We start from the raw sequence: 144,179 nt of genomic DNA, 5'->3' as shown, positions 1-144,179 counted from the left end.
AAGCAGCCTGTAACCACGATACCAATCCCGTCATCACTGAGATCTCCCATACTGTGCAAGTTTACGCATTTCTGAGGAAAGGTTATAGGAAACCGAATGGCATGCAAATGTAATGAAAATAACATAGAGAAAAAATATCAGGGCACAGAATTGGAGTGACTGTGAATGGACATGAGTGTGTTGTTTAAAATGGTCCCTCTGCCAGATAAGAACATATGCAGCAATTACAAAACAGAGCTCTGAGCAATTACATTTCTATAGCTCATCATATGGGGCTAATGGAGTTCATCAATAATAAAGTAATTTGGTAAGAGAGAAAGACAGGAGACAGAGAGAAAGAAAGAGGGGACAAAGAGTCAAATGCATTTCTCAAAAATAGAACATTATTTGCAACCTTTGAATGGCTTTTATTCTATTCAATTTCTTTCAAACTTTTAACTCAAACCAACTTGATGTTGATTGTACCTCTGAAAGGTACTGTAAGTGTTTGTGTACCTGTCTGGGTGGGAGCATGTGTGTGTGTTTGTGTGTGTCTCTGTGGGTAGATTGTAAGGGTTTTGAATTATTTGATGTTTGCTTTAATGTTCAATAAAGCAAAACAAACATTGAACTAATGTTCAATAAAGCTGATAAAAACAGCAGGACTGCTGCTCGATCACATGGTCACTACTCAACATGATTCTCTAGACTTTGTTAGCAGATTAAAAGAAACTGAATCTTGTAAAAGAATCTCTCATTTAAGACTCTTTACATGTGACCTTGTTTCTAATAGCAACAGCATAATTTTCTATGTGCCTGATGTTCTTGGAGCACTAAATGTTCATTAGGAAAAATGGATCTTCCCATTCCAGATGCACTTACAAATGAGCTGTTTATTACTTCAGCAAGGAGCAAATTAGATCGTATTAGGTCATAGATGATATTCCAAATGGCATTCAAACATCTAAACAGCTTTCCTAATAATACAATATGAGTAAGGAAGAATCTGGGAGGGAATCCTGAGTGTATAACCATCAAATATTATCACTAAACATCATATGCAGTCTGGACTGGTTGTCTTAATCAAATTTAGCATGTATTTGACTAAAACTCAATACTCTGTTGGTTTAAATCACAACAGAACATGAAATTCATAATGGTGTACCACAGGGCTATGTTCTGCCTATGCCTCACTTCTCATTGCATATGCCTCCCAAAAACAGAAAAAAAAAACATTCAATAGTCTTTCATAATTTACCTCTACTGAACATGCCTTGACAATTGATGTGTGATTTGGATGTTTAACTACAAAATACTGATTTAATGTCACTAAGACGGCAGTGAAATGAAACACATTATCACGTTTACATTTCAGCACAGTATCACTGAATTATGAAATCATATTTGCTGTTCCAATTCCAAGATTCTCCTTTTGTCAGAGGTCATGCTGACAGCTCTACCAGCACGGGTGATTAAGAACGACAGTGCAGACGTCCTAACTGACCTTGCCAGGAGCCAGCGCTCAGTCAGACAGACAGGTAACAGATAGGCATGCCAGCACTCTCATTTAGAGATGGAAGACAGTGAGGGATGCCAATAAAATGCTCTGACACCATCGATCCTTCAGCCACTGTCAGTGCAGAAATTCGGCAATGAACATGATGATGAGTGTGTGTGTGTGTGTGTGTGTGTGTGTGTGTGTGAGTGGGTGCGTGTGTGTGCACAAGTGTGTGTGTTGCAACAGAAGAGTAAATGTCATGGCCCGTTCCAGGAGTTTGTGGTCACTGATCAAATGTTTCTGAACCCCTCGCCTGAATGTGAGAAATGAAGCACTGCATCACACTCCATGGGGCAGGGTGGTGTGTGGAGAAGACGAGCAGAACATTATTAATGAGACCGGGGCTACATTTGGGTTAGATCATTAGATGAAGCCCTTTTTAAGGGTTTAGGGTTAGGGTTCGATAATGTAGGATGGTCTCTTTAAGGGTCATGCTCTCTTAGGGTCTCTCTCTCTCTCTCTCTCTCTCTCTCTCTCTTTCTTTCTTTCACACACACACACACACACACACACACACACACACACACACACACACACACACACACACACACACACACACACACACACACACACACACACACACACACACACACATATGGTGTAGCTCAGGCCTGTGTTACCTAATTGGCCCCATCATTCACATCCTCACTTCTGTTACTCCACGATCATGTCTGATAGATGAGGTGGATCGAACACCAGAAGGTGACCCTGTCGGGCGTAATGCGGGAGTAATTAATAGAGTAATTTATTGCACAAAATGAAGTAGGCTTCAGTAGTGGCGTTTAATCGCTGTGTCTTTAGACCAAACTATCTCTCTCTCTCTCTCTGAGGCTGCATAGACAGTCCAGATTAATGCTCTCAGTTATGGGAGGGAGAGAGAAAAGAAAAGAGATAGGACAAAATTGAGAAACAGGCAGGACAGACAAGAAAAGCAGATCACAGAACAATGTGCACTGAACTTTACAAGAGGGGAAAAAAGATCAGGAAAAGAAGAACACTAGAATTAGGCTAACCAGCCTGGTCTAAAATCAAGCAGGCGAGGAGTGGACATATGTAACTGCGCTCACTTGTGGGGCAGCAAAGAGACAGAGGCATATGAAACAGTGCAGGTAGTGAGGCTAGGAACATGCAGCAGGTGTTATTAATCAGGGGAGGCAGAGTGTCAGAGGCGTCCCACCAGGGGTGGACCCGAGACCCTTAGGTAGCAGTTACAGACGTCACATCTAGGGTCCACTCTAGAGATGGTCTATCACCTCTCCTGTACATAAACCCATAATGCAAGTGCACACAGCTGGCCAAGACACAAGAGAGCAAGCAACTGTGCAGGCAACTATGACCCTAAAGGAGGATGACTGTGTGCAAAAAGAGCCTCGATTCCTGCACATGTCCCCTCCCCCCTGATATGATCATTCCCTAGTCAAAACAGTGATAACACATCTACTTGTTGTTTCTGCTTTCTCACAAGCTTTGGTGTAGAATCAAGCAAGAGACCTTTGCCTGATACCAGTGTGTCATCCATCTGTACTGATGTGTACTTTAGAGCATCACTAGTTTAGGGCATACCTCTACTCATAAACACTCCCAGCACGTGAAACCAAACTAAAGACATTAAATTACATTGTGTTCAAATCTAGCCTGTTTAATGGGCAAAGCCAAATGCTGTAGAGTAATACCAGGGATGCTGAAGACCTTTGAAAGGCTTCTCTGCAGTCTACATTAATAATGCTGAGAGCAGGACAGCTCTGCTGTTTACCCTCTCCAGGGACACTGGGGGGCGGGTTCAGTGTGGGAGGGGCATTACCAGAAAGGCGGGCTCGGAAGGCTTGCATCTTTCCTTCACTGCCCAGCACGACGAGCCTTGTGCTAGACACATGTTACATTTATCAACCGGAGCACGTGGCTGGCCGACTGATTTATGACCAGTGGGTGGCGCTGAGGAGGAAATTCTGGCGGTCAGCACGAGACATTTATCACCTTTAACTCTGACACACACATAAGCAGGAAAATAATATCACACATACACACGCACACACAGGCTGGGGATGGATGATTGAAAACAGGACTCGCTCCGCTGGTATAGACATGTGCTTATAGTTGTGCTAAATGAAAAGGTTATCTATGAAAATATGCGTGTGTCTTTTTGTAAATATGACGTATGTCACTGTGTTAGGATGCTTTTCTCATTTGAGAATTTTCCTTTTGAGATTACATTTATTTTGAAAAACGTGGCCAACTGATTGCTGTGTCCTTGTTGCAAATGGGTTTAACTGAATAACAAGCAGGGCCTGCAGGGAAGCAATTCAAAGATGTTTTGTGTCATTCTAGGATGATTTTTTTCATTCTTCATTTTTCATACAGGACATTTTTAAAGGATTTAACACTGTATTGCCAAATGTATTAATCCATCTGACTTCACACACATATGAACTTGAGTGACATCCCATTATTGATCCATAGGGTTTAATATGATGTCAGTCCACCCTTTGCAGTGATAACAGCTTCAGCTCTTCTGGGTAGCTTAATTCAAGGTTTAGGAGTGTTTATGGGAATTTTTGATTCCCGTCACCCCCATTTCCAACCATTTTCCAGAAGTGCATTTGTGAGGCCAACCGCTGATGTTGGGCAAGAAGGCCTGGCTCACAGTTTCCACTCTGTTGGGTTGAGGTCAGGACTGTGCAGCCCGTTCAAGTTCTTTCACACAAAACTCACTCTTGTCTTTATGAATCTTACTTTGTGTACTGGTTATGTTGGAACAGGAAGGGGCCGTCTTAAAAGTGTTTCCATAAAGCTGGAAGTATGTAATGGTCCAAAATCTCTTGGCATGCTAAAGCATTAAGAATTTATTTTACTGGAACTAAGGGACTGAGTCCAAATCCTGGAAACATCCCTACAATATAATCCCCCCTCCACCAAATTAAAAACAACCCCACACCATAATCCCTCTCCACCAAACAACTCCACACCATAATCTCTCCTCCACCAAACTAAACTACCCCACACCATAATCCCCCCCTCCACCAAAATAAACTACCCCACACCATAATCCCTCTCCACCAAACAACTCCACACCATAATCCCCCCTCCACCAAAATAAACTACTCCACACCATAATCCCCCCTCCGCCAAACTTTACACTTGGCACAATGCAGTCCGGCAAATACTGTTCTCCTTGCAACTTCCAAAACCAGACTCATCCATCAGATTACTGGACAGACAAGTTTAATTGGTCACTCCAGAGAACACATCTCCTCTGCTCTAGAGTCCAGTGGTAGCATGCTTTACACTTTGCATTGGGTTTGGTAATGTAAGACTTGGCTGTAGCTGCTCAGCCGTGGACACCCATTACATGATGCTTTCTTCACTCTGTTTTTGAGCTAATCTGAAGGTCACATGACATTTGGTGCTCTGCAGCAATTGGCTTTGCTGAAAGTGGGCAACTTCTGCACACTGTGCACCTTAGTATCTGCTGACCCCACTCTATCATTTTACAAGGCCTACCACTTTGTGGCTGAGTTGTTATTGTTCCCAATTGCTTCCACTTTGTTATAATACCACTGACAGTTGACTGTGGAATATTTAGTAGTGAGAAGATTTCACAGCTGGACATGTTGCACAGGTGGCAGTGGAATTTACTGAGCTCCTGAGAGCGACTCATTGCTTCGCAAATGTTTATAGAAGCAGTCTGCATGCCTAGATGTTTAGTTTTATCCACGTGTGGCCACAGAAGTGATTTGAACAACTGAATCCAATGATTTGGATGGGTGAGCAAATACTTTTGGCAATATAGTATATCTCTCACAGACATCTGTGAGTCCAGCTGTATCTACAGGGAGGCGTGTGAGCAAACACTTGATCCTTTGAACTGAGGCAGTGTGAAGATGCCAGACTTCCTTAACATGTAGGCTAGGTCACAAACATGTCCTAATAGCATTTCTCCATTGTAAGATCTATCCTTGAAGGTGACACTTTTGTAACTGGCTATTGGATGAGTTATTTCTGTATGTATATTAAACAGAAGCCCTGAGCTGTAGGAACCTAGAAATGTCCAGTTGCAGTTTCCCTTGCTGTGCCACTTCTCACATGGATCTGCTGGCTGTGATGTTCTGACCCTTGGCAGTCTTAGAGTCTCCATCATGTCCACCAGGTTCAGCCGGAGAGAAAGAGCCCTGGATCAGCCTCCTTCTCTTCCAGGATCCAGGACATGAGCTGGTGTGTTTGAGTGGTGGAGCAAATTTACGTCCTGCAGGTCAGCAAATCAACAAAAACTCAGTATAAAGACAAGACAGAGGAACAATCTCTGAAGACGGAGAAAGACAGGGGTTCTCTTATCTGCTCTTGTGCATCTAACAATATCCCTCTTACAAGCACACTATTACTTTCTGATGAAAGGAAGGAGTAGGTTTGTTAATAGTCCATGTTAATGGACTTAAGGTTTTATTAACAGACATGGTAGTGTTCGAAAATGGTTTGCTGGGAAGAGTGAGTGTAAGTGGGGCAGAGTATCATGATATGTGTGAAAGAGACATCTGGCAATGCCTTGCATTACTGATGTTGCTGCACATGTTTGAGTATGCTCAGAATGGTCCATCAACGTTCTGATCACTTCAGGCCCCTCCCCCTTTTCCCCACAAAATCAGGGCTGACCAGCACCCAGAAATGATCTGCAGCTGCAGGGCTTCGCTTCAGGCCGCAGACAATCCACTTTATAACCACCTCTGCGATAAAATACGACAGGTTCTAAAAAATATCTCTCCTTTTCTCTCCCATCCTCCCTTCATCTCCTTTCTCCTCTGCTCATTTCTAACCATCCCAGTTAAAGGAGCTCTCTTGGTCTCTTCCCCATCCGTTCTCTTGCCTCTTTTACGTGACCTTGAATCCGCCGTGCCTCATCCATCTCCCTCTCTCTCCGCACTCCCCCCGCAGCGCCGGCCGGAACAGATTAGTGCCACTGCTCCCTGCTCTCACGCACGCACGCAAGTACGCACACTCCATCCATCTCCCACTCCAACCAGTGTTTTGACACCCAGTTAATTTTCACCTGATGATTTATCAACTCATAATTACCACAGTCTGAAGGGCTCCTTCATTATAGTGATGTATGATAATAACGATGATCACAGCGGGATGAATTTTAAGTACTTATGCAGTGATTCCAGCATGTGTATGAAGTCCTTATCTTTTAGTTTATTGTTTTTATGTCTACACACTGCTGGAAACACAGTTAGCCAGCCAGAACCAGCCACTCTAATGCAGAATGCTGATGTAATTTTTCCCCACACATACCAGAAGCTCTGCTAACTGTGACTTCATCAAAGTATAAAACATTAATTCAGTCAGGGTTTTAGTCAAAGATCAAAAAGTGTGAGGTGTTCAATAAGGTCTATTAATGGTGAGAATATTACTAGACTCAGTGAGCTGGTCAAAATATCATATTGTGATATTACTGATAATCCCTTCAACATATTGAAACCACACTGGTGAACAATTTATGTAATACACATAAAGAATGGTCTGCATTGTTTTGATTTAAAACATGTTTTTGTTTTGTTGATGTGACTCATCAAAACACTCATCTTGAATGTTTCTGATTGCTCAGGAGTCACTGCACAGTGCAAAAAAAAACATGATCCATTAGAGTGCACATTTGCACATCACATCTTTCTATAACATCAGTAATACAAAGCCTGTCATAAGCACACACAGTCATTTGATGTGTATTGTAGTCTCAGACCAACTAGAGTTCATAATGCTGTAAATGTATGAACAGTTTTTGATGTGAGGTTCATGAGGTTTTTTCCCAGCAATTCTTTGTGGAGCTCTCATGTAAGGTGTCAGTCAGCATGAGTGTAGCTGGAGTGATAGAGTGTTAGCTGTCACCACGGTGACACACCTCTCAAGATCAAAGGACTGCCAACTCTGTCCTGCTTATGACACACATAGATACTCACTTAGTATGCTGGTACTAAATATGTAAAGATCCCTCTATGGTTGTGTTCAGAAGTGTGTTCGTCTGAGCATGATTTCATCTGAGTTTGTCAGAAGTGATCTGGGAACAGCAAGGACAAGACTTCTCTGGAGTAATCTATAGCACAGAGTAGATTCCTTCAGAGTAATCTTACATTTTCATTTCAGATCTGCTACTATTCAAAGGGATTCAGTCCAGCAGGGTAAGTGTCATGTGAATGAAATGAGAGAGGACAGGAAGGCCATGCTTCTCACCGTCATCACCTGTGGATACGTATGACAATGTCGACCGGGGATGGTTGTAACTTTTTGTTTTGACAGCTATAACTCACAGAATATGTATGTTAGTGCTCTCATATTTTTACACAAACTGCCCCCGTGTACTGTAAATAGTGACATTTTCACCTTCTGTAGCTACATCATAGATCGATCGCCAGTGGAGGGCAACATAGATATGGATCGGAGGTAAATAAACTAGATTTTTTTTCTCGCCGTGTGAAATCGGAGGTGTGGCGTGTGAGCGTGTGAAGACGGTCAAATGCGTGTGTCACACGCTCAATGCGTGAGACTTGAGAGCCCTGATCATAGAACTCCCAAATTGATGCCAATACAAGGGGCTCCACTGGTACAACATAGCCCACTACTGGGGTAAGTGATACACAACCTGCCCTGCTACTGGGGAAGTGTAAAACAATCCAACCCACTTCTGGGGTAAGTGGTACACATCCTGCCCCGCTACCGGGGTAAGTGTAACACAACCCACCCCACTGCCAGGGTAAGTGGTACACAACCTGCCCCACTACTGGGGAAAGTGTAACAGTAAGAGTGAAGATTTCAAAACTGAATCCAAACCTACAAAATATGCATCTAAATGAGTTAATTGTGCATCTAGCACTTCATCATCTAGTAGCAGCACCTAAATACACAAAAAGGTAGGATGTGTTCATTTTTATGCTAAAATTTAATTCTTAATTCATTAACACATTAATCTGCACTTTTTAGATTCTCAGTAGGCCCGCCTCAGGTGGAGTCATCCAGACATGTAGATCTGTTGCCCCAGTCCAGTTAGCAGTCCACACATCCACTTCTCCTGTCTGCTGTGATAGTCCACACTGGGCAGCTGTCATGATCATTGTTGTCTGAGGTTTTATCATTTCTTCCAGTATTTGCTTGATGTCACACAGGAGCAGTGTTATTTGTATATTTTTCCTCCCCTGCCTCACCTCATCTGATGCAGATTTACACGTGTGTAGTTTCTCACCCACAGTCTTAGAATGCTGATTAAAAAAGGAATTTTGTGGAAAAATAATAGTAAAGGCATTTAGTAATCACTATGTTGTTAGTAACACTTATTAAAATATGTTACAAACACCCCCATTCCTGTTATTTAGTTGTAGCAGCATGGTGGTTTACAAATAGCACAGATGAAATACCTCACATTTTACCTAAGAGACTACCGGTACTCTTTATATACCTAAGAGACTACTCAAGAACGGATAATCAAACAACAATCAACCCTTTGTTACAACCATTATCGGTCTCCCATATAACGAACATTAAATTGTTCATTTTGATAGAATTTTATATAGCACATCTGAATTTCGTATTAAGTAGTTATTTTTTTATATTCCAGCTCTTGTTTGGTGTTGCCTTCTCTGCACGTTGCTGCAGTTTCCATAATATTCGTACTTAAACAAGGGGTATATTTAGATACAAAGGAATAATCGCATTGCGGTATGTAATTCATGTTGGACATGCCGGGGTAGCCTCGCTTTCGGAGAACGTTTGATGCGCGAACCTCTCTCTGGTTCACAGTGCAGTAAAGTGGACTTCACTTCGAGCCAGAAACAAACGCAGGAAATGTCGGTTAATAATGCTGACAGCGTTTAAGACAGTGCGCTGGGAGGACTGGACTCGATACGTTCACTCTAATGAGACTCACTGTTTTTAGGCTAATGGGACAGCCGAGGCCGGTCTCCTGCTCTTCCTCACTCGCTCTATCCTGTCTATACGGGCAGGAATTTCCGACTCCGCACGCATGATTCCTGTCACGATTGCCCACTTAACACACGAACCCACACAAGCGCCAGTTCGATGTCAACTCAGTCTTTATTCAGCACAGTTAATTGGGCCGGAGTGACCATGTTTTTCTGTCTGTCAGCAGCGATGCATACGGTGTGCGCGTTCCCCGGCACAATAAACGTGAATCTATTAAGATCATTTTATTCTCATTTTAATAGTGCCTTTCAGGTCCCGACGCCATGCCGGTATGGTTATATTCGAAATTTATGTGTCATTTGAGTGTGTACGTCTCAATATAAGAAGCATATCTAACATCTCGTTGACATTATAGGCGCGTTAGAACAGGCTGAACTACCTGAATCATTTTATTGTGTATGTATTAATACATTTTCGCTTCGCGGTAAGCCTGTAAACGTCTGTGAAAGTGGCCAGTAGCAGCCCCAAAGCTCCAGTAATCTAGCCTACTAATGCAGTCAAGGAAAATGAGACAGAGAAAAATGAGTTTAATTATCCTACGAGCGCTCAAGCTTCACGCGCTCGCGCGCACGGGGGAGGGTGGTGTGCTTCATTATTACCACACTAAACCAGCGTCACCACGTCCAATTTGCAAAGTTAAAATGATGGACGTTGAAACATGACCGATCAGTGAGACACTTCGGTGAGCTGACTGAAATGCCCGCAGTGGCAGCCTTCCTGGATAGTCAATACACCTGTCCACGGCGTTCCTGCTCAATAACACGACCAGGTTAATTATCACATCTATCACGGGAGCAAGGCGCTGCAGGTCTGGGCCTCCGCCTCTCCCTCCGTAAAACTCCATATACGAACGTTTGATGACATTAATAACAGACATTAATAAAGAAAATGTTAGCTGTTCACAAATGATTTTCTTCATTTTTGTTTCACTGAAACGATGACGTCATGACTAAAGCAATTGCAATGGGCACCGTTGTAAGAAAATGGGTAATTTACATGAAGAACAGTTAGTCATGGCTCAAGAACCTCGAGCTACTGCACGAAAAACATTCTTAGTTAGAACGCTTTATACGATTAAACACATTGTGCTTTAGCGATATAACCTTCATATGTTATCTTCCAAGTTCTGAATCCTGCATAGGTATATTTATATATAAGGTTGTGATTTACTGTGTTGAAACCTTTGAATTTATAAACTATCATTACTATGTAGGTTTTGAGACTATGGTCATGGAAGTAGAAATGTTCTTTGCCACAGCCATACTGGTATGTGTACAATGGGTTAAGGAAACCCAGGTTTTAAAGGTAGGCTTATTTTTATATTCTGCTGTTGTCTGCTGTCTTCCTCATCATCCCCCTCAAAATGTTGGATTGACAGGAGAGTGTTATTATTTCTATGAAGATATGCTCTGAGAATATAGACATGCTGTCAGCCATGTATAGGAGGACCTGCACATTTTTTGCAAGTTTTAAGATCAGGATTATTTTAAATCATTACTCAAGTGTAGTACTGGTTGCTACCCCAGGGAATATGAACAGGAAGGTCATTATTTATTTATAGTTAGTTAGTTAGTTAGTTACAGTAGTTCAGAAAGAAAAAAAATATTTGAGTCAATCAACAACAGGACTTGATAACTTGATGATCAGATTTTCTCCTTCTCTTTCCCTTCATCTGTCTGTCTCTTTGTATGACCTTCAGGTTCTGTGTCTCTGTAGACTGGTAGAGTAAAAACAAACCAATTCTCAGTCAACTCACTGGCCAAAAATGGTGAGTTCCATATTTTTGGTGTTTTACAGACATTACAGAGTGTTGTAGTCAGTTATGCAAACGGACAGAGCAGTTCCAAGCTTTTAAACACTGTCCACAGAGATGTGAACTGTCTACTGTCTATGGCTGGTCAGTGTGTAGCTGTACATCCACCATCTGTCGCCCTCTATCAGTCTCCTCTACAGCAGCTGTGGCAAGGGGTGTGTGTGTGTGTCTGTGAAGTGGTCATGTCATGGCTGACAACCTCTTCAACCTCTGGCACACACATGCACACACACGCGCACACACACAGGCGCAGGGCGGCCATGTGAGTGCAGGGAACAATAGGCAAATTTAATCAGTCTAATCTCTGGATCTAGATCAGAGACCGCAGGGCAGGAGTTCACACAGTAAACACCTACACACCTGCAAGAACAATAACCACCACACTTACTCACTCTCTTTCCTTCTGTCTCTCCCCCCTCTCTCTCCTTCTCGCTCTCCTCCTTTTCCTTCTTTCCCTCACTCTCATACACACACAAACAGCAGCTGGAAACCTTTTAATCAGCACTAATTATCTTAGGAGTGAGTGTACTGGGGCGTGTGAGGATTTGTACCAGCATGTGAGGGATCAAAGAGAGCAGTCCTAATCCCATCAGGGTAAACTTGGATGGGGGTGGAGGTCTAATAGGACCCAGGAGAGTAGTCAGGAGGGTGGGATATTAATCCACTCTTTTCAGACCAAGTGGCTGCTGCTTTTCCAATTAAACTGTTGGTTCTTTCTTAATATGTTCCTTCATAGTGGGAAATGTGGGTTCACCCTCATTTTTTGAAACGTGTCAGACAGTCATTCTATCTATTATAATGACTTATGTTGATGTGCTGTATTACAGGATTTTGAAATCTTTTAAATAACCTCTCCTTACATTGTAACTATACCACTTTTTGGTGACAATTTCAGTGAAGCTGAGTTATAGGAACTGGAATGGTGACCTCTCTCTCACTCTCTTCCTCACACACCCACTCTCTCTCACTCTATCCCTCACAAACACACTCTCACTCTCTCCCTTACACACCCACTCTCTCTCACTCTATCCCTCACAAACACACTCTCACTCTCTCCCTTACACACCCACTCTCTCTCACTCTATCCCTCACAAACACACTCTCACTCTCTCCCTTACACACCCACTCTCTCTCACTCTATCCCTCACAAACACACTCTCACTCTCTCCCTTACACACCCACTCTCTCTCACTCTATCCCTCACAAACACACTCTCACTCTCTCCCTCACACACCCACTCTCTCTCACTCTATCCCTCACAAACACACTCTCACTCTCTCCCTTACACACCCACTCTCTCTCACTCTGTCCATCACACTTTGCTTCTCTCTCTCTCCCTAAAACGTGCACCCTCTTTCCACACACACACACACACACACACACACACACACACACACACACACACACACACACACACACACACACACACACACACTCTCTCTCTCTCTCTCTCTCTCTCTCTCTCTCTCTCATGCTTGTTCACACTCCTCATTCTCATTCTGTGTCTCCCATGAGGTCACTTGCTCTCTCCCCACTCTCACCTGTGCTGTCTGTCTAAAGGCACCATGTGGGGGGATTGTAGTGGGCGTTAGGTGCATGCAGGATGGGTCTTTGCCATATGGGACTCCAAGCACTCCAGGCCCACATGCTTTAAATATTACCAACAGTGACCCAGTGATCCAGCAAGGCACTCAGCAGGAGGAGACTGGCAGCATAGGTGAGGGTGCAGCAGGTGTAAGCTTTAGACAGGTATAGATAGAGGTGCTAAATATGTGGAGATAGAGGTGTTAGGTAGAGATGTAATTCAGGTGGCGACAGAGGTGTTACACAGGCAAAGGTGTAGCAGGTGGAGATAAGAAGAAAGTGAGCTGTGTAGGGCTTCACTGTCCTCTCAGAACTCATGTTGACTGGATGAAGTGTGTTTTGCTTTTGTCAGTATCTCAGGGACACACAGCAGGTTATTAACTCTCTGAGAGCACAGGCACACAATTAGCCTAATGAGGGATGGAGGTAATTCTTCTGAACACAGCAATTTATGTCTCCAGGTAATAGTGTATTATACTGAACACAGCAAACCTGTCTGGGTAAAAATAAGAATTTTATGTGTGTGTGAGAAAGTGTTAAGGATGAAAGAGAGAGGTTCAGAGACAGACAAACAGACAGGCTGACAGGTATGCTGCCTTACTGACAGACAGGCTGACAGGTAGATTCACTCGGTGCATAGGCATACCTATAAAATACCATATAACTCAAACATGAAGTCTCTCTCTCTCTCTCTCTCTCTCACACACACACACACACACACACTTCTCTTGGTGGAGTGTGTTGTCCCTGAGCTGTGAATTTGGCTGATTAAATCATCGTGTGCAATGGGCACAACTGACACGAAAGCAACAATTAATAAAGCGCCGAGCTGCATCTTCCACTCGTACACGGTGCTGATTACCACAGCCTGCCTATCCTTCAGAGACCTAGCCTTCTGTGGTCTGCCCCCTGCTGGATTCAGCTGGTATTACATGACGTTACACAGCACGAAAATATTCAACACACACAGAGCATGGCTGGAAACACGGGATGGATGAAGTTATTTTTGAGAAGGGTGTGACTGTATTTATTGGTCATTTGGGGATAGACACCAGCAGGTTAATTATTGGTGGTGATGCTGCCATTTGTAAACAAAAACCGTGAATGACGACCGAGCATGTGTGTTTTTACAAAGATCGAAAGTGAAGGTGAATTTTACTGGTGATTAATTTGTGTGAGGCAAGTGCAGTCACATATGTGATTGACACCTGCTCTCTGACACCTGTCAGGCATTGTTGTCACTGACTGAAACAGGTGTGCATCTCGTATCTCAGACAGGTAGAAAACCTCATTTGTCAGCTCACAAGCCAATATACTTTACATCGCATTTGAGGCCCCAACCATTGGCTGACTGTTTTCTAACCACAGCTGGTTGTGGGTAAGGAGAGTGTAGATGTATTTCAATCCAGAGTCAAGTCCAGATAAATTTTCTTTTTAATGGATCCATGTCTTTACTCCCTGCTGTATCCTGAAAGTTTTAGGAGACGTTTGACCTCTAGTGGACAAAGATGGAATATAAAAGGCATGCGCTTCTGACCTCTAAAATGAGTTGCAAATTTCATTTTTTATTTTATTTATGAAGTCCAATTTTTTGTTAATATTAGGCTGACCTTTCCAGAGCTAGCCTAATAATAAATAATAATAAAAATGGATTTCACTGAAAAGTTAATGTAATGTCTGTGAAACTGTAGATAGACGTTAATGAAGCATTCTGATTTCCTACTGTGTTGATATCCCCTTTGTGATATCCCTGATGCTAGCAAAACCTGAAACCTTCGACATTGCCAATTAATGTGTCCTTCTTTTTAAAATTAAATGCAATATTCATATTATCTTGAACTCTAACCTGTTGTGTTTGATGCATTCAACCTGTAGATAACAAAGCACTTTTGTAAGTCTCTCTGGAAGTATTTAACCATTTAAAAGAGCCAAAATATTTCCTTTTGGTTATTGGTTCAGGGTTCCGAGAACAGCTCCACTGAGAAAGAACCGTTCTACTGACAGAGAGCAGTTGCACTGATAACAGGTCTAGTTATCCCCCCACTCCCCACCCCAGATAAATTCATAACACTGAATTTATTTCACAATGAGGAGCTGTTTCTGATCTGTGGAAAATGAGGCATTGATGTCACATAAAGGTGGAATAGTGGTAAGAGACTGATGATGATGATGATGATGATGATGAAAATGAGGAGGAATTTCAGAGATGGAAGCCTGGCTTGCTGTGTTCCTGAATCACACTGTGAAAGCACTTCAATCATGCCAACCTTCTCCTTTCTTCAGCTTTATTCTGTACTGGTCTCTGCACATGTCTGTTAGTTTGTCTGCCCGGGGCAGATGGACATATTGACCCCCATGGCTTTGTTATCTGACTACACAGAAAGAAGCATACTGACACAAGTCCAGCATCAGAAACATGAAATATTCTTTACACACTCAGCCCCTCCAGTGCATCCTGTCTCTCTGTTCCTCTGGTGTGTGTGTGTGCGCACATTTTTGTGTGTTTGTGTGTGTGTGTGTGAAAAGAGAGATGGTTGAGGAGATAGAGGTAATATGTGTAGAGTAGGTGTGAGTGTGAGAGAGAAGATTGAGAGAGTTTAACAGCGGCAGTGAGTCAGTAGATGGAAGGATAATGAGTTCTGATTAGTGCAAGAAAAAGAGATTCCTTACTGATGTATATGTACATTGATGTGTGTGTGAGGATACACTAATGTGTGTGTTTTTTTTTTTAAACCTATCATGGTCATCACACTAATTGGGGCACACACACAAACATGCAGATGTTTAAAGCTTGTTGGGAGACCTGTGATGTCATAGGAAGCTTTTGACCTTTCACCCCATTATAGCAGACTTTTAAGTGCTGAGGCTCTGGTAAATAAGAGAGAAAGACAGGAAGAGGCAAACAGAAGAGAATTCATCTTTCTGAAACACACACACACACACGTCAAACTGATTGTAAATATAGCAACAGCAGAGCATCTTGAATCTCTTTTTCTCAAGGTTTTCTTCCCCCCCAGTTCCATATAAATTCCCAGCAGCATAAATTTTCTGTGTAACGCAGTCTGGATACAGCTAATGTTTACCTGCAGCTGCCCTTGCTTGTCAGAGGGGGTGAGTCAAACTGATGGAACAGCCAGATGCCTAGCTCCTGCCTGCTAAGTCTGTACATAGGGATGCATCTGAATTGCCTATCTTACACATATGTAAACGATCTATGAAAATTGCACATGATCATGAGTTTACAACTAGGTTATAAATGACATGTTTTTGACTTTTCTAAATATTAGTCAGTCAGATCTTCCTTTTGAAACACTGAATACCTATGAATGCTTTTGGCACCTCCTATTGCAGCCATTACATCCACCAAATGTCTGTAACTATAAACGAGTGTCTCACATCTGCTTTTGGGGATTGTTTCCATTCTTCTAGAACTCCACTAAATGAGAGAGGTTAGAGGGACATCTGGCATGTACCGCCTGCTTCAGATCTTGCCACAGTGTTTCTATGGGATTGAGGTCCGGACTTTGACTTGACCAGAGTACACATTTTCTTTCTCTAAAGCCATTCCTTGGTAGTTTTTGCTGGAATGCTTTGGGTTGTTGTCTTGTTGCACAATCCATTTTGGTCCCAGCTTGAATGCCCAGGAGCTGGCAGGAGATTCTGGTCAAGAATTTGTTGATAGGCCTGGGAATTGATGGTGCCCTTGATAATAAGGAGTCGTCCAAATCCGATGGCAGAAAAGCAGGTCCAGACCTTCACATTTCTACCACCATGCTTCACTTTAGGGAGGAGCTTCTTCTCACTTTTTTCCAAATGTGGCGCCTGTGATTTTGGCCAAATCAACTTTAGACTCATCCGTCCAGAGAATGGATGCCTACAAAGCCTCTGGTTTGCCTCAGATTTTAAAGTTTAAATGGGCATCTTTGTTCTTTCTTGAAATCAGAGACTTCCTTCTAGCAACTCTCCCATTAATGCCATGTTGCTTTGCCTGATTGTAAACACATGTACATTTATCACATATGCTGCCGGAGAGGTGGGTTGGCCATGATGTGTGGGTTAGCCTTCACCTGAATTTTTTTCTGGTGCTCCTTGGTGTAGGTTTTGATGGCCGTCCACCTCTGTGCAGAGTTGTAGTGATTCTGAGGGCCCTCCATTTGTAAATGATTTGTCTCACAGTGGGTGGATGGAGATGCAATCTTTTGTAGGTCTTCCCTTGTAGCTGTCCCTAGACTAATGGGCTGTCGCCAACTTCTTCCTGATGTCCTTGGATGTCTCCTTTTCTCTTGGTATTGTTAATCTGTGTGCTTTAGGCACTGGCATGACTGTCGCTTGGTTGGTTTCTTCTCCCTTTTAATCAGTGTGGCTGATCAAATCTTTTCCCAAGGATGTCTCATTTGATTGCCCCACCCTGGGAAGGACACATTCAGTAGCATCACATCACAAGGGTCATAAACATGACAAGGAGTTTTCCTTGTCTTGGCCTTCACAAATCTTCTTCCTATACAGAATCTCTGGGACGAAGCAGTATGGGCTGCTTGGAGCATCTATACCTCCATCTATTTTGCAGCAATTGTGAGAAGCCATCCTGTCCATCTGGTCCAAGATTCCTGCTCAATGATTTGAACACCTAATGGAATCTATGCCACGGTTAATTGCTGCAGTGCGGTGAGGGGTGGTTCATTACAGTCAAAACTCACTAAGAGGTCCTGTCAGTGCAAGCCTCTTGCAACTTGCTTCATCTATCACTTTTCCAAAGTTGTTAACAAAAAAAAGTCAAAGTTGTAACTCCATAAGAAACAGCAAAGTAGGGTGCTACACTAAGGTCCCAAATCCACACTTTAACACACACTGGACATCAAGTTATAAAGGTTCTCTAGCAGTTGTAGCATTTGGCAGATAACTATTAGTATTATTGTAGTTATTGATTTTGCTGTTGAGGTAGGTGGTAGTGTTACCTGAGAGGTAATGAACTCTATCTCCTCCTACTGAGGCATTCCAGTGGTGTCTTTGTTTTTTCTTTTTTCTTAGTTTGTTTTCTGCATTCCAGTGAAACTAATAGGACATTTTCAGATCATCTCATATTGTGCAGTGTGTATTACACATTGTGAGAAAATGTGTTCAGTAATGAAACAGACATGTGTAGACATTGCACTAAACATTACTGCTACAAACTATTCAATAATATGAATTCTGAATGTATGTGTATGTGGTAGGGTGACCAGATTTGGATTTCTGAAAAGGAGGACACCTTTTTTGCCGGGGGGGGTCATCGGTGTATGACACAAATGACATGATGTCTGTGTAAAAATTGCATTTATTGAACAGCACAAAACAGCATAGCACCTGCCTTACACGTCAAGCACTCTGCCTCATACGGATCACGACCCGGGCGAAAGCACGGAAATTTTTTCTTTAACTCCTCCGTAAACGTACACTTTCGTTTCGACATTGCCATAGAACTGGCGGACACACATGCTTTAGCTTGTAAACACTCGTGGGTAGACTGGCAGGCCCACGCTTTCTTCTTCACACACACAATGTAAAGTAGCTAGATTTGAGGAGAAGGGCGTGACTAATTTGTGATACAGAGAAACCTGGAATGGAACGGAGTGGCAATTGTAATCACAATGCACTGTACATGTATTATGATTGAGGCAGTCAAACAAAATCCTGGACGATTTTGAAATTCCCCCCTGGACATTTTTTTAGGTCTCAAAAGTAGGACATGTTCAGGAAAAAGAGGATGTCTGCTCACCCTAGTATGGGGAGGATCTTCCTGGAAGACAGTACCTAAATTAGAGCAGTTATATTGTTTGTATGAGTGACATAGAAAATTTGGATGTTCCAGTCAAAGTTTAGTTGACTCCACACCGACAGCCATTTTCATTTTTTCACTCAAGTGTTTTTGACAACTAAAGCTAACATGATAATATAACTAAATTTATACTCCATTTACCCTTGCTATTGTAGTTATAAGGCAGATATGTGAATAACATTTCAACAACTCTCTCACGGTTTTCAAACGCAGACTGAAGACCCATCTCTTTGTAAAGCACTTATAAGCACTAATCTACTGAAGCATTGGTATAAATCGTAATTGCACTTTATCTCTGGGAACACTTGCTAATGTAGTCTTGTAGGTATTTCAGTCTTGCTAGGTATTGCTCTGTGTCTAATCTTATATTTTGTTGTCTTCTTTCTAGGTATCAGCACTGGCAACTGTTTATGGCAGTGCTTGAGCTTGAGTAGTTTGGACTTAAACCTGTTTATACTAGATAGAGATGCATATTCTGACTAAACACTTAGCACTTTTGTAAGTCGCTCTGGATAAGAGCGTCTGCTAAATGCCGTAAATGTAAATGTAAATGTAAACAACCTGCATAAAAAGTGGTAATAATCTGAATGTTTTCTGTCCCCTGCTGGAGCATAATGTTATAGCAGCACCAAAATTCATAGACCTCTCTTGTGTAGAAAGGTGTGAAACTGCTGAGTCACCAAGCCATTACACTGTGTGATGCAGTGGTTGCGTGTCATTAACAGGCGTCATGGAAAACACACAGCAATGCAGCTTTTTTGTTGTTTATTTGTTTGATGTATGTGAGATTCTGCTTTATTAAAAACAACCAACCAACAAAAACAAGTAGAAAAAAATCTGACCTGACAACTGTTGTGGGTCCTAGTGGTACTACAGCTGCCTGGAGTTCCTCTCAGGCTGTGAAAACCAGCCGATAGGGGACCATGAGTGTACCTCCCCACACACCTTTTAACCACAGGAGGCAGCTGTGAAACCATGAGAGGGAAGCAGAGGAGTCTTGATACTGCTCAGATAACCTTGGCAGTAGAGATAGCAATGCCAGCAGGTTGTTTCCCAGGGCGACTGGCCACCTGTGACATCAGTGCAGCAGCTCTTAATCAAACTAGAAGAATGTTGGGCTCTGGAGGGGAGCAGATGAGCTACAAATCACGTGGGTCACTCCTGCAGTGAGCTGTCACACAGCCGCATGGTTTATGAGGACGGGATCTCTTGCTTGTATACACACACACACAAATGCATTTAAATTATCTGGATATGATTATTACATTTCAACAAGCATGACATGTTTAATTCAGTTTAAACATGGACAAAACCCCCCTCACCACACACACACACACACACAAATCTGGCTGAAGCTATTACATTACAATAAGATAAGTGTTAGAGGCAAGGCCATTTTTCATTCCGTTTTATCAGAGCCAAATGCCACACACACACACACACACACACACACACACACTCCAGGTCTGTCATGCAGCCAAATGTATTATTCACTTTGAGCTCTGTATTATATCCAATTATAATGAGCTTTGTCAGACTGGAGCCCACAGCACCCGTGCATGTAATATCAATATGTCTTCATAACTAGTTCACATTATGCAAACAGTATTTATATTCTGTGAAGAATGATAATAGGAGGCCATAGGCCTCCATAGGCCTGTTTGCTGATTGGCTAGGCTATTGTTGTGCTCTTCAAATGTCATTGGTAGCTCACAAACATGTATTTAGCTGAGGAGATAGCTGCATGATGTTGTACGTCTAATAGAGAGGCACTGTGGTATCATCTGTATTTTAATACATGCAAAACTCCAGCATATCACACCAACACCTACTACTATGCCCAGTTAAAAGGTAGGTGTATGTAATATGAATAATTTCAGGGGATAGCTGAAATATGAAGTAGTTAAAGACATAGAGCTAGTAAAAATTGTACAAAGCGGTGAACTTCAGAAGGATTCTAAAATGCTTCCTGAACTATGGAAGGACTCATGTCCAAAACTTGAAAACCATGTGTACTACATCATAACCATGGCAACATCGCACCTATGCCATCTTAACCTAGCCTAGTCCTTTTCAGTTCTACACAGATGATCCAGTGGCTTGAAATCTAGGTGACAGAAGCTGTATTTCACCTCTGATAATTCAAAGTGAATGAACAAATGATAAATTTTAATCGAATCAATTTTTGGTGTGTTTTGGTATGCCAGTTTCAAAACAGCCTTCAAAACAGCATCATGTCTTATAGGTTAACTTGCACACAGTCAGGGATTTTGTAGGATTATAATCAGTTGTATGATTAACCAATTATACCAATGTTCATCATTGCCATATGCAGGTTGAAGGTGATTAACTGAAACAAAAACAGCTGTGAAGGAGACTTAAAAATGGGGTGAGGAACAGCCAAACTGCTGATGGAGTCATCTGGAGTGATTAGTCAAAATGTGAAATATTTAGCTGTAACACAACGCAGTTTGTTCACTGAAGGCATGCAGAGTGGTACAATATTGAAGGATGGTGGAGGTTCAACAGTGAAGCATGGTGGAGGTTCCTTGCAAGTTTGGGGCTGCATTTCAGCATTTGCATTTGGTCAGGATTAATGGTGTCCTCAGAAGTACATGGAGATACTCATCCATCATGCAATAATATTTTGGAGGCATCTGATTGGCTCCAGATTTATTCAGCAGCAGTACAACTAATGTCAAGAACTATCATCAGTGTAAAGAAGTATAATGTGTCCTGCAAGTGATGATATGGCCCCTAAAGAACCCTATTAGCAAGTTTGTCTGGGATTCCATGAAGAGACAGAAGTTCAGCAAGACATTAAGTATTTTCAGTGATTTTTAAATAAACACTTTTTTTTGGTAAAATACATTAAAGGTAAAGCTGCTGCCTTCAAATAAACAGAAAGTCCAAATTTGATCTGATAATAAATGTAACCTGTTAACTAGTTTTTAAGGCAGAGTTGTTTCAGAAAACCATTAACTGTAAGTCAAACAATATTCATTGTTTCATTCAAATATGTGAGTGCTTTTGACACCCATTAAATGAATAGTATTGTCACATTTTCACCGTCTGCATTGTCACCACATTGCTGCAGGTCTGAAATGTCCCCTGAAGACTATTCTGCCAATCATACAACCAGAAGCCCTCAGTGAACACTGTATTCTCACAGCTCCAAAATCCACTTGCTTTTGTGACCTCTACCCTCCCCTCACAGCTTCGACTCGCACACTATCAATTCAGGTTACTGTCAGTAGCTTGTCAGTCATCTTGTCATGCTGTCTGACATCTGTTCTTTTAATGTTAACACTCACCTCATCCGACGTTTAGTGAAGGTGGGAAACCATTAAAGAATACTGAGCATTGCAGCATGGGCCAACTGTATGGGAGGCTGTGATTGGTTTTAGACTCTGAGGATTAGTGGAGCATGTGCATTGGTGGAGGACTCCATGTAGTAAGTCTGCTTGACTTACTATTTACAACAGAAGGGTAATGCAACCTTCTGTGTGATATTTTGTCAAATATTTTGATGATGTATTGACATTGAATACCATATAAATAAAAATATCAAATAAAGCAATATTTGATCAGGGTCATCCACCAATCCCTGTGCTGTAGCAAAAGCCAGAAAAATTCATATATATCAGATATATACAGCATGTTCACCAGTGGCGAACCGTCAGGGCCTTCAAGGCCTTCTCTGAAGGTCCATTTATCTTGAAAAAGATACTGTATCTATTATATGTAATATATGTTCATAACGCTTCACCAATAATTTGTATTATTCCTCTAAATCGGCTTTCAAATCCACTTTTCGTGCATGTGCTGGAAAAAAACTCTGAAATAAAAAATCAACCAATCAGAATATTTTACACCAGGGGTCGGCAACCTATGGCACGTGGAGGCATAATCAGTGGCACGCGGAGGCATAATCAGTGGCACGCGACACGCTGGACCAGCATCAGCAAAAAATCTCAGACAGAGAGCACGATCCTCCAATCGAAATCGCTCCTCAGCGCTCTGCTAAGCGGAGGCGTTTGTACTCGGCGATCGATCGCGATATAATATAATTTCGATATAATTGTGATCCATTTACACCCCCCGCCGCTCAACAACTTACATTCGCCACTCGGCACACTCATTGACTAGACATGTTAAAGTTGGCACTCCATGTCTCAAAGGTTGCCGACCCCTGTTTTACACTGTTGTTTCTAGGTAAAATAGAGAAAGGACCTCCCCCAGGACCTTCTGTTTATCTGTCGCATACCTTTGCCTTTCACATTGAGAGCTTTTATTATGGATTGGCAGTCCTCGTACGTCAATTCTGCGTGTTTGGGTGCCTCGTGAGGTTTTAGCTCGTGTGCTAGCTAGTTAGCTAGCTCCTAGCCAGCACTATCGTGAGGTTTTCCAAACGGAAAGGATGGAATCACAGGATATTTTCAGCGAATTCCTAACAACACCATTTTCAAGACGGTCATTCAACGAAAAAGTGGATATTGTGAGAAAAAGCTGACCAACACCCCATCTTCAGATGCTAACACAAGCACCAGATTCTTTACGAGCGCTTTACGAATGCTACGGAAACTACGCTGATACACTTTCTTTTCATCTTTTGTTGGTGTCTGTGAGCCAAAAGATGACAGATGCTTGTATTTACATTTTATCGTTTCTTAATTACATAAATGTACTTAAAGAAGACTTACTATGCCTTTTAACTGGGGTCACCAGTTCTGACAGCAGCCATCAGAATATGTGACCCCACTGAATCTCCAGGTAACAATAGTACACCGTGACTCCACTATAACAGAAAACAATGAAAAAATAACCCTAACCGTTTATTAGTCTATATTTAAACATTTTATCCAAAGGGGCAGAAATACCATTCATAATGACAGCATTTTACAGAGCTTTGTAGGGGTTATAGTTATGAGATATAACTAACCTACCTGCTTGCCTACAACCAAGGACGGAAATAGGTGCAGAAGAAGGATTGACGTGCATAAAACTTAAATATCTGACTCCAAATTATAGTTGATAAGAATCTAAAGGAACTCACTCCTCAAATAGATCAGTGCAGGTTATAGAATATACCTAACCAACTTTATAAAGTACCTTGCTATAAACAATAGCCTGCTTTGTCAGAGGTTTATCATAAACATGCGTAGCAGATGGGATACTTTGGAGGAAATTGGTATTAGCATTGATTTACCTTTTAACTGATACTAATAATGAGCTCATCTGGCCCAGTATAGCTATAATCAAGGAAGACCGTGGCTACACAATTAACCAGATTTATTCGATAACCAACAAAATATAAAACAATAACATAACCATAATAGATTAAAGTAACAATAATACCTAATGGAAACAGAGATACCGACCGGTGCAGGCTGCCTCACGGAGAAGAACCCAGAAGAGGATGAGAGAGAGAGCAAGACCTCAGAGGAAGCAAGAAGAGACGAGCCCAGATGAAAGAAGAGACCCCTGCACCCACAAACTTCTCTTTTTATATCCCCCCAGCATCTCAAAGGGACAGCAGTCACAAAAACCAGGTTAACCAATGGGAATCAGGTTGCTGGTAAAGACAACAGAGTACATTTGCATACAGAGTGCATTCCATACAGGACTGCCACTTTTGGGGTGAAGTCTACAAACCTTCTCAAGGAGTGATGGAACTCTTACCCTGTTAGCATAACTTTTCCCAGTACACAACAAGCTGCAAAATGAGACTAAACATGCCACACAAACACACTGATATAACTAAAATACAAATGGTCAGTTTTATCTCATTTCTATGGGAACCTCTTGAGGTAACCCACCATTTGTTGCCCCCCATGGTTTTATGGAGGAACACCAGATCCTGCATCCCCCACAGGAACACATCCGAGCACTCCTACAGCTTCAATACAATTTTGTGTAAAATGATGTAACTAAACATTCTTGTTTGTACATTTATGCAATTAAGAGACGATAAAATGTAACTACAAACATCTGTCATCTTTCAGCTCGTGGACACCAACAAAAGAAGAAAAGAAAGTGCAACAGCGTAGTTTCCATAGCATTCGTAAAGCGCTCGTGTCTGTGAACAGAAACTGTGAAATAGCGCCCTCTGTGGTCACAAAACTCGACAGTCACAGAATCTGGTGTAACACCTGTTAAGGGTACATTGTTGGTTACTTATTCACAGTTTCAGATTCGTTTGGTTACTTATTCGTAGCTCCTTTTTCGGCGGCTGAAGTTGGTTCTTTATTCAAAAAGGGTGTGTTCATGATGCGTGTTTGCTGCGCAATTTGTTTAAAAGAGATAGATTAAACAAACGAGCGTAGAAGCAGAGGCGGACGAAGTACTCAATTTCATTACTTGAGTCAAAGTACAGATACCACTGGTCAAATGCTACTCCGATACAAGTGAAAGTTGCATGTTCAAAATCTTACTTAAGTGAAAGTACTGAAGTACTTGCTTTTAAAAATACTTAAGTATTAAAGTACACCTTCCGTCACATTTGTAAAAAAGTTATAGTTTAAAAGTATTATACATCCTACCAAATCCTCTTTGGGCATAATATTCATACAGTCTTTGATAATAATCCATAAGGCATATTCCAATGATGTACATCATTCAGGTAGTGGTAGCAGATAGGGGTGGGCGATACTCGGAATTTTGGTATCGATACGATACCGATACGATACTGGTCAGTATCGCCGATACCGATACTTCCAAACCGTTGGGGGGGGGCGATACTTTTTACTTGAAATTATAATCCATTAATATAATAATTTATATTAAATTATATATATTTTTGCTGATGCTGGTCCAGCGTGTCGCGTGCCAGTGATTATGCCTCGTGCCAATGGTGGCACGCGTGCCATAGGTTGCCGACCCCTGCTGTAGACGGTCAACCAGTTTCAGCTGTGGAAAATTCAATTAAAACAGGCGAATACACCACAATTAAGCCAACTACAGGAAAGTCTGATGTATGGAAGTCATATTCCATTGTAATTAATGGAGAGGGAAATCGGCTTGTTGTGATTGATATCAGAAAGTGTTGGTGTACGTCACCTGACGGCATGTGTTTGGACTGTGGTAAGAAATGGGACAGCGCGATCCATCGCTATATAGCTGCTTTAATAAATACATAAGAAAATTTCAAGTACTAAATCTAATTAATTCAATTCATATTAGGATTGCGGGCGGGGGTGACAGAAATGTGTAAGTGGCGGACGGGTGCGGGATTAAAACAAGCGATTTTTTGGCCGGTGCGGGACTAAAACAAGCAGGTGCGGGCGGGAGCGGGATTAAAACAAGCGATTTTTTGGCGGGAGCGGGATTAAAACAAGCGGGAGTGGGATTAAAAAAGCAGTCCCGCGCAGACCTCTAAACTGCAGCAAAAGAATCGATATATTCACTGTGGTATCGATCCGATACCGATCCTCACCTTTGTATCGATACTATCGATATAAATATCGATCCGCCCACCCCTAGTAGCAGAAAAGTTTAACCTACACTTTAGTTTAAGGAACAAAAACATTTTCTAAAACCACAATTCACTGATTAGCCTAGCCTAACCTGTTTAAGCAAATTATGTTACCATATTAAAAGTCAATAATAAAATGACGGTTTTCTCTCTTTGCTAGTTAGGTATTCAGTCATCCAATACAACATTATGCTACAGTCAATATAAACAAAGACAAAGTAAAATTAGCAGTGTGGCATCTTGGTAGTCTAACCTTGCTACAACCTTTTGCAGTATGGCTAAAGCCCACCAACTCCATGCCACCCAACATGCTAACAAACTCTTTTCAAACTAGAAATCACAGCCACATTAGAATTATTGACATTAATTCTACACTGACATTAGAATGGAAACATTATTTGACAAGATTCGATTAACCCACACGGTTTCCCTTATTGATGTTTCCGTAGTTTGAATTACTTGCCAATATAATGTTAACATTATTTATAGTGATCCTAGCAGACCTAGCAGTGGAGTGAGCAGGCAAAGTCATTTCACTAGCCTTACTGCAAAGCTCCTCTGACTACATAGTCACTTAACAAAACATTTAGGCTGCATACCGTAATATACTTCCTCAGGTGGGACGGTGAATTTTGGTATGCAGTGATATAGTTTGTTTTTGGCAAACAAAGCATGCATTTAAAACGATAGGAATGATTCATCCGTTCAGAAAACTGGAACATTTTGTCGAGATACGGCCATGGGTGCAAAAGAGCATGCCAGGGTTGCCAGCTCTCACGCATTGAGCGTGAGACACACGCATTTGACCGTTTTCACACGCTCTCACGCCACACTTCCGATATCTCACGCTGATAAAAAATCTAGTTTATTTACCTCTGATCTATATCTATCAACCACCGGCGATCGCGATATAATACTTAATTTGTGTCCATTTTTCACCGCCCCGGTAACGTTCGCCACCCCCCGATCAACAATTTACACTCGCCACCGAGTCCAGGTTCAAATCTCCCTCCAAGCGATCTTGAAAAGTTGGCAACCCTGGCATGCTCCATCACCGCAGTCTCCGCTCATGTTGCTGTTATTTAGGAAAAGAACGACTAGCGACACCGAACTTGATTTTACACCTCACAGACATATCCTTGATTGCTGATAGGCTGTCACCTGTGAAAATACTATCGGGGGAGGGGAGGAGAGTTGTGTGTGGAAGTAACGAGTAACGAGAGCTGGACAGAAATGTAGTGGAGTGATAAGTACTGTATTTGTTATTCAACTGTAGTGAAGTGAAAGTCATAAGTATTTTTAAAAAAATCAACTTAAGTAAAGTACAAATACTCAAGAACTGTACTTAAGTACAGTACTTAAGTAAATGTACTTCGTTACTGCCCACCTCTGCGTAGGAGCATACATTTAAGAGGTTATTGTTTCCCATACTGCTTTTGTGAATGTAGAAAAAAAATTTAATATAATGAAAGCATTCCTTTTTTGGTTTCTATTTCAAGTCATTCCAATTGTATGCGATTTGTCAAGACATGTGAACAAGTCACTAAGTTGCAAGTAACAAGTAAGTCTCAAGTCTTCACAATCAAGTCTCGAGTCAAGTCCCAAGTCAATACAAGCAAGTCTCGAGTCAAGTCCCAAGTCTTGAACTTCAAGTCCTAGTCAAGTCACCAGATGTAATTTCAATATTTAACACAATTGATGCAGTTGATTAATAGTCATAGTATTATATATTATATAGTATTATATAGTATTAATTTAGTCAGACTAACTAACCTTAAGCGTTTGAATGTTTCAGTTCACTTGAGTGAGATGTGTCGTGGAAATTTTCTGAAAATGGATGAGGACTCAGACGTGGTTAAATGATTACAAAATATAAATATATATAAATAGGACAAAGACAGATACAAGACAGACACAGACATGAGAGTCTCATTCAAGCATGACAACTCTGAAGACAGGGGGGCAGTCCCCCTGCTTATATACAATCTTAAACACAATTCAGCAGTTCTAACAGCAGGTTATCTTTAGCACAGCATGTTCCAAAACATAAGCGTCCAGCAGGCTACTTTGTCTCACGTGTGTATCTCCTAATATGGACTTCCCTAGAGTTAGTGGAAGCAACTGATGTATCATTTGAACACAGAGAAAGCTAAATGACCCAAGACTAGTAGCCTAGTGACTACCAGTTAACAGAGTGTTCTTACCCTCAGCACTCTCCCTGACCTGGGTCACGTATAGCACACATGCATAATATGAACTAAACATGGTTACACTGAATCACACTACTCCATTATTGTAGTCCTTCTGCTTAGTCAGAATGGACAAATACTAAACCATAAAGTTCATAATGATCTCTTATAATAACTAAACATGATCTAATCAATGATAATTAGTCAATAATCAATCATTTCTCTCACAGATGTCATCGCAATTGATGTAATTTCAATATTTAACACAATTGATGCAGTTGATTAATAGTCATAGTATTATATATTATATAGTATTATATAGTATTAAGTTAGTCAGACTAACTAACATAAAGCGTTTGAGTGTTTCAGTTCGCTTGAGTGAGATGTCGTTGCAATTGTCGTCATCACCTACCGCACAAATTCAACGCTGCTGCCCCCCCTCCCCCTCCCCCTTTCCCCCGATCGGCTGCAGAACTTCACCTGTAGCTGTTACGGATAAACTGAGCTGAGCAGTTCACATTTTACAGCAACATTTAATACAAAATGATCCAGTTATGTGATTCTATATTACTTATTTATTATGTTAAAACCCTTTGATGCGCAACATGGGTCAAAAGTGACCCGGCTGAGTTTTTATTTTCTATATCTTTGCAATAAATTAATTTAATCATTCAGCCTTCAAGATATTCCTCAATTAACTTGATCATCATATATCCTTAATTTATTTTTTCATTTCTTACTTTTTGAATAAAAGTGTTTCTATGGTATATCTTTTAAATTAATAAATCATTAATCATTTTCTATCCCAAGTTTGCAGTAAATATCTTGTTTTTGTTTAATACAAATCTTGATTCTTATTTTCCTTTTTTGCTTTCAGAAAAAACACATCTTTTGTATTTATACATCAAGTTTATACACATGGGTCACAAATGACCCACATGCATTTACCATTTCATAACTCACCACAGCTCCCATCACACAAGTAATGTTTTTTCAATTGTTCTAACATTACTTTAGAAAATATTTTGATGATCTTTGGGAAAGACAATTGTACATACTGTAATATTTTATTAGGTTTAGGTTACCTTGAGAGTGAGTACATAACTTGTAAGAAGGTCACAAGTAATTATTATTTACTAGCTAACTGTTGAACCTTGAAGAGGCCTGTGGTTCTCTAGTACAACATGGTGGGTGTCTCCATCCTCAATGTCTACACCAACTTCACCTGCACAACACCCTGGTGATATGGGTGGTGTGAATGCTGCATGGCTGCTATTCATCAAGGAACTGAGCAAAAATCTTGTCATGACACATATAAAGAGGTACATGGAGGGCTCACCCAAACTCCAACAGCCTGTGCTTGACGTAGTGGGAAGATGTGGGTTACAAAAACAAACCACAGCCACCACCCTTCCTCAAAAAGACACCCCCAAGGAGGGCCAACGACAGAGGAAGAGGTACGCTCGCTGCCCTCTTCCCGAAGACAGAAAGAGGAAAAGGTGCAAAGACAGAAAGGCCAGCCAGCCCAGGGGGCAGGTGAACCAGATGCCTGAACCACCTCAACTGGCTCCTCTCTACAAGATGGAGCAGCGAGACTACTCCGAGTCTCTCCCGGATGACCGTACTCCTCACCTTATCTCTAAAGGAGACCCGAACACCCAGCAGAGGAAACTCATTTCAGCCGCTTGTATTCGCAGTCTCATTCTTTGTCTCATTGTATTCATGATCTCATACTAGCCAAAGCTTACAGTATGACCATAGGTGAGACTTGGAATGTAGACCAGTAAAAACCCTTCACCACAACGGTCCGTTACAGCGTTCACGACACTGCAGAGGCTGCACTGATCTGCCTGTCACCCACCTGTTTTCTGCTCACTGTCCTCACCCGAGCGTCTTTTCACCTGTCCCTCGTCCCCTTGTCTGTGTTTGTACTCAAGTCCAGTTTTCTGTTCAGCCTTTGTTGCATCATTAGTCTTCCACACTAAGTGTTGCGGTATTTATCTTAGTCATCAGTGATGTCAGTAACGCGTTACTTAGTAACGCGTTACTCTAATCTTACCACATTTTTCGGTAACGAGTAATATAACGCGCTACTATTTCCAGTCCAGTAATCAGATTAAAGTTACTTATCCAAATAACTGTGCGTTACTATTTTTATTTTCCCTAGTAAAAATATATATTTTTGCTTACTTCTTGGCTCAGTTCTACTTTTGCATCTGACCGTAGCGCTCGCACGCTGCGCGCGACCCTGTGAAATCACGAGCACGTTTTACAAGTCATTTTGTGCGGTGTCCTCCCGTAACGATATGTGGTAGTATAAAGAAACACCCCTCAAAAACAGGGGAATGAACATTTACCTGAAGAATTTTAATGTTGTATTGTGTTCCACGTTTGAAAAGTGCTGGAATTTTGACTAACGTCGCCTACTTTAAAATGCTTGAAATTGTAATATTTCGTTTCACAAGCTGTCTGACTGAACAGTTCGCTTGTATTACATTTACAAATAAATTTACAAATAATACCGCGCAGCTACACAAACGTAATGTCAGGAGATACTGTAGCGATTACTACTCCTCACGGCGAGTCTTGCCTTTTAAGTGACATTGGGGGGGGTAGCGCCTGCGCGTGCCAGCGTTGCGTTATCAATGTTTCCCTCCTCGGGATTTTTGGATTAAGCAGTTTCTGCCTCGGTTACCGAACCTGCTTCAATACATTGTTACTGTTAAAAATGCACTTCCAATAAAGTGAGTATTGGAAAAATTATTTTTGCTGCTGAATGTAACTACTAAAGTAACTTGTAATCTAACGTAGTGACTTTTAAAATCAAGTAATCAGTAACGTAACTAAGTTACTTTTAAAAGGAGTAATCAGTAATCGGATTACTTTTTCAAGGTAACTTAGCCATCACTGACAGTCATCATAGTCAGAGTCATAAACTTAAGGTCTTGTTGTCCTTGTCAGGGCTGGCTCGGATTCCACACCATCTACCTCCACTAGGGGCACCCGAGTCAGCCCTAGACTACATCCACGCAATCAGCAATGATCCGTCTCACCTGTTGCCATGGAAGCTTTTGGATACGGATCATTGCTGATTCGTTTTGGTTATGCCGTCATGCTATCAGCCTGCTCCTTCATTCCCCGAAGTTGCATTTCTCAAAGTTGCAAGGTGTCTCGCCACCTTTCTCTCTCTTGCTTGTCTTTCACTTATTCGAGTCTCTGTCTCCTGCGCTGCTTTCTAGCCAATCTCAAGTTTTCCTCCATCTGTTTCTCTTCCTATCCGTTATTCATTTATTTTGGGAAGGTTTTGTTTTGTTGCGGCATTTTTGCCAGTAGCCAGATTCTTCTCCTGGTGTTCTTATTTCGGTTTTACGCGACGAGTTTTTTCCGCGTCTTTTTAGTTGCCTTTATTATTTTTTTCCACCCTCTCGCTACGAGTGAGTTTTGCTTTTCATGCGTCAGTCTTCTGCGTTGTTTTTGTTTCCTTTTTCTACCGAGTATCTACGGTTTAGTTTCATTTTGCGCGTACGTTTTTCCGCGTCGTTTTGTGTTGGTGTTTTTGCCACACTGTGTGTGTATGCATTAACTCCACATTTACTACTCTCGCATATTATTGTGCCAGACCGAGCCGGCACTTGGGTCCGCCTCTCAGTATATTCACGCGGTGGTTACGTCACCATACCCGCCGCGTTACAGTCCTGTCCTGGTTTCCCTATTTGTCTTGTTCTTCCATGTTCTGTTTTTGGATCTTGCCTATACCCTTTATTGGTTATTTTGAAGATGCTTGTTTAAATTTCCTCTTCCTTTGATGTCTGCATTTGGGTGGTCACTTTGAAAACCTGACATTATGTGTGTGTGATAAAATGAAAAATATGTGGCAAAAACCAAATAAATGTTTGACCCCACTCACTACTAAAGTAACAACTTAAAACTAGTTATTATTGGATTATGTTACTTTATTTTATATCACATTTGGATGAAGGGGTCATTTTGACCCATGTGTGTAAATTCAATGTACTATTATAGAAAATATTTTTGTTCAATAAGTATTAAAGTACAAATGAAAATAATGATCAGCAGTGATCAAAAACAAGATATTTAATGAATACTTGAAATATTCAATCATAAAAGGAATAGATTCAAAAGACAGGAACACAGAAAAACCGTACCAGCATTATATGACACTGGATATGAATGCGGGTCATTTTTGACCCATGTTGTGCATTAGAGGGGGTATGCATATGTTGCGCATCAAAGAGTTAAAATAAGGATTTCAAGTCTTAAAGCTCAAGTCCGATTCAAGTCCAAGTCAGTAAAGAAAAAGTCTAAGTCAAGTCGCAAGTCTTCAGTGATGTTGTCGAGTCAAGTCACAAGTCATCAGTTTAGTGACTCGAGTCGGACTCGAGTCCACACGTCTGCGATTTGTACATGATTGATCTCGTCAGCATTTCTAACGTAAGGAAACATTCTTAGATTTGAAAACTAAAAACACAGAAATGCTGTTCTAGAACACAAATGAATCGGAAGAAGAAATACCAGCACACAACATGGCATACTGAGCAGTGGGCATATAGGTGAACGAATTTAAAGAGGCAGTTTCAGAGGCTTATTGAAGGCCTTATTGATAGTGGGCCAGAGAAATAACAAATGCATCATGAAGAACAGGTCGCTCCCTAAGAGAGGAACCTGATTTTAGCTTGAGCCAACATCATTGTATACCTCAAATCTAACTGGAAACATGGCACAGGTGAAATGGTTCAGAGGGGCAAATTCAGAGGCCTGCTGTATGCCTGTAAGGTCTTGGGCCAGGCAAAACTCAAATGCATCATACATAACTAGTTCCTATATGTAGGAGAAACCTGATTTTGGCCTGGCCCGATATCATTTTATGCCTCAAATCTAACTGGCAAAATGGCATATTGACTATTTAAGCACATAGATAAAATGGTTCATGAGGTCGAATTCAGAGGCTTGCTGTATGACTCGAAGGCATTGGGCCAAACAAAGAACATATGCATCATACATGACTAGTTCCTATATGTATGAGCAACCTGATTTTGGCCTGGCCCAACATCATTTTATGCCTCAAATCCAGTTTTGGGTACATTACTTTAAAAAAGTAATTATAGTTACTCACTACTTGTTCAAAAAAGTAACTGAGTTAGTAACTGAATTACTCTATAATAAAAGTAACTCGTTACCAGGGAAAGTAACTATTTGCATTACAGTAAAAAAAGTTATATGCCAATGAATAAGGATTTTTAGAAAAAGCAGTTTTCAGTCAGTTGAAATGAGTAGATCAGAAAGGTGTTTAACTTTTGATATGTATTGCTCATCAACAGACCAGTGCAGGATAAAATCCTTTAAAATCCCAAATCTTTGTTAAAAAAAAAGCAAAAGTAAACAGTTACACTATATAAAGTGCATTTACATCTATCAAATTAAATTAAATTCTCTCAACCTGAGACAACTGGTTTGTTCACAACAGAAGTAAACTTAACAATAAAACCTCAATTCTTAAATCAAATACCCAGTCTGGTAGACATTCAGGAACTTCAAGTATTTTCTTAAATAATGTTTATATCGCCACCTTGAAAATGCTAACTTTTCTTCAGCTTGCTCCTGACTCGTCATTTCTGCCTCTTCTCCGTTTGTGTCGCGTGTCACCAGAGTCACTGGTGTGCTTCGGCACGCGTGTAAAAACACTGGCTCTGATTGGCTACCATAACGCTGCCTTAGCCAATCGCTTACTGACTTAAGTTAAGTTAAACAGGTGTTACATCGAGAACTGTGACCTATTGAGATCTGTTACTCCTCACTAGCCTGGGCAGCGGTCCGCTTGGATTACTGTTAGTATATCAATATATGGTAACGCACTGCTTTTAATGACCAGTAACGTCAACGGCGTTGTAACGACAGGAAAAGTAATTCATTATATTATCCTGTTACTGACAAAATGACACCGTTACCTAACGCCGTTATTTTTAATGCCGTTATTCACAACAGTGTTCAAATCTAACTGGAAACATGGCATATTGAGTAAAGCACACAGGTGAAATGGTTCATATTACTGTGACGGGCAGGGTGAGTGAAAATAAATGGAAGCGATCACGTTGAGTCTCAGGGAAAAAGGATGGTTTAATTGAGAAAGTGCGCAAACCAAAACCTGTGAACTGATTAAGGATATAATAACCAGCAGTCAACTGGTACAAAGACAAGACATATATAGATGAACAAACGACCCTCAGGTGAGACGGATCGCGGGCCCCGCCCACCTGCGGGACGAACACCACATGACCAAAACAGGACAACTGCCACAACGTGACAATTACTCAATATGCCATGTTTCCATTCCAAGGAATGCTTTCATTATATAAATTTTTTTTTCTACATTCACAAAATCAGTATGGGAAACAATAACCTCTTAAATGTTTGCTCCTACACTTGTTTGTTTAAGTGCGCAGCAAACACGCATCGTGAACAAACCTTTTTGAATAAGGAACCAACTTCAGCCGCCAAAAAAGGAGTAAGTAACCAAACAAATCTGAACGAAACGAATCTGAAACTGCGAATAAGTAACCAATTTCAGCGTCGTAAGTTGCACATGGTACATGCGATTATGACAACAGTGTGTGGACGTGTTTTTAATACTACTGTCATTTCTTCATTTGGCTATCTTGTGAAGGCCCAGGGCCAGTAAGTATGGTTTGCCACTGATGTTCACTACACTGTAGTCAGTAATAATCACTGTTTAATCAGTGTTAGTAGTCACTCATTGTATCACGTCCATAAGAATAGAAAGATTTACAGTGTTCTGCAGTTACTTAGTCATTAGTGATAATTCAGTATGTAGTATACAGTAGTTGTAACAATTTTCTGCTGACTACTGTCAGTTTAATCAGTGAGCATGCAATATACTATAGTCAGTAGCGATCAGGGAGTGTAGTTTACTATAATCTGTAGTAATTATGTGGCATAGTGGGTCGAGTGATCAAGAGGTACCCTGTTCGTACAACAGTACTCCCCGCAGATACAGATTTCACAATGACAACGAAGTTTCCAAATTGTGCAAAATTTTATTTTTGACACGGGTACACACACTACACTCGTTACAATCTTTCTCCCTTATATATCATCCTGGCTTGTCCGGATCAAACCAAGAGGAACACACATACAATCAGAGGTAGGACAACACACACACAAACACACACAACCATTAACTGGGCTTTAAATGGCCTTATTCTGTCTAGCAGCTATGGTATGGCATGTATATTCTGTCTAGCAGCATGGTCATTTAACTACATAAAAAAAAAAAATCATATTATGTTCTCCAGTTATACTGGATCCCCCAACATCCTGAAGTCCTCTCAAGACCACAGGAGCTGGGCGGCCTGCATGCTGCCACTCCCTCAAAAGATACAGGTAAGTGCCGGTTCCCAGTTCTTTCTTATTATGATGTCTTTATACACATGTGTTCTTGAGGCTGGGTAGAAGCATCTACCCAGTCACAAATTAACTACTATCTATTAATTACATTAATATTTACAGCAGTCAGCAGTAATAGTGCAGTAAACAGTGCAGTTTACTGCAGTGAGTACCTTTCAGAGCTGAACCTCTGGTCTCATAAGCAGATTGGCTCTGTACTCTGTGCAGTGGGGCTCTGAGGGAAGGCATTGTTCATTGATGGGGATGACGTTGTAATTACCTCGCCTGTGTGCCTTTGTCATGTAGTTGCCAGCTAGTCGATAGTGTAGCAGTGAATGTCACGAGCTCTCCTGGTAATAATTACACCATAATGGGGTCTGGGCCTTTTAAAGAATTATGCATTTTGTGGCCTTGTCAATTTCTGTCAAAAGCCACTGACACAAATTTGTTCTCCATGTGTGACAAGCTTTTGATCCTTTACATTAGTGTGCAAATTGAATCTTGGAACTACAATAAATACTAAAACTTCATTGGTAAAACAGTGGTATAAGGCTGAGGATTATGATTATAAATCTGTTATCTCTGTTCTAATTCCTCTGAAACTTATATTAGTACTGTGCAGTACTGTGACCCCGCACACCCTGACTTGTCATGAGTGACTGCCCTACACTACGACTGCCAGACTTCCTCTGTCTTATGCAGGACTGAATATTGTTGGGTTAGAACACAGCAGATATTCAGTAGATAGGACATTAACCAAGCCACCACAATGTTATCAGCATAGTTTTGGAGCTCTTGTTAATTCAGAGTGTCAGTTATTATATAGCAGTACTAACCTATTGTAATGGACTATGTTAGTGGTGATGTGATACGATATGGAGACAGTGGAACTTGAATGCATAGATCATACTGGGAGATACATCTTTGATATGGGCAAATGCTCAGAATGTGGAACTATACATTGTAGTGACTGGGCATAACTAAATGACTTTCTAAACTTGTAAATGTTTCTATAATTGAAATGTACATTGTACATAGCAAACAATTCTATGTAATATAGCAGTCATCTAAACAAGCTTTAAATACAGTGAATAAGATTTCATTTTAGCATGTGATCTTGCCATTAATCATTTTTTTATATTGTGCTTCTCTGTATTGTTCCATACTGAAAAAACAAGAATAGCCTTGAGTATAATTTGATTTAAAGTGCAGTTTCTTCTTAATTCACAGACAGAAAAACATGATTTCACCATTGTGTAAATATACCAACTTTATGTTCCAGTCATCCATCCATTTACATTTGCTTATTCGGGTCCGTGTTAGGGGGCAGTAGCCTAAGCAAAGAGGCCCAGGTTTCCCTCTCCACAGTCACCGCTTCTAGCTCTTCTAGGGGAATTTGGGCGTGAGAGTTGGAAAGTTTGCCTTTTGGCAAGTTTATGCAACACTGCAGTTGCCCCACCAATCCATCTGCCATCGGCTGCAAACTGATCCAGCAAGAGCTGTAGGTCCTGGCCTGAGGACACCAACAACACCACATCATCCGCGAATAGTAGACAGGGAATACTGAGACCACCAAACCAAACCCCCTCCGCCACTTGTCTATGCCGAGAAATTATGTCCATAAAACAACAGAATCCTGATGGGGTCCAATCCCAACTGGAAACCAGTCTGACTTACTGCCGGCCATGTGAACCAAGCTCCTGCTCCATTTGAACAGGGACTGGATAGCCCATTGCAGCAGGTCAAAGTATCCTATAATCCTGGAGCACCCCCTTACAAATCCCAGAGGGACACGGTCAAATGACTTCTCCAAATTTTTTTTTTTATGTAAAAAAAAAAAAAAAAAAAAATCGCAATCCCGCTTTTAAACCATCTGTGGAATTAGAACACACACACACTAGTGATTACTAGGGGGCTGTGGATCACACGTGCCCAGAGCGGTGGGCAGCAGTTGGGGTTAGGTGCCTTGCTCAAGGGCACCTCAGTCATGGCCTCAGGTCTGGGAATCAAACCCACGACCTTCTGGTCACAAGACCAGTTCCCTACCACCAGGCCATGACTGCTCCAAAGACACAAAATACATATGGACTGGTTGAGCAAACTCCCATGCACCCTTGCAAGGGTGAAAAGCTGGTCCAGTGTTCCTCTTCTAACTGAGATTCGACTATTCGAATGGACTCTCTGCACCAGTACCCCTGCATAGACCTTACTGAGGAGTGTGATCACCTGATATCATCAACTATGGCCACTTCGTGGCTGAGTTGCTGTCGTTCCCAAACACTTCCATTTTCTTATAATACTGCTGACAGTTGACTGTGGAATACAGTGAGAAGAACAAGTATTTGATACGCTGCCGATTTTGCTGGTTTTCACACTTGCAATTCAGCAGGGATTTTGGCCCACTCCTCCATACAGATCTTCTCTAGAACCCGTGCGTTTATGTTGTCCACGTCTAGACGTCTGTGTCTGTGGATCTCCGTGGGTGTGGTTGTGTCTGAACATGTTCACCTGTGACTCATCGGGGCTTATGTGGTTGGTCCATTTAATGTGTGTTTGCACAGTGTCCCGTGCTCGTCTTTGTCAAGAGTCATATACGTTGATGTGTGATTGTTTTATGTGCGCTTTCTGCGCTATTTGTCTATATAATGAAGTGATATTTGTGTGTGACGGTAGGATTCTGTGCCTTGTCCTTCGCCCTGCACCGCACATCACACACTGATTGGAGAGTGAACAAAGCAGAGTATACTGTATAGTCAGCACTGGCATAGTCTACAGCAGACCTGGGCAAACTACGCCCCGCGGGCCACATCTGGCCCGTTGTGCATCCCTGTCCGGCCCACGAGAGGCCAATCATAGAAGTGCTTTAAAGCTAGGTTTAAGTCTGGTTTATACTTGACACGTTGCGAGCGGCGAGAGGGTCCATGCGGCGAAAATGATGTAATCGCGGTGGCTCCGCCCATGCACGCTTCAGCGCAATGAACAAAGTCATGTTTGCAGGGTTCATACACCTTTACTAGTGATGGGCAAAACAGTTCTTTTAGATCATTTGAATCATTAGAATCAGTTCACTAAAAAGATTCGTTCAAAAGATTCGTTCACCGAATCATTCAGTGGCGAGTGTAAATTGTTGGCGGGGGGATTATATTATATTATCGCGATCAATCGATCACCAGTGGTTGGCGCCAGAGCGAACTAGTAACTCATTGAATCATAGATGTGGATCAGAGGTAAATAAACTAGATTTTTTTTTCAGCGTGAGAAATCGGATACAGTTGTGATCAAATTTATTCAACCCCCACTGAAATAAAGTGTTTTGGCCAGTTTGACATTGATTTTGATCATTTCAGTCATCTTATTTACAATTATATCAAAGAGGCACTTATAAATTAGACAAACATAACATAATATTTATGATGGAATAACCACAAATGTCTTTACTGTGCTCACATCATTATCAGTTTTATTCAACCCCCTAGTGACATTATTTTTTAGTACTTAGTACAACATCCTTTTCCAGTTATGACAGCTTTCAAGCGTGAAGCATAGCTTGACACAAGTGTCTTGCAGCGACATATGGGTATCTTAGCCCATTCTTCATGGGCAAAAGCCTCCAGTTCAGTCACATTCTTAGGCTTGCGCACTGCAACTGCCTTCTTTAGGTCCCACCAGAGGTTCTCAATTGGATTTAAGTCTGGTGATTGCGATGGCCACTCTAGAATGTTCCAGCCTTTCATGTTCAACCATGCTCTAGTGGACTTGGATGTGTGCTTCGGATCATTGTCCTGTTGGAAGGTCCAACGTCTCCCAAGCCGCAGGTTTGTGACTGACTCCATCACATTTTCCTCCAAGATCTCCTGGTACTGAAGGGAATTCATGGTACCCTGCACACGTTGAAGCTTTCCTGTACCATTAGAAGCAAAACAGCCCCAAAGCATAATTGACCCCCCGCCATGCTTCACAGTAGGCAAGGTGTTCTTTTGTTCATAAGCCTGGTTCTTCCTTCTCCAAACATAGCGCTGGTCCATTGTCCCAAACAGTTCTAATTTAGTTTCATCTGACCACAGTACACTGTCCCAAAACCTTTGTGGCTTGTCCACATGACTTTTGGCATACTGCAGTCGACTTTTCTTGTTCTTTGGAGTCAGCAAGGGGGTGCGTCTGGGCGTTCTGGCATGGAGGTCTTCGTTATGCAGTGCGCGCCTTATTGTCTGAGCTGAAACTTCAGTGCCCACATCTGACAGGTCTTTTTTCAGTTCCTTAGCAGTCACGCGGGGATTTTTCTCCACATTACGCTTCAGGTAGCGCACAGCAGTCGCGGTCAGGATCTTCTTTCTGCCACGACCAGGTAACGTTTCCACTGTGCCCTTTAACTTGAACTTGCGAATGATACTTCCGATAGTGTCTCTTGGAATATTTAACAACTTCGCAATCTTTTTATATCCATTGCCATTCTTGTGAAGAGCAATAACCTCTTCTCTTGTCTTCTGGGACCATTCTCTTGCCTTCACCATGCTTGGAAACACACCAGTAGATGTCTAGAAGGAGCTGAGTATCACAGTCCTTTTAAATCTGCCTAATTGGTGCTTATCATGCTTGATTGCTGCTCGTTGACATCCACAGATGTTTTCAATACCTGATGGAAAACACTGGAATGAACCTCTGTTCTTAGGAGTGGTAGTCGTAAAGGGGTTGAATAATTGTGTCAATGAAGAAATCACAAAAAGGCCATTTAATACTTTGACAAAAAAATTTGATGCTATCTTAGTTGCATTTAGTTCTTTAACAAGTCCTTGTAAGATTTCATTATGAACACAATTACAAATGTGCACTGAATTTCATAAAACCCTTCGCAGCATTGGGGGTTGAATAAATTTGATCACAACTGTATGTGGCGTGCAGTGTTGGGAACTGTCACATAGGGCAACGCCCCCTCTCGTAGCTGTCACTCTGGGTTCCCACATGTCTGTGTTCCCTGCCTGTTTGTCCCGCCCTGCTCGTTTATTTTGATGATTCCTCGTTTGTTACCACACCCCTGTGTCATTGTCATCACCTGTCCCTAGTTTGTTTCTATGTATATAAGTCCCGTCGTTCCCCAGTCGTGTTATCCGTGATTTTGTCTATCAGTTGGTTTGTTCATCCTGTCGGTTCGTGCATTCGTGAGTTTACGCTGTGTTTCTGTTTTCCGTGTTTGTTCTGCCTGCTCCGTGTCTCCCGTCGTGTTTAAGTTCCCTGTCCCATTATGCCCGTGTACCTTACCTGTTCTGGCTGCCCTCCCGGTTTGACCCACGCCTGTCCTTTCAACTCTGATTTTGGTATTCCCTTTAATAAATCTCGCTCCTCTCAGTGATTGTGTCCGTCTCCTCGCTCCGTTGCGCATGCAACGTTACATAATCACGGATCTAACCAGGACACAGCGAGAGAGCGAGACTCCGGTGAGTTTAGTCTCTGTAACGAGTTGTTGGCTGCTTCCGTGCAGTTTAACTCTCATGTGTTACAGCGCGAACGAGCCGGAGACAGGAATACCCCTGGCGCTGTGGGAACAAGGAAGTCTCGTCGCAGACCGAAGAAAGCGCAGTCACTCACTGCTGGCTTTCGCGACGAGACTCCTTTTGAGCGCTGTGAGTCTGCCCTGCTTGACGAACGCCACAGGGGTGAGCAACCTGTGGTACAAGCAGCGGGCAGACGGAGGGAATGCACAGATGAGCTTTGGCTTAACCCTCGGTCGGCTCTCAATGGCTGCTGCGGGCTCCCGACGCCTCAGAGGAGGCGGAGCCATCGCAGAGAGAGCCACCGAGGGGCGTGTGTGTCTGTGTGTTCTTCCAGGCTCAACCCGGACACTGAGGAGGAGGCCCTAACCCCGCTGATCCTGCCGGCTACTCCACACGACACCCCCAAGTATTTTTTGGGGGGGAGTACAAGCCACGTCGGCTTGGCGGACACGCCCCCCGATGACGTCAGTATGGTGGCTCCGCCCCCCGAGGATGTCGGCTTAGTGGCTCCGCCCCCCGAGGACGTCAGTATGGCGGTTCCGCCCCCCGAGGACGTCGGCTTGGTGGCTCCGCCCCCCGAGGACGTCGGCTTGGTGGCTCCGCCCCCCGAGGACGTCGGCTTGGTGGCTCCGCCCCCCGAGGACGTCGGCTTGGCATACACGCCCCCCGAGTGCATCTCCTCACCTCAGGTTCCTGTCCCCGCTGCCCGTAGGCAGTCCGTGCCTGTTCCAGTCCCCGCTGCCCGTAGGCAGTCCGTGCCTGTTCCTGTCCCCGCTGCCCGTAGGCAGTCCGTGCCTGTTCCTGTCCCCGCTGCCCGTAGGCAGTCCGTGCCGGTTCCTGTCCCTGCGACCCAGGAGAGGTCGTCCACACCGGTTCCTGTCCCTGCGACCCAGGAGAGGTCGTCCACGCCGGTTCCTGTCCCCGCGACCCAGGAGAGGTCGTCCACGCCGGTTCCTGTCCCCGCGACCCAGGAGAGGTCGTCCACGCCGGCTCCTGTTCCCGCTGCCCGCCAGCGGACCCTGCCTGTTCCCGCTGCCTGTCTGCCGGCTCCTGTTCCCGCTGCCTGTCTGCCGGCTCCTGTTCCCGCTGCCTGTCTGCCGGCTCCTGTGCCCGCTGCCCGGCCACGCCTGTGCCCGCTGCCCGCCCGCGCCTGTGTCCCCAGAGACTGTGCTGCCCTCTATTGGGCCTGGACTCTTTGTGCCCCCTGCTCTGCCATGTGCCCCTGTCTCTTTGCCCATGTTCCCCTTGCTCCCATGTTCTGTCCCTGGTTTTGTGTTGGTCCCAGTTCCTGTGTGTGTACCTGTTCGTGTCCTCGTACCCGTCCCTGTGTCTGGTCGTTTCCTCCAGGTCCCTGTCCCCGTGTCTGTTCCCCAAGTCCTGACCCACTTTGTTCCTGTCCCGGTCTCAGTAGTCCATGCCGTGTTTGCCTCTGTCCTTGTCTCTGCCCTGTCCCCTGGCCCCACTCCTGTGTCTGTTCCCAGTCCTGTCCTGTGCCTCGCCCGGTCCCTGCCTGTGTTGCCATTCCCCGGCCCAGCTCATGGCCAGTCTCCATGTCCCCTGTCTTTGTCCCTGCCATGCCCCAGGTCCCATGTCCTGTTCTGCCCGGTCCTGTGTCTGCTGTTCCTGTCCCTCGCCGTGTGCCATAGTTCCCTGTCCTGTCCTGGTCGGTGTCCCTGTCCTGTCTGCCCTTGCGTGCCCCGGAGTGGCACGCTTTGAGGGGGGGGTTCTGTCACGTAGGGCAACGCCCCCTCTCGTAGCTGTCACTCTGGGTTCCCTCATGTCTGTGTTCCCTGCCTGTTTGTCCCGCCCTGCTCGTTTATTTTGATGATTCCTCGTTTGTTACCACACCCCTGTGTCATTGTCATCACCTGTCCCTAGTTTGGTTCTATGTATATAAGTCCCGTCGTTCCCCAGTCGTGTTATCCGTGATTTTGTCTATCAGTTGGTTTGTTCATCCTGTCGGTTCGTGCATTCGTGAGTTTACGCTGTGTTTCTGTTTTCCGTGTTTGTTCTGCCTGCTCCGTGTCTCCCGTCGTGTTTAAGTTCCCTGTCCCATTATGCCCGTGTACCTTACCTGTTCTGGCTGCCCTCCCGGTTTGACCCACGCCTGTCCTTTCAACTCTGATTTTGGTATTCCCTTTAATAAATCTCGCTCCTCTCAGCGATTGTGTCCGTCTCCTCGCTCCGTTGCGCATGCAACGTTACAGGAACGTTACTTTAAAAAAGTAATTAGTTATAGTTACTCACTACTTGTTCAAAAAAGTTACTGAGTTAGTAACTGAATTACTCTATAATAAAAGTAACTTGTTACCAGGGAAAGTAACTATTTGCATTACAGTTTAAAAAAAGTTATATGCCAATGAATAAGGATTTTTAGAAAAAGTAGTTTTCAGTCAGTTGAAATGAGTAGATCAGAAAGGTGTTTAAATTTTGATATTTATTGCACATCAACAGACCAGTGCAGGATAAAATCCTTTAAAATCACAAATCTTTGTAAAAAAATAAAATAAAATAAAAAAAGCACAAGTAAACAGTTACACTATATAAAGTGCATTTACATCTATCAAATTAAATTAAATTCTCTCAACCTGAGACAACTGGTTTGTTCACAACAGAAGTAAACTTAACAATAAAACCTCTATTCTTAATTAAATAAATCAAATACCCAGTCTGGTAGACATTCAGGAACTTTCAAGTATTTTCTTAAATAATGTTTATATCGCCACCTTGAAAATGCTAATTTTTCTTCGGCTTGCTCCTGACTCGCCATTTCTGCCTCTTCTCCGTGTCGTGTGTCACTAGTGTGCTTCGGCACGCGTATAAAAACACTGGCTCTGATTGGCTACCATAACGTTGCCTTAGCCAATCGCTTACTGACTTAAGTTAAACAGGTGTTACACCGAGAACTGTGACCTATCGAGATCTGTTACTCCTCACTAGCCCGGGCACCGGTCCGCTCTGATTACTGTTAGTATATCAATATATAGTAACGCACCGCTTTTAATGACCAATAATGTCAACGACATTGTAACGACAGGAAAAGTAATTAATTATATTATCCCGTTACTGACAAAATGATGCCGTTACCTAACGTTATTTTTAACGGCATTATTCGCAACACTGGTGGCGTGTGAGCATGTGAAAGTTGGCAACCCTGCAGATAGCTATTTGTTGTAAAACGAAGTAATTACAAATTCAAGCATTTTCAAGTACTTTAGCCTAAATTCCAGCACTTTCAAACCTGGAACACAATGCAACATTAAAATTGATCAGGTAAATGTTCATTCCCCTGTTTTTGCGGGGTGTTTCTTTATACTATCACATATTGTTTCGGAGAACGCTGCAAAGAATGTGACGTCTCAAGTATAAACGCTTCCGCCATTTGCAGAGGTTCGCGCAAGGTGTGCGGAGTCATGCACTATGGTCACTTGCAAGAGTATCCAGCCTTAACTGATACACGGCTGAACGGTTCATGTTTCAGTTTAGTTCACAGCCTCATGGACCAGGAGACGAGAGTGTTGTAGAAGATTTATAAATAAAAAATTTGCAACTAAGTGTTGGGTTTATATAGGAAATATAAATTACATTACAAACACAGTAATCCCTCCTTTATCGCATTCTGGAGATTCCAGAACTACCCGCAATAACTGAAAATAGAAACTGTATATTTATTTAAGAATTTATACACTATATTAAGGCTTTATAAACCCTCCCCACACCTTTACGTAAACCTTTCCCATTCACTTAATAACCATTTCCACACTGTTCTGTGCATGTGTGCTTGTCCAGCGAGCAACCAGTCGTGTTGTATACAATCTCATGTAGGTGAGTAGCTTCTCAGGCAAGTGATGCTGGGTCTCTTTCCGAGAGTAAATATGCACTACTTACTGTAATTCGTGCTATTTTATTATTTATAACATTCCTTGTTAATTGTTAGAATTAATACTTATAATATATTTTTATACATTTTGGGATTTTATCATGTAAAAAAATCATAAAATATATTTTTTTTCCATCGATCGAATTCCGCAAACAACCGGCGAAAAAGTGATGACCCGCGAATTATTTTTCCCATTAATATCTTATAAAAACCTGTGAAAGAGTGAATTCACAAAAGCTGAAGCACGAACTGGTGCAGGATCACTGTAACATATTACAAAAAATAAGTATGAACTAACCTACAACTGAGTGCAAAGTAAATATTAAATTAAGAGCAACATTAAGATAAAAACTGGACATTTAGATGAAAATATCAACTTAAATGTGCAATCAAAAAGAAAATGTGAGTGAGTGGCAGCGCAACCGTGAATCACATCCTTAGCAACAGTTCTCTGGGTGACCGTACGTTCAGTGAACGAATCAGAGACTGAACGAGAGCCCTCAGTTCATGAACGAATCAGAGAGTGAAAGAGCCCTCAGTTCATGAACGAATCAGAGAGTGAAAGAGCCCTCAGTACAGTGAACGAATCACTGAACGAATCACTGAGCATGCGCAGTTCCCTCGCAATGAATGTCTCCGCCTCCAGATTTGCGGGTGATTCGGTGATTCACAGACCACACAGCAGTTCCCCTGATGGCCTGCACGGTCGCTGCTGAGCTCAATTCCTGAACTGAAAAAGGAATGAATCAGCTGAGGAAGTGATTCGATTCAGTTCGTTCACTCTAATGATTTGTTCATTTGAACGAATCGTTCGCGAACGACACAACACTAACCTTTAGGTGAAATTAAAGCATTTGTACGTCACTTTCAAGGTCCATTTCAATATTTCCCAGCACGTTAAACTTAATTAGGTTAAATATTTATACATATACTCGAAATGATTAGAAATAATTTGCTTTTTTATCACATTATTTAATGGTTGTTTATGTAGCAATGATGCATTTATAGGTTACAGGGTATTATACTCCCCCTTGTGGTTAGGTGGGGGATATAGTTTACAGGTCACTTGAATAAAGTGGAGCTTCATGTGTGCATCCAAATATGACTCTCCGTGTCTATCATTTAGTTAGAAGTAACTAACACTACATGGTGTCAGAAGACGCTTTGGGTAAACGTGGGGGTTACTTTGCCGAGTCAACTGAAGAGAACTCACAAATTGTTTTAGTCAGTTTAAGAAGTTTTAAGTTTAGCTAGCTAGCATAGCTAACGTGACGGCAGGCTAGCCAAGGAATGTTTGAGCGGGACATGTCCATATTTCACGTCCTGTCCCGGGATATTTTTTAAAACTGTGGAAATGTCCTGGTTTTTAAATTACATTAATCGGGCCATTAATTCTACAGGCACTAGGACCCTGAGCACGGCGCAGTATGACACGGAATCCCTGAGCCTCATCATACTCAACTGGCGGAGAACCAACAACTTACGTTCGCCACCCCCCCCCCTCCCCCCCGCTCGACAACTTACGTTCGCCACCCCCCCCCCGCTAGACAACTTACGTTTGCAACCCCCCCCCGACAACTTACGTTTGCAACCCCCCCCTGACAACTTATGTTCGCCCCCCCGCTCGACAACTTACGTTCACCCCCCCCCCCCCCCCCCCCCGTGTCCTGTGTCAAGGAAATATTGATTATATTCATGTGTGATTCATGTTAATCATGTCCATGCAGACACTATAGCACGGTCTGTGTGAAAAGTACTTAGTAGTTAACTGTAACCATATTGAAGATGTTTTTCTGTAAGACTGAAGTTTTCTGTGCAGCAGCAGAGTTAGTGATAATATTGCTTATCTGTTTCTAAGCACCCAAGGTTGAATCCTAGGGAAACTGATAACTGCTCCTGGGAAGCAGGCATCCTTAGTTTTTTCTACACACACACTTTGACTATAAGAATCTGGACTGAGAGAGACAGTTCAGAGTTACTGCATGAAGCGTACGCTTCACATACTTTTATACTTTTATATTTTGTAACTCTCTTGCTATCAAATAAATACTGCTTAATATATTATAAGACCTTGAATTCTGTGCCATCAATTCCACCACAGAATTTGGCGTTGTCGGCAGGATGAGCGAGGATCGTGGCGGAGGAATGAACTGAAGCTCACCGAGGACGCTCCTCAGTCTGGGACTGAGCTGGATGACGGGAACCCCACAAGCTAAAGGGAAAGTACCGCCAGGGTGCAGCTGAAAGTTCTGACCTCGCTGACGACTCCCGCCTCATCCAACGAACAAAAAGAACGTGGTGGTGGCACACAATCGTAAGTGAATAAAAAAAACTTGTTTGTAGTTTTCCACGGAATAGGCGTCCCTGCCTGCATTGAAATAGGAAAGGAATATTACTCTGGGAGTAATAAAGAGCCTATTAAGAGAATAGGCCTATTTAGACGCCTAACTAGAGAAAAGGCCGTTCTTGTAGACGTACATTAACGTATAAGGACCCGGGTCGATTCAGTGCGAGGCTATAGGAGGGACCTATTCACGGCCATTGTTGGAACTAAATTGAGATCCAATATATGTTAAGCAGTAAATAAGTGTTTTTGATAGCAATTTGTATTTTTAATAGCAATTTGTATTTTGAACATTTAAAGGATGGGTTTAAGTAACAGTAAAAAATATGCCTTTGATGTCAGCCAACATCCCAATAGCATTTTTGAACAGATGAATAGACTTTATGGTACTGACTGCTGCAAACATGTTCCATACTGGATAGAAAATTGTGAGTTTGCGCCAAGTGGTTCACTGAGTGTGGTGTATTTGGGAAAGTTGATACAGAGGGTTCAAGAGAGACCAAAATGACAAAACACAAACAAAGGCCATACGTATGACCCTCCTCCCAGCGGAAGAATTAGAATTGACAAAAGTTCCGCAAGCTCTGTTGGTTAAGGGAAAGAACAATGTGGGCCTCATTAAAAGATGTGTGCATCGTTCCCAAATCTGATTACAGACCCAAACAACACCAATACACATTGAAACCTGAAGCCATGAAAGGCATCAGGTCCGTTTTCCAATTACTACGAGAGGCTGGCGTGATAGTGCCATGCAAAACCTCACCAGTAAGAACTCCCAGTTTTCCCAGTTAAGAAGCCAGGGTGAGAGGAATGGAGGTTTGTTCAGGATTTGCAAGCTGTCAAGTGGCAGCACACCCTAGATCCCCAGAAGTCCCAAATCCTTACACCATTCTCTCTCAGGTTCCCCCAGACAGCTAGTGGTTCAGTGTAGTGGATCTGGCCAATGCATTTTTCTTTTTTTAGCATTCCAGTTCATCCAGATAGCCAATTTGGTTTGCCTTTTCAAAAAAAAAAATAATAATAAAAATACACATTCACTAGATTATGTCAAGGTTACTGTGAATCACCCACCATTTACAATGCTGCACTACATGTGAGATTAGAAACATTTGAACTTCCAGAGGGAACAGCTTTAGTTCAAAATATGAATGATCTCTTAGTTTGTGCTCCAAACAGAGACCTTTGCAGACAGGCCAAAGTGGCACTGCTAAATTATTTAGCAGAGGAAGGCCACAAGGCATCCAAATCAAAGTTGTGATACTGCAGAGAGAAAGTAAACTTCTTAGGACACATTATCTCACAACAAACCATACTGAAGCTTCCCAAACTGCGAACTAAGAAACAACTGTTATCATTTCTTGGCATGTGCTCATATTGTCGCACCTTTATTCTCTCCTACGCATAGAGCCAGGGGCCCCTCAGATAACTGATTCCCACCAAAGGATCCAGCACTTCAACATTTGAGTTGACTCCCGAGGGGGAGGCAGCTATTCAGCTCAGGCAGCTGAGCTAGTAGCCCTCACCAGGCCAAATTGGCCAAAGGGAAAACAGTGAATATCTGGACAGACTCCAGATATGCTTGGGGAGTAGTGCACGATTTTGGCGCCATATAGAAAGACCGAGATTTCCTAACTAGTTCTGGCAGCAAAATTAAGAACCACAAACTAGTAGCGCAACTACTAGATGCTGTCCAGCTACCAGCGCAAGTAGCAATCATTAAATGTGCAGCGCACACCTCATCCCAAGATGAGGCAGCGAGAGGTGATGCTTTTACAGATGCCACTGCAAAAGCCACAGCGCATGCGACGCCTAACTTACAAGCCACCCAACAAGAACATGCATCCACCCCAATAATTACAATTGATATCCTACAAATGGCCTCCTCAGAGGAGAAGGCCCAGTGGAAACGGGCGGGCTGTGTTAAAACAGAAGGCGTATGGGTACACCCTGATACTACTAGACCTTGCCTACCAAAGGCTTACATGCGAGGCCTAGTTAAGATTGCTCATGGGAGGAGTCACATGAGCAAAGGGGGAATAGACCAGGTATCACTACTTATACTCAAAATTTTTGTTCAAAATATTTGATCTGTGCATAGAACTCCACTAGAAGAGACACCAACACAATACCAGCCCCATCAGGACACCTGCCAGCAACAGAACCGTTTCAAAATTGGCAAATAGACTTTGTGGAATTAACACCATCTGAAGGAAAGAAGTTCCTTCTAGTATGTGTATGCATGTTCAGTAAGTGGGTGGAAGCTTTTCCAACAGGGAAACAGGACAGTGATGCTGTTTCTAAGATGTTCCTGAGAGAGATCATTCCCCAGTGGGGTCTGCCACAGAGAATTTCCAGTAATAACGGGACACCCTTTGTCCACGCAGGACTTCAAAATCAGACTAAATATGTAGGTATAGACATGCGCAAGCATTACAGCTACCACCCTGCAGGCGCAGTGCAAAGAGCAAACGGCACAATAAAAGCAGGTCTTGTCAAGACCAGCCAGGAAACAGGGATGTCCTGGACAAAATGTTTGCCATTAGTGTTGTGGCAGTGTAGGACCAGACCACAAGCTAAGACAGAGCTATCAGCATTTGAAATTGTCTTTGGCAGGCCTCCCAACACAGGTCTCGGACCCCCAGAGCTGGAGATGCACCTGTTGAATGAACAACTAATTCAAAAGTTTGTCTTTGTACAAGTCTATGTACTGTGTCTAAGCAGGTGAAAGCAGTGTTGCTAGAACCAGCAGACCATCTGCTCCACTCCTTCATTCCTGGCGACTGGGTTGCAGAACCAGATGATTCCTAAAGCTTTCTGAAAGAATGACTACTGTTGCATGAAGATTATGTTGAATGATTAAGAGAATCAAAGGGGGAGAATGTCAAGGAAATATTGATTATATTCATGTGTGATTCATGTTAATCATGTCCATGCAGACACTATAGCACGTTCTGTGTGAAAACTATTGAAGATGTTTTTCTGTAAGACTGAAGTTTTCTGTGCAGCAGCAGAGTTAGTGATAATATTGCTTATCTGTTTCTAAGCACCCAAGGTTGAATCCTAGGGAAACTGATAACTGCTCCTGGGAAGCAGGCATCCTTAGTTTTTTCTACACACACACTTTGACTATAAGAATCTGGACTGAGAGAGACAGTTCAGAGTTACTGCATGAAGCGTACGCTTCACATCATACTTTTATACTTTTATATTTTGTAACTCTCTTGCTATCAAATAAATACTGCTTAATATATTATAAGACCTTGAATTCTGTGCCATCAATTCTACCACACCTGGTTTTCCCAAACAAAAATATGGTCACCCTACTTAAGGTGAATGAGGACGCAGCTGTTTTCAAAATAGACACAGGGGCAGATGTAACTGTGTTATCAGAAGAAATCTTCCAACAGGGGAAATTTCCACAGCTAGAAAGGGCAAAGAAAGTGCTTCAGGGGCCAGGCCGAACACCCATCGCAGTGAGAGGGAAGTTCACTGCGTCCATAAGAACTGAAAACAAAAGCACCACACAGGAAGTGTACGTAGTTCCAAAGTGTAATCTGTTGGGACGTTCAGCCATCCAAGCACTTGGCCTAGTGGCCAGAGTAGACACAGTAGTACTGGACTCCAGAGAGAGAGTCAAAGAACAGTTCCCCAAGCTCTTTAAAGGGCTAGGCAAGATGGCGGGGGACTATAAGATAGAGCTTAGAGCCAAGCCATTCTCCATATCGACCCCACAACGAATCCCGCTAACACTCATGTCTCAAGTGAAAAAAGAGCTCTCACGCATGGAGAAGATAGGTGTGATCTCAAGAGTGGAACAGCCCACAGACTGGTGCGCTGGAATGGTCCCTGTGCCAAAACCAGGCAAGAATGAGGTGTGCATTTGCGTTGATCTGACGAAATTGAACGAGTCAGTCAAGCGAGAGAGACATATGCTCCCCTCAGTTGAGCACACACTTGGACAGCTAGAGGGTGCGAAAGTGTTCTCTAAAATAGATGCAAACTCAGGCTTCTGGCAAATATCCCTAGCCAAGGAATCTGCCCTCCTCACAACATTCCTCACTCCATTTGGGAGGTTTTGCTTTAACCGCCTTTGCTTCGGCATATCCTCAGCACCAGAGCACTACCAGAAGAGAATGTACAGGATATTGGAGGGGCTCGACGGTGTCTTATGCCAGATGGATGACGTTCTCGTCTTTGGAGACACACAGGCCCAGCACGACACACGGCTATCCGCAGTGCTGGGGAGACTGCAGGAGCCTGGGGTCACGCTGAGGAGTGAGAAATGTGAGTTCTCGAAAAGATGTGAAATTTTTTGGACAGATAATTGACGCAGCCGGGGTACGGGCTGATCCTGACAAAGTAAGAGCAGTGATGGACATGGGAGAACCAGAGGATGTGAGCGGAATGAGAAGGTTCCTCGGAATGGTGAACCACTTAGGAAAGTATCTTCAAAATCTGGCCGAAAAGACACAGCCACTCAGAGACCTGCTAAAGAAACAAAACACATTTCAGTGGGGACATCAACAACATTGAGCTCACCACCAGGGCTAGCGCTCTACAACTCGAAAGCAGAGACCGTTGTCTCAGTCGACGCATCATCATTCGGACTGGGAGCAGTGCTACTGCAGAGACAGGAGGAAGGCTACCTGAAGCCAGTGGCGTACAGCTCCAGGGCACTCACAGAGACTGAAAAAAGATATGCCCAGATTGAGAGAGAGGCTTTAGCAATCACATGGGCATGTGAACGGTTCTCAGACTACCTAGTGGGCATCAGGTTTCATGTAGAAACGGACCATAAGCCTCTGGTCCCGCTACTAGGCTCCAAAAGTCTGGATGAGCTCCCACCACGCATCCAGAGACTCAGGATGAGACTGATGGTTTCTGCTACTTCATCTCGCACGTGGCTGGCAAGAAGTTGGCCACAGCGGATGTGCTGTCAAGAGCGCCCGTGGGAGAGAGTGAACAGCAAAAACAGGAGGAGGAAATCAAGCTGTATGTCAACATGGTCTTGTCAACCCTCCCAGCTACGGAGAAGAGGTTGCACGAAATACGTAAATGTCAAGAAGGGGATGAAATACTGGGCCAAGTGAAAAGGTACTGTAATGAGGGCTGGCCAGACAGATCCCAAATAGACAGGGCTTACCTACCATATATACAGGTTGAAGAAGAACTAACCATGGAGGATGGCCTACTACTAAAAGGGTGTAGGTTAGTTATCCCCAAAGCATTACAAACAGATATACTCCAAAAACTGCATGCAGGACACCAGGGGATAGCAAAGTGTCAGGAAAGAGCCAAACAATCTGTCTGGTGGGCGGGGCTGAGTACACAGCTTCAGAAAGTCGTCGAGGACTGCGATACGTGTGCTAAAGTAAGAGACAACGCCAGAGAGCCATTGCTCACTTCTGAGTTCCCAGACAGACCATGGGCAAAGGTGGGTGCCGATTTATTTCAGTGGGACGATAATCAATACTTAATAGTGGTTGATTACTTTTCTCGTTTCATCGAAGTAGCTAAACTCACATCTACCACCTCACTAGCAGTAGTCGACCACTGCAAGTCTATTTTTGCCAGGCACGGCATACCTTCTGAGGTTATGACAGACAATGGACCCCAGTTTACGTCTGAATGTTTTACAAAGTTTGCAGCACAGTGGGGATTCACACACACAACATCCAGCCCCAGATATGCCCAGAGCAATGGAGAGGCAGAAAGGGCTGTGCAGACCATTAAAGGGCTTCTCCGTATCTGGCCCTCCTGGCTTACAGGGCCACCCCACTCGCCAACGGGCATAGCCCAGCTCAGCTGTTAATGGGCCGACAGCTCAGGACAACGGTTCCAGTCACCCTGTCATCCCTGAACCCACGATCGACTGACATAGTCAAACTCAAAAAGCTAGAACAGAAGATGCGACAAAGGTCGAGGGTCCACTTCAACAAAAGACACAGAGCTCAACAACTCACCACACTCACACCAGGTGACCACGTCTGGATAAAGGACAAAGGAGAAGGGGACGGTGATCAGCCAGGCAAATACACCAAGGTCATATATCATTGACTCTCCCAGAGGTACCCTACGCCGCAACCGCAATCATCTAGTCACTACACCAGTACCGCCAGCAGAGCAGACCATCTTGCCAGAGCCAGACCTACCTGCGGATCAGCCAGTGAGTCCTGCACGAGCTGAGCAGATTTCAGTTCAGCCAGAGAGTCCGGCACAGGCATTACAGGGCCCAGCTGGGCCGGTCAGTCCTGTGACCTGTGCACGCTACCCTGCAAGAGGAAGACAACCTCCAGGGTACCTGAAAGACTTTATGCTTAAATAGGACTGAGTGACTTCAATGGGGCAGAATAATTCCTCACACTCAGGAAGAGGATTGGGTAGTCCATAGGGGTGGGCGATATAATATCGTTCACAAAAATACCGGTACATTTCTTTATTCGATAGGATTTCGCTATATCGCGACATTATGACGCAAGGACGCAGGTTGTGCGTGCAGCGCGCAAAATAAACATGGCCAACAGCGGAGAGAGCAGCAGTGCTCACACTGTGAATGATTTAGTTCCTAAACGAGGAGCTACATCAGTAGTGTGGAAGTATTTCATGAACAGTTCACGTTCAAAGTTCACAATTTTAATTATGAACTAGTTCAAAGTTCAGTTCATTTTACTTTTTTTCGTGAGATATTCAAATACTTTTTTCACGATTTAGCTGTTGCGCAATCAAGGGGCGGACACAATTGCGAAGTAGATAGTACAATCTCATTAGATTTTATTTCACATCTTACATTTGCAGACGACACGCGAGTGGACCGCGAATGATGTGGCATGATGAATAGAGAACTAACGCTTAATACACTAAAAGGCAGCGGAAATGACAAGGGCACAAAACTAGACCAAACAAGAGTACAACTAATACATACACTGACATGAACAAACACACGGGAAGCAAGTAACGGCTATACATGAACATGAAGTCTAACAGAACATACATGTATTGCCAGGCACGATATCACGTTAGAGAACACGGAGACCAAACATGAACTGAAATCCTAAAACACTACGAACCTGAAAATGGAACAGAGACTTTAACCATACACAAATACGAAGCTAATCAAAACCACGAATCACAGATAAGGCGTGAATACCGTGCACGCCCAACTAGGAAATAAAGAAACGACAATGATCCCCGAAGGTATAGTCTGGACATAGGCTATATATACACACCAACTAGGAGATAAAGCAACGACAATGATTCCTGAAGGTATAGTCTGGACATATACACACCAACTAGGAAATAAAGAAACGACAATGATCCCCGAAGGTATAGTCTGGACATAGGCTATATATACACACCAACTAGGAGATAAAGAAACGACAATGATCCCTGAAGGTATAGTCTGGACATAGGCAATACACACACACACGCTTGTAAAACTAAGACGAGCTAACACGGAACAGCTGAAACAGAGGGGCGTAACAAGAACAAGGAAAACATAAAAATGACGAGACTAGAAGGGGCGGAGCCAGACGTGACCAGTACAAGCTAGAAATCACTATACGTTCTTATCAGACCCTCCAGAAAGTCGCGATGTTGCGATTTGCAACTTCAACGCAACTTCAAGAAAATCCCGCGAATTCAGGGCGGTGTTGCAACTTCAGCTAATCACCGCAACTTTCCCACAAATTTGACCAATCACTGATGTCGTCTTGATGTGACGTCGACAAACTCCCGCCTTACTTCCGTATATACGTTCAAGAGGAGCAGACTGAAAGCAGCATGAGCGACGAAAATAACGGCAAAAAGATCGGGAAAAGCAGTATCCCGGTACACTACATGAAAGCGGGGATAAACTGTCCAGATCCGACCCGCGAATTGATTATCTATGGCCCCCTGGATGATATTTAATTACTATTAGAACCGGCCCGTAGGCCACAGCCGCCCGATGGTGTTTTGCACGCACAAACACTACATTCCCCACAATGCAACGGTAGCCCGCGAAGTCACTGCAGCGCACGTAAGCGGCGAGGGTCTGAGATAAAGTTTATAGTCAGAGATAAAGTTTATTTATCTCTGATCCATATCTGTGAGTTACTAGTTCGCTCTGGCACAACCACTGGCGATCGATCTCGATATAATACTTAATTTGTGTCCATTTTACAGGCCGCCCGGTAACAACTTACGTTCGCTAACTCCGCCCCCCCCCCCCGTCAACAATTAATGTTCGCCACCCCCTCCAGGTTCAAATCTCACTTCAAGCGATCTTGAAAAGTTGGCAACCCTGAATAAATAGGTAAATAGATAATTAAAATGGACTACTAAATAGAGGAAACCATACAACATTTACTCCCTCTTGTAATGTACTCACAAAAAAGCAAAAACACATCGCAACTTCCATCGCAATTTTTTTTGAAAAACACCCGCAACATCAAACATTTTAGCCCGCAACAATCACAAAAAAGGCCCGCAAAATCCTGGTGGGACTGTCCTATACGTGCTATGCCTACCCCGCTCTGCTTCAATTCATCACGGGTAACGTCGTGCGGAAGCCAGTATGTTAACTATTCTCATGCGGACACTACGTTGCCCACAATGCATTGCGCACACAACGTCAAAACCATTTCTGTCTGGTGATGCATGATTTAAGCGGCACCAGCGAGAATACAGGAGGGAGGAAATTTCTCTCGTTGCGTTTCAAAAGAGAAAACAGATGTCACTCAGTTTTCAATGGAAACAAATTCCAACATTCATTTACAGTGATGTCTACCGTTCATGACACATAATGTGAACTAATTCACGTTCAAGTTATTAAAAAATGTGTTTCGTTCAGTTCAACGTTCACGAAAAAATTAGCGTGTTCAATGAACGCGTTCTTTTGAACTCGTTCATGCACAACACTGTGAATAGTGAATTTACTTGAGTTTCTCTTTTAACAACTTCCGCCCTGTCCTGCCTCTCTTCTTCGCGCAACTCATTTGGGACGTAGATTTGACTTATTACTGCCTCTTTGTTATTACCTTTTGGGAAGAAAAAATATCGAGATATATATCGTATATCGCCATTCAGCTAAAAAATATTGAGATTATTTTTGCTCCATATCGCCCAGCCTTAGTAGTCCACCCCACCTCCTTAATTTAGCTTATCAGTGAATGTCTTACTGTTCATGTGTTTAATTTTAGTTAACTGTTCTGCTGGCTCAGGGGTATTTATTATTCTGTTACTCCTGTGAGGCTATGATTCTTCAACAAAAATATGGAGATTGTAAACTTCTGTCATGTACTGATCTTTCAAAGGGGGATGTAGCAATGGTGCATTTATAGGTTACAGGGTATTATACTCCCCCTTGTGGTTAGGTGGGGGATATAGTTTACAGGTCACTTGAATAAAGTGGAGCTTCATGCGTGCATCCAAATATGACTATCCGTGTCCAGGCCCGTAGCCAGCATTGTGATGGGGGGGGATCTTTTTCCCCCAAAAGTGGACTTCATTTGGCTCTCTACTCCAATGCCCCCTAAATACACAAGCGCACTTCAAACCTTTTAATTTACACATATTTTATTCATTATAAGCATGGTTGCCAACTTTTCAAAATCACTAGGAGTGAGATTTGATGTGGGGGGGGGGGGGGGTGTTATGTCTTATATGTTTCCTCTATGTTGCGCCTAAAGCCATCGATCGCCAGTAGTTGGCGCCAGAGCGAGCTAGTAACTCATTGAATCATAGATGTAGATCGGAAATAAATAAACTAGATTTTTTCAGCGTGAGAAATCGGATGTATGGCGTGTGAAGACAGTCAAATGCGAGTGTCTCACGCTCATTGCGCTCATTGTGTGAGAGTTGGCAACACTGTTATAAGTTTGTTGTGAGTCTGTTGTTGCTGTCCTTATTTGTTTGTCTGTATATCCACTGGAGATTAACAATTCATTCGTTGAATAGCCTACCTATCTTGAGGGGGCATGTGTGTACGGGGGAGGGGGCGGGGGGGGGATCGAACGAACCCTCCGATCCCCCCTGGCTACGGGCCTGGTGTCTATCATTTAGTTAGAAGTAACTAACACTACAGTTTATTTTCAAAACGCCAAATCTTAACATCTTCACGTTCTCATGTTTCGTCCTGGAATTACAATTAATGTAATACAAGAGAACTGTTCAGTCAGAAACAAAGTAGTTACAATTTCAAGCATTTTCAAGTACTTTAGCCTAAATTCCAGCACTTTTCAAATCTGAAACAAAAAGCAACATTAAAATTTGTCAGGTAAATATTCCTTCCACTGTTTTTGAGGGGTGTTTATACTAACACATATCGTTTTGGAGAACACTGCACAGAATTTGACGCGGCAAGTATAAACGTCAAGTATAAACCAAGGTTATAATAGTTTTGGATTTTCATTATAGTTTAGTTTTTATTTCATTGTGACTTTTTTTCTAATTCAGTTAGTTTTAATTAGTTTTTAGAGCATGTTTGCTAGTTTTTATTAGTTTTAATTATTTTTTTAAAGCTTAGTTTTAGTTTAGTTTTCATTAGTTTTAGTATTATTTTAGTTTTTTATACTTTGGGGTATGTCAGGTGCAGGATTCAAAAGGTTCAAATAAAAACAAAAGATACAAGCCTTAAGTGCAAAATGTGTAATACTGCTGCTGAAAATTGCCAAACTAGGACAGACACGAACATACTTGCCAGACACGTAACCCTATTTTGGTTCGTGTGAAAAGCCAAACTTTTCGAAGGCAATCGGGTCACACAGTAGTGTTGACATCCAGTCTCAACACATTAACTAGTTTTTTTTAGCATCCACCCGCTTGCAGTTTTCCTGCATATTAACTAACCAGCAGCTATTTGATCACTGGTGAAGACGGTCCATTATGGTTCACCTTCCCGGTACTACCTAGCCGGGATGGTGCTTCTCTTTCGGCAGAGCTACTCAGAGGCTAGCTTGTCAATATACTGGCAGTTAGCCCTCTTGTGTGAGCTTTGAGATTCGTGGGGTTTTTCCTCTTGAGAACTACTCCATATATTTTATCACATGTTTTCACTACAAGACATGTAGTCTGTCTCGTAGTCATATAAAAAAAAAATTGCCATTTTCTTCCAACTTCTGTTGTTGTAACTTTGCAGGCTAGCAAGGCGAGCAGGAGCTCTAAACAAGAGACGTGACAGACCATGAGGTTCCGTACGCTTCTGCCAGCTAATATAAAACTTCTAGTGAAAAAAATCGATTTATAAATAAACTGACAAACACGGAAACGAAGGGTATCCTATCTATCGTTTCAGAACGTTTTAGGTAGTTTTCTAAACATGTAATATAGTTACAGTTAGTTATCGTTTTTTTCTTTTAATTACTGTTTTTTATTTCAGTTAACAAAAATGTTTTTTCAATATCAGTTTTCGTTTTTTCGTTCGTTTTTGTTAACGATTATAACCTTGGTATAAACCTAGCTTTATGCTTGCCAGATTACCCCAAGATGTCAGCTCACACTAAAAAAAGAAAAGTTGACAAGGAATGTCGCATTTTTAATAAATGAAATAAAAAAAATAAATAAAATACTTGGACTGCCAAGTATTTATTTACAGAAATAAAAGGTAACGTGGTGTGTCTACTACCGCTGTGCCATAGAGAGTATATTAACATACTGCATCTCAACATGGTACAACAGCTGCTCAGCAGCGGAAAGGAGAGCACTACAGAGAGTGATCAACACAGCCCAGAAGATCACCGGCTGCCCACTGCCCAGTCTGGAGGAACTGTTCAGCTCTCGTTGCCTCAGTAGGGCAGCTAACATCCTGAAAGACACTTACCACCCTGGACACCATCTATTCCAGCAGCTGCCCTCAGGAAAACGCTTCAGGTCCATCACATCAAGGACAAACAGACTAAAAAACAGCTTTTATCCCAGCGCTGTACGGGAGCTGAACACAGCTAAACACACACACAACCACTCCCCACACTGATAACGGGACCAAAACAGCACTACATGAACTTTATCACTATATCTACCTTTTTACATATTTAGTAGTTTTCCATGTGCAATAAAAAAACCATTATGTGCAATAACTCACTATGTGCAATAATGTCATCATATATTTTCTATATATCTATATATATATTTTTCTATGCCTTAAATTATAATAAATGTTTAAATTCTTGTATTACGGTATGTTCATGCACCTTAAGATTGCTGCTCAATTTCGTTGTACATGTGCAATGACAATAAAAGGTTTCTTATCTTATCTTATCTTAATTAGTGGTACACAGGTCGCTGTGTTTGAATCGTCACTACACCAAAAAAGCATGAGGACAAATATAAAAATTTGACTGACAAAGAGCGCGCAAAGGAGTCTGATGCATTGGTAGCAAAACTGCAAACCCAACAAGGCCTTTTATCCAAACTTCACACCCCCAAAGAAGCAGCCATTAGGACAAGTTATGCCATTTCTCATAAAATCACCAGAAAAAGTAAGGCACTTTCATTAAAGAGTACTTATTGGACTCTGTTGCACTCATATGTCCGGAGAAAAAGGCCGCGTTTGAGAACGTGTCACTCTCCTGACGCACCGTAATGAGGCGGTTTGAGGACATCGCTGGGAACTTGGAGCTTCAGCTGAAGAACAGAGCGGTCGACTTTGTTTTTCTCTGGCTTTGGATGAGAGCTGTGATGTACGTGACACTGCCCAGCTCCTCATCTTCTTACGTGGGATAACGGCAAACTTTAAAGTCACGGAGGAGCTGGCAGCCATGCAGTCAATAAAAGGGACAACCACTGGTAATGACTTGTTCACAGAGGTAAATGCATGTTTGGACATGTTAGGACTGAAATGGGACATGCTGGCATGTGTGACAACAGACGGTTGTCGAAATTTGACAGGGAAAAATGTTGGACTTTTAAAGAGAATGCAGGATAAAATGACAGAAATTAACCCTGTGCATAAGTTGACATTTTTTTATTGTATTATACATCAGGAAGTGTTGTGTAAGACAGTGTTATGTATATAACATAGTTCATTAAACCTTTAAACAACGCAAAAATACATTAATAAAGAAATATTTTTTTTTAGGTTTTTCTTCCATTCATTTGTCTCTGGCATCAAACTTAGCTACATTTAAATCAAATTAGGTAGCAGGGTTGCAGGGCGAATGTTAATTTTTGGGGGGGGGGGTGTAAAATGGACACAAATTAAGTATCATATCTGACGTTACAGAAAACACACGAGTGCATGCTAAGGATAATGAAACAAATCGCCATCACTAATGTTAACTTTTACAGGTACCACGATAAGTAAGTACTAAGTTAACGCTCTGTTTATGGTAACTTTAGCAGCTAACTAGCAATTTAGATGACGGTCCCTCTTCATCATTGTCACAATCAGCCACAACATGCTTCAAGTGCTCGTACATCGCGGTTGTGCTGCCATGGAAGGAAAGTTCTGCCTTGCAGATATTGCACGTGTTTCGGAACCCGGCTACGGAAAATGATCCCACGAAACGCGTGCAAACGGGTAGCCATTATACCAGTCTGTATAACATCCTGGGATGTCGTCAACTGTCTACCCCGGTTTCCACTACTGCGCATGTGCGTCAAGGACAGAAAGACAGATGCAGCAGTGGATACTGTTGCAGCAGTTTGGAGAGAAAAAAAACGACGCATCGACTATTAATAGTCAACATAATCGTGACTAGTCGACTAATCATGGCAGCCCTAACTGTTTTGAGAAATGCACTAGTTGTGGTGTAAATGTACATCATGATGTGAACCAAATCGACTGATATGTGGATTGGTGTGTTTGTGTGGGTGGTTGGGTGTGGGTATGTTTGTGGATAGGTGAGTGTGGGTGGGTGTGTGGGGGTTTGTGTGTGTGTGTAGGTGTGTGTGTGGGAGTGTGGATAGGTGTGTGGGTGGGTCGTAGGGTTGTGCCGATGTCATATATGACCCACCATCGCGATGGATGGTAACCATCGTGATGCCATGCCCACTTTTTTGTTTTTCCACAAACATGCACTGACCTTTAGGTCTCCTTCACCTAAAACTTTAGCAGGGATTGTACGGAAAATTATCAAATCAGGTATATAACTTATGAATATGGATTAGAGTCAGGGTTACTGCTACAAATATGCCTAATTGGCATATTATTATATTATTCATTATTATTCTATTATTATTAGGATATTATTATTTATATTTTTCTATATGTCTATTAATTTTAAACATTTCATGTTATTCACACTAATAGAATAAGACTTGTTGTGTGTCGGGAAACTTGCTCATTGTCAACCGAAGTATGACGTTCAACTTCAGCAAAAGCATTAATTTTACAGTGCAAAGGCTACAAAGTAAAATTGACACAAAGGTGTTTATAAACACGTTTATTAAAAGTTGAACAACAAAACGAAGCAACGGAGCTTATGGCTATGGCATTTACCTTTTTAAATAAATTTAAAATAAATTATCATGGATTTCACTGATATCACAGCAGAACAACAAACGAAGGAAAGAATAATGAATGAAAATATAATAAGAGCAAGAAAAATATAAAACAAACAAAGCATGACTTCCCGAAACGCGCTAAACTGTAATAACTTAAAATGTTATGTGGGCCGACATTGTGTAGCCTATTCCAACACGTTTACATGTCAATGTTGACCTTCTCTGGCTTTAATAAGCTGTGGATTGGGGTGACCACAGTACCCGCAGAGCTGAAAACTCTTTCTGAGGGTGTGCTGGTAGCGCATATGCAGAGATATTTTCGTGCAATTTTTGCCATTAGCGGAAACCTGCTCTGGACCATTCAAAGGCAGTGGAAGGTTTTTTTTCTCCTTACACGTTAAAGCCTGGGTAGAATTATTACCATATAGCTTATTTTATACTACTTTTATTTTATAATCATTATGTTTTTATATAGTAGGCCCCTTTTCAATTTGGACATGACTGTAACGCAGCTCGCGTTGCGGGGCGAGGAGACGGACACAAATGCTGAGAAGAGCGAGATTTATTAAAGGATAATCCATAACCATCGTCAGAGAAGCAGTCCGGGTTCAAAATGGGAGGGCAGTCCGAATAACACATATACACTGGCATGACGAAAACACGACGGGGAAACACAGAGCAACTTACGAACAGGATCAAACAGCGAACAGCAAACACCAACCAATAGCAATGAACATAGATAACAAAATAACCGATAGCAAGACTGGGGAAGTGCAGGGATTATAAGGACATGAATTAAACAAGGGACAGGTGATGGCAATGACACGGGGGCGTGGTGACTAACAAGGAATCCATCAAAACCAACGAGCAGGGCGGGACAAACGGGCAAGAACACAGACATGGGGGAACCCAGGGTGACAGCTAGGAGAGGGGGCGTAGCCCCACGTGACAATGACGACCTCCCCCCCCCCACCCAATGATATCATCGTCCAACGCAATGTTTCACTGTAAACATCGGCCAACCCTAGTGGGTGGGTGTTTGGGTGTGTGTAATGAGTCACACCTTTTATGTGATGGGATCAACAGCAAGTATTCTATGACCCATAACACCATGAAGGTCACTTTTGAAATTTGAGACATTTAAAATTTACTAAAATTATAAAAAAATGCTTTTAAAACCCTGTTCCAATACAAAAAACTACTTTTTACACACCTGAATTTTGAAAATGGGTCAAAATTGACCCCAACACAATATAAGGGTTCTGCAGCAACTGGTTCTATTTTACTCTAGATAAAAGCATGGATGAACCCTTTGTTCTAAGCTAATTAAACATAAATATTAACAACCCATTCCCTTGATTTATTGGTGATAATGCCTTCAACTAGAGGTGGGCGGATCGATCCAAATATCGATAATATCGATACCAACACTGGTATTGATATTGAACAAGACTCGTGTAAAAAGATCGATACTCTAGCTTTTTTTCTCTCCTGCACGCACTGACTGCTGTGCACGCGGATTCATCAAAGTCTCCTCTGTCTGTAAGAGCAGCGCTGCATCACGCAGCACGGAGCAGCGACCCGCCCCCCTCTCGTCTTTTGTTGTTGCATCACGTAGCTTAGTGGTGCCAGCCAAACAGCCATGCAGGTAGGCTCAGCCTGGCCCCGCCCACTCAGCCTGGCCCACCCAATCAGCGCTCTCCTCGAGTCGACACTCACAGTATGGAGATAGACGCCACAGGAGTTTTGAAATGTCCGAGAGGAAGAAAAGTAGCCTACAGAAATCTGTCGTTTATGCAATATTTACTGTAATTCGTACTATTTTATTATTTATAACATCCCTTTATTGTTAGAATTAATATTTGTAATATATTTGTATACATTTTGGGATTTTTTCATGTAAAAATTCCACTGATCGAATGATGCAAAAAACTGGCAAAAAAGCGAAGATCCACAAATTATTTTTCAAATTAATATCTTATAAAAATCTGCAAAAGAGTGAAGCCGCACAAGCTGAAGCGTGAAGTGGTGAGGAATCACTGTATATATATATAATATATATAATTAAGACATTGAGATAATAACCTAGTTCATTTGTAAAAGTGTTATCTAAGATAACATTAAATTAAGCTTTAATTATCCCACAACAGGGAATTTTATAGAATTAAAGCAACAGGCAAGTGCACATAGTGCAACAACATTACATAAGGTTTGAAAGATATAATATGAGAGGTGGACTAGAAAAAATATTATGAACAATTTAACTTCAAGGAATATTTACACAGCCATACAAGTATGAAATTTATAGAGACTTTAAACATAGAGGTAAAAAAAATATAGATTCATGATTTTCTGTCATTTTTTAACTCTGTTTATTTAAGAAAACACAATTGCAATGAAAGGAAGAAATTTCTTTTTTTTCCTATGAACAATTCTATAAAAAAATTAACAGAAAGAAAGAAATAGAAAAGATATCTAGTGAGGAGATCATTTTTATTCATTTTTGTATTTTTTGTGTATTCTACTTGTTTGGGCAACACAGTGGCTTGGTGGTTAGCACTGGGGTCTTGGGTTCAAGTCCCTATCTGAGTGGAATTTCCATTTCCATTCCATTATCCCCGTCTCTGCATGGGTTTCCTCAGGTGTCTCTGGTTTCCTCCCACAGTCCAAAAACATGGAAGTTCGGTAAATTGGCATTCCCTGACTAATTCTCCCTGAGTGTGTAACTGTGTGTCTCTGTTCAATAGAAAAGCAGGTGTCTGTGCATGAATGTGTGTGTGCTTGTATGCCCAGTGGTGGATGGTGCTCTGTCACTAGGGTCTGTCCTCTCTCCACTTCCTGCACCCCATTCAGTCCTCAAGGGGGCTGTGGCGTCTGGTAGAGAGTGCGCTGTGTGCAATTGGCGTTCAATTGGTGTTGAAATTGTAAAGCAACCTTGGCTATCTTGAAAAGCACTATATAAATTGAACATTCATTCATTCAAAAAAATATTAATTTTCCTAATGTTAAGGCAAACATTGTTTTGTTACTGTTCCCTTGTTTCTAAACAAAATATTGATTGTGATAATAAAGTATTTTGTTGTCACATACAATGTTTGGAGAAAGTGTATCCTAGATCTTTTGGATCCTTTGGATCTATGATCTATTAAAAAGTATCGGTATCGATATCGGCGATACTGGCCCTGTATTTACTTGGTATCGGATCGATACCACAATTCCCAGTATCACCCACCTCTACCTTCAACTTCATAGGCTAATTATAATATTACCAGACAAGGAAGTAATCAGTATGCAATTTATTTTACAGTATAATTGTCTTACCTTTGTGTTCACATACCCTGAGATTCCTTTGTGCTGTATAACCTATTCAGTGTTCCACCCCCAGATTTTTACTGAACCCTCATGCCCCCCTCTCCCGTTCACTGAACCCTCATGGCCCCCTCTCCAGTTCACTGAACCCTCATGCCCCCCCTCCCGTTCACTGAACCCTCATGCCCCCCCCTCCCGTTCACTGAACCCTCATGCCCCCCCCTCCCGTTCACTGAACCCTTATGCCTTCCTCTCCAATTCACTGCAGTATAACCCAAATAAGCCAACTGATCTTTGATTTCTAAAACCAAAGAGTATCTGCCTTTAACTGTCTTCAAACTGAAATCAGATTTGAAGGAGCAAGAAAACAAAAGCAATTTTTTTTCTCTTGTGAAGGTAAAAATTTACTTTACAAAAGGAAAAGGAAAATATATGAAAGTCCCCTTTCTAACCATAGATGCATCTCCATATTTATCCAGTAATTGGTTAAAAAAGTGTGCATTTAATCACATGATCAGACCAAAGTATGCTAAGGAAATAAAGGAAAAAATGTGGACACATGCACGGAGGGAGTGAGACAGCAGTGCAGGTGGGGCAACTAATAACAGCAGCAAGGAACAATGTTCATTACTGGATGAGTGTTTCTGTTGGTATGAGTAGGTGAGAAACAAAAAGGCAAAGAGGTGAAGGCAATCAATAAGCAGATAATTTGGGAATTGGGAAAGTGCAGAGTTTGAGAGTGAGATTAAGATTAAGATTGACACAGATTATTGGTCCATCTGAAAACAGTGAAGAACATGCAGAAGCCTCAGACCTGGATAGCAGTTAATGAGGACAACTAACCTGATGGCATGGACTGACTGACAAATGCTCCAGCATACTGACTGACAATGCTAGACTCACAAATGTTCCAGCATACTGACTGACAATGCTCCATAGACTCACAAAAACTCCAGCATGACAAACAGACCATCATACTGCTGGACTTACACATTCAGTCTTACTAAAACATTTTGCAAACATGGTAAAAACATTGTTCTGGCCTCAGTAACACTGCAGTTGTGTATATGGTTATGTTGGTTACTAAGGATGGAAACTTAAATTAATATATAATATATGTGTGTGGTGGTGGTTTTTGAACTAATTATTTTTATATATTATATTTATATATATATATATATTATGTAAATTATATTTATATATTATTTCATAGTTCATATAGGGGGCTTTTAACACGTGATTTTGACAGGCTGGGGGACAACATTACATCAGGAGGAACTTGGCATTCCACTATCCAGAATAACAAATGCAGTACATTTTATTTAAGAATCAGACAATGTTTAAGCAATAGAACATGTAAGAGATTGTGTTATTGCAATATTACATCACAGCTGTGATCCGGGAGCAGGCATGAGTGTTGAGCATGATCACAGCTGTGATCTGGGAGTGTTGAGCATAATCACAGCTGAGATGTTATTTGTGATAAAGATTTGTGCAAGACTAACAATTACCTGCCTATCAGAAACTTCCACAGGCATGCAGTTATATAGTACTACCAAGAAATGTTAGTTTGGAAACTAAGCAAAGATAAAAAGAACAAGCACAAAACGTAATGTTTGATTAAGAGTTAAAAAGATAGGGCTACTGCATTATTTTATATGTTAATCCGGACACGTTTATTGTTCAGATAGACAAAAGGATGTTCTGTAGGATGTGCGTGTAACAGACAGCAGTTTCTTCACTGGTGGCCTCAGTGTATTTTACTGTTGTACTGTCACAGCAGTCAAACAGATTTGGAATTTAATGTAGCTCCCATCACACTCTCTCCTATAGTGTGATCAAACAGACCGGAAGTCAAAGGTTACCTTGTCTTTGTATTAATTTCCCATGTTGTAAATGTACAAAACAAACGAAGGGTCAGGTGTGTGATGCTAGCAGCACATGAGCAGGGTGATGTAGTTTTGTTTTGAAAATACCATGCTCATGAAACATCAGCAGAGTTAGAAGACCAATTAGACTGTGAGGTCAGAACTGTTGTATTAGATGAGATGCTTAAAATGCCGTTTCAGTGCATAATGGTTTTGTCTCACCTTGTACAGAAATTCAAGCAGATGGTTAAGACAACATCAATGAAGGAAAAATATTTTTACATTTAATGTAACCTGTGGTCATAGACAAACTTGCAGTGAGGCTACAAGAGGCCAAGACACTTTCTAGAAGACCGTAGAGTGTACAGTGGGGATGGTCCTGTACAGACCAAGTTTTGTATCTGATCATGGGGAGAGAGAAAGCAAAAGAAAGAGACAGAATTAGAGACTGACAGTATGTGTGGGACAGAGAAAGGCGACATGTGAGAGGGTGCAGTTGGCACATACTTCTGCTTGTCCTACGGCTTGAAGCTCTTTGGATGTCCGTTGCACGTGCCTCCTCTGGCAGGGTTCTTTTTGGTTGAGGATTTGGACAATGCAGTGCACAACTGACCCGCAGTAGGGTCAAACTGCATCAGGCAGAATACCATATCCGTAGGGATCAGATGCAAGTCATATGGAGGGTTGGTGATTACAAACCTGTGACACAGGAGAAAGAGAAAATGAGAAAGAGGGTATGTTTGTATATGTAAAAAATACACACTAATGCCACATATGATAGCCCTGATGCTTCCATGTAAAGTAAGTGTCGTCAAGAGTAAAAGTTCACCCTGAAAATGTGAAAAACCTTGGCTAATACATAGCATGCTAATTGTTAGCCATTAGATACTCTCCGATCCCAACCCTTCCAGGATAATTTGCAAAAATAAAAATTCACAGAAGAGCTAATGGCTAATAGCCATACCAGCTTTTACCATACTCAGTTTCATGAACTCAAAATTAAAGACAGCTAACATTAGTCAGATTGTTTAGTCACTCATATTTTAATTAAATATGGGTTCTTTTCTTAGCCTACTAAAGTATAGAATGCCTTTCACCCTTCTTGTAAATGGTTAAAATCTTTGTAAAGTATAGCATGCTTTTAGAAGAGCATGTATTTTTGCATAACGCATTGTTGCATAATTTGATGTTTGCGACTTGCAAAGTAGCATCATACAGTAGTTGTAGTGAAGCTACTCGTTTATTTTCCTGTTTATGAAGATTCAATATCCATCAGTGGGTTTTCACAAATCTGAGACGTTCAAAATTACATGTAAGTATATATGTATATACGAAGTAAATATGATGAAATATATATTTTATTGTGCTGCAGGGGAATTTGTCATGGACTCAACAAGTAAAACAATCACACGTTCACATTCTGGTCTCAACATTTTGAGTTTCAAATGGCATTTTACATTTTCAACACTTAGCAGATGCTATTATGTAGAGCAACTTACAAAGGTTATGTATATATGTTATAGATATGTGTGAAAGATCTTACACACATATTACATGTGTGTAATGTGTAAACATGTGACAAAGATCTTAACCAACACACGTGTAATATGTAAACATGTGACAAAGATCTTAACCAATACGTGTAATGTGTAAACATGTGACAAAGATCTTAACTAACATGTATGTCATGTGTAAACATGCGGTTGACTCACCGCTTCACGCAGTCAGTCTCAGTGGTGCGGGGCATGTCCAGCAGCCGGTATATTCCAAAACACAGTATGTTGTACGTTTTTATTGCCTTGCGGAATAAGTCACCATACACACCTCCATCCTATACATTAAAAAAAATGAAGACATATAATCTAGTTATTTGGTGAAAGCTATGAGACCAAACACTTTTGTAGTATTCTTGTAACAATCAGGTAACTCGAGGCTTAGTCAAGGACATGCTGCCATCGACTGATCAATTTGATCAGTTTAAAAACCCTTTGTGCAATGGCCATTTTGAGCTGATTTTAAAAGTTTATACTTATAAACTTTAACACTAGTTAACATTAGTCTCAAGGTGTACATATAGCATAACGATATTTCAGGATTCAAACTGTAGTACAGTTGGGACAATAAATTGATTCACCTCCTTTTGAGTTTGGGGATTTACAGTGTGCAAATGTGCACTTGTGACGCTGGCGTGTTGGAGGAAGGAGGAGACACGACGAGCGTCTTGCGGTGCACACAGAACGTTTAATAACAAAAACACGAAAAGCCCAGCACAGACGGTGCAAGCACGCAAAAGCGAAGGCTTACACAGGCATGAACTTTAGACAAAGACAAGCACAAGACACTGCGCGAACGCACATTAAATAGGTGAATTACACAGACCCACGTGATCTCGGGACAAGGCACAGGTGATACCACGAACACACTCACAGACGACCCACGCCCATGGAAGTACAAACATGAACATAACGACACGCAGACAACGTAACGGCATGCCCACAGAGAAGGGTCCGGAGCTGTGACCGTGACAGAACCCTCCGCCAGGGGCTCGCTACTCCCGGAGCGTCCCGCGCAGCTGGAAAGCCCCGAACCAACACCGACGGGCAGGTCCGGAGCCGCCGGGATGAGAACTGTTGTGATGAGAAATCATGCTGTGTTTTTTTTCTGCTTCAACAGGGTCTTTTCTGACCTTATAGCCTCTGTCTTCCATCTATTTTCAACTGCTTATCCAGGTCTGGGTCATGGGGGCAGTAGCCTAAGCAAAGAGGCCCAGGTTTTCCTCTCCCTGGGCCAACACTTCCAGCTCTTCTGGGAGCCCCCCAAACAACCCCTATGGAGAATTTATAAATAACAGGACCCAGACACCCTTGCCCAGATCAGGGTTACCGAGGCCTCACCCTGGTGCCAGTCCTGAGGGAGGGGCTTCTATGAGAGTGCCTGGTGGATGCATCTTAACCAATGGGGCCAACTTGGGGTAGCAAACCTTGTGATGATTTGGTGTAGATGTATTGTTACAGAAATTAGACTGGCACTTACAAAGTGGATTCCAAAAAAGTTGGGACACTAAACTAATTGTGAATAAAAACTGAATGCAATGATTTTATTCGTAATAGAAAATAGATGACAGATTAAACTTTTAATCTGTCATCTATTTTCTATTACGAATAAAATAAATGTAAATGTAACATTAAAAAATATATATATGTTGATTCAAAGTTTCACAGTGTCAACAAATCCCAAAAAAGTTGGGACAAGTAGCAATAAGTGGCTTGAAATAGGAAATTCCCAGACGTCTGTTGAGTTTTGTAAGAAGGGGAGATGCCACACAATGGCACTTATAACGATGTCTGCCTGGCATACTTTCTCATCTCTGCCGGCCCGCAGCATCATGGTCTGGCGTGTTTTTGTCACCGTAAACTCTTCCACCACTGATGTTATTGGCAGCTGTAGCTTGCTGCCTGTGCTGTAAAGGCCAATGGAGCAAAAGCTTCTTGGGATGCCCAGCCATCTTCTTAGATGGGTGTTCAACTTCTTCTCCAGACCCTCAACTGTGGATACAGGTACCTCGTAGACCAGGAGAGGCCAGAGCAATCTGGGGAGAACCCCATGTTGGTACCCCCAGGCCTTATACTTGCCAGGGAGGCCACACTTATCCAGAGATGTCATCCAAGTTTCTGCTTGGCTAAACATCTCCTTCACACTCGTCGAGGTCCACCCTGTACCACTTCCCCAAGCACTTCACAGGTTTCTCTTGGACAGTTGGAATGATGTTCTCTCTGATCTTGAAGCGGAACCAATCCTGAACGCGCCCCTTCTTCAGTACTTAGGCTTATGGATTTTGCCGGTTTGAACTCTATCCCGGTTTGAACTCTATTGCCCAACTGGTGATCTCCACCAAGTCCTCCAAAATCCATCTTCCTTCTGGCACTGATTTAGCTGTTATGGTGATGTCATCCATGAACACTCGAATGGGCAGCATCTGAACACCATGTGCAAGTACTGCACCTCGACACAACTTCTCTGCAGACCTAACGAGAATCTTCATCGCTGCAGAAAACATAATCACTGAAATTGTGATGATGCCCACTTCCAGTCTCTGCCAGTTGGTGGTGAATTCTCCGCAGGGGAAATGCATTTTGAATCTGTCGAAGTAGTACTGCAGGAGCTTCTGAAATCGCTCTGGGATATGGTAGGTCTTCAGCGTCAGCTCCACTAGCTTGTGGGGTATTGTTCCATAGGCATTTGATAGATCGAGCCACAGAACTGCCAGGTTGCCATGTTTTCTCTTTGCATCCTCAATTATTTTGGAGATAATTGTAACGTTTTCAGGGGCGGGTGTGACGCAAACGCAAGATAAACTAATTTATTCAATAATAAACACCACGGAAGACATACAGAATAGGGAGAAAACCAGAACCAAGAGACACTAAATAGACAGATCCAATTAGACAATGCACACAGGGAAACACTACTGGGAACCAATAACAATGGAATAGTAACGGGACTGAACACAACGTACACACGTAACTAGAGAGCTAATCTAACTGCTAAGAAGAGGACATACTTAAAACGGGTAAACTAAACAACCAGGAAATATGAACACATGAGAACATAACAACTAACAAAACATATACACAAGAGAATAAAAGAATACAAGGGCAACTAGACACCAGAATTCTAAAGTATAAATGAAACACTAAACAGACAACGAGGGGACGAATATATGAATACTAATAACGGAGAACATACACAAGGAAAGCATAAGCGAAAGACACTGGGAAATAAACCAACACGTAGAAACTAGGAGTGAAACAAAAGGGAGAATGCGAGTCACAAGAGGAACAGGTATTACAAAAGGAAAAGAGAGGAAAAAGCGAGGGATTACCGTACAGGGAATGACCGACACCGGGGTAAAACACGAGGGGGTTTTTATACACGGAAACACGACGGTGGAACAAGACTCAGGTGTACGAGACTGACGACGAGGGCGTGACAGACAGAGGGAGGAACGAATGGGAGCGGGGAGCTAGGCGGGACCAGGGAGGAGGGAGGGGCTGGACGTGACAATAATGCTGGTGTGTTCAAGACAACCAGATATCCCTGGAATTCCACCTTTTTGAACTGCAGTGTCCATATACCCATTTTCCAACATAAAGGTGGTCAACCTCTTTGCCAGGATCCCCAGGAAGAACTTAGGTTCTATATTGAGCAGTGAGATGGTGCGGAACTACTTGATCCCTGAAGAGTTCTCTTCCTTAGGGATAAAGCACCCCTCTGCAACCAGCCAGTCATCAGGAAGGTAGTTTTTTTTCCATGCCACCGTCAGTAGCTTCCAGAGTCGTCTTCTGAGTCTTTTGTAATGCTTGTAAACATTGTACAAGATGCCATTGGGCCCTGGAGCCGATTTTCCTCTGGCTTTTTTAAGAAAGCTGTTGACTTCCTGCCAGCTTGGTTCCTCTGTCTTGAAGGGAATCATTGGTTCAGCTGGTTTGATGGGCTTCTTCATCTCGTTCAAAATGACCTCCCTTCTAGGATCACTGCGAACCTGGCGAAGATGTTCCTCCACCTCTTCCTTTGTTACTTTCAACTCCCCTGATCTTTTGTCGCCCAGGAGTTTAGGTATTGGAATGGGTTCTTGGTGAAAGCTACCCTTTCCTTCAACCATGGCTTCCTGTCTCGGCAGTGATACTCAGCTCTACGCAATGTCTTAATGCGCTTCATCAGGTTCTTTCAGAGTTCTGTCAGTGCTGGTTTCTTGTCTGCTGTTGCTTTGCGAAATGCCTTCTTCAGTCATCCACAAATCCCCTCTCAGGGTTGATATCTCCTTCAGGTGTCTATTTTCCTTGGGCTGGGTGTTTGCTCTGCCTGTCAGCTCTTTCCTTCCGAAGCGCTCAGTGCCCATGCTCCAGATTATTGAGGACATGGCCTTAAGCTACTTCCCCACATCTCCTGCAGTCACTGCTTCCAGCACCTGGTCCACGTCGCAATCAAACATCTCCCATTCTTTTGTTGCAGTTGGCCAGTTCACTCATTCTTTCCGGACGTCTCCTACACAAGTGTTCTGGACCAGCCGTCTGGTATCCTGATTGACCTCACTCTCGCTGTGATGCCTTGCTGCCTCCGTCACACCAGAGATTCTGCTCCTGTCCCCCTCCTCGTCATGTGCCTGTAGATTCTGGAGACTGTGGTTTGCGTCCTGCCCCGGCCTCTCCTCTGTCTCACCAGGTTTCCCTGTGCGCTGCATATTATTTTCAGGTTGCAAGCATTTCATCTTTGTCTGATGTATTTTCAGCCCTTTCTCATTTTTGCATTTCTTCCTTCATTAATATTTAGTATAAATAGATATAGATCAATAGTTTTCTAAACAAAATCACAGTGTGTGTAAAGAAAAAACTGAATTCGTTTGAGTGAAAACTGCTTGAAAACCCGGTTTGGGTGATGGAACAGCAACGCAGTTTGCTTGAAAACTGTTTGGGCGTTTGACTTTGTAAGTTGCTCTGGATAAGAGCGTCTGCTAAATGCCGTATGTAATGTAAATGTAACAGCAACGCAGTTTGCTTGAAAACTCCGTTTGGGCGATTGAACAGCAAAACGTGACACCTCGGTTTGGGAGTTTGAACGGTTGCATAGTGCGTTATAAAAATTGTACGGAGAATGCTATACACCCCAAAGCAAGTACTGGACATACTGTGCAATATTAATGAGATGGAATCTGAGGGCGAACAAGGAAGGGGAAAGAGGTCAGACCTTAGTGGCAGAGCACCATCCACCACTGGGCACACAAGCACACACACAGACAACAACTTGTTTTTATTGAACAGAGAGAGACACAGACACACACTCAGGGAGAGACACAGACTCAGAGATAATTTGTCTGGGACTGCCAATTTACCTAACCTCCATGTCTTTGGACTGTGGGAGGAAACCGGAGATCCCAGAGGAAACCCACACAGACACGGGGAGAACATGGAAACTCCACTCAGATAGGGACTTGAACCCAAGACCACAGTGCTGAGAGGCAAGCGTGCTAACCACCAAGTCACCATGCTGCCCAGTACCAAGCCTGAACGTGCCCCTTCTTCAGTACTAGGCTTATGGATTTTGCCGGTTTTAACTCTATCCTTGCCCAACTGGTGAGCTCCACCAAGTCTGCCAGGTTGCCATGGTTTCTCTTTGCATCCTCAATTATTTTTGAGATAACGCTGGTGTGTTCAAGACAACCAGATATCCCTGGAATTCCACCTTTTTGAACTGCAGTGTCTTTTTAAAATGCAGTGACAAGATTAGATGGAGAGGGCGAAAGTGAAATGAATCTGAATCTTGAATCTGATTCAAATTCAGAATTGAACTCTGAAACTGAGTGTGGCGGTGACTCATTTCAGGCCAAAGACGGTATGGTGTGGGTTGAACAAACTGCTGGCAACCCTCGGGGTAGAGCACAAGAGTGCAATATTGTGAAAGAAACCCCAGGGCCTACGTGTTATGCCAAGGACAAAATTAAAAGTCCACTGATCAGCTTACTGTGTTTGATTGACATAGATATGTGGGGCGCAATTCTGAAATACACAGAGGCGGAAGTTGAACGAAATAATGCTCAGTTCAAACTAACAGCTGACGAACTGACAGCATTTGTGGGTCTCATTTATTTGAGAGGTAAAAGCATGAAACTGGATGAATACTGGTCTGCACTCCCACAATCAGAATTAGAGAAAATAATTTCTTCCTTAAATTGTACTACCTGCACACTAGACTCGGTTCCCTCAAAGTTATTAAAAGAGGTATTACCAGCTGTAACTGAACCTCTTCTAACTAATTATAGACCCAATTTGAACACATAATTTATATCTAAGATCATAGAAAAAGCTGTTGCCCAGCAATTATGCCTATACCTGCATAGGAAACACATGTTTGAAAAGTTCCAATCTGGTTTTAGGCCCCATCACAGTACTGAAACAACATTAGTCAAAGTAACAAATAATCTCCTCCTTGCTTCAGATCAAGGCTATATATCACTGTTAGTGCTTCTTGATCTTAGTGCAGCTTTTGACACAATTGATCATAGGATCTTGCTAAAGCGGTTAGAACGCTGGGTTGGAGTCTCAGGCACAGCCCTTTCATGGTTTTACTCTTACTTAACAAATCGCTATCAGTTTGTAGAGCTCAATAATATTCCATCCAAAGGTACAAAAGTTAAATATGGGGTCCCGCAAGGCTCCATTTTAGGACCACTATTATTTACATTATATATGCTACCATTGGGCACAGTTATAAACAAACATGGTGTCAATTTTCACTGCTATGCAGATGACACTCAACTTTACATATCAGCCAAACCTGATGACAAACTCAGTTTAGGAAAAATTGAGGCCTGTGTAAGAGATATTAAATGCTGGATGTCTCTAAACTTCCTCCAACTTAATGAGGACAAAACAGAAGTTTTCCTCCTGGGCCCTAAGGCCTCAAGACAGAAAATTCCAGATCTAATGCTTAATCTCGCAGACTACCCCATTATACCTGGCACAGTAGCCAAAAACTTAGGCGTCATACTCGACTCCGACCTATCATTTGATAAATACATAGATAATACTACTAGGATAGCTTTTCTACATCTCCGCAACATTGCCAAGTTAAGAAATGCATTATTTAATAAGAAAAATTGGTGCACGCCTTTGTTAGCTCCAGATTAGACTACTGTAACTCACTACTGTCAGGATGTTCAAATAGGAATCTAAATAAACTTCAAATAGTTCAAAATGCCGCAGCCAGAGTTCTGACCAGAACTAGAAAATGTCAGCATATTAGACCAGTCCTATCAGCCCTGCATTGGCTCCCAGTTAAATTCTGTATTGATTTTAAAATTATTTTATTAACTTATAAAGCACTGCACGGGCTTGCTCTTGAATACCTCCAGGAACTTATTTCCTATTATGAACCCCCACGTCCACTAAGATCACAGGGTGCTGGTCTTTTATTAGTTCCAAAAATTAATAAGGTAACAGCAGGGGGAAGAGCCTTTTCTTGTAAGGCCCCCCAGCTTTGGAACAACCTTCCAAAATGTGTCTGGGACTAAGACACTGTCACAATCTTTAAGTTTAGGTTGAAAACCCACTTATTTAGTTTAACGTTTGATAATTAATATCCCCCTTTAGATAACGGTACAGATTCAGGGGTTCATAGACGAAGGGTTTTATGGTAGACTGGGGCGCTGGTGCTGTCATCCTGTCACTGCTCATGGTCACTCAAGTTTGTTGACAGTGCAGTGGATGGATGCCATTGTTTAAGAATGCCCCCAAGCCTATGTTACCTTCTGGTTCTGCCTTTTTTTTTGGCTAGGGTGTAATAATTTACCTTAATGCTGGAGTTGCTGCCACACTCTAGAAATGTTTATAATTGCATCTGTCCTGTATATGTCCTTATACAGAGCTAATTTTCCCTATTTTATTTTCTTACAGGAGTGATAGTGGGAAAAATTCCTGAGCCTGAACTTTTTCTGAGCGGGGGGGGGGGGGGTGGAGTGTCGGTGTACCATATTTAATAATTAATCTTTAAATTAATTAATAATAAATAAGTCAGGTAATCATTATAGTGAAATAAAAAACTAATTTCTATTAATATTTTGAGAAAATGCTGTAACCTAAAGATTCAGATTAGACACTATGTTAAAAACAGGCATGATTCATTATTTATTCATTACTGTTAGTAAATTATAGGATACCAGACAGCTCAAAGAAATTATGCAAATAAAGTTTAAAAGAATTACAAGTATTATGATTATAGTTAGTTGTTATATATAAAATGTAATAAATTGAATAAATATTTTGTGTTGGTTTATTAGGACATACATTTTGTGCTTTTGTTCATGTATTACACTTTACACCGTAAGGCGGCCAGGATGAACCAGATCGTCTGACCACCTGTACCGGCTCAAAAAAAAAACACTCTTATATTTCTGATAAAAATTTAACTTAATCAGAATAAAGATAAAATACTGAAATTATCTTGTATCTACCTCTGAATCTCTTCCAATGTTTGAAATACAGGCGGTCCCCGGGTTACGACGTTGATACGTCGTAAATCGATTTTCGGTGTAAATCGGAATATACGTACATACTGTATGTAAATAACATACTATACGCAGTTATCCTATCCTAAAGCTAGCCTTTTGGCAAATACCTTTATCCATAGCTGCGTTTAACTAATCCTGACGCCGTGCACACCAAACACCAAATTCCGTTTACGACGCAGAACCACTTGGGTCCAAATGAGACTTTATACAGTAAATGGGAGATGTGTAGTAACCACGAAAAATCGTAGCTTGGGAACCTAAGGATCATATTTCGGCCTCAAAACAGATAGCATGCGTGCGCGTGTGGTTTAGCAGTATGATTTGATGGATTTTTCCCCCCCTCAAATTTTTTTTTTCTCGCGGACACGTCGGTACGCCGGAATTCCGGCATGGCGCCTGAAAACTATCAGGCCTGCTCTCCACATGGCTGCCTGCCTGCTCGAGGAACAATGACATGAGGAGAGACAAGCAATCCATCCTGGGCCAGCCACCTCCTGCCTAACCGGATATGCCTACACCAAGATGGACATTATTACATCTTTTCCTTTTCTTTATTTCTTTCTGTCTAAATTGTTGTTGTTGTCATGGTGACCGGTGTCGGCCAGAGGAGGATGGGTTCCCCCCCTGAGTCTTGGTTCCTTTCAAGGTTTCTTCCTCATGCAGAAAAAAACTAGGGAGTTTTTCCTTGCCACTTGTTGTAAAAAGCGCTATATAAATAAAATTTGATTGATTGATTGATTGACTTGGGAAATCTAATTTTTAAAGAGACAATGTCTCAACAGACATTCAGAGATATCATACGCTATCTGCGCTTTGATGACAAGAACACAAGGGTTGCTGGCCTTGCGACTGATAAATTAGCCAGATCTCAGAGATATTTGATAAATTTGTTAAAAACAGTATTGCTTCTTACACGCCCAGTGAGAACATAACTGTGGATGAGCAACTGTTCCCAACTAAAGCTCGATAAACTAAAGCTAAAACTAAACTAAACTAATCTAAAACTCATGTCATTTCACTCAGTACATGGCCAATAAACCAGATAAATTTGGGATTAAGTTCTGGGTGGCCGCTGACGTTGAGACAATATATGCTGAATGCAATTCCCTATCTAGGGAAAGATGAAAGCAGGCCAGCTGGTCAATGGTTGTCCGAAAATATTGTGGTGCGTTTGATGGCGCCTTTCACGGGTAAAGGAAGAAATGTAATGACTAACAATTTCTTGACTTCATTGGCACTTACATACACCCTTTTGGCAAACAAAACCACTATTATTGGTACGATCTCAGACGTGAGATGCCCTCATGTACACAGGCACAGTCTGAAAAATTTTCCACCAAGGTGTTGCGGGCTGGAAAAATAACTAACGATTTACCAGGCAAAACCTAAAAATATTTATGCATCCTGAACACAATGCATCAGACTGCATTGTGCATCACAATGCATTCAATTGATAATGGCGCAAAGAATAATGGCGCAAAGAAACTGCTTTGAAACTGTTTCCTATTACAACACAACTAAATGTGGTGTTGATGTTATGGATCAAATGGCACGACTGTATTCGGTGAAGGGAGGCACCCGTCGCTGGCCTGTAGCGGTGTTCTACAACCTCTTAAACCTGGCTGCAATATATGCACAAATATTGTTCAAACAGTGCATGAACATTAACCAGAGCGAAAGAGGTTTATTCTCGAGTTCACAATTCAATACATGAAGGGAACTTAACTTGAGCTGGGGAACGAAACTTATTCAATATAAGCTAAAGAGAATGTAAGTCACTGAATGGTGAGAACGCTGCTTGTGAACCTCCATACTTTGATGGAAACATAGAGAAGTAAGGTTCAAAACTTCAGCAAGCACCCTTTTCTACTTCTCTTCTCTCTGTACTGCCTCTGATACTGCTTCCTCTCTTCCCTCATCTGCACCTGTGTTTCCTTGGGCAGATCTGTGACTGGATGTTTGTGAACTTTCCCTGTTTCTTTCTCTTTGATAGCTAAAGTACAGAAGATGACAGAAACTGTCCAGTGCCTTCATTTGTCTTCTATTTTGACTTCAAACCTCTCAATAAAACTACCCTTTTAGGAGACATACATCACTGATTTTACTTTCTCTAGAAACACTAGCATGTGTATGTGAGGGTGTATGTAGTGTATCTTTATTTTAGTTTAACAAGGTAATTTGCCCTTGCAGCAGGATCTGCATTAACACGCGCTCTGTGGCAAGCCACTTTTTCTTTACTTGTAAGAGGCATCTATTAGAAGAGGAGAGAGTTTGTTGTTTGCATACACAGGTTTCCACCTACATATTTCTTGTTTATGTGCAGTATCCTATAGAAATGTAAAATTAAAAACAGATTTCATTTAGAGATTTTATACTTCTTTTTAGACTACATTTCAAGCTGCATATTATGGTATATTATAATTTTATCCAGACTGTTATCCAAACCGATCCAGACTCTGGGTATTCCAGCGCACCCATTTAGATAATCCATTCCAGTTTTTTGCTCTGTTTTCGCCAGTGAGAGTAAAATCTGGTCCGCATTTTCCAGCACACCTTCAGCACACGAGCATAGAATCTCCCCAATTTATTTTAGTGGCATCTCCTAACCATTAAGACCAGAGACCGTATATATAAGTGGATTGGACGATACGAGTGAAAAGTGAAGCCTCCATGTGTCAGCTGCCCTTTAGTGGCTGGCTGCAGTACAACTTTTAACCCCGCCCATTCCCATGTAAGTGAACGGGCCAGACAAGAAACTTTAAATTTTTATTACACGTAAAATAAGTTTTTTGAGCAATTATATTTTGTCAATTATATTAGATCCCATTGCGTTAGTATATCTCCCGGTGTTTTTCTCTACGATAAACAGATTTTATAGAAGTTATTAAGTGTTACTTAAAGGGGTGTGGCGATAAGGTGATTGACAGTTATTAGCTGCGTTGATTGACATCTATTACCAGACGCTCAAACGTGAACGTGCTCAACAGCAAAACTCGACAGCAGTATTAAAACCTTTTATCTTTGTTTATTTTGTAAAACGTCAAAAGTGTCTTCATACCACACCTCAATGTCTTGTTCTGCAGAAAATTGTTGTAATAGACCATTAGGGAGGGTCAAGTTCTTTGCAGTTCTTTCGGTAAGTAGCTCAGTTAGATATTTGACTAGCTAGCCAGATGTTAACTTTAAATCCTCTCATGTTAGCAAATTGTGCTAGCTAGTTTGTAGTACAAGATTACATACACATACAAGATTAATTATGTATATATAGTTGAAGTCATTCACATTAAACCTCATCAAACTAACCGTGCTTTTTATATTTGGCTATGTTAGCCAACAGCTTTTTTCACTTTTACATTTTCAGTTACAGTCAGTGTCTGGTTTCACTAGTGAAAATCGCACAACACGTACGCCTACTACAAATACATTGTTTATTCTTTAGCGCAAAGATTTATTTCAGTTAGAATGTATTGTGCTAAGCGCGTTTCAAACCAAAGGATTCTTATTCAGCATAGGAATAATTACCTTCACGCTATAAAGTAAGTAGCATAGATTCACGGGTTGTAACTTTTGAACTGCTACTTGAAGCTGTGTCTAAAGTGCTATACAGATGAGCTGGCCAAGCTGGTTTTCCTTGGAAAGGAGAGCGGGGGTCAACGCTTCAAACGCGTACCATGTCATTAGCAAGACATAGGCCACTAATCGCTTCACATCGGGGAAGTGGGCTACTCGGTGGCTGATTTTCCTCGCGAAGATTTCGTGGCATTTGCAGTCCTAGTGTTAAGTGAAACAATATCTTTGTTCAGTAGTTGCTAGTGTAAGAAAAAAAGAAATTTAAAGGTGAATAACTTAATGCATTAACTTAATGTTTTTCAGGGAGACTGTGGGAAAGCAGGAGTAAGGAGGCCTCAGTGGCCTTGAGGAAAACAGAGGGGGCCTATTCAGTGCAGGATGTGTAGCAAGCAGTTTTTAGATAACCAGGCAGACAGGCTAGGAGAGAGGGGCAGGTGGATTCTCATGGAGAGCAGCCAGGATTGGGGGTTACAGAAATTTAAAGAATCGAAACTTAGAGACAAAGAGTATGAAAGAGAGGACATCGCCCAGCACGAGAGGCTTTTCGCTTGGACACTGCTGAGATCCACTTGGGTTAGGTAGATTCCTAGGCAACTAGCACCAGTGCACTGAAGAGTTTGTACCACGTATACTTTTATTATATTGTATTCAATTATATTCCATATAAATCAATTTAAAAGAACTTTTGGTGTCAAGACTTTGCTTGGGCCACTCGGTCAAAACCAGTCGGTTCATCGGGGCGGTGTTGGGGCCCGTCTGGGTCCGGAGAAGAAAATCCCAACACTAGCTAGGTGGCACAGTCCGTACGCGCGACCCCGTCTATACTGGTGGGCGTATCCTAACGAATGTGATCGGAGTTGGGGTGGAGATGCTGTCCTGCCTACCGGTTCTAATGCGCATGCTCTGGCTCCAATTTTCATCTACTGTGCAAGTGCATCCAAGATGGCAACGTCTGTGCAGCCTTGGTGGCTTGGTGGCTTCAAAAATTCACAATGGGAGTAAACGGTGACGTACCGTCCATTATATATACGGCCTCTGATTAAGACGGCCATGTAAATTTGAAGTTATCGGGAAAAATGTCAGTTGTGTGGGATTATTTTACCTTAAAAGACGACAAAGACAAAGACATAGAGTGCAACATATGCCACAGTAAAATCAAGTGTTGTAGTAAAGCTGTAAGAACTTTTAATACAACCAATCTAATCAAGCTTTTAGCAAAATACCACCATAAACAACATGAAGAGTTTCTAAAGAAAACCGAAGACAAAAAGAAAAGCCCTACACAACTAACACTGGCAGAAATGTTTGCGAAGCGTGAAAAACTGCCACTTTTTAAAAATACAATTTACAATATTTGCACTTATGGCTTTTTAAGCCTTGGTTTACTGATGCCGTTTCTGTTTGTTATTTATTATTTTGTCTATTTAATTGCTAAATAAACAGGTCAGTTTCTCCTTACCAACCATTGTGTATTATTCAAACACACCTAATTCAGCTGGCTACTTGCTATCAAGAATAAAACACTTTTCAACACGAGTTTGACAACAAAGTAAGTTGGCTAAATAACTTTAAACTTTAATACATGCTCGGATAGGCCGGTATCCGTATCGGCCGATATCGGTATCGGATTGGAAGTGCAAATAAATATTGGTATTGGATTGGAAGTTCAAAAAGCTGGATTGGGACATCCCTAATAAGAATACAAAAATAATACAAAAAAAAACCTACAAAAGTAGAAATACTATCCATAAATTGATCAAATTTGTCTCATAAAGGAAATGGTGCAATGGTGTAACCCGGTTACTCCACAGGACATTTCAAATTGAAACCAAATTATTGTGGTTGACTTTTTCATATTAACTTGATTTATATTTATTAACATTTTATTGAGGTCATACCATTTGACATGTATTCTAATCATACCTGACCATGACCTGAATCTGCTTTATTTTGTCAATTTTACAGAGAGTTACTAATCTTTACTTGTGACATTTGGGGTCTTCAGAGGTCTTTCTGTTTGACATCACATCCTGTTACATGATCTTCTGGCTCAAAATGTTCAAAATGGCTCCAAAAATGGTGGTTTCACCAGTAGACATACCAGACATTTGACTTGGCAGACATGATTCCCCATGTTAATGGAAATATTCATAACTGCCATTTTTCTCTGTTATTATTTGATATAAAAATACTTGTTTAAGATTATGCCAGTGTATTTCAGAGGCTGTTTAGAATGTGATTACACATTTTCTCAACAATTTATTCTTGGTGCTGCATTTTTATGGTTATACTATTTAGACAATTTTGCCCTTTTTCTCTCAATATTATCTCAGAACGTAATAAAATCAGGCATGTCAAGATAGTGGCCCAAAGGAAAAATATATTTCAAAGTAAATTATAGCTTTATTTAGAGTTATTCAAACTTTAGAGACAGAAAACAATGAGCCCATGTGCAGGCCAGTTTTTTTTCATATAGATTGGTTGTACGGAGATAGAGACCTGCCGCTGATTACACAAACTTCAGTCAGGCAGGAGACACGATGGTGAGCCACAGCCCGGAATTGTTCCCAAATCTAAAACCTTGAGTATCTCTATCCTTCACCTACGAGGAATATTTTTTTCTCTCAGGAGTAAATTGCAATTGACACTCGCCTAGAGTTAATGAACAGACTCTGTTGATTACTGATGAAGTGACTATTATCTAAACTCGGTGAGACTTGATTCTAATTATCAAGTGTTTTTTAAGCATAGGTTGTTGAATGCCTCATGCGGAACAGACTTTTAAAAACTTAAAAATGAGACTGCAGCAAGACCACCACCACACCCAGTTGAGCAAGGTTTATACACGTATTGATGGTGGACACGGGGAGTGTGATTAAGAACAAGACAGTCATGAGGTTGTTGCCAAGTTTCAGTCAGACACATCAAATCAAAGGACAAGCATTGACGAGAACACATTTAACAGTAAGTAGTCCTTCTGAGACTATTTGGGTTTTGTAATGCAAAGGAGCTCTCTTTCTCTCTCTCTCTCTCTCGCTTTCTGACTCTATTTCTCATTTCTACTTTTCAGTCTCACCCCAAGATCAGCAAAGGGCCCTTCACACAGGGACACCTGAGTCACACGGCACCGGTCCCTCTTCTCTAGAGTCTCATGGGTGCTGTAGCCCCCCCTCAGGGTGTTCTCTTCCGCCAATAAACTCTCCAGTTCCGGGGTGGATCCACCTGTGACCAGCGTCCGGATCAATGTCAGAATGTTATTATTGAAGTAAGTCTGTTAGAGAGATAGAGAGAAAAGCACATGAGCTTTTACAGCATCTGATAAAATAAGATATTCCATCACCCATGTGGGTGGGTGCTTGTGTATAGATGTGTGCGTGTGTGTGTCTGTACATATGTGTGTAAGGTGTGTGTTTGTATGTGCGAATACTCACAGCACTCATTAAAGAGTCAAGCACACTAACAGCAAATGCTGTCCCGCATGCAAAGGGTTGTGTGAGGTACAGTTCACTGTCTGGGTCATCATCATCATCCTGTTCCAGGTACTGCACATTACCGTCATTCACTATGAACACACACACACACACACGCACACATTTACACAAAATACAAACACAAAACATACATATACTCACCCAAGATCACCCAAACATACATAAGACACACAGATACATACATATACATTTTGAGGTTCAAAATAGAATGCAGAAGTTATCCATCACCCTTGCTCTGAGGACCCAAAGTTCACAACCACAGGACTGAGGAAACCCTTCTTATCAGACTCATCAGGGCCTTGCTATGAGGAATTATGTCTTCCACCAGTACAGAGGGCCCCTGTTTATGGCCATTGACCTTAGCTTGGTGCATTCCTAACACTAAAGCATCACCTATGGAATTCATGAACAGACCTATATCCAAGAATGCCAAAATTGTCCATGATTCTTATAACTCTATTTTCTTAGATAGGTACAATATTTTAAGCCCTCTTAGAGGAAGCAGCTCTTCAGGACCAAAAACACCAAATTATTAGAATTATTACAATAAAGGAAAGGATAGCTTAAAGATCAAGAAATTGGATCATCAGATCATGTAGCCTGCAGTATTCAGTGTCTGGAACATAATCAGCCAATCATAGCATGGTGTATCAGGACTAGTGTTTTAACATGAAGATTAAATCCTGTCTCAATACTGTGTGTTCCATATTAACATTATATTATATTATATTATATGATCATTTTCCCCCTGTTTTACCATGCTATTCACTTATGAGACTATTATCACATATTTTTTTATTCTTATTAGTATAATGTATATTAATCTGGTTATTGTTATTACTAAGTTGATTATCTCCTCAACTCTACTTACTATCACTGAAATGCCTACACTGTAAAAAAAAAAATCCAAATTTTATGGAAAATAACTAAATATTTAATGTATTAAAAAAAAAATTCCAATTGTATACAAAACTGTAAAATTACACATTATTTGTAATTTGACTAAATGTCTTTTATTTTAAGTATTATGACAATAATTGCAAGTTACATGCTTTTCTCTTTTTTTACAGAAAAAATACAGTATTATTTAAACGGTATTGTTCTGCTTTCTTAAATTATATACAGATTTATGTACAATTACAGTAATATTCTTGCAATTAAACATTCGGTTGATTATATAAAGGTTTATGTCTGTAAGAACAAAAACGTTTTTTTCTCTGTTATTTTAATCAAAATCTTATGTCTTTTTCTTAGATTTTTTCAAAATCTACTGCTGGTTTAAACATGATTTTCAATGTCAGAAATGAATGTGATTTTCATAGTATTAGCTTACATGTAGCAATACTCGTATTTTGATTGTTAGGCGTCCTCATAATTCAGAGGATCCATTGATGTTCAGGAGAAAAATGTACACAGAACAAAATGTATAGGGTCCGGACGTATTAATTTGCCACAGAACGTGATGGTAATTGATTTGATAAAAAAGAAAATAATTTCAATCTGCATTGGTATATCTAAAGTATATAACTGTAGTAATGGCTGTAGGAGATTTCTGTTGATTGTTCCATCTCTATTGATGTCAGTTCTCATTTTAGTTCTTGTGCAGTCAATGGCAATAGAAAATGGCAGTTTGTTTGGGTGCTGGACTTTTACACTGGGTCTATACTTGAACATAACCAAGGAAATAACCGGTAACACACTGAGAGACAGATGAACTGATATACTGGGGAACAACCAATTAAATATAAATGTTATCTCTAGGCTAGGGGCATAAACGTGATCTGAGCTCAACCTGCTGCTTTTCACCATAATTGGTTAATCTGACTGTCATTCAGGAAACTGGCCAATGACAACTGTTCGCACCTCTCAGGTCATGTTTGAAAATTTCAGTGAGTGTGCTGACGATGTGCTGACATTACGGTTGGTCAGCCTACAAGCTATGGTGGCTAGCTAGCTACCTGGATTATTTTACATCTGCCTGCCAAATTATTATTTTGAGTGGATTATCGTTGGATGATTCCACAAAATAAGATGGAAACGGGGCACAGAGGAAGAAAATTTTCTGAAGCATTATTCGTGACATCAGGTAAGAAAACGTCCTTAATTTATGTAAGCCAACGTTAGCTAGTTAACTAGCTAGTTAGCCCAGTCTAAAAGCACATTTCACTTGAATGTTTCATTTGATAAAGATGTAAACAATAAAATATTAATATCTAATATTTTCCGATGCATTAAAATACTTTCTCGGTCTAATTCGGTCACTGTTAAATACATAATGGGTTAAATAATGCTCTATGCGGCAAATCAAGTCTTTGTTATAAAGTTCATTGAAATTTAGGTAACAACTAAATCTAGCGACAGCTAGTTACTCAAATTTGGTCTCGGTCTCATTTTGAATTGGTTTTAATGTGAGCTGAACCTTGAAATAGTTGAGCATTTTTCTGAGGTAGCGTTAAGTCTAATTTGCTTGGAACGTCGCCAACTATTCTATTGCTAATGATTAATAGTCACAATAAATGATGTACAAATCAATTGTAACGTGGGTCCACTGACTACAGAGGACCCACTGGGTTTTTTGTTTGATGGGCTCAGGAGCAAACTCCAAACACAAACGGTGAACTGAGGCCTCCGCGAGGAGCGGGAAACGCAGAAAATAAAAGCAGAGAATACGTCTCTGAAAATCCCAACAGAAAACACACGGAGGCAACGACTCAACGTGTCTGCACAAAACGGGGGCACAAACGAACAAAAAAAAGAAACCTAAGAACCAAAAACACACGGAGGCAATAACTCAACGTGTCTGCACAAAACAGGAGCACAAACGAACAAAATAAAGAAGCCAAAGAACCAAAAACACACGGAGGCAATAACTCAACGTGTCTGCACAAAACAGGAGCACAAACGAACAAAATAATGAAGCAATGATACAGGAAGGGAACAGTGAAGGAAAACTTGAGGTAGGCCAGGAAGGGCGCAGGAGAGAGACTCGAAGTGGAACAAGGGAAAGACAAAACAAACGAGAGAGAGAGAGAACGCACTAGAGAGGAGTAGTATACCGGCTGGCAGCACGTGCGAGTAGCAACGAACAACTCAGCAGTGAGGCACTGCAACTGTGCCTGTTAAATAGGGGAAGGCACAGCTGCAGGTCCTCACCGCTGATTGCGTCTCGTTTGCGCATTCAGTCTAGGACTCCTTCTAGTGGCGACCGGAGGGACGGTTCTGGACCCAGCCCTGACAGACGTGGGTAGAGCGCGCCCTCTAGTGGCGACAGGGGGAACGGTCCTGGGTCCAGCCCTGACATCAATATGCTTAACAGTTCAGCTTTCTCCATATGCCACTGATGTCGCATTTTATAGTTGACGTAATTTCTACAATTTTTAGCACTCTGGATCTGGATTTTGGGTGGCAGACATTAATGGGGTTTTTAAAAAAATCTGCCTCCATCACGTTCTGCGGTGGCTGAATATTGTACCGTCCGCCAATGGGCAGCGTTGAGGGGTGGAGTCTACAGGCCTCCCAGCAAGCCCCACGGTGATTTCCCCCTGGTTCCCTGGATGTGTGTTGTATGCGTGTTAGTGTTCCCCCTCCCCTTTCCCCTTAGAATCAGTGTATTTGGCACTTGTTTATGCTCTTAGTGTGTTGCTTATAAAATAACATTTCGCCAACATTGGTGTCATGGCTCATTGTGGTCCTTCTGACTCGACACCGTTACAATATGTAATGAATATGAATAGATTTAAAACTGCAGTATTTTTTTGTCAAAACCTTTCCAGATTAATGGAGAAAATCCTATGCAATTAAAATTCATGTTGCAGCTGGACCGCTTTTCAGTTAAGCTAATGCAGATCTGCACTGAAGAAAGAAAGGGTGAAGGAGACCAGGTATGGTTTGTATAAAAAATAAAAACACCATTATTATTGATCATTGTGAAGATTTTGTCCATTGCATTTCAACCCTTAGGGAATCAATATGCTTTCTAATATGTAAAATATGTAAAGCAAAAAAATAATATGCACCAAGTTTGGCCTACATTTTGTTTACTTTGCAGGAGCGGCACAGCCCAGAGCAGGAGCATCACATCCCAGAGCAGGAGCGGCACAGAACAGAGCAGGAGCACTAGCTCACAGTACTACACTGGATCTTCGGGATCTGCCACCTCCTGAATCCCTCTTCACTGTTTATGTGTTTTCCAAGATTAAGTGCTAGTTCACAGATGTCATTGTCATGATTCAACCTAACAGAGAAGTCTGATCCCTTTTTGAATTTTTTTTTCTCCGTTTCAATTTGCTTTGGGTTGTTTTTTTCTTTCTTTCTACTTTCAATTTTATTACCATTAACACACATTGATAGGCACTTAACATTATGTAACAAAAAATAAATAAAATAAACAAATAGGAAATAAAAATAAAAAAACAGAACACCTTGAGATCGGGTTTCACTTAAAATACAAAAAATATTTAACATACAGAGAGAAAGAGGAAGAGGAAAAAAAAGGGGGTGGGAAGAGAGAATTTCTTCCATCCATTCACACATACATTATTGTACCCATATGCACACATATACACACACATGTATGCATATATGCAGAGATACATTCTCTTGTTTAACCTGAGCTGAGATACACCGTAACAGGTGTCCACCTTCTAGTAAAGTTTAGTAGCTTTAGCTGTAAATGTGCAGTCATATGTTCCATCATGTAAACATGCTTAACTTTCTGTAGCCATTGATCAATGGTGGGGGGGGGGGGGAGGGATGAGGCTTCATCCAATTAATAGTAATAATTTTTCTTGCAACCATCAACAAAATATGCAGTAAATAACACTGGGCAGTGGTAAACATGCCGTCAGTCATCACTTCTAGTAGGAACAGTAACGGGTCCAGGGGAATTTGAAGATCCAGGATTTTTCTAGTTCCACTTTAACATTTGTCCAGAATGTCTGAAACGTAGGACAGTCCCAAAATATATGGGTGTGGTCACCAACCATACCACAATTTCTTCAGCACTCATTGGCAGCAGTGCTTTTAAAAAAACTGCCAATGGTGTCCTGAATTACCCCATTTTAAACTTCCAATCAAACTCTTTCTATAACTGACTCCCAACCCCTTTGTGACATCCGATACATATTTCTTCCCAGACTTCATCCTCCACCACTGTATTCAGTTCCAACTCCCATTGTCCTTTAATATGTAAAGTGTTGTCTTGGAAATCAGTTAATAATTTTTTATATATCTGAGATATTTGTCTTTTTAGTACAGGGTGTTCCCATAAATTTATAAAATGGGTTTCTATATTAGATGGTTATTTTTTAGTGATATTCCAACCCTTGCTTTTTGTGAGATAGTGTCTAATTTGTAGCTATCTAAATAGGTCACTTGGGGGTATGGCATATTTGTCCTGGAGTTGTGAAAAACATTTCAGTATATTTCCATGATTGTTTTCAAACCTTTCTGAGCCCATCTTTTGTATGCACCATCCCACACAGAAGGAAGAAACTCTATATTTCCTACAATGGGCATATCCCGTGACAAAACTACATCGCCCTTTAACTGCTTTTGGACTGAGGTCCACACTTTCAGTGTGTGCTTAATCCATATATTTTTTATTTATTTATTTTTCCAGGACTGCTGATTAAGGAATGCAAGGGTGGATAATGGTATATCCAGTATAGAGTTCTGTTCAATAGAGACCCATCTGTTCTCTAAGTCCACGGTCACCCAGGCCACCACTGCTTGGAGCTAACTGGTTTTCCGAACCTAAACACAAACCAGTTCCCGTTGTAATCTGGGCAGAGGGGGGTGACAGGTCCTCTGAGGTGATCACACACAGTGTTTGCGTCGCTGTCCTCCAACTCACGGAATGGTCGCGGCTCATTGTGCGGGTAAATTACTCGCGGTACAAAGTTCCGTCCATCATAAAAGAACGTAGAGTCATCATCCTAACCTTAGTAATTCCATGTAGAGTGTAGCTGGGGTGTACACTAAAGTTACTCGGCTCCCTTGAAGAAGGCCCTGTTATCTGTAAGCACCGCTGGATCTGTCCCTCGCGCGTTGCTCCACCTCTGCTGGGATAACTCCTTCTCCATCTGCTCCCGCTCGTCCACACGGACCTGTATGCCGAGCTCATGGAGCTCCTGAAGGGCGTCCGTGAGGGTCGAGTACGTCTTCTCACCAGACATCGTGAATACTTTTAACTGCGCCGGGTGGATGCACTTAGCCTTGATGTTTTTCTGCTTCAGCTGTTTAATTACAGACCGTACCTGTGTTCTCTTCTTCTGTAACTCCGGTGAGTAGTCGTGGTCAAAATAAATCGGCTCTGTTTTGTAGATGACCTGTTTTTGGCTCCATGTTTGTCTCAGAATCGCATCTTTTACTGAATAGTCCACAAACTTGACTATCAGAGACCTCGGAGCGGTGGTGGTCTCTTTTGGTTTGGCTATTAGAGACCGGTGAGCTCTCTCTATTTGTAGATTCACTTCAGGCATTGGCTGGAGGACTAGCCAAATAAGCTCTTTCACAAACGCCTTCACATCTTTTCCTTCACTCTCTTCGGGTACTCGGTAGATTCTCAGGTTGTTGCGTCTTGACTTGTTTTGCAGGTCTTCACATCTAGCAGTCAGGTCAGTCTCTCGGTGTAGCAGGTAACGGAATGCGTTCTCATATCTCCTTCCGTTGTCCTCCATAGTACTGACACGGCCCTCAATCTCCGTGGTTCCTTTCTCTAATTTTGTCATTTCGGTTTTCAGTTCCTTCACCGATGTTTCCAATTTTGTCAGCGAGAGTCTAGTTTGTTCGTGACCTTCTCGATTTTCCGCTCTTAATTTACTCAATTCAGCCAGTATTCTCGTCTCAGAGTTGCGTATACTAGCATTAGCCTCATCGTTTTCGGGAGCTTGGGTTTGTTGCTTGACCCTTCCTACACCATTCCAAGCCGCAAAGCTGTTACGGCAATGGTGGATGCCAGATACACCACAGCCAAAGAAAATGCTTTAGCTGTCAGCTTGACAGCTTATATGTGGACCTCCATTAATATGGATGCTTATCTTGGAATAACATGCCATTTTGTCACAGAGAACATGGATCTGGCAACTGTACTCTTAGGGGTACAGTATTTCCCAATGAGCCATTCTGCAGTTCATATCGCTGAGGTTACTGCAAATGTGATGGCTGAGTGGGGAATCAGGGAAAAGGTCTGTGGCATGGTTACGGATGGTGCCCACAACATTGTTGCAAGTGTCAACCAACTAAACCTGCGACATATTCATTGTTTTGCTCACATGCTGAATCTGATCGTGAAAAAGTCCCTTGGTCAAACTGCTGAACTGGAATCCATTCGGAGTAGGGCCCGCAAAATAGTGGGACACTTTAAATCCAGCACTACTGCAAAGGAGAAGTTGAGTGCTGTTCAAATGAACATGGGATTGCCACAAATGAAGTTGATCCAAGAAGTGGACACACGGTGGAACAGCACATATTCAATGCTTCAACGGCTATATGAGCAAAGAGAACCACTGTGGGCTGCCCTAGCATCACTTGTCACAGACATTACACCTTTCACTGCAGATGATTATGTCAGTATCAATCAGTGCCTGGTTCTACTGCAACCTTTTAATCAGGCAACTGTTGAACTGTCAGGGGAGAGAAGAGTGTCCGGCTCTAAAGCAATTCCTATAAGTAAAATGTTGAAGCACTTGGTTGCAGCGCAATGTGCGAGAATGGGTTCAGGCATTGCTGGCACTCTGGCCAACAACTTGCGCATAAATTTAAATGATAAATTTAATGGATTGGAAAAACTCACCTCCCTTTCTTTGGCAACACTACTGGATCCCAGATACAAAGAGATAGCATTCACTAATTCTACAAATGCACACATCGCCGTTGACAGGCTAACACGGGAGTGTGCTGGACTCATTGACCAAAAAGGCCAGGAAACATCCGCGGCAAGTGCACCTGAACCAGGACCATCAATGAGTTTGTGGGCTTTGTTGGACAATCATGTTCAGTCCCATCAACATACTACTAGTGCATCTGCCAGTGCCACAGTTGAGATCCACAGGTATTACATGTTAAAATTATTGTTGAATCTGCTTCAGAATAATGCTTTTTTTGTCATTCATCAGCTTTTTTCTGTTTTGTAGATATTTGAAAGAGCCATATCTGGCTCGAGAAGAGGACCCGCTAAAATACTGGGCTGCACGAAAGGCAATTTATCCAAACTTGTGTCAACTTTCTGTAAAATATTTGTGCATACCAGCATCATCTGTACCATGTGAGCGTATATTTTCTAAAGCTGGAGAACTAGTTAGCCAAAAAAGGAGCAGACTAAAACCAACAATTGTTGAAAAAGTTTTATTTCTTAATAAAAATCTTTCCTAAATCTTTTGTTTGTGTTACTCATAGAAACAGCATTTTTATATTTCTGAAGTAGAGTTTATAATTATTATTATTAATAAAAAAATAAATAATAATAATTACATTATTTAATAATTAAAGCAGGTTTCGAACCGGAACTTCACACATTACAAGACGTGCTTAACCAGTTGCGCCACTGACATTACATAGGAAATACCGCTGCTACAATTCACTGTTATATGCTTAAGCGCCTGCAGTAGCACCACATCACCACTAGATGTATTACTTTGACTAAAGCTCCGAAGCTCCGAATCATTTTCGGCCCAATTCTATGGAAAGCCCTAAAGCTTAAAAAAAGCTTCATTCGCCCATCACTAGAGACGGGAGAAAGAAAACAAAACAAACGTAACCAAAGTAGCGCGGATAAAAGCGACGCGAAAACGAAATTGAAAATGCCAGGGAAGGAAGCTGGCCAACAGGCAGAAAACGCCGCAAATAAACAAAACCCTTCGCAAAAATGAAGACAAAATGACAGGAAGAGAAATAGGCTTGTGAAAACTTGAGAATGGTCAGGGAGCGACGCAGGAGAGAAATCTCGAAGGAGAGCAGGAGACAAACAGAGAGAGAGAGAGCGGTGACCAGACACCTAGTAACAAAGAGACGTAACCACAGGGAATGAGGATACCGGCTGAAAGCGCATAGGGAAACCACAACGAATCAGCAATGATCCGTTTCCCAAAGCTTCTTTAAGAAGCCTACAAACAGCTGAAACGGATCATTGCTGATTACGTGCAGAAAGTCTAGGACTGACTCGGATGCCCCTCCTAGTGGTAGAGGGAGTGACCGAGTCAGCCCTGACAGTTTTAGGTTTTTACTTTGAAGTGGAAAAAAGTCCTGAATGAGAACGGGATACCCTTTAAGGTGCTCTAGATAAAATAAAAAACACGATTAGACTATTAGTCGACTAAAGGGAAAATCTGACAAATCAGATTCGACTATGAAAATCCTTAGTTGAGTACACCTCTAACATTATCAGTTCTTTATGAGATTTATACTGATGCTGGAAAATCTGGAATATCATTGTACACTGTAGAATATCAGTGTAATCTGCCAATGATACATTGGCAGTGAATATGGCACCACAACAGAATAAGGGAGAAAAGTGCACACACTGTTGTACTTAGACACAAACAAAATTAATCACACACACATATATGCACATGTGCATGTACACACACACACACACATTAATTTACATGATACAAACACTTATACAACACAACATTATATATACAAAATCTACCAATCACCCAAACACAAACAGGTCCGTCTTACCGAGCTCGGTGATCATAGGGATTTTGGTTCCAAGGGTTCTATCCTGCATCATAGACATTGAGTTCAGCAATCTGTCTGCCTTGGCTAGTGTCAAAACACACACACACACATACACACATATATATATAGTCATATTGGACCTCAGGACTTCCAGCCCGTACTTGGCACAGATGTTTCTGTATATTGTTCTGGCCACTTGGTTATGATGGTCCATGGATTCCATGTAATAGCTAAGATACTGTGCAGGACCATCACGCTCCCAAGCCTCTGACAGAGGACCCAAGTGTGAAGGAAAAAAGATTGCCTGGAAGATGCCAAGTGGGAAATTTTGTGCGTATATTTTAGGGGTGTCATGATTCTCTAAATCCTCGATTCGATTGTATTTCCAATTTTAGGGTCATGATTCGATTCGATTCTCGATTTACAGCAGAGAGGCCTATGTCAGTTTTAAATTAGTCTATGGTCAGCAGAGATGGGGACTCGAGTTTGGGACTCGTACTCGAGTCGCACTTAAGTCGCATATACAGTGACTTCAGACTCAACTTAGGCTTGCATTCAAAAGACTTGCAACTCGACTTGGACTTGATTTGAGACTCGTGAACAATCTTTATGGTTTTTACTTCCCGCTGACGTAACGTTTTCGGTGTGCGGACCCTTGCGCTGGTCGCAACGCGTCAAGTATAAACCTAGCTTTACGTGACACAAATGCGCGTGCCGCAAATCATCGCAATCCTGGTGGCGCCGGTGAGGATGCTCGCTTCTGTTCCACCATTCATAATAAGTTTTGGGTACAAAAACTTCGCACAAGTAGCAAATAGAAGAGCAGCAAACTGCAGCGTGTGGCATTAAAATACAGGACGCTGGTTCCACCACATCTAATTTTATTTGCCACCTGAAAACCCACCCGGAAAGCTTAGTCACTACCTGAAAGTTTAGTAGCATCTGCTACAAACAAGCCTAGCGTCACAGTTAGTGTGTTACTTATAACAACCTAATGTTTACCCAGTTAGCTTGGTATTGACTTGCCACCAGTGCACCAGTAGAGAGGGTGTTCAGTCATGGAGGCCTCAATGCGCCCGCACCGAGCCAGGCTAAGTGCAAGTACCCTGTCAATCTTGATCTTTTTAAAATGTAATGCGTTAGTTGCATAAACATTTTCCTTGTGTTGGACACTGAAAGACACCTTGAAGTTAAAATAGATTGTGTTTGATCCAGTTCATTAGGAGACAAAAAGTTGTTGCTGCAGGGCTTTTTATGTCAGAATAATTATTAGTTTTAATTATTAGTGTTTTTAGTTTTTATATAATCACTAATTTGGTTGCTATTTTCTTTATATGCAGACCTTTCATAGGCTATATAGTTAAAAATGTGATTGTTATAAAGATGTTGATTTTTTTTATTTCACAACCCTCCTTTATCTTTTAGAACAAAATGTAGCAGATGTTCTACTGAAAGAAGAGAATATTGTAACCAGAAAAATGTCAGTTTTGTAAGAAAAATACTTTTTGGGGAAAAATACAGATACAAAATTTATCTGGAAAACATTTGTGTGTGCACATTTTTCATTTACCAGTTTAAGCTATTATACATCAGAAGTGTCATAACAGACCATTACAACTATAAAGTGATTTGTGACTGCAGTTACTCAAATATTTGGGACTTGACTTGAGATCAAAGACTAGAGACTTGACTTGGACTTGAGAAAAAAGACTTGTGAGCATCTCTGCTGGTGAGTCATTGGTTTGAATAATCAAATTTACAATATCTTATTTCAAAAGGTGGGTTTGATATAAGTGATGCAAAGTGATCTGTAATACACTACATTAGGCACTAATGGTCAAATTTAAATAATTTAATTAAGATAAATGTAACAATCTTGTTCTCAGTGGAAAACAACAAAAACAAACAAATAATAATAACAAAAATGAGAGGTCACAGAGTGTACCTGCTATCTAGTGGCTTTTTGTGGTAGCAGCAATGTGCACTATTAAAACAGCAATGTGCAACATAAAATAAATAATAAATACAGGAACAGTCATGTACAAAATAATAGAACAAATAGAGCCTGAACAAACTAAACTCTATCCTACAAAATTTCTTAAAAAACAAATTTCTTTAGTGTCTTCATACATAGTGGGCAACACTTTGGTTGTAAAATGCGACATTACTTTCGCGAGTGACCGTAGCGCGCAACTCCGAACACCTCGCGCGAACCTGCGCGAATGGCAGAGACTTTTATACTTGGCGCGTCACATTCTTTGCAGTGGTCTCCGAAACGATATGTGTGGTAGTATAAAAAACACCCCTCAAAAACAGGGGAAGGAAAATTTACCTGATGAATTTTAATGTTGCATTGTGTTCCGAGTTTTAAAAGTACTGGAATTTAGGCTAAAGTACTTGAAAATGCTTGAAATTGTAACTACTTCGTTTCACAACAAATAGCTGTCTGACTGAACAGTTCTTTTGTATAACATTAACAAATTCCAGGACAAAACATGAAAGAACGTGAAGACGTTAAGATTGGGCATTTTGAAAATAAACAACCATAAAATAATGTGATGAAAAAGCGAATTATTTCGAATCGTATAAATATGTATAAATATTAGTGGTGGGACTCGATTAAAAAAAATTATCGAATTAATTAGAAGCTTTGTAATTAATTAATTGAAATTAATCGCATTTTTAATTGCATTTAAATATTTAACATGAGAAATATTAATTTAAATTTGAATGATGAATGAATAAATGAACATAAGCATAAACTTCAACATCTTGTTTATTTTTCCACCAGTCTACACAGACCAATAGATGAGTGCAGAAAACACAGCAAACAGTTTTCAGAACACTGAAAATTCTGACCAAAAATGTTGTTTAATTTTGGGAGTTTTGCTCAGGACATTGGAAGAATAAGAAGAACTGAATTAAATCAGAAGATGTTTTTAATACCATTTTAGATGGTGAACTTTTTCTTTAATTTCCCAGGCCTCTGCCACAGCCATAAAGTCCTCTGCACAGGCATCTCCATAGTGCCTAGAAGTGGTCTTCTGCATGCTCAAAGCAAATGACTGGATCTTCCATTCATCATCTATAATCTGAGCTGTCACACCAAGATAATTCTTGTTGCTAACAGAGGTCCAGTGATCCCCAGTCAGAGCCACATTTGTGGCGCTCTTCACAATAACCTGTTTTACTTCCCTTTCCTCATCATACAGCTGCTGAATTTTCTTCAACATTGTCTTTCTGGATGGCAGTTTGTAACTTGCATCAGCTGAAGCAATTTGCAGCGCTTCTTGTAAGCCTTTATCTTCGACCACAGAGAGCGGTCTACAGTCCACAGCAATCCATCTCGCCAGTGAACTGGTCAATTTGTCTGACGTGGACTTTGACATATTGTTTCTTAACCCTAGCAAGTCTAGGGGCATTTTTGCTGTTTAAGCATGGTTACATAAATGTGTCTCTAAACATACTTAATTATAGCATTTTACCCACATGTCTCATATCAAAATGTTCAGAACAATCTCAGCTCTCTTCCTAATGAGGTTACATTGACTTAGAGTATTGCATAAATAAATAATATGGTCCTAAACCTGGAAATATGAGGCAAATTTTCAAAAATTCTTTCACATTTTATATGAAATTACACATTTACTGAAAGAGATCAATATTATTGTTGCTTGAAATATGTTTGTTCAAGGGTTGTTCAAGGGTCACAAAAATAGTGAAACATGTAATATATATAGTAGTATACAAGTATAAAATAGTGTACAGAAATTTGTACACCCTCAACTACAGAAATCTCAAACTACAGGCTAGTCAGCTTAGCCAAAACCATATTCACTCATCTAGATTATTATATACTATACTTTCACAAAGCAAACATATAGGCAAAAGACAAATACGAAATAATAAAAAAATAAGTAAAAATAATTTTATGAAGAATAAATTACGAATTCTGCACAGAAGCAGTTTCTAGCTAGCCAGCCAGCTAGCTAGCCAGCTAGCCAGGAGGCTAGCTAGACAGCTAGTAACACATCGCGAGCCGATCTGCGATCGTCTGCTATTATAGTGAGCAATATTGCAAAATAACATTCATTTAGCCTTCGATCTGTTATACTTTTCATAAAACCCCTCAGGAAATCAACACAGGTTCATCAGTAGACGCTAGCTAGCCAGATGCTAGCTAGCTGCTAGCTAGCGAACTAACTACACGGGACCATCGCGAAATTCGCGACCCTATCTGTGATCGCCCGCTATTATAGTGATCAATATTGCAAAATAACATTCATTTAGTCATAAATCATCAACATACCTTCATCATCGCCATGTAGATAAGTAGACGCTAGCTCGCTAGCTCGTCAAAGTCTGTATTTCCGTGTTTGTCCGAGGTGAAACGGATCTAATGCCGTCCTAAAACCCTCCTACATCCGTAAAGGGCGATGTGAGTGATGTCAGCAGTCATGTAATGACTGACACTTGAATCCGCCAGTCACAGCAGTCACAGGCAGTCACACCGGGGGAGAAATCAACCCCCCTCCGTGCAAGCCATAAAAGGATTAGCCATATACGGGCGTGCTTCAACTCGGTCATGTATTGCCATCTTGTGGCCAGTCTGCTCAAGCATGAATTAACATTTAAAGGGACAGTTTCCAGTTTTCAAAAACGTATGAACCGTGTGTCTGCGATGTTGTATCGCTGAGATATTAATAACATTAATGTATATACTCGCACGGCGGCCATCTTTGACGCAGGGGTGTGTCAGTAGACCTTTAATTTGAACCCCGACATGTGGTCGAGTGTTTACTGGCGACACTGTTTGCTCATACTAGGAATACATTTAGCAGCTAAGTTATCATTATGACCTGCGCGTTAGCCCCAACATGTTTTGCGTTGAGGTGGTAACGAAGGGTGGAAGTGCTCCTGTGTTACGCAAACTCCTTCCTGTATAAAGTGCAAATAACACTTTTTGTTTGTACTTCCATCTGAATGTTTCTTATATTCAGTGGCGGATCTAGGATTTTTCTGAGTAAGGGGCCATCAAGGGGCCACAATATTCATAGAGGGGCCAAGTATTTGTCCAACATCCTTGCACACAATCACACACAGTCAATTGTTAATATGCCTCAACTTTTAACTTTCATGGCATTCAGCAACAGTAAGTGAATGAGTGCATCATTCACAGAAATTTAAAGACCATTTACAGAATGAAAAGTATACCATCAGGTTGTACTGGAGCAGAACAATCATTTGACGTCTGCACAGGATTCTGTGCACCACACTGGAAGATGTCTGAAAGCAGCAAATGACAAATTATTTAACATAAGCCTAGTGTCACAATACACACACAAGTAGTTATTACTTTCCAAAATAGCCTCTTACCATCAGATCCTGTAGGATGAGCGCTGATTGGTGACTGGTGGCTCAGCAGACTGGGGGGGTTAAGTCACCAACTTCACTCTGCTTGTACTTATCAGAGAGAGTCCTGTCCCAGTTTGTGGCTAAAACACAACAAATATATGTCACAAACTATTCAGCAGAAACCATGTTGTCTACAAGACCACATTATTATTTATTTAAAACTGAAGGAAAAACTTGAAAGCTTAAAATATGAGTTGTGGTAGATGTGGTGATATACGAACCAATAAAAATTTAAGCCATTACATAAAAGTTATGGTAAATCATCACTATGAGATGTACGAATTCAGTGAACTTATGTGCCATTTCACAAGTTACAATATCATACATTACAGCATTAACTGTTGTTGCCCTGCTCCTGACCAGCCTCTGGTCTACAGTCTTCTGCTGCTCTCTCTCTGCTCTGTTTCAGCGTCTGGCTGGCTCAATCTTTTGGCCAAAAACTGCTGAATTCCTGCCTGACACTGACCCTTTCTTTTTATATTCTCTATCATTGCCAAACATTATATTTAATGTTAAGTTGCAATGAAGAACATGAATCCACATTACATTTATTAGCGAAATGCTAACGTTCATGTCTAAACACTAAATTCTAACACTACTGTTAACTAATGTTAGATTTGCTCAGATTTAAGCTACGTGACAGCTGTGAGTAAACAGGGATTTATGACTTACCAACCAACTCCTCAAAAGTGCCATCAGTTGTGGAGAGAAAAACTTTATCCGCAGGATCGTGCAAACCTTCTGTAAGCTTTATTCACGCTGGACATTCCGATCCTCTGTGGCCCCACCCCTAGAACCGCCACTGCTTATATTTAAATTTCCCATCCACCACCGTAGCCTCTTCAGTCATCTCCATCATGCTCATCTTATTGTGCGTCCATTTAATCTGTATGCTTGGAACTCGTGCACTGAGAAACATTCCACGTTGCAAAAGTGTCTCATGCGTTAAATGCGTTAAAATGCGTAAATTTTTTTAGTTCGTTATTTTCCCTGTAATTAATTAATCGAGATTAACACGTTAAAGTCCCACCCCTAATAAATATTTTAATTTAATTAGGTTTAACGTGCTGGGAATTATTGAAATGGACCTTGAAAGTGACGTACAAGTGCTTTAATTCCACCTTGTAAAGATGTATGAGCCCAGCAAACATGACTTGGTTCATTGTGCTGAAGCGCGGCGCACACAAAGTTACAAATTTCGAGAGGTACACGATCTCGCGAATCGCCAGTGCACGAGGCCCTCACGTATGAGCGGAGCCACCGCAATTACGTCATTTTCGGCGCATGGACCCTCGCGCCACTCATGATGCGTCAAGTATAAACCAGGCTTTACTTTGCATAGTGTGGGTGCCTGCGTAGCTTGGAGGGAGAGATCATCGATTCTCTTTTTGACTTTGAGGCTCGAGATCGAGACATAATTTCGATCGATTTCAATTAAATATCGAAATTGTGACACCCCTAATATATTTTACATACTGAATTGGCAGTATGTTTACAATTAATTTTTCTTTAGACTCCTAAAGAATTGTCCTAATTCTATTGTCCTAACGTTGTCCTAATCCTATATGTGAGGTATGTGTATGTGTGTATGTCTTTGTGTGTGTTGTACCGAGCTCTGACATGACGGGGACGATCCTTTCCATGGTGGCACGTCTCATCTGGCCAAGCACAGGGCTGTTCTCAGCAGAAGAGCGTTCCATACCCGGAGGACTAAAGCCTGCAGGAAGCATGTGTAGACACGCACACGCACACACACACTTGTCTACATGTGTTTGTGTATAGATTTAGTGTGTGGATTCATGCATGCATTATGTTTATTTTACTTATGTTCATGTGTGCATGTTAATACAGGGTTTTAGAAATACCAATGGTCCCAAGACTAGTGCATGCTAGCATCTATTGGCAGATTATTTCACTTATGTGCACTTCAGAAAAAAAAAAACAACTCCTCAGGGGTGGAACATCTGTGTGTGTTTCTACTGTTGGCAGGTATCGATACCATACGAGTTTGCCTGCAGAAGACTTATGGAGTCTTCAAACCGCATGGACTGAATGTTGAGTGAGCCCAGGATGCACTCTTTATCCTGCATTGAAGTGTCCTCGTCATTATTCTGGATGCCTGAGATGATGACGCACATGTCAGACAGGTTGATGTTCACAGCTCTCAGATTTGCTCTGCTCAGAGGAGAGCCCTTCACAAACACAAACCCCAAATAAACAACAATACAAACATTAGTCACTCAAAGTAAGTGATTCATAATTCTATTTGAAATAATTTAGTTATTCAGTTATTTGTAGACTATGTGGCACAGGAAGGTCTATATTCATTGATATATTAGCAATCTCACAAGTGACAAATCTTAATACAACTAAGGCACTTTAAAACCAATTCCATGCTCTGAGTTGGAGCAGACTCACCGGTAAGATGGAGACTTTGGGGAAGATGTTGAGGGTGTCCCACTCCTTCTTTAGATAGTCCAGTGACCCCACGAAGATGATGTGCTTCAGCTCGTGAAAGTGGAAGTTACTGGCTCTGAGAGGCATCACCAGGTTCCTCAGGCCCACTACAGGTGAATTTACATCACCAAAGACGCACACCACCACATGGCCGTTTGCAACGGTCATCGATGCTTCGCTGCGGGTCTGAGGGGAAAGAGAAAGCAGCACCGTTAGCCATGACTGAACTACCACTGTCTAATATAGCACTATTGGCTAAAATATTTCTCTTTGCTACAGTTAAAGCAGCATTGTTAGGGACCACTAAAGCAGTTTTTCATAGTTGTTCAGTTCAGTCCTTATGGTCTCCCAAGTGTAAGGGTCAAATATTATTTTTATATAATATTTTACATGTTTTTTTAAATACATTTAGATTTACGGCATTTAGCAGACGTTCTTATCCAGAGCGACTTACAAAAGTGCTAAGTGTTTAGTCAGAATATGCATATCTATCTAGTATAAACAGGTTTAAGTCCAAACTACTCAAGCTCAAGCACTGCCATAAACAGTTGCCAGTGCTGATACCTAGAACGAAGACAACAAAATATAAGATTAGACACAGCGCAATACCTAGCAAGACTGAAATACCTACAAGACTACATTAGCAAGTGTTCCCAGAGATAAAGTGCAATTACGATTTATATTTATTTATAAATATTATATATTTTTACGATATATAATATACGATTTAATAATATTTGTTTCTTCTTTATATCATTGGTATTAATAGATTCACTCAATGGTATGAATGTGGGTTCTCTTCCCTCCTTTAACTACTTTCCAACCAGACTAGCTGTGAGTTTAACACATTAAACAATTGTTTCCTTGTTTAAAGGGATGCTGGCATAGCCTCACTAGGAACACGAAGAATGACAACACTGCCCATGAAGTCACATTTCACTACAGCAGACCAGGGCCGCTTTGTCCACATCAGTTCAAACAATGCAAATCAAGTCACCCAGGCCACCTAGCCACACTACATATTTAGACAACTGGACTAAGGAACTTTGAGAACTGAACATCCAACTAAAGTAGAATCACTATCAGAACATCATTCTCTGTGTGTTACTCACCAGTATGACATTCTCTTTTTGTTAGAATACACCAAAACTGACCAGTGTGACCTCTTCTCAATGTATTAGACTATAGCAGCTCTCACCAGTACAGCCTTCTCAATTTCTCTAGGGGGGCACCAATGGAACATTCCTGTGGAATCATACTTCTTCTCATTTTCATCTATCGTTTCCGTTGATGGTCTGGGCACCAGCAGAGGTTCACGTCAGGATGAAAAAGGAGAAAAAGACAGGCTAAAAAGCATTAATTCACTAATTGTTCTCAGTCTTTCTCTATTAATGCATTCCGTAATTTATCAGCTCTTTCTTTGGTCAGAGTCCACAAATTTTGTGCCTGCAGACAGGCATAATGATCACCATGGACCACGATGACCACCCAACATGCGCAAATTTACCTTGAGTTCTCTGAAGATGAATCTTCTATTCCTCCATTTTCATGTTTTTCAGCTAGCTCACCCTCATCTGCAAAGATACAGGCATCAGTTTGGCCTAAAGTCACCACTCTAACATGGTTTATTTGACCACAGCCAGAATAAACTAGTGCACAATTTTCAGAAGCTAAAAATTCTGACATCCCCAATAGTATAGAGAATCTAGCAAACAATATATCAGTAAAGCTATTGTTTCATGGTGCCAGAACAAAGACAGTACTAGCAAGAGCCACTGGGTAGGAGGTGGAGAAAGAAGATGAGGGAAGTCTCACAAAACACACATACAGATAAAGATGAGACATAAGAACGTTTATGGAAATGAATATTTTAATGCACTAAAATGTACTTAATAGCATTAGAAGAGGCAATTAGCTAATTGGTTTGTCAGTGTCTGCGTGTGCTTACATCCATGTGCGTTTTTTAGTGTCTGTCTGTTATTAGCATTTCCTGCCTCTTGTCTCATTATCATTGTTATGCACTCGCATCTTGTTATAGTGAGTGTATTTAAGTGTGCGTGTTGTCCATGTTTTTTTGTTGTCCATGTTTCTGACTTCAGTCCCGTACGTTCATCTTGTTCACTGTAGTGTCATTAATGAAAGTTACATGTTGAAAACACACCTTCTGCGCAGCCTCCCATTCTTCCTCAAGTAATGTTTATTTTTCCAAAAACCAAACAAATGTGATCAGAAGTCTTACTGAGGTTGACGAGATTGAAAACCACACAGCAAGCCTCGATCCTTTATTTGCATTTAGCTTATGGCAACCAGCCTAGTGAGTGACTGCAAGGTGCAATGTGCTATTTTTGAAGCTTTCTGATGTTGCTATCACATGTAATTGCCAAATCTGTCACTACAAGACTTTTCCGCTGTGTATCCATAATACCATTTTATCAGTTTGTATCTGCAAGCCCAACAAGCTCTTAGTTTGGTTCTTCTTTGACTTTGACTCACTTTGACCTTGAGACTTCCAGCCCATACTCGGCACAGATGTTTCTGAATATTATGTTTCTCTAGAAACTGTACTTCACAGAAATGTTTTAGGCAGGTGTGGAAAAAATACTACAAAAATCCTTTCAAAAATGTGTTAATAGTGTTAATAACACACAAAAAAGAGTTAGGGTTAGGGTTAGTCAAATATTATTCATCAATATAAATCAATGAAGTGTTAATATTAGTATTTTCATGCCTTCAAAATAGTATCAATTCTTCTAGGTGGACAGTTTTTGAAGGTATTCAAAATTATCTTTGGGGCCAAATATTCACTGCTCACTGCTCTTCTTTATGCTGAAGATGGTCCTTAATTCCACTGGATGTATGTTTCAGGACATTGTCTTTCTACAGCAGGGGCCTCAAACCTGGGGACCAGTAACCAGGCTGTGTTTTCGATGAGGGGCCAGATTAAAGGATCGTGACAAACATCAGTGGGAAAAGGGAAAAACAACTATTTTAATATATAAAAACTATGTACATATAAAATAATTTTAAAAGGCTACATACTGTAGCGTCTGTCCTTTAAAGGACCACGCTAGTTACCCATGACCGTGTTACGCTGACAATGGATCTGCCTACTGTCTCTCCTATCCAGACCACGCCACAACACATTCAAATACTTCCCAGCTCTGGTGATGAGCTCACTCACCACATAGCTTGCCTCAACAGTGGCATCACTACCTCTTTTTGCTCGCTGGAAATAGTTTTAATGCAGGGAAAGATCTTTTTGAAGCTGAGTGACTCGTGTCTCCCTCTCCTCTTCTTCATACCTAGCATACTGCTCTGCATTTTTGGTGGTATAATGACACCTAAGGTTGTACTCTTTAAGCACGGCAACTTTCTCCTTGCATATCAGACAAGTGGCAGTCACGTTGAACTCCACAAATAAATAATCGATCGTCCACCTCTCTTGAAACTGTGCTCCAGGTCAACCTTTCTTTTATTTTTTGAGACATTTTGGCTAACAATGGTAATGGTAAGCACATGCGTAGAGACGTGCAGCCTACAAGTGGACTGGGCAACGCTGCATAGGCCAAAAAAAAAAAATTTTTTTTTAAAAAAGTTAAAATAAAATATAAAAATTAAGCATTCAATTGAATTTAATGAATTGTAATTGAATTGTGGGTCAGATTTAAGCTTATTTTGTTAACCCATGAGGGGCCGTATGAAACTGCGTTGTGGGCCGGATGTGGCCCGCGGGCCGGCACTTTGAGGCCCCTGTTTTACAGAATACATTAGGAGCCTCAGACATCTCCCTGATTGCACTGAATGATGGCTGGATGTCAGCCTGTATTTCTCAGCATTGAAGACATTATTCTTACCAAATTCTGTCTAAATCCCCAAATCCATCTGCTGAAATGCAGCCCCAAACTTGTAAAGAACCTCCACCATGCTTCACTGTTGCCTGCAGACACATTATTGTACTGCTCTCCAGCTATATGGTGAGTTCAAATTTTGACTCACTACTCTAGAACAAATGCTGCCATTTTTCTGCAGCCCGGCTCCTGTTTTCATGAACAGTTGAGCTGCTTAACCTTGTTTCCATGTTGAAGTATGGATTTTCAATGAAGACCATTTTTGGCCAGAGTGATAGCAGTTATCCTCCAATTCTGAAGGTAAATAAGTATGACACCAAGATACCCTCCAAAAGCCTTTGCCTCACAGTGCTGCCCCCTGCCATTCCTGAGCAAGATCTGTGCTCCCCCGATCTCGTAGCTGCATCCTCTTTAGGAGACGGTCCTGACACTTGCTTGACTTTCTTGGTGCCCTGAAGCCTTTTTCACTGCAACTGAATCAGTTTCATCGAAGTTCTTGATGATCTTACAACGCAATGTGCTTGCCTGTGAAACCCTTTTGATGCAATGCAATGATGACTGCGTGTGTTTCCTTGGAGGTAACCATGGTTAACAGAAAAATACATAAAAGCACCACCACCCTTTTAAAGCAACCAGTCTGCTCTTCTAATCATCATGATAGATCAATATGAGTGCTCTTGTTAACCTTTTCCCCTTATCTATCGAGATCATCATGAAATGATGTCAGCAGGCCATTTTGTGGGGCTGAAATGTGGTGTCTGAAATGCAGTAATTCTTTGACTGCAATAAATTGCAATTTATCTAATCATTCTTCACAATGTAGAGTTAAAACAAATTGCCACCTTAAAAAATGATGTGAAAACCAAAATTTGTGCCATTCTCAAAACTGTTGGCCACAACTGTACACTTAATCATGGTAAGTGAACAACTCAGGATGGGTCATCATATTGTATATTTTGCACATTGTTGGTTCACCATGAATGTTTAAAAGAGTCCCTTCGATTGTACAACGAGTCGGTGAAAAAAGCAAGGTCAACCTACTTTGGAAATCTGATTATTCAAGGCAAAAACAATCCTAAGGTTTTATTTGACACTATTAATAGGATCACCACTCTCCAACCTCAGCCAGCTATGATACACTCTGATGATGACTGTAATAGACTTTTAAATCATTTTAGTAACAAGATAATTAACCTGAGATCAAATACCTCACAAAATGTGCCTCCTCTAGCACAGGGTCCCCCATGTTCTGAATCTTTTAACTCTTTCTCCCCCGTTACACTGAATGAGTTAGTTAATGTAATTGGGAAGATGAAACCCTCCTCTTACCCTCAGGAACTTTTACCACACTCTGTCCTGACTGGTACCCTCTCAACTATAGGACCTTCGCTATTATCAATAATAAATAGCTCACTGAATCAAGGACACGTTCCATTGTGTTTAAAACATGCTGTTGTAACCCCCCTCCTGAAGAAACCAAACGTTGATACCACCTGCATTAATAACTACAGACCGATCTCTAAATTGCCATTCATTAGTAAACTGATGGAAAAAATAGTAGAAACCCAACTAAGATCCATTTTATCTGACTTACACATCTTGGATCCATTTCAGTCGGGTTTCCGTAAACACCACTCCACCGAATCCGCACTCCTGAAAGTTTATAATGATGTCCTAATGGCTTCTGATGCAGGAAACTGCACAGTCATCATTTTGCTTGATCTTAGTGCAGCCTTTGATACCATTGATCATCGCATCTTGCTGGATAGGCTTAAGGTTGTGGCTGGTATCTCTGGCACAGCGCTAGACTGGTTTACCTCGTATTTAAATGATAGAACCTTCTCAATTTGTTCTAGTAGGTTCCGCTCTAACACTGCTTCATTAAGGTGTGGGGTACCTCAGGGATCAGTGCTGGGGCCAGGGGCGAGGCTAGGGTATTTTTAGTGGTGCTAGAGCACCACCGTGAGGTTGCTCAGCACCCCCTGGCTCAACACATTTTTTAAATATTATATTATGCAAAAAACTTGCTCTGCACCTGCGCAATACTTTGGTATTGTGCCTCTGTGAGCACTGGGGGCTGGGCACCCCTAAAGACCAGATCCTATAATCGCCCCTGGCTGGGGCCTCTTTTATTTGCATTTTACATGTTTCCACTAGCTGGCATTATCCAATCTTTTAAAATAGTTTCCTACCACTTATATGCGGATGATATCCAGTTGTATATGTCTTTTAAGCCCCATCAGCTGGGCAGGTTGTCTACCCTCCTCCAGTGCTTATCCCGGATCAGTGAGTGGCTATCTAGCAACTGTCTTGTTCTAAACGTGGACAACGTGGACTGAGTCTATGATTATTGCACCTCCTGATTTACGTCCAAAAATCTGTCAGATGCTTGCCACTTACTGTCCAGTCAACAAACCTAACATCCGAAATCTGGGCCGAAATCTGGGATCCATCATTGAGCTTTGACACACACATTAAATATATGTCACGCTCCTGCTTTTTCCACCTAAAGAACATTTCCAAAATACGCCACATGGTTTCCAGAGTTGACCTGGAAAAAATTATACATGCCCTCATATCATCACGCCTGGACTATTGCAATGCTCTGCTATATGGCTTGGATAAATCTTCCATCTCCCGCCTCCAAACAATACAAAATGCAGCAGCCAGATTACTAACGCGCACCAGCAAACGAGCTCATATAACCCCGATCCTTTTTTCCTTGCATTGGCTCCCTGTAAATTTCAGAATTCAATTCAAAATTCTTGTATTTACATATAGAGTATTAGCTGGTCTGACCCCTGGTTATATAACACAACTCCTCACTAAACATGCACCATCCCGATGTCTCCGCTCACAAGATCAAAATTTACTAGCTGTTCCCCGGACTCGACTTAAGACCAAGGGGGACAGAGCCTTTCAATCCGCGGCTCCTAGGCTCTGGAACAGCCTCCCACTGCACCTTCGGTTGGCAGACACTGTTGATGTGTTCAAAAGAGAGCTCAAAACTTTTCTTTTTAAACAGGCCTTTGGCTAATTTATGTTTTTTTAGTGTTCTTTAACATTGAATGTTATTAGCTGGTCTTATCTTCGCCTGCCCTGCTTATGAACTTGTTTTATTATTATATTTTATTGCTTTTTTATACTATATTGTCTGTGATGTACAGCGCTTTGGGACTGTGTCTGTGAAAAGCGCTCTATAAAAATAAACTTACTTACTTACATACACTAAAGAGGGTTAAGAAGGCACCCGAAGAGACTTCTGAGCTGAAAGAAATCAAAGTGTAAACTCTTTGAGATGCAGGGACTGATTGGTAAACCAGCACTTACAAGCGGAATTGTATTCCCAACCCAATATGCAGTTAAGACCACAATCACAGAGCCTCAAATTTTACTTCTAGGTTGACCTGGCGCCAGAGCGAACTAGTAACTCATTGAATCCTAGATGTGGATCAGAGGTAAATAAACTAGATTTTTTTTTCTGCGTGAAAAATCGGAAGTGTGGTGTGAAAGCGTGTGAAAACGGTCAAATGCGTGTGTCTCACGCTCAAAGTGTGAGAGTTGGCAACCCTGATGTGTTCTACACCTATTTAATGTGCATTCGCGCAATGTCTCGTGCTCTTCTTTGTCTAAAGCTTGTGCCTTGTGAGTGTATGTGTGCAGTGCTTGCGCGATACGTGCCGCACTTTGTTCTTTGTGCCTCACCATTAAACGTTTCATGTTAAAGTACCCGCTCGTCGTGCCTGCCTCCTCCCACTGTAACAGTATCTGGTTGACACGTGACATTGCGGATATTACATCTAGCTAACTAACTGCTCTGTTAGAAAAGTCTGAATGACACAGATATGACTCAGAAGTAACATCTTGCCTTGTTTTACTATGCATGATCAGTAATTTTATCTTAAATATGGGGTTTTTTCCCATAAAATATAAAATCTTATTCTTTTATTAGTCTTATTCATTTGGCAATACACACATTGCAAAGTTAGTTATCTAGCAAGCTAATGATGACAAGCCTTCAATGTGGCTATCTATCAATCTTGCTACATAGGCAAAATTAAAATTATCAAAGCAATTTGCCTCTTTTGTAAAATGTGTAAAAATGCCTATAATAACCAATTTATAAGAATGAACACATGGCTGTGGTATTCTCTACATGTAGTGAAGATACATTACCAGGGTTGCCAACTCTCACGCATTGAGCGTGAGACACACGCATTTGACCGTTTTCACACGCTCTCACGCCACACTTCCGATATCTCACGCCGAAAAAAAATATCCAGTTTATTTACCTCAGATCCACATATATGATTCAATACGTTACTAGTTCGCTAGCTCTGGCGCCATCCACCGGCGATATAACACTGAATCTGTGTCCATTTTACGTTCGCAACTTTCGTTCAACGCCACCCCCCCCCCCCCCCCCCCCCCCCCCGGTCAACAAAATACACTCGCAACCGGCTCCAGGTTAAAATCTCACTCCAAGCGAACATCAAAAGTTGGCAACCCTGCATTACACCTAATGTGATGAAACTGGTTTGGTAAGGTTGAGCTTTCCTTCACCTTCTGCCCCTGGATAAGAACCCAGACCCTTCTGATAGCAGGTGGCCTAGCAAAACAATATAAAAACAGCTCTAACCCCTATAGGTGAGGCTATATTGTCTGCTAAACAAGGGAAGGATCAACAGCACTGCCATCAAGACTGCAGAGATATACAAAAGAAGCAGCAATCAAAAGAGTAAATGTCCTCTTCATCAATGACACAACCAACATGTACTTTCAGTTGCGGTGCAACAATAACCCAGATTGTGGAACCACTCAGAGCTACAGGAAGAGTATCTAGAAGAATGAAGCATCATACTGGTGCACAGTGTTAAGTAGAAGCACAAATTCCCAGAGCTGGAGACAGTTGGCATTACAAAAGCAGATGTCCAAGAGTGGGTCAGAAACATGAAGTATATGGCAGACCATGGCCCTGATATGGCCCATGCCTACAGGCTAAGAAACATTATAGCTATGCCTAGCCGACTAGCTGAACGAATGAAGCACCTGCTTTCATCTGGCTTGTCTAACAGAAGGCCTCCAACAAGGGCCAATTACAAACAAGTAATCTGTCATGTCCACAACATGGAAGGTCCCATCAGGAATACTAGCCAACCTTAGTGGCAAAACACAAGGTAAAGTCAGTGATATTCACTGCACACATAAAATGTTTGACAAAGGCCTATGAGCAAAACTAAAAAGGTAAAAAAAAGTAAACACATTGAAAGACTACGATGATGCAAAAACAGATGGGATATTTTATGAACAGTAGCTGCAAACGATTGTTGTGAAAATTATTAGTGACCTTTAAAGAACAGAAAATCATACCTGAATATGCAAATAAGAGGAAATAGATATATTAATTACAATAGCTGTCACTGGAGGCCGAGCCAGTCCCACAGGGGAGCTGCCCACTTTATATTCCTCACATTCCTTCCCCTGCCTTCCTTCCAGCTGCCAAGTTACAGACTATGCGCCTTAAACGCCTGGATCTATAGCCTAGCGCTGTGTGCATTTGGCTTTTCCTTACTTCTAGAGTGTGATTGTCATTGCTGTGCTATGGACATTAAAGATTGCATGGCCCCATATTCTGTCTGCTGCTTCTGTCACCTCGTTACAATGGATAAGGTGGCCTGAAATTTTTTATTCCTGTTTCCCTGGCAACCATGTGCTTGATATCACAACCACCTGAAAAGAGTGTCAGCAATATTAAGCTTCACTTGATTTGAAGTTGTTTAAGTAAACAATGTATTGAGGTAAAGGTCTTCTCAGTTTAATAAGACAGTTAGCTGGCTAAGTGGCTTGGTGCTAATGTTAACATCCCAAAACAAATTAACTAGCTAGCTAGTTACTTTCATCAAATTTTAACATTAAATCATGGATGATATCCCGTAATTAGTAAAGAAATAGGCCTATATATAGTCTTGGAGGACCGAATATAGAGGGTATGCTTAAGATGTCTCATGTACAGTTATCTAACTAGCTTGCTAACATTATGTCATACATTTCACTTCGCTGTTTACTAGATATTTTTATTTTTTATTTTTTACTAGATATGCCAAGATATTTTTGATTAAACTTAATTAAATTAATAGTTTCATTTCAGAATGCAAATGATGTAAATGGATCACTAGATAGGAGCGACACAACCTTTAAAAAAAATGTTAACATAAGTAACATAAAAACAAATAAAATATAAATACAAAATAAGTTTTGTTTTCTGTTTTAAAATAAGTAAGATTTAATAATGATGGTTTACCTTAATAACAGTAGCTGTTAATTTGAATTCCAGCTTTTAAAATATTGTCAGTTGCTACATAAAATGTAATACAAGCTAATTAACATTTCAGAATATGTACAAAATAGAAAACAGGAAACAAAAGGTTTACTATGCAATGCTTTGCACATGAAACAGATATTCACACTCTAAAGTACTAGTGTTTTATATTGTAATGTATGGGTGGTCTATTTGCATGGGCACATTGAACATTCTAGCCATTCTGCAGATCCACACTCTGCTTCAGGCGCTTGCTTCAGAGGTTTCAATGGCTGGTCATCGTCTGCCTCTTCAGGTTCCATTATGTCACCATTTGACAGACATCATGCAGAACTGTGAAGCAAATAATGACCTCTGGAACATACAAGATGTCTACCTCCAGTGCTTTGAGGAAAATGGAGTGATATATTGCCTTCATCACTCCAAATGCTCTTTCAACAATAATTCTGGCTCTGCATAGGTGGTGGTTAAACCTTTCCTGTTGCTGGTTCTGTAGTTTAATACCCTGGCATCATGCACAGATCCTGGGAAGTCAATGAAAACATCCAGAAAACTCCCTGTGTGGTTGCATACAGCTTAGAACTGCACAGAACTGCACACTGTATCCCTTTCTGGTGATTTAACCAATACATTCCATTAATATGTACCAGCATCAAAATCAGGTAGGCTATATATAAATAAAGAAACCCGATTGCTTGCCAACTGCCGATATCCATAGACCGATTCTGGTGGTGGACAGATGACTTTCTGGTTTCACAGTTTTTCTTAAATGCAGTCGTGTTCTACACAGTTTTGTTACTCATTCTGACCGAGAGGGCATATTTCGTTGTGAAATTAACGTCAGTGCATACCGTCAGTGCATGAAATATAACCGTTTACTATGGTAAACATCTGAAGGCTGTGAATTTTAAAAGGAAACAATGTAAATGTAAAAAATGTTACATGTAAAGTCAAGAAATAATGCACCACTCTTCTGTAGGGGCGTCTTTGTCATCTTAAAGCAGTAAGGTAAAAGGTATCATTAATAATAATTTTAAATAAAGAAATCTTTAACAAGTTGAAACTTCCTAGAATGTATGTTAGTTTAAACTACTACTTGTGACTGGAGTGAATCCGCAATGAACAGGCATGAATCCACTCAAAGGGCTATAGGCTCAGTCTAAGACTCAGACTCGGACATCAAAACATGAAAAATCAATGGTAGCAGAAAAGGAGAAAAATGTCAAAAGTATTATATAAAAATTATTTTCAAAAGAAAAAGTATCATAAAGATATCACATGTATGAGCATCGTTAAATTTCACCAAATTACTCATCACATAAAAAACCCCACAAAAATCGATACAAGATTAACATGCTAGCATGCATTACCATAAAGAAAAGACAGCTCTTATGCAAACTTCCTAAAGAGATATTAGGACTGCAACACCTTTCAGGACATAACTTTTCTACTTTACTACTATGTGAATAAATACAGAACAGGCAGCACAGGACAGTCATATCCTAAGTCTTCCTTTAGGGCCTTTACTTCAAATTATGGAGACAAGTGCTTTTGTTATAACAGGTACTGCTTTTGTAAACTTACTTCGTTTGCATGCGCACTTCTTGATCAGTTTGGGGTCTGTGATGTCATCATGGCAAGCCTTACAGTACACTGAGGCCCTGAGGAGAGGAAAACATCTCACTGAACTTTATTTTCCAATCATGTGTTTAAGGTAGCACACACAAAACAGTGTTCCATGAACACTCCCTCACTCTAGGGCGTGTTCATTTGTAATATAACTTTTACACATGTACACAGACATTTAACCTTTTAAAGTGTGTGGTTTAGGATGTGTCATGTAGTGCATTATGTGTTTTAAAATGATGTGTCTAAGTGATGTACGGTAATGTGTAGGGATACTGAGCCTTCGGAATGCTGAATTCTTTGTAGTGTTTAGGATGAATTTTTCAAGAGCAGTGTCTCTGTGTATGCCTGCATCTCTCTCTTCCAGTCTCTCTCCTTTCTGAAGTCAGTTCAATATAATGACGCTTTATTGGAAAAAATCCTATATGTTACATTATTACTAAAGCAAATTACATTATCAAAGAGGGCAAATAAACAGGAATGGAACAAAAGAAAGTACATATTAACATAATTCTAAGAATTATTCTGACGAACTTAAAATCACTCTTATCCCTTTCACAAGGTACCATAAATCTTGCTGCTTGCTCTTCTTGTCCAGAACAGGACAGTTTCTTTATCACTGCAAGAACCTGAGAGGAGATCCTGCAAATGTTCTTACAGAATGGGTTTGTAATTCATTTTTGGACACTTGATTAAGAAGTGCAGCTCTGTTTCCACTCTGTTCCAAGCCAGCAGCAATGGCTTATATGGACATGGTGTTCTGGAGCTGCCTGTCTCAAGCCTTACAGAAGAATACAAATGTCAAAGTCAAATTTATTTATATAGCGCTTTTTACAACACATGTCACAAAGCAGCTTTACAATCATATGATTCCAAATAAAACATAGTAAGGCTGGACACGACTCTGACAGAGTCTCAAGATGCTATAATACAAAATGCTGCTCCAAGACGGGCAACAGGTTGGAAGTGTATGCTGTCCTGTAGTAGTTCTGTACAACATGCAAAATCCACTCTCAAGCATATATACATTGTGGGACAGATGCAACAAGGAAGAGGTGGATTTAGGCTAGGGACAGGTAAACCTGGCACAGGGCAACATCCACCCAGAATTGAAAGCTGATTGTTGCTAAGGTCTGGCAGTAAGAAGAGAAAGAGAGACATACATGGGCAGTCTCACAGTCAAAACATGGTCAGTGGACTAATATGGAGCAGTGAAAGCTCAACTGGAAGGATTTGTGGGAGATTGAAGGAAACCACCTACGATGTACTTACCACACCCATGAACCTACATCAATGGGTTGGAGAAGATCCTTCATGTTTTCTTTGCCAAACCCCAGCAATGTTAAGGCTCATCCTCACTGGTGGCACTGTCCCTGGGCCACTACACCTGAAGGCACAACCAGGTTCTTCAACAACTGGTAAATACCCTGGAAGAAAGAAGATCTGCAACCAATGCCTTCCATTCCTTCGCAAATGCCATCCCTTTTGTAAGGGCAGGACAACCTCCAATGAAATCTAAAAAAAAAGGTAATTGACCCAAGACTGGAAGATGCAGGTTGAAATCAGCTACTTTTTCTGGCAGAAATCATCACAACCGGTCTTAGGCCGGACCTGATATTGTGAACAACGTTGCAGAAATCTCTGTTCATTGTGGAGAGCAACAATGGCAGCCCTTATGAATGCAAAATTTTGAATGAAAAACCATATGAATGCAAAATTCAGAGGCATGCAGACATAACAGCTGAGGCAGAACAATGTAGTTGGCATACCCAAGTGTTCCCGGTTGAGGTAGAGTGTAGAGGGTTTGTAGCCACTTTGACAGCCATGTTTCTGAAGGGCATGGGAGTATGAGGGCTGGCCTACCCACAAGCCGTCAAGTTGCTCTCAGAAGTTGAAAAACGAAGCAGAAACTGGATTTGTCTGACACGACAAAGCAAACCAGCTACCCTGTGGCCTTCTCTCACCTGGTATGAAACGATTAGTGCCTATTGTCTTGATAATGACACAGAATATGTTGGAAGGACCAACCCAACGTCCACAGAAAGCTTGTACAATATGGAAAATGACTAACATGCTACCTACAATGTCAGGGAAGTTTACTTCTATTCATATACACCTTCAAGGCATGCTTCAAGAGTTATATTTTGCATAAACACAATACTGAACCAAACCACTGTAGAGGGCAGTGGTAAATATGCTGAATCGCTCTGTAGAATATGAAATCGCTCGATTGAATCTTGGTTTCTGGGGTTTTTTTGTTTGTTTTTATTGTAAAATTTAAATACATTGTAAAAGCATGTTTACTGCATGCTTCCCTCATGTGGTGTGTGTTCTGCCACACCACGGTTCTGTGTTCTTTTTTTGGTCGTTGATGTCACTTTGGCCTCTTTTGCTATTGTTAGTGCAATTTTATGTTTGTTTTCATTAAATGCCTCAGTTGGAAACTTGCTTCCTTGCTTTTTTCTGCATGTTCTTCACCTGTGATAGAGGTCAATTGCAAAAGGATGCATTTACAGTGGAACGTTCACATCAAGCCTGATGCATTTTTAAACTCCTATCTTCCATAAATGTGTAATCACCATTTTTAAAATCAACATCTAAAAAAAAAAAAAAATCAAACAATCAAATATATAAAATTATTGAACTCAAATGGATGTTTCTTCAAATGAGCATTTTGCTGCATGTAATGTCAACACACAACAGACAGCTTTTACAGAATCTACAGCTTGGGGCTTCATCAAACCAGCCTATTTTAACCAGTTTGTACTTTTCTTATGACCTTAGATGATATTATTTTTTCTTAGGTCCACATAAGTCTAGACCAGGGGTTGGCAACCTTTGAGACATGGAGTGCAAACTTTAACATGTCCAGTCAATGAGTGTGCCACTATGGCGGCGAGTTTAAATTGTTGACCGAGGAGAGGAGGGGGGAGGGGTGTGTAAATGGACACAAATTAAGTATTATATCACAATCGATCGCCAAGTATAAACGCCTCCGCCGTGCGGTGCGGTGTGCGTGCGGAGTCGCGCGCTACGGTCACTCGCGAAAGTATAATCCATTAATATAATAATTTATATTAAATTATATATATTTTTGCTGATGCTGGTCCAGCGTGTCGCGTGCCAGTGATTATGCATAGGTTGCCGACCCCTGGTCTAGACACTATGGGAGGCAAAAATATGATAAGATTATTCAGATTGCTTTCTATTAATTGAAAACAACCAAGGAATAGCCACGCTACATTATTTGTAAAGTATTATGCATCTGTAAATATGAGCTTTAAACTCTATATTGTGGCAATAAGCTATTTAAAACCAACACAAAAGGATAGTCACTTTATTAAAATGCTATCTGTACCAGTGACCATTTTGGCCTCTTTCTTTTCCCCCATTCTCTCACACACTCTCGCTCTTTGTACCTCCTCACTTCTTTAGCATCACTGGCGATGAAGATACCCAGTGTTTTGTCTTGCAACTTCACTTTTTTCCCTGGATTAATCATCATACTGCAACACAAACATACACATTAGAGAAACCAACCATGATTGCAAGATTTGGAATACATTTTGTGTTGAATGTGTGTAAATTAGACTGACATATGAGCATTTTAGTATTTGGCATTTACTACTACTAGCAGTAGGTTTGTCCCAATCCGATATTTGGATCGGATCGGCCGCCGATATTTGCAAAAAATGCGTATCGGTATCAGATTGGCAGGCACGAGAAAATGCCGATCCAGACTCCTGATCCAGTTTTTTTTTTTTAAGTCCAATCCGTTTTCCATTTAAAGAATCCATTCCAGTTTTTGCCAGTGAGAGTAAAATTCGGTCCACATTTTCCAGCACACCTTCAGCACACGAGCATAGTATCTCCCCAATTTAGCTCAGTGGCATCTCCTAACCATTAAGACGGCCAGGTAAATTTGGAGTTATTGGTAAAAATGTCAGTTGTGTGGGATTATTTTACCTTAAAGGATGACAAAGACGAAGAGGTAGAGTGCAACATATGCCACAGTAAATTCAAGCGTGGTGGTAAAGCTGTAAGAACTTTTAATACACAGGTGTCAAACTCAAGGCCTGTGGGCCAAATGTGGCCCGCCGCGTCATTTTATGTGGCCCGCGAGAGCTTAAAAAGCCAAATTGTCCAAAAAAAAAAAAGGAAGTAAAAGTGAGCAAAAACTACATTTCCCGCAATTATGTTACCCGCGAAGTGACGGCATCTCGACACTGCAGTGTTTCCATATCGATGCGATTTTCCCAATAAGTGTAATTGGGAAATACAAATAATGATCCCAAAATGTCCAGGAAGAGAAATATCGATGCAGATAGAAGGGTGTTTCAAGAAAGATGGGAAAGCGATGTTTGCGCTTCAAGGAGAAAAACGGGTATGAAGCGGTGGCAGTTGTCAAAGAGTACAATATACGTCGGCATTTTGCGACCAAACATGGAGCTATGTATGTTAAAATTAGAAAACAACGAATTGTCAAAGAATAAAAAGCAAAGTGCAATCGCAACAGAATGTGTTCACAACCACAAACGAAACGGCAATAAAAGCTGCTTTGTTGTGGCTGAATAAATCGCCACGCTTCAGTCTTTTTCAGAGGGAGCATTTTTGAAGCAATCGCTATTTTCACAGTAATTTGATATTTCAAGTTTTGAACAAAGTAAATGTGATATATTTGATCAATTTTTCTTTATTCACTTGGATAGTTTGATCGTTGATTGATGGAGTAATGTGGGTTTCATAACCTAACAAATTGAAAGGATTTATGTTATAATAACAGCAACAAGCAAACATTTTTTTACATTTACGCAAATATATCTGTAATATTTGTAACTTGAATAAGTAATAAATTCAGAGTTATTTAACATTAAGGAGTAGGTAAATTTATAAGTCCGTGGGTAATGATTATGCTGATGTGGCCCGCGGTGAAAATGATTTTGACACCCCTGTTTTAATACAACCACTCTAATCTAGCATTTAGCGAAATACCACCATAAACAACATGAAGAGTTTCTAAAGAAAACCAAAGACAAAAAGGTCCTACACAACTAACACTGGCAGAAACGTTTGCGAAGCGTGTCAAACTGCCACTTTTAAAATTACAATTTACAATAGTATTTGCACTTATGGCTTTTTAAGCCTTGGTTTACTGATGCCATTTCTGTTTGTTATTTATTATTTTGTCTATTTTGAGTTAATTGCTAAGTAAATAGATCAGTTTCTCCTTACCCAACCATTGTGTATTATTCAAACACACCTAATTCAGCTGGCTACTTGTTATCAAGAGTAAAATGCTTTTCAACATGAGTTTGACAACAAAGTAAGTTGGCTAAATAACTTTAAACTTTAATACATGCTCTGATAGGCCAGTATCGGCCGATATCGGATTGGAAGTGCAAATAAATCTCGGTATTGGATCGGAAGTTCAAAAAACTGGATCGGGACATCCCTAACTAGCAGTATCAGCAACAACCTCAGGATCAGCTTTGAGGATCAGCATAGTGGGTGGAGAGAGCTTCTAGACACCTTCATTGCACACTTCATTTCACAGTAAAGATTTCAAAATAAAACAAGGCTAAATTCACAAATCATACATGCACATTAAAAATCACCAAGTTCACTCACTTGGCATTTGAGTGATCAGAGGTGAACTCAATGGCAATCAACAAGAGATTTAGCTTCACAAAGCACAGCCTGCAAAGAAACAACAGTGAGCATTTCTGAAGGGACATGATGACAAAGTTATGTTCTATATAATATAATATAGAATAAATACTTACTCACAAACCTCAGGGAATGATAAACCCGCAAAGGAACTAGATAGGTAGTCTGTATACATTTCTTGGGATACTCCTCCCAGATAATACTTCTGCCATATCTCCTCTTCAAGCTGATAAAGAGCAAAGCTTATATTCAAGTCATTTAATACTCAATTATAATATCACATCGTTTAATACTGAAATTGTGATGACAGTGTCCCGAATTATTTATATTTCCCTCAGTCAGAGCACAGTGCATTTTCCAAGTATATTAGAGAGGTAGTAAAACAATTCATAATATAAACTAAGCCTGTAACGGGCGCGAGGGAGTCGAGGATGCAAAGTCGAGGTGCGTTCAAAGGCTACATTTATTAGGCTTGACGCAGGACACGGTCATGGCGTGTCGAAACCACAGTTAATAACACTGAACAGTACACACTCACGGTATGCTGAAACAACAGTCTAACACACAACGAATATCACAAAGACGAGCACCAAACGATACAAACACAAACACTATATACACGTAGCCTAACAAGCACCACGTGAAACACATTAGTCTAACGAGACAAGTGAACACACACACACCCAGCCACACCCACGGACGTACATTTAAAGACATGGACTACATTAACACGCCCGAAGGGAGGGGTTCGGGGCTGTAGCGTGACAAAGCCTCATCAATAGTAGATATACACAATCCATTATACCTTCACAAATAGGGCATAGGTGTATTTTTCATGTCTGTCGTAACCTTTTGTAATTCAAAATGGGATCCAACTGACTGCACAGGCTTTTTTCCAACCATGCATTACATTAATAACTAGTAACTGGTCCTGATCTACATCCTAAACCCAATTTAGCATACAGCAATTTCTCTGAGCATAAAAACAATGGGCAAAATTTTTGCCAGACCTCTGGAGGAGATACCTGAATGGAGGATCTCATGGAGAAGAGGTTGGACAATATGGTAGTGAGACCCTGAGCCAGGCAGCTCTGGGCTATGAATCCCAACTTCAGCTCAGCCAGACAGATTGCACCATCACCCCCCCTCCAGTTCCAGCTGGGGATGTTCAGCAGGTGAGCCTGGGACCAGAGATGCACTTAGCACCGGCTACACATGTGCAGGCACACATACATATGTGTACTTGCACACACGTGTGTACATGACTTCAACTGCTATGTGTGCACTCGCACACATACACGCATAAACACTAATACAAACTATGCCTGGTAAACAGATGAGCTACAGTTGTGATCAAATTTATTCAACCCCCACTGAAATAAAGTGTTTTGGCCAGTTTGACATTGATTTTGATCATTTCAGTCATCTTATTTACAATTATATCAAAGAGGCACTTATAAATTAGACAAACATAACATAATATTTATGATGGAATAACCACAAATGTCTTTACTGTGCTCACATCATTATCAGTTTTATTCAACCCCCTAGTGACATTATTTTTTAGTACTTAGTACAACATCCTTTTCCAGTTATGACAGCTTTCAAGCGTGAAGCATAGCTTGACACCAGTGTCTTGCAGCGACCTATGGGTATCTTAGCCCATTCTTCATGGGCAAAAGCCTCCAGTTCAGTCACATTCTTAGGCTTGCGCACTGCAACTGCCTTCTTTAGGTCCCACCAGAGGTTCTCAATTGGATTTAAGTCTGGTGATTGCGATGGCCACTCTAGAATGTTCCAGCCTTTCATGTTCAACCATGCTCTAGTGGACTTGGATGTGTGCTTCGGATCATTGTCCTGTTGGAAGGTCCAACGTCTCCCAAGCCGCAGGTTTGTGACTGACTCCATCACATTTTCCTCCAAGATCTCCTGGTACTGAAGGGAATTCATGGTACCCTGCACACGTTGAAGCTTTCCTGTACCATTAGAAGCAAAACAGCCCCAAAGCATAATTGACCCCCCGCCATGCTTCACAGTAGGCAAGGTGTTCTTTTGTTCATAAGCCTGGTTCTTCCTTCTCCAAACATAGCGCTGGTCCATTGTCCCAAACAGTTCTAATTTAGTTTAATCTGACCACAGTACACTGTTCCAAAACCTTTGTGGCTTGTCCACATGACTTTTGGCATACTGCAGTCGACTTTTCTTGTTCTTTGGAGTCAGCAAGGGGGTGCGTCTGGGCGTTCTGGCATGGAGGTCTTCGTTATGCAGTGCGCGCCTTATTGTCTGAGCTGAAACTTCAGTGCCCACATCTGACAGGTCTTTTTTCAGTTCCTTAGCAGTCACGCGGGGATTTTTCTCCACATTACGCTTCAGGTAGCGCACAGCAGTCGCGGTCAGGATCTTCTTTCTGCCACGACCAGGTAACGTTTCCACTGTGCCCTTTAACTTGAACTTGCGAATGATACTTCCGATAGTGTCTCTTGGAATATTTAACAACTTCGCAATCTTTTTATATCCATTGCCATTCTTGTGAAGAGCAATAACCTCTTCTCTTGTCTTCTGGGATCATTCTCTTGCCTTCACCATGCTTGGAAACACACCAGTAGATGTCTAGAAGGAGCTGAGTATCACAGTCCTTTTAAATCTGCCTAATTGGTGCTTATCATGCTTGATTGCTGCTCGTTGACATCCACAGATGTTTTCAATACCTGATGGAAAACACTGGAATGAACCTCTGTTCTTAGGAGTGGTAGTCGTAAAGGGGTTGAATAATTGTGTCAATGAAGAAATCACAAAAAGGCCATTTAATACTTTATGACAAAAAAAATTGATGCTATCTTAGTTGCATTTAGTTCTTTAACAAGTCCTTGTAAGATTTCATTATGAACACAATTACAAATGTGCACTGAATTCCATAAAACCCTTCGCAGCATTGGGGGTTGAATAAATTTGATCACAACTGTATAAGCTCCAGTTTTAGCCTAATCTGAAAGTTGTATGCTGGGTGTAATTTCTGTAGACAAATCAAGCCTGATACTGGAGAACATGGAGAAAACTTTACACTGATAAACCTTTATTAAATGAAATTGTATTTAAACCCTCAGAACTAACATTTCTATACCAGTATATGTAAGAATGTCAATATTTAGTCTTGTGTGAAAGAAATGTTAGGCTAAGATAGTCTTGAAACATTCCAACAGATTCACAATCTTCTGTGTAAGTGACCTCAATGTGACATCTTTACCTTGTTGTGATACTGTAGCATCTGGGTAATGATACGTATATCTGCATTGTAGTTTTTGATGGATATCACTCTAGAGGAATACACATGGAAAGCCAGTAGTAAAAGTCACAGAAGAGGATGACCCGCCTCTCTTTGTTGGAGATTTTATTTCATTAATAAACATATGAGACACCCAAATACCATCTAAAATCTACACTATTAAAAATTGGTAAGTAAGGCTTTTACCTCATGATATTGGAGGCATCCTCTGCATCCGGGTCTGAAGAGTATTTATTGGCTATAATCAAACAGGCATCTGCTAGTTCAATCTACAACAGTACACAACAAAGAGACATGAAGATTTTGTCAATCAGCTTTTAGCATTTGGTCCAATGTGCACCACATGTTTCTTAAGACCACATACTCTTAATACATAACATGTTCGTGTCCTTACCGGAAGAGAAAGTGACATGTCTAAATTTGAGGTATCCAAATTTCTTTCATTTAGAAGCTTCAGGTTATAGCATTTTCCTTGGACAAATAAACTTATAAACATACAATAAATCTAAAATTTCAGTGGAATTTTTAATCAATTCCAATTTCTACAAACTCAACAACAGGTGTATTCTGTAAGAAGCAGCATTCTGTACCTTGACTCGAGCGAGATCTACTGGATCTAGGACAGAACCCTGGAAGAATACCACTTGAGTGAAGTGGCGTTTGAATAAGGCTTCCAGTTCAAGATTAGGTTCGATACTATAACACACAAAACAACAGAGTACTGTGAATAGGGACACAAAAGAATACAGATGTGTATAATAATTCAGTAATAATTACAGTAATGCAGGTCTGATCACAGTGGTTATAGGAATATAGGAACATCACTAGAACCTTAAAATCTATTCTAAAACTGATAGGTAACCAGTGCAGTGAGTGGAGTGCAGGTGTAATATGATCTCTCTTTCTCCTGCGGGTCAGGACCCTTGCAGCAGCAACAACTACTACAACAACTACAATTTACAACATATGCAACAGCTCTTGTGCTGTAATATAATGTATTATCAAATTGTAGCCACAGTGGGTAACTAATTTTTTTTTGTTCCAGGGATTTTCTTACATACTTCAACACTACTTACTGATGGAGAAAAACAATTTCCACATTAACATCATCCCTGTCCTCATGTAGGAAGTCTTTCAGGAAGTTGGAAACACTTTCCAGAGTAACGTTACCACACACCACAATATGCCTAAAACACAAATTTTAACAATCATGTGACAAACCATAGTAAACAGTAAACAATCTTTAAACTAGCAACGTGAGTCATTAAAACACTGAAAAACATCTCTATAAAAAACCTATATATATAGGGAAGACATTTCTCTTTGAATTCCTGAGCCAGCATTTCACAATCAATCTTTAGCAAAGAGAGTAAGCCACTTATTGTATCAGTGTACTGCTACAAACATTTTGTCAGATTAGCATGACTTACTTTTTGCCTGGGGTCATGATATAAGTCCCTCCATATTTTGGCCTATTAAGGAGGATAGCAGCGATTTCTGGTACGTAGCGAGCAAACATGGCCTACATGCACAAGACACAGAGGCATGCAGGCAGGGTCACAGTAATGGCAGACTCATTTACTGTACTATTAATAGTATTTTATTAATCATGTCAAGGGTGGAGATGGCACCGGGAATCGAGTGACATCAAGGAAGAAACTAAAAACATGTAAGAGAAGTATGAGAAAGATTCAGCCACAGAGTAAATTTGTAAAAAGAAAAAGAGAAAGAAGTATGAACTAACTGCAAAGTTAGGGTAGAGAGGTAAAAACGTATTGAGTAGAATGGGATATTTTGATAAAACAAGAAGAAAAAACATTCATTTTGATCATCTAATCTCCTAGGGTTAAGGGATATGGAAGAGATGATTACCACTCTGTATTTTAGGGGAATCTTAAGTAATTCAGATAAATGCAGTAGTGCACAGGAGCAGTATACATGTTTAGTCCAACAAACACTCATGCAAGGGCTGAGTGGATCACACTGCCTGATTTGACAGAGTTGCACAAAAATGAAAAATTCAAAACAGGCAAGACCTAATCCCATTTCACTCCTCCCTTATGCACATACATGTTACCTCCTGATATGTTATGGGTCAGATTGACACTTTTTAAAGTTTGAAGATCTAGGAAAAATATTTACAATCATTTTTTCAGTATGAAACTTCTGCTTAGTTTAATTAGTGTAATCCAGTGGTTCTCAAACTTTTTCTATCATTCCCCACCTCAGAAGAAGGGGAAATTCCACGCCCCACGAACGGGTGGCGAACGTAATTTGTTGACGGGGGGGATGGCGAACGTCAGGGGTGCAATTACTTACTTTCTGAGGTGTATGCAAACATACTATCGGCGCCCCCCGAACGAAAGTTGTATTATATCTCATCGATTTGGCGCCCCCTCTAGTGCAGCGCCCCTATGCGTCGCATACGTTGCATGCCCCCTTTTTGCGCCACTGGCGAACGTGATTTGTTGACCGGGGGGGGGGGGGCGGTACAAATTCATTAAAGGGCCGAATCTAGCACTGGTTCATACTGTTCCGCAGACATTTTAAACATCCGGGGCTTATGAAAACTGAACAGGCACTAAAATGACAGGCTTAAAAAGGTTAATTTCTTCCAATTGCTTGCACCCCACCTGCAATACCCATGCGCCCCACACGCTAAGAAATGCTGGTGTAATCAACATATTATATGAAAATAGTTCATTAAACATATTTGCAACCACCCCCTGCATGTTTATATCACATAGATACTGTTCGGGTTAATTTGACCCATCAGTCAAACTGGATGTAAAAGGGTGTCAGAAAATTTCTTTCTTTGCAACTGTGAGACATATTTAATCCCAGTCTCACACACACACACACAGGTGCAAATGTTATGACTTGACGGGAACCATTTATGTTCTCGCGGGAAAACTCCACCTACATTCAGTGAACAAGGGGAGGGGCAAATAAAAGATTCTCTGCATGGGAGTCCTACCAACATTATACTCTGTCAGGCAGACCATTACAAAATGAGCAGCCGAAGCAAAAGGATGACAGTCCAGGAGGCTCTGGAAGTCATCATTGATCATGACAGTGAAATAGAGGAGGATGTGTCTTAAGACGAAGACCATCTTGAGGTAAATTCTGATTGTAATGATTCTGATTTTGAACCAGAAGAGGGAATTGCTATTCCTATTCCTCCAAGCAATATATTCATGTCAAAAAATGGTGAACTACAGTGGTCTTCATCCCCAAATATGCATCAGGCAAAACTGTCTGCAGAAAACATAATACAAAACAGTGACAGGTCCCACTAGGATGGCAGTGAGACGTGTCAAGTCAGCTTTTGAGCTGGTCATGCCAGATTCAATACAGAAAATCATTCTGGATATGAGTAATCTAGAAGGGAGGCGTGTTTTTGGGGAGAAGTGGAAGGAGCTGGACAAAACTCATTTAGATGCGTATTTTGGGCTCCTCATCCTGGCGGGGGTTTTTAAGTCGAAGGATGAATCGACAGCCAGTCTGTGGGATGCAGAGACAGACAGGGCTGTATTTCGAGCCACAATGTCTCTGTAGACTTTTCACATTTTGTCCAGAGTAATCCGATTTGATAATCGAGAGACAAGGGCTGGTAGACAGAAGAGAGAAAAACTGGCAGCTATTAGGACAGTGTGGCATAAGTGGGTAGAACAACTTCCACAACTCTACAACCCAGGCTCTAATATCACAGTGGATGAAAGGCTGGTGGCATTCAGAGGTCGTTGCCCATTTAGGCAATACATGCCTTCCAAACCAGCTAAATATGGGATAAAGATCTGGGCTGCATGTGATGCAACCACCAGCTATGCACTGAACATGCAGGTTTACACTGGAAAGGTTGGAGGAGCCCCAGAGAAGAATCAGGGCACAAGGGTCGTGCTCAACATGACAGAGGGTCTCTGGGGGCACAACATAACCTGTGATAATTTTTTCACAAACTATAATTTGGGTCAGGAGCTTCTAAAGAGAAAGCTCACAATGGTCAGATCTGTCCGAAAGAACAGGGCTGAACTCCCTGCTGAGCTGCTGGTAATCAAGAACAGGGCCCCTCAATCTTCCATGTTTGCCTTCACAGATACCACAGCCCTGGTGTCTTACTGCCCCAAAAAGGAAAAAATGTTGTGCTTATGAGAACTCTGCACAAAAATGCTGAAATCAGCACAAGAGAGGACCAGAAACCAAGCATGATCCTTGATTACAATGCTACCAAAGGTGGGGTTGACAACTTGGACAAAGTAACTGGGTCCTACAGCACCAAACGAATGACTGCGCGCTGGCCTTTGGTCATCTATTATAACATGATAGATGTATCGGCCTATAATGCATTTGTCATCTGGACTGAGATCTTTCCTGACTGGAATGTGTCAAAGCTGTACAAGAGGCGTATCTTTCTTGAGGAGCTGGGGAAGGCACTTGTGACATCGCACATCCAACGTAGGCAGCACCTGCCAAGGACCCCAGCCGCTGCAGCCACGGTGAGGGAGTTCCAGAAGAGGAGTGCACCAAGTAGGCTACTACACCAGTGCGTGAGGTAAGTAAGTCAGTGTAGGTGTGTGTGTGTGTGTGTGTGTGTATAAGTGTATGAAAGTGTATGAGAGTGTGTTGTGTTTGGTATCAGCAAAAAGACAGCATAGTAAAAGTAACCATGGTCCTCTTGTTTCTAGGTTGCTGCTGAGGGAAAAAGAAAGAGGAAGAGGTGCCAGGACTGCAGGCCATCTGACAATGTCAAGACAAGCAAGACCTGTGTGAAATGTGCAAAATTCATATGCACAAAGCACAGTGTGATGACATGTCACTCGTGTGCTGTGTTCAGACACACGCACACGTTTATATTGCAATTGCTTGTTTGTTGTATTGTTGCATTGTTGTATTGCCATTTTGTTTATGGTTCACGGTGCATTTATGTAAAAGAAAATTGCAATGTTATGTTTCAACGTTATGTAAAACTATTGTGTTTTATGTGTTGTTCTTTCAAATCTAATAGTGACACATTTTTAAAAGTTTGAACATATTTTTTTTTTATGAAAAACGATCCGAATTGAACCATTACCTGTTACAATTAAGGAATACCATTGCACTAAATATTGATAGAATAATTAGTAATGTAATAATAATAATAATAATTTCCACTTCTATAGCGCTTTTCAAAGTACCCAAGGACGCTGTACAGAGAAATACAAAAAAGAACAAAACAGACAAAAATAAAAAAAAATATATCCCATAGAACAGACCTAAGTTGAGGAAGTTGTGAAAAAATGTTGATTAAATAGATGGGTCTTTAAGCCTTTGAGCCTTGAATGTGTTAAGAGATGATAAGAGATGGAGGGAGAGGGGAAGAGAGTTCCAGAGGGTCGGAGCCGCCACACTAAAAGATCGACCACCCATGGTGCTCAACTTGAATCTGGGAACAACTAAGAGTCCAGTGTCAGATGACCGAAGCCAGCGAGTAGGGACATAGTGGTGCAAAAGATTAGCCAGATATATGGGAGCCAAACCAGAGAGTGCTTTGAAAGTAAGTACTAGAATTTTGTACTGGATACGGAGACTTATCGGAAGCCAATGAAGATGCTCTGGGACAGGTGTTATATGGTGGTACTTCCTTGACTGGGTCAGAACACGATCAGCAGCATTCTGAACAATCTGGAGGGACCAAAGAGACTTAGAGGGGAGACCATAGAAGAGAGAGTTGCAGTAATCTAGTTTGGAAGTGATGAGATCATGAACCAAGGTTTCAGCAGCTTTAGGAGACAGAAATGAACGTAGGCGGGAGATATTGCGGAGTTGGAGGAAGGCTGACTTAGTGAGTGAACGTATCTGAGGTTCGAATGAAAGAGTCGGATCAAACAGAACCCCAAGAATATGTGCAACAGGTGATGATTTGACCGGCATACCAGCAACAGTAAGCGATGTATTGGCAAGGGAAAGGGCCACAGACTTAGTGCCAATAATAAGAAACTCAGTCTTATGGTCATTTAATAAAAGAAAATTAGCATGTAGCCACAGGTTGAGTTCAAATATACATTTAGTAATGGATGGGGGTGGGAAAGGGGCATGAGGCTTAAAGCTGAGATAAAGCTTAGTGTCATCAGCATAGAGATGGTATTTTAATCCATACTGTCGTAACAACTCACCGAGTGGCAAAATATAAATAGTAAAGAGCAGTGGTCCTAGCACCGAGCCCTAAGGAACACCCTGAGCAACCGGAGCTACATCTGATTTACAATTACCCAAGCGTATGACCTGACGTCTATCTGAAAGGTATGAAGTGAACCAAGAAATAACGGTACCAGAAAACCCAATATCACGGAGCCGTGAGAGCAGTATTGCATGATTGTATCAAAGGCAGCAGTGAGATCGAGGAGTAAAAGAAGAGAAGCATGGCCATTATCAGAGGAGAGAAGAAGGGCATTTAACATATAAACAAGAGCGGTCTCAGTGCTGTGCCGAGCACGGTGGGCAGCACGGTGGCTTGGTGGTTAGCACGTTTGCCTCTCAGCACTGGGGTCTTGGGTTCAAGTTCCTATCTGAGTGGAGTTTCCATGTTCTCCCTGTGTTTGCGTGGGTTTCCTCCGGGATCTCCGGTTTCCTCCCACAGTCCAAAAACATGGAGCTTAGGTAAATTGGCAGTCCCAAAATTCTCCATGAGTGTTTGTCTGTGTCTCTCTCTCTGTTCAATAAAAACAAGTTGTAGTCCGAGTGTGTGTGTGCTTGTATGCCCAGTGGCGGATGGTGCTCTGTCACTAGGGTCTGTCCTCTCTCCCCTTCCTGCACCCCATGCAGTCCCCCCCGGGGGGCTGTGGATCCTGGTAGAGAGTACGCTGTGCGCAATTGGCTGCCGCTTCTCGCCAGTGTGTGATTGGTTGTCAGATTTGTAGCTGTGTAAACAATTGTAAAGCGCCTTGGGTATCTTGAAAGGCGCTATATAAATTGAAATCATTCATTCATTCATTCATTCACAGAAACCAGACTGCAAAATATCAAAAAGATTATTGGAAGACATGTACAGAAGTAGTTGGGAGGCCACCACACGTTCAAGGATCTTTGAGAGAAATGGTAGATTAGATATTGGGCGATAATTATTTAGAACAGTAATGTCAAGATTCTGTTTTTTGATAATCGGAGTGATGGCAGATGTCTTTTAAATCTAATGGAATGTGACCAGAAACAAGGGAAGGATTAACAAGATGACAGATAGAGGAGGATAGAGAAGAGAAGCCCTGTTTAAGCAGTGATGTAGGTATAGGATCAAGAATGCAAAGAGTAGTATTAGAGTGGGAGATGTAGAAGACTGAATCTCCCACGGATATTTTATTATGACGGACCCAAGCGCCTCGTCCGTGCACTGAATGATCGCACACACACGAGGGAACAAAGACACGGCGCGCTGTTTTCAGTGCCGACGTAGAGGGTGAAACTGAAAGTAATCGCGGAGAAACTTGACGCGTAAAATGGGGGAGAACTGAAAACAATAGCGGAAATACTCAACGCGTGTAACAGGGGAAAACAGAAAATAATAGCGGAAATACTCAATGCGTATAAGAACAAGCAAAAAACCAAAGAGAAACAAAGGATGCCAGGGGAAGTGGCTGGCTGGCTGGCACAGGCTGCGAGGAACAAAAAACCCTTCCCAAAAACCAAAACTAAACGGATAGGAAGGATAACAGCGTGAGGAAAACTTGAGAGAGGCCAGGGAGCGGCGCAGGAGGTAAGTACTCGAACAAGACAGAGAAATAAACAAAACAACTGTAATAAGCAATAGGCAGGGTGGCAAGACACTGAGCAGAGACAATTGCGAGAAAACGGGCTTGAGGTTGACGACATGAAAGCAGACAACTCAGCGGTGAGTCACTGCGTCTGTAGTCCTTATAAGCACAGGATGACAGGTGCGTGCCATCACCGCTGATTAGCCTGTGGTCTGACTCGCGGGCTCCTCCTGGTGGCGACTGGAGGAGCCACCCTGGGGCCAGCCCTGACAAGTAGACTTAGAACTGGTGAGGAGTTTAATTATATGATCAGAGTTAACTAAAGAAAAAGTGGAGAATGACAGAGAGGGCGAGACAGTCATCTGGGAGGAAGTGGAGAAAGAAGAACTACGTGATTGATCCTTCAGCAAATCCTGGTAGATAACTGAGACTTTGTTAGTGAAAAAACTAAGAAATGTGTTACATTGATCAGATGTAGATGTAGAGGAGATGAAGGGGGACGCAGTAGATTATCAACAATTTTAAATAGTTGCTTGGGGTCGGAATTATTTATTGCAGACGTGTAGTATAGAGCATGGGCTGAGTTTAAGGCATCCTTATATTTGGTCAGGTGGTCAATATAAGCCTGGTGATGAACAGGCAAACCAGTTTTCTTATATAGCCACTCAAGATGCCTGCCCATAGTCTTTAGAACACGTAGATCAGGTGTGAACCAGGGTGACACGTGGGTGGAGGGAACATATTGAGTTATTACAGGCGCTAAGGAGTTCAGAGTGTCAGAAAGGGAATGAATGTAGACAGATAGGGCAGTGTCAAGATTGAGAATAGAGGGAATAATGGGAAAAGGAGATTATTCCAGGGCAGAGAAGAACACCGAAGAGTTTACAGATGTAAGTTTACGGTAGGTGAGAAGTGTTTTGGAGGAATAAAGCAGAGTGCTAGGAGAGAAACAAGAAGTGATAAACAGATGGTCAGATACCCCAGTGTCATGACCCACCACATTGGTAATAGTTCCAGGAGTGGAACAAATTAAATCCAAAATATGACCATGTTTATGGGTTGGAAAATCACCAAGCTGATGCAACTCAAAACATCTTAACAGTGATGAGAAGTCAAGAGAACCAGATGAGACAGAGTTAATATGAATGTTGAAGAGCCCTCCAGGGCTCGAGGGTCCACTCCGCGTTGAGGCGTTCGCAGACCAAGCTTGCGGAGACGAACAGAGCTGAAGACCACAGGAATGCTGGAGACAGAGGACCGATGCACTAGAGAGTGATGTCTAGATCCACAGTGAATGTAACGAGGCCGACGGGCGATACCAGCGGAGAGACACATGCCGTATGTAGTGGAGTAAAGTCGAGATGGAAAACGAAGATTGTAAAGTCCACTCAGGAAGTAAACTTGCTGGAAATCCTCAGCAGCACTCGAGACCAGGATAATGACCAGAACCGTTAGCACGGAGACCAACATAGTAGCCACAATAGCAATAGCGGAAAAGCTAATGTTTAAGCTGCGTTAGCCCGTGTTACCAACCAGCACCACAGGCCAGGGTTGCCAACTCTCACGAATTGAGGGTGAGACACACGCATTTGACTGTCTTCACGCGCTCTCATGCCACACATCTGATTTCTCACGCCGAAAAAAAATCCAGTTTACTTACCTCTGATCCACATCTATGATTCAATGAGTTACTAGTGCGCTCTGGCACCAACCACTGGCGAGCGATCGATCACGATATAATACTTGATTTGTGTCCATTTTACACCCCTCCCATAACAATTTACGAACCCCCCCCCCTGCCAAGAACTTACGCCCCCTCCCCCCGTCAACAATTTACACTTGCCACCCCCTCCAGGTTCAAATCTCACTCCAAGTGATCTTGAAAAGTTGGCAACCCTGCCACAGGCTGACAATCGGCGATAGGTATCACCAATCACAGATTGGTAAGAAACAACAAAAAGAGAGAGATGGGAAAAACTCACTCATGCAAGTCGAATCACAGGGGACTGATGACGGCTTACAGAGAGCACACAGGTAAACACACGCCTGCAGACGCCGGCTAAGCAAAGTGGGTAGTTGCAGTAATTTCAGTGAGTTCACATGACTCAGAATAGATAATGAAAATAATAATGTAAGTAAAGTAATGAAATATTCACACTGCTTGTTAGGATTTTTTTGGTTTCGGACATCTTTAGGACAATTAAAAATGCACCAGGGTCAAATTTACCCGAAAATGATTGCTGTTTATGAACAATGAACATAACATTATTGAAGGGTTGTCCTATTTTGTAGGGGGAAGATTTCAACTAGAGGTCTGCGCGGGACTGCTTTTTTAGTCCCGCTCCCGTTTGTTTTAGTCCCGCTCCCGCCAATAAATCGCTTGTTTTAATCCCGCTCCCGCCCGCACCTGCATGTTTTAGTCCCGCTCCCGCCTGCACCGGCCAAAAAATTGCTTGTTTTAATCCCGCAGCCGCCCGCCACATACACATTTCTGTCGCCCCCGCCCGCAATCCTAATATGAATTGAATTAATTAGATTTAGTACTTGAAATTTTATGTATTTATTAAAACAGCAATATATTGATGGATCGCGCTGTCCCATTTCTTACCACAGTCCAAACACATGCCGTCAGGTGATTTTCTGACATCTATCACAACAAGCAAATGGTAGACGATTTCCATCTCCATTAATTACAATGGAATATGACTTCCATACATCATACTACTTCCTGTAGTTGGCTTAATTGTGGTGTATTCGCCTGTTTAATTGAATTTTCCACAGCTAAAACTGGTTGACTGTCTACAGTCTCTGCCATTTCTGTATCAAAATGACAAAATGACGCACACTTCATGTTCACGTGATCAGTTGCTTAGCCAATATTTTGAATTAGTTTATTGCCTACTTACTGAATGATTAGTTGTTTTCGTCCTGTTCCTTATGCATGGAAATCATTGCGTTGTTATTATTATAATTTTCTAGACTATTAATTTGCAGGATTTTTCTACATGTATATGTGGTCCCGCTCCAGCATCTCCTGGACTAATTAAACTCCCGCTCCCGCCAATTTACGGGTAGGGTAAAAATTACAAATATGATAGGATAAAATAAGCAGTGATGGTTAATTCTAATTCTAAAGTTTTAGTAAAGCATGAAAAATATTTATTTATTTATTTAGCAAATACACATTTTAAGATAAAGTAAACTATTTCTGATTTATGAACTAAACTGATCTATTTTGATTTTCATGTTTTGAACATGTGGAGTGAAGACCATTTTATCATGTATAAACCTTTGATAAAATTTGTTGGAATTCATGGAAAAGTCAAATTTGGAGTGGGACATATTCAACTGCATATTTGATTCTGAACTAAAAAGTGAATCTATATGGTTCTAACATAATAAATCAAAATAGTCTGAAAATACAAAACATCAAAGATTATTTTGGTGTATCTATTGCTGGGACACACAAAAAACACAAGCAGCTCTCAGATGTATGTACCGGCCAGGGTGAGTTTGGATTAGTGCTGTAATCACATGAAGTAGAACCTCCATTCAGCTCCGGTATTCAATAACACCATAGCTGAAGATGTGATTAATGTGACCATGGGACTTAAAAGCAAGGAAAAGAAGAACAAAAGAATTACAGGATTTGTTGTTTTACCAAACCACTGAGGATGAAAAACACCATGACAATGCGTCCAATGTCCGTTTTAGCATAGATATCACCATATCCAACCGTGGACATGGTAACCATAAGCAGATACAAACATTCCGGGTAGCTAAGTTCCTGGGAATTTTCAAAGTTTTCCCAAGGATCCCCTGAGTTTTCCACCTGGAATATACAACATTAATACATTACTACATAGAACATACATTACTTTACAATACGATACAATACATTATCTGAAACACATTTGCTTTCACCTACATTCATACATTTGGTTTATGGTGAAATTCAATTATACACCACCACAAGTGAATGCACTGAGGGTGAATATGGAAATTTAGAATAACTGGCAAAAGCTGAATAACTGCAGTTTTATCATGAATAATGTTGAGATTATGAACTTACCAAGTGAATTGCACCAGCTCCAGTTAGCCATGTGCATAAGAACATCGAGCACAAGTTGACCAACTTTATGGAATCCCTGTCGATAACAAAATTCAGAGGGATCAGTGAATGCTCCCGAAAAATTCATTTGTCTTAAAAACATTTGTTAGACATACAGGGCAATTAAAAAATGTTTTTCTTTTCTACACACTTTATTGAATGATGTAGGAAATGTTTATGAAATTAACTATTTCTCCATGAGCCTGTCACAATCATGACATTTTAGCTGATGATTGTTATACAAATAAATTAAATTAATAATTACTTGTTTTGTTTTTATTTCATCATATCATATTATGCTTGTACTGTAATTGTCACGGTACAGCCCCTGACCCCTCCCCTTTGGGCGTGTGTTTATATTGTCTACTTCTAGTTGTCTACGTCTGTGTATCTTCGTGGGTGTGGTTCAAGGTTATAATCGTTAACGAAAACGAACAAAAAAACGAAAACTAATATTGAAAAAACATTTTCGTTAACTGAAATAAATAATAACGGTAATTAATAGAAAAAAACGATAACTAACTATAACTATATTACATGTTTAGAAAACTAACTAAAACGTACTGAAATTATAGATAGGATACCCTTCGTTTTCGTGTTTGTCAGTTTATTTATAAGTCTTGTGAACTGATATGAGATCGATCTTTTTCAGTAGTAGTTTTACATTAGCTGGCAGAAGCGTACGACACATCATGGTCCGTCACGTCTCTTGTTTAGAGCTCCTGCTCGCTATGCTAGCCTGCACAATTACGACAACAAAAGTTGGGAGAAAACGGCGAGTCCTGTATGGGATTTTTTTATATGACTACGAGAAAGACTACATGTATTGTAATAGAAACAGGTGATAAAATATATGGAGTAGTTCTCAAGAGGAAAAACCCCACGAATCTCAAAGTTCACACAAGAGGGCTAACTGTCAGTACCTTGACAAGCTAGCCTCTTAAGTAGCTCCGCCGAAAGAGAAGCACCATCCCGGCTAGGTAGCACCAGGAAGGAGAACCGTAATGGACCGTCTTCACCAGTGATCAAATAGCTGCTGGTTAGTTAATGCAGAAAAACCGCAAGCGGGTGGATACACTAGTTAATGTGTTGAGGCTGGATGTCAACACGACTGCGTTACTCGATTGCCTTCACAAAGTTTGGCTTTTCACGCGAATCAAAATAGGGTTACGCTCCTATGTTCGTGTCCGTCAGTCTTAGTCTGGCAATTTTCAGCAGCAATATTACACATTTTGCACTTAAGGCTTCTATCTTGTGGACTGTTGGTTGTTCAACAGTAATTGAATGCATTTTTAAAAATGGTATCTTTTGATGAGTTTTTATTACACAATATTTACTTTGGACTTTTTGAATCCTGCACCTGACAAATAACCCAAAGTATAAAAAAAAACTAATACTAGAACTAATGAAAACTAAACTAAAACTAAGCTTTAAAAAATTATTAAAACTAATAAAAACTAGCAAACATGCTCTAAAAACTAATTAAAACTAACTGAATTAGAAAAAAGTCAAAATGAAATAAAAACTAAACTATAATGAAAAATCCAAAACTATTATAACCTTGGTGTGGTTGTGTCCGAGTGTGTTCATCAATCTCACCTGTGGCTCATCTCATCATCACTCGGGGTTTATGTGGTTTGTCTATTTAATGTGCGTTCGCGCAGTGTCCCGTGCTCGTCTTTGTCTGAGTCACTCACGTATGGGATTATTGTTACATGTGCGCTGTCTGCGCTATTTACGTTATTAAAGTAATTGCTGTGTTTGAGCCGGACTTCGTGCCTCGTCTTTCCGCCTGCACATAGCGTTACAGAAAGACGAGCCGAAACAGTCAAAATGCCAGGTCGTTCTTCTTGTGCCAAGAAGGGGAAGAGGGCGAGTCAACACCACCACCCCTCTTCCCCTGTGCGACGCCGTGATGCTCCCGCAACAGAGGCGGAGCTCGAGCAGGACCCAGTGTGTGTGGCCCTGCTACGGTATGCACGGGAAGCTACGGAGGAGTCGAAAACGGAGCATTACCGCCAGGCTGCCCAGCGGACTTGGCGAGCAGAATCCTGATCCCCAACGAGGGGCTCCTCTCCCCTGGCAGCTGGCAGACGGGAGTTTCCCACTATGTTTTCTCCACGCCCCCAAGGACCCGTTGGTGGTGTACGTGGGGATGGTGGGCATGACCTAGTGTTGTCAAAAAAATCGATATATCGATACGTATCGATACTGAACATTCTGAAACGGTACAATACTCGTTTCCCTTAAGTATCGATTCTTTTTACATAAAATGTGCTTTCGTTTGACCCACCCAAGCTGCTGTAATGCACAGGACAGTTTATAATGTTAATATGGCAGCTAAAGCAAACGCAGTGCTGTTGGATTCGAAGCAGATACAGATGGAAAACCGAAGGATATGAACAAGCCCGTTTGCAAGCGGTGCTTTTGGAACATTTCAACGAAGGGCGCTAAAGCCTGGTTAAGTGACCATAGCGCTCGACTCCGCGCGCACCTCGCGCGAACCTCCGCGAGCGGTGGAGGCTTTATACTTTCCGCTTTGCAGTGTTGTCCGAAACTATATGTGGTAGTATAAAAGACACACCCCTCAAAACAGGGGAATGAACACTTACCTGACGAATTTTAATGCTGCTTTGTGTTTCAGTGTGTTTCAGGTTTGAAAAGTGCTGCAATTTAGGCTAAAGTACTTGAAAATGTTGAAATTGTAACTACTTCGTTTCACAACAAATATCTGTCTGACTGGACATTTTTCTTGTATTACATTAACAAATACGAGCCTCTTGTAATTCCAGGACGAAACACGAGAGAACGTGAAGACGTTAAGATTGGGCGTTTTGAAAATAAACAACCATTAAATAATGTGATTAAAAGCGCAATATTTCGAATCATTTCGAGTATATGTATAAATATTTAACTTAATTAAGTTTAACGTGCTGGGAAATATTGGTACAAGCGCTCCCTGCAAACATGACTTTGTTCATTGCGCTGAGGCGCGGCGCGCGCAAAGTTATAAAATTCGAGAGGTGCATGACCTCGCGTGCGCCGCGCTTCAGCGCGATGAACAAAGTCATGTTTGCAGGGTTCATACACCTTGTGGAATTCAAACACTTGTATGTCACTTTCAAGGTCCATTTCAATATTTCCCAGCACGAGCAAAGACACTTTGTCAGACGTTCAAAAGACGTCCACTGAAAAGCCAGAATGAAAGTTTTAGCGACGTCTTTTTTAAACGTCTATTACTGCCGTTCAGTTGCAGTTTTTGCACGTCCTGACATCCAATAAAGGTCCTAGTCAGACGTTCAGATAGAAAACTCGTCATAGACGTTCATGTTAAGTTAAAAGGTTAAGGTCCTAGTCACACTGTCAGATTTTGAACCAGTTTTGAACGTCCACCAGACATGCAAAAATGGGTCTGGACCAGTGATGGCTAAGTTACCTTGAGAAAGTAATCCGATTACTGATTACTCCTTTTAAAAGTAACTTAGTTACGTTACATATTACTTGATTTTAAAAGTAACTACGTTAGATTACAAGTTACTTTAGTAGTTACATTCAGCAGCAAAATAAATTTTTCCAATAGGCCTACTCACTTTATTGGAAGTGCATTTTTAACAGTAACAATGTATTGAAGCAGGTTCGGTAACCGAGGCAGAAACTGCTTAATCCAAAAATCCCGAGGAGGGAAACTTTATTGATAACGCAACCCTGGCGCGCGCAGGCTCCGCCCCCCAGTGTCACTTAAAGGGCAAGACTCGCCGTGAGGAGTAGGAGTCGCTACAGTATCTCCTGACATTACGTTTGTGTAGCTGCGCGGTATTATTTGTAAATTTATTTGTAAACGTAATACAAGCGAACTGGGGTGGGTTTCCCGAAACGTTCGTACTTAGTAACGCATTACTGACATCACTGGTCTGGACTGACCGACGTGATACAGACTTGATTTTAACGTCTTTCTGACGTCGCATGTTTGTTGGGATAAGTTGAATATTTATACATATACTCGAAATTATTCGCTTTTTTATCACATTATTTAATGGTTGTTTATTTTCAAAATGCCCAATCGTAACGTCTTCACGTTCTCTCATGTTTCATCCTGGAATTACAAGATGCTGGTATTTAACACAAAAGAACTGTTCAGTCAGACAGATATTTGTTGTGAAATGAAGTTACAATTTCAAGCATTTTCAAACGCAAAGCAACATTCATTTGTTTGTTTATAAAAAAAAATAAAAAGGCTTTAAAACGGGAAATTAGCACCGTATCTGATTTTGGTATCGAAAATGGTATTGAATTTCAATATTTTTTTAAGTATCGTATCGAAGTTGTAATTCTTAGTATCGTGACAAGCCTAGCGTGACCCCTCCTGAGGATGAGTTTGGGAGTGAGGACTCAGGAAAGGAGGGGACAGAAGGTGGAGCCAGCTACTCCCCGTCAATGTACTCTGCCCCCACGGAGTACTACGGGGATGACGTGAGCCCCCCTCTATCTGTGTACTCTGCTCCAACAGAGTACTATGAAGATGACCCAAGCCCCCCTCCATCCGTGTGCTCCACTCCTTCAGAGTACTACAGGGATGACGCGAGCCCCCCTCCATCCTTGTGCTCTGCTTCAACGGAGTATGACGAGGAAGCCATGAGCCCCCCTCTATCGGAGTGCTCAGTCCCCCCAGAGTACTACGGGGAGGAACCAAGCCCTCCTACATCTGAGTACTCGGAGGGCACGTCCTGCACTCCGAGGGAGAGGGAAAGCCCGGCTCCAACAGACTACTCTGGAGAGACCGTGAGGGAGAAGAGGTGTTTGAAGGAGGGCATGCCTCTTCCCTACCCTGAGGCCAGCCCAATGGACTGCTCCCGGTACAACACACTGGAAGAGCTAATGAGGTGGAGTTCGGGCAGCTCTGAGAGGGATATGGAGGTGGAGGAACTCACACACGGGACACGGCCGGTGGAGCGACCTCCCAGGGGAAGTGGGGGTCCCCTAGGGGGAGTTCGGAGGGAGGAGACGGAGAGGCAGCAGGAGTACCCTGCGTCGCATGCTCCGATGGCTTCCCAGACAACTGGTTGCGCGCCCACCGAGAGGACTGCCAGGGCATCCGCCACGAGCGGTGGAGGATCCACCCCAAGGACAGGAGGAGGACCGCCTCCTGTAGTGCCTGCGGGCCAGGGAGTGTTTTCTCCCTTGGCAGCTCTCCTGGCCATGAGAAATGTGTTCCCGTGTCTGCCAATACCTGTGTTTATGTCGATCCCTGTGTTTATTCTAAATCCCCTTTTCCCTTTTGTGCCTCTATGTGTTACGGTTCCTGTTTGTATCTTCGTTAACGTGCCGTTCTGTGTGTCTAACGTGTTTTCCCCTGTCTTCCCAGGGAGGGTGTTCTAGGCTGTTCGTGGTGGACTCTCCACCGAGGGTGGTCATCTCCCAGACACAGGACTGAGGGCTCCGGATCCGCCCATCGGTGTGGGTTTGGGGCGTTTGGTCCTGTTGGCACCCTGGGACGGGTAGTGCCCTTGGTGGGGGGCTCTGTCATGGTACAGCCCCTGACCCCTCCCCTTTGGGCGTGTGTTTATGTTATCTACGTCTAGTCGTCTGCGTATCTTCGTGGGTGTGGTTGTGTCCGAGTATGTTCATCAGTCTCACCCGTGGCTCGTCTCGTCATCACTCTGGGTTTATGTGGTTTGTCTATTTAATGTGCGTTCGCGCAGTGTCCTGTGCTCGTCTTTGTCTGAGTCACTTACGTAAGTGTTTATTGTTACATGTGCGCTGTCTGCACTATTTACGTTAATAAAGTAATTGCTGTGTTTGAGCCGGACTTCGTGCCTCGTCCTTCCGCCTGCACATAGCGTTACAGTAATAGTATGCCACAATGCTTTGCTCCTACGTAAAATATTTTTAACTACCTATACACTAATGTGTAGGGTTACCCTACATAAAGAAAACATGGGTTATGTTCATGGAAATTTAACTGAATTTTGTTTTAAGGCTACGCTCTCTAATGCAGTTAGCAGCCATCTCAAGTCTGTATTTTGGCTTTTTGTGCACTTTCGTACATTTACAGGGTCGAGCTGTTTGAGATTATTTAATATCTCATAAAGGTTTGAGATCATGTTAGAAATAAAATGATATGATAATTTTGTCCTGTAGTTTCAATATTAAAACGTACATAAGCACTTGTTGTTTGTTAGCTATGTAAGGCCATTACATTTGGAGTCAGGTAAAGGTTTTATTATATTAATTTATGCATACTAACCCAAAGAAGCAGATGACCTTGTGTTCAAGCAGTTTTGTCTCAACACATTTATTGGGATTATTTGATGTATTTGAAATTATTATCACCCAAAATGAGGCAGAGATGGTACGTTTTGTAAGCAACTTATCACAGTGACATGTCCCTGCTGATTGCACCTGGCGGCAGTTGATCAATCAAGTACACTTGGCAAAGGGGGTGGGGGTGGAGGTAGCGGACTCCACTGGTACTAAGGAGTAGTCTCTTTTTTACTACAAGGCCCCTCACTAGGAAGACCCTGGGCTCTTGGAGGAGTGATCATCCCGAGAATATATATAAATTCACAAAGGCCCATATAGTGCCAATGAGGTGTATTTACAGCCCTATAGCTATGAATTTAGGTAATTCCTTCTTGGGTTTACCAGCATTTTCAGCAAGTATTACAATAATTAGTAATTGCACAGGTAGAGCAAAATGGAAGTATACAATTAAAAAATTACAATTAAAACTCAAAAGCTGCAGTCTTTCAAATTGTTGCTACGGCAAGGTCACTAGTCTTTGTTTTGTTTTTATTTGCTGGTTATCACTTTCCATATTTTTGTTCTTTGTTTTTAGTTTTGGTTTCCATACCCCCATGTGTTATTGGTTTCACCTGTGTATAGTTTTAGTTTAGCGTCTAGTTTACTTAATCTGTATATTTAATCCCTGCATTTTGTGTTTTCAGTTGTTAGTTATTATCGTATTCCTGGCATGTTTATTTGCTGTTTCTACATTCATGTTCATTGAGTTTATGGTCATAGTTTCATAAATGAACTATAGACTGAACCACTGTACAACTGTAAAGGACTAAGCTTACAGCAAACGCTGGAACTACTTGCTGGAAATAAATGTACAGTTTTAATAGAAAAAATAAATAGTGAACATCAAGCTAGCTATGAAATGAATGAAAAAGAAACAATGAAAAAGAGGCACTTGATTTAAAACTTGTATAACTAACACATCCACAGAAAAGCAAAACAAGCCCTTACCTAGTTTGTATAACATTTAAAAACTGTAAGATGTCCGACATCTGTAACAATTTTAAAGACCTTAAAAAACGCAACCCTGCATGGAAAGACAAAAAAAACCTCATCATGTAACAATCAACTGTCAGATCCTTACTGTGCATATGAGAATGCTTATTCCAGATATATCGCCCATATTCAGTGCACAAGTATAAATGCCTCAGCCTTTTTCTGTAGATGATGAAAACCTCAACAAAACCACTTGGCCAACAGATACCAAATATCTATAAGAAATTAAGAGAGCAGAATGGAGAGACAGAATGGAGAGACATAAAATTTGGATTAAGCAAAATAAGAAAGTGGCCTGTCAAATGGATCAGTACCCAGTGATGTTAAAAGTACCTGTTGTGCAACTTCTAAAACCACACAAATAGCTGCAAAACTACAGCCCAGAAAAAAGGACTCTCCACACCAACACACATGCAATCAATATAATGCAGCATATGCTTCTATAGGAGCTGCAGTCGGAGTCAGAAATCACTGTTTCAACAGTCATCATGAGATTGGTCTGTGTAACAGATTGTAATCAGACCCATTTGAAATAGAAGAAAATACATTCATTTGAAAAAAACAGTGGTTCACCAGAGTAGTGCACAAAACATGGGCAAAATCAGAGAGCAGAGAAACACAAGCCAAAGGGGTGTCAGAGCCATGGTACAAAATCTGAGATAAAAAATACAGGGAAATCCAACCAGTAACCAGACCAGAAAAAGCAGTAAAATACAAGATACAGTACAGAGAAACATTGGATACACACCTGCAAACACAGTGGAACAGCAAGAACAGAACTATCTTTATAGGGATGGTGAATTGGAAACATTGCAGTTCAATTAGTACTCCAGAATAGATGATCTACTGATTGTTTTATGATTGCCAAAGGCATTCTGGGAAATTGAGTGGAAACCTGTAGTTCTCTGCAGACTCCTAAAGCACTGAGAAAGTAGTTTGAAGCATTCAGTACACTGAAGACTGACTGATATAAAATGCACATGTGTGCACACACACACAAACACACAGCATCAGATTAACTGCTCTGTACCAACTGGAGAGAGAGAAAGAAGCCAGGGATCAGCTTAATGTTTTCTAACACAGGTGATGGTGCATATTAATCTTAGTCTCAGTCACTGTTAGAAAGGGCCATCAAAAATGAACCAAATCAACTAAGATTAACTTCCAGCCAACACACACACACACACACACACACACACACACACACACACACACACACACACACTCCAATCAATGCAGTAACACAGAAGGAAAAAAACTGAGATCTACAGAATGAAGATAGACATTTGAGGCGACTACTGCCATGTACTAAGAGAACAGAAGGATAATTTCCAGTGAATCTCTCTAAAATTTCCAGCCAGATATATCTGTAGTGGAAATCCCCCCCACTGTATAGTAAAAGGAATAACTGTATAGTATAGGAAAAAAATGACATAGAATGCATCAAAATATCAATATATCAAAATAACCTATACAAACTTCTACAAATAAGACCATAAATAAAAGCATATAAATTTTTGGGGGGCAATGACTGGAAGAGCCACTAGATGGCAATTCAGGCTAGCTTTTTTTTTTATCCTGAGATCCTCCGAACAACAATTACATATTCATATATATTCACATAACTACTAATAGCAAAATGCTGTGTCAGGAACAGTAAAATATGATAAACAGTATTGCATTTTGAAATTATGTTATGGAGCCAACAAGTTTGACCCTGGATCAATGCTTTGATCAGTGGTACAATGCTTTGATCTCATAAATTCTTGTGATCAGCACTTACCCATCCAACTCCTATTCAGGTACGCAGACACAAATACTGGTGGCACAGTGAAGAAGTCCACAATTGAATTCATCTCAAACCAGAACTTCAACTTATCATTCGCTGCAAGGAACTGAACAGAGAGAGAAAGAGAGAACACTGAGATACGGTTATAATTATATCAAAAAACATATATGCCTTTGTATCCAACATACGCTACTCACAAAACTTTAGGGATATTTGGCTTTCGGGTGAAATTTCAGGATGAACCTAAAATGCACTCTAACCTTTACAGGTGAACTTACACGAAGCCCAAAGTATACCAGGAAGAAGACGTTAAACACCATATTGGCCTGCATGGTGAGGTCAGTTCTGAAGTTCGGGCAGGATTCTATAGGACTGTATAAACAATATAGCATTATTCAAACCCGGCAATAATTTCTGATGACTATGATACAGAAAATAAACAATGTAAAATGACACATTGGCAAACATTGGCCTTTTCGTCCACAAACATGTATGTATTAGATCAACAACAGGAAATACCACATGATCTGAATCATGCGGAAAAAGAAGAAAAAACCTCACATTAATTCCTGAAAATGTGATTCACTGATAAAGTTGCTAATGAGTGATTAAAGGGATATTTCTATAATACAGTCAGTGATGTTACAGTTGACTAGGTGGTGAGTGGGATGTGCCAACAGGGTTATGGGTTAAGAGCATGCAGGAAGTACACAATCACAGTTGTCCATGATC

The 144,179-nt window shown here is 41.3% G+C and overlaps 1 protein-coding gene across 1 annotated transcript; it reads right to left on the bottom strand.

Annotated features, from left to right (window-relative positions):
• Nucleotides 1-65,546: 65,546 nt before the first annotated feature.
• On the bottom strand, nucleotides 65,547-124,073 carry LOC143509624 (calcium-activated potassium channel subunit alpha-1-like). Its single transcript, XM_076998476.1, has 23 exons — nucleotides 123,961-124,073; nucleotides 123,607-123,717; nucleotides 123,121-123,226; nucleotides 122,717-122,799; nucleotides 122,492-122,561; nucleotides 120,273-120,428; nucleotides 119,364-119,473; nucleotides 119,209-119,277; nucleotides 116,939-117,086; nucleotides 115,350-115,410; nucleotides 114,853-114,901; nucleotides 113,539-113,615; nucleotides 103,295-103,361; nucleotides 102,986-103,082; nucleotides 101,749-101,973; nucleotides 101,330-101,522; nucleotides 100,940-101,047; nucleotides 93,916-93,999; nucleotides 84,172-84,302; nucleotides 83,817-84,011; nucleotides 68,820-68,938; nucleotides 67,615-67,806; nucleotides 65,547-67,508 (listed from the first exon to the last, which is right to left on the bottom strand). Exons 1-22 carry the CDS (start codon nucleotides 124,047-124,049, stop codon nucleotides 67,626-67,628), a joined length of 2,529 nt encoding a protein of 842 aa, XP_076854591.1. The 5' UTR covers nucleotides 124,050-124,073; the 3' UTR covers nucleotides 65,547-67,508; nucleotides 67,615-67,625.
• Nucleotides 124,074-144,179: the final 20,106 nt, after the last annotated feature.

This window comes from Brachyhypopomus gauderio, chromosome 3 (assembly GCF_052324685.1).
Source record: "Brachyhypopomus gauderio isolate BG-103 chromosome 3, BGAUD_0.2, whole genome shotgun sequence".
Taxonomy (NCBI): domain Eukaryota; kingdom Metazoa; phylum Chordata; class Actinopteri; order Gymnotiformes; family Hypopomidae; genus Brachyhypopomus; species Brachyhypopomus gauderio.
This window is presented reverse-complemented; position numbering and strand designations above follow the sequence as displayed.

Excerpts from the sequence above, each read along its gene's own strand:
- LOC143509624 (XM_076998476.1), bottom strand. The coding sequence starts at position 124,049 with ATGTTTGCTCGCTACGTACCAGAAATCGCTGCTATCCTCCTTAATAGG. Across the intron at positions 115,411-116,938 it reads AGAGGCCAAAATGGTCACTG|AAACATGGCTGTCAAAGTGG; the intron begins GTACAGATAGCA and ends CATGCCCTTCAG. Across the intron at positions 67,807-68,819 it reads GAGACTGACTGCGTGAAGCG|GTTTGTAATCACCAACCCTC; the intron begins GTGAGTCAACCG and ends CCTGTGTCACAG.